Here is a 144,179-nt window from a genome sequence, read left to right as displayed (position 1 = left end):
AGCTAAACCTTCTGCTCCGTTTAGCAGATGGAATAAGGCAACCATTAAAGAAGGAAGGATTCTAGAAGCTCATTCTCTCCTGGAATGCTGTGTTATTAGCTCTGTGTTGTTTGATTTAATTGGTGTGTGTGATATTCCTCTTTCTTCTGCTTCCCCTCCTTTGTGAGGGGGAGGCTGTCTGCAAAGGTGGATCTTTCACTGTACCCTGAGATAAGGGGAGATTTTGCAGTACACGTTACATCCCAGAATAATTACTGCTTTCTTTCCATATTTCTTTTAGGGGTGGGAGAATTCGATATGACACTAATGACATATTCTAAACACCTAGACAGATGAGAGACAGAGAGAGACTGAGGAAAGGACCAACTGACTTTAACGGGTTATGGGTTTTTTTATGCCATTTTCCCCTTCATTTAAAGCATTATTTTCAAGGAAAGGTTAATTTAAAAAAAATGTATTTCCAACTAAGTGGAAGCAGGGGAATGCAAATGATTTAGGACCAGATTCAACCTTCAGTTACACTAGTTGTGATTCCATGGTTAATCACCCTCACTGTTAACAATTTGTGCCTAATTTCTCATTTAAATTTGTCTGGCTTCAGCTTCCAGCTGTAGGTTCGTGTTAGGCCTTTCTCTGCTAGATTAAAGAGCCTTTTACTACCCGGTATTTTCTCCCTGTGAAGGTACTTACTCACTGCAATCAAGTCACCTCTCAGTTTTCTTTTGGATAAGCTAACACATTGAGCTCTTGGCTTTGTCTCTCCCGGTATGACATTTTTCTCCAGCTCTCAAATCATTTTTGGTGGCTCTTTTCTGCCCCCTCTCTAATTTTTCAACATCCTTTTTAAAATGTGGACACCTGAACTAGATGCAGCATTCCAGTATTGGTCTCACCAATGCCATATATAGAGATGAAGTCACCCCCCTACTGCTACTCACTGCTCCCTTATTTATACATCCAAGGATCACATTAGCCCTTTTTGCTACAACATCACATTGAGAGCTCTAGTTGCTTATCCACTTTCAGATCCTTCCAGAGTCACCATTTTCCAGGATACAGTCAGTTCCCCATTCTCTTGGTATGGGCTGATTTCCTTGTTCCTAGATATATAACACTGCATTTGCCTGTGTTAAAACACATTGTGTTTGAATGGGCCCAGGTTACCAAGCATCCAGATCTCTCTGTATGATTGCCCTGTCTGAACCATTATTTACCACTCCATCAATCTTCATGTCATCTGCAAAAAATTTATCAGCAGTGATTTTATATTTACTACCAGATAATTGATGACCATATTGAATAGCATCAGGCCTAGAGCCTCTCACTGTGGAACCCCACCAGAAACTGCCCCCCTCCCATGCAATTTGATGATGATTTCCCATTGACAACTTAATTTTGAGATCAGAGAGTTAGCCAGCTCTTAAGCCATTTAACATGTGCTGTATATATATTGTAGAGTCAGGGCCGGCTCCAGGCACCAGCCGACCAAGCACGTGCTTGGGGCGGCACCTTGGGGTGGGGCAGCGCTCGGGGTTTGTTTTTTTTTTGGTTCGGTGGGGCAGCGCTGAAGGGTTTTGTTTGTTTGTTTTTGTTTCCGCCGGGTGGTGCTCGGAGGGGGGACTTGCGCGGCACAGCGTTCGGGGAGGCGGGGGCTTTGGGCGGCGCGGCGCTCGGGGGGCGGGGCTTCAGGTGGCGCAGCGCTCGCAGGGGGGGGTGTTACGGAGGGGCGGCACTCTTTTTTTTTTTTTTGCTTGGGGCGGCAAAAAAGTTAGAGCCGGCCCTGTGTAGAGTGTTAATCTTTTAACTAGAATCTCATGAAGTATTAAGTCAAACACCTTACAAAAGGCTATTACATCTATGCAGTTACCTTAGCAGAGTGATTCTCAACCAGGGGTACGTAGAGGTCTTTGAGGGGTTACTCAGCTCACCTAGACATTTGCCTGGTTTTACAACAGGTTACATAAAAAGCACTAGCCAAGTCAGTACAAACTAACATTTCACAGACAATGATTTGTTTATACTGCTCTGTATACTATACACTGAAATGTAAGTACAATATTTATATTCCAATTGATTTATTTTAAAATCAGAAAATCAGAAAGTAAGCAATTTTTCAGCAGTAGTGTGCTGTGACACTTTTGTATTTGTATGCCTGATTTTGTAAGTTTTTAAGTGAGGTGAAACTTGGGGGTACACAAGACAAATCAGACTCTTGTAAGGGGTATAGTAGTCTGGAAAGGTTGAGAGCCACTGCTTTAGCAACAAACATAATCACATCAAAGAATTAAATCAGGTTTGTTTGACAAGACCTGTTTTCTATAAAACCATGTTGACTGGCATTAATTATATTCCTATCCTTTAATTATTTATCAATTGAATTCCCTATCAGCTTTTCCATTATTTTGCCTTGGCTGGTGTCAGACTAACCAGTCTATAGTTACTTGTCCTTTAGAATATTGGCATAACATTAGCACTCTTTCAGTCTTCTGAACTTTCCCTGGTATTCCAAGATTTATTAAAAATTAACATCAGCAGGCCAGAGATCTCCTTGGGCAGCTCTTCTGAACTCTGGGGAGCAAGTTATCTGGGCCTGATGATTTAAGTGTTTATCTCTAGTAGATATTTTCTAGTAGGGATAAAGATCTGGCAAATACTTCATCATCCTGTTATGATATGAGTATATCATCCTGCTTCTTTCAAATACAGAAAATAAATATTTATTGAACACTTCTGCCTTTTCTGCATCATCATTAACAATTTTACCATCTTCCTCTAATGATGGGGCTATGCTATTGCTATGATTTCTTTTGTCCCTAATATACTTAAAAAGCTCTTTCTTAATTCCTTAGCCCTTCTGCTATGGATTTTTCCCTGATGTCTTTAGCTTTCCTTATCAATTTTCTGCATTTCATAACTTCTAGTTTATTTTGATTGTTGTCTATTTCCCCTTTTTTTATTTGTTAAATATTGCTTTTTTATTTCTAATTGATGTCTTCACTTGACCACTAAACCAGGATGGGTTTTTAGAAGTTAATGGCGTCTTCTGGATCTGAAATAGGGAGCAGAATCTGGACTAGACGGTCTGGATTAAAAGTAATTCTTACTCTGCTTCTGGGGCTACAAGGGGTACTAATAACAAATTATTAATGATTAGTCTTTATTATTAATTTCATGCTGACGCTCAAAAAATCCTATTTTGACAGAACCTAACAGAACTCAGCCGTCCAAAATGTCAACTCTTGTTTTAGATCTAGAACTTGTGGATTCTAAATTTAGCAAAATGACTGTCCTCCTCTCTAATTTCTAACTACTCTGCCCCCAGAATAGTTTCTGCTTCCATTACTGATGCAGATGGGATGTACTCAAGTAAGCCAACGATCCTGTTAAAGACACGTGTGAGCGATACATGAGCCATGGCTTTCAAGGAATGTATCTCCATGTATCTTTTGTATCTCCAAGGCGTGAGATATTGTTTTCCCATATAACAGCCAGGTGACAAAATGGGAAAGCAGCTGACACCCCAGGGATAGATGCTGTGTACAAACCTGAGATGATAGATGAATTAGATTGATACAAATGCTAGCACCTTGGTGCTTTGTCCAACCAATGTGCAATAATGTGTGGGAAAATAGGAGCCTGCTCCTGCTCCCATTGAAGTCAATGGAGAGGTTTGCAGCTGACTTCAAGGGGAGCAGCAGTGGGCTCTGTGTTTGTGTATCTGCCATAATGGAGACATTGTTGAAAAACTTGTAAAACTCTGAACAGTGGGAAATGTCCCGCCCTCCCTCGCTGAAAGCAAAGAAACCATAGTAACAGCAGGGAGGGAAAGGAGCAGCAGCAGTACAATTTGTTTTCAGTAACTTGACAGCTTTATTTCAACACAGTCTTTATCCTTTACCCAACACACTGTACAAACACATCAGACTCTCCATTTTCTCTCAGAGGGCCATTGTCCAGGAGGGTTAACGGCATCTGCCTTCTACAGGGCTGGAGCCAACTACTTGCTATGTAGCCTGTAGAGAAGACATGTGTGGATCCCTAATATATTTATCAGCAAGAGTGGTTCACAGTAATGAACAGCGTGGCGCATCTCCTGGGAGAAGTATTCCTTCCACACCGACTGGCACTGGGCAACTGGGAGACTGGACCTTCACTGAAATGGCCAACAGGTTTAGCTGCTGATGAATAGGTGGTGAAATCGTTACAGGAGCTATTGTAAATAAAGCACAGTTCTAGCTGAACAAACAAGGGATTTTTCCAGGTTAACTTATTACTCCATGGTATCTACTCTCTCCTCCTCAGGGAGCAGCATTCGACCTACTCTAAGAGAGGAGTCCAGCCAAGCCCCCTGATGGCAGGCAACATGGATGCTAACAAGTTGGGGTCTGACCATACTCCGGAGCTGGCAGAACATGCCAGATCTGTGGTTTAGCTGGCAGCATGCTAGCCAGCCCTGAACGCTAGATTGGAATTGTGCCTTGGGACTGCTGAGCAGGAGGAGGGGAGAAAAGAGGAAGGGAAATAAGGACCGGTAGGTTCCTGTCACTGCACAGGGCAGAGCCTCCCCTGCAAAGTGTGGGTCTACTCTGCAAAGAGACTATGGAAAAATAGCACCTTCTTACTTACAGCTCTGCTCCAGGGGTGAAATGGATCATTGCGCAGCCAGTCAGCACTAGACCTATGAATCATATACATCCCACTTAAGCCCAATTTTGACCCTCAGAACTCCTCAGGGAACTTACACCATAGAAGGGTCAGATGTAACAGACCTTCTTTCTGCCACGCTCCCTCCCTTGCCCAGGCCCAGCCTGTGGTTCACCCCAAACATCCTCTCCTTCCCTCCCACTGTGAGGGTGGGGGCTGCACAGGAACCTCCACCACAAGTGAGTTCCCCTTCACCAGGAGATGTTCCACTGGCTACACAGTCGCTCAAGGCAATCATATAGCTCCTGGGCCAAATCCAGCCCTCTGGATGCTTTCGTCTTGCCTGCTGTTCAAAACATCAGAGCAATCTGGCCCATGCTAGGACATGTCTACCCTGCAGCTGGGAGGTATGATTCCCGGCACGAGTAGACAGACTTGAGCTAGCTCAGCTCAAGCTAAAAACAACAGTGTGGACTCTGTGGCCCTGGTAGCAGCTCGGGCTAGCCACCTGAGCTTGGACCCAGGGGTTCAGGCAGGCTTGGACTCAGGCAGCTAGCCCAAGCTGCCACAACATCAACACTGCTATTGGTTGCTATGGCAGTGGAGTGAATAATGGCCTTACAGATCTCACGTAGGAGGGCATGTTTACTAGAGTTGGGCTGAAGCCACAAAGTTCCGATCCATATTCAAACTTCCCAAACCTCAGAGATGTTCAGATCCAGAGTTTTGGTTCAGGCTCACCGTTGATGGTTACGGTTTCAAAATATTCATGCTAGGCTGTTATGGCCAGTGTGGTGCAGAGGCCAAGACAATTGGATGCTTGTCTATTCAGCTAATAAACTTGGTAGAAATCTTATCTTGGGATATATAAACCCTAAGGCCAAATGTATTATTATTACTAATAATATGAAATTAGTAATTAAGTAATCAATTTTTTGAGGAAAGAGAAAGACAAAATATTCTGTGCGCACACACACACACAGACAAAATCCACACTGTCATACTACCAGGGCCGGCTCCAGCATTTCTGCCGTCCCAAGCAAAAAAAAAAAAAAAAAAGCCGCGATCGGCGGCGGCAGTTCAGCGGCAGGTCCTTCGCTCCTAGAGGGAGTGAGGGACCTGCCACCCCTGAATTGCCCCAGGTGCCGCCCCTCTCCCTTGGCCGCCCCAAGCACCTGCTTGTTAAGCTGGTGCCTGGAGCCGACCCTGCATACTACTGAAAGAGACTACTGAAAAATGGCATTTCTGCATTCCCACTGACTGAGATAATTTCATTTCAGTGTAATTTTGTTTAATCAGACTTTTGATTAATTCATTTAATTAGTCACCATCAGGAGAGGGAACTTTAATGTGGATTGATTTTATGGAGTCGTTTGTTGCGCTGATTCAAGCATTATAGCTTGCTTTAAATGTAGTCTGAGGAGCTTAGTTACAGAAGTGGTAAGTGCAGTATAAATTGATAAATATTCTAATTATTAGCCATGAGACCAGGTTTCATCTCACTTATAGTAGTGTATATCTAAAATACCTACAAGGACTTCAGATCAGAATCAGAGTTTAATCATGCTGATATGTCTTTATTTACGTAATGAAAATGGGCTAGATCCTCACCTGGTGTAAATGGCTGTCGCTCCATTAAAATCTGGCCTGTTGAAATTACATCACTTTAAAACTAATGTAAGTAAGATCAAAATAATGTCCATAGGACCAAATTCACGGGTGAGTCTTACACCTTCTTCTGGTTCCTTCCCTATGTAAATAAACACCAGCTTAGGCTCTTTGGGCCTGATTATCCTGTCAGTTATATGCTGTTGTAAATATGAAATCGATGGAAGTTGCTCACGTACAATTGATGGAATGCTTGGACTCCTTCAGCTTTAGACTCCCACTCACCAACGTGCAACTTTATGCTCTCCACACACATGACATCACCTCTAAAGTCTGTGCACGGCCAGTGTAAATCTGGAATACTGCTGAGTTACTCTGGATTTACACTGGTGTAACTGAGATCAAAATTTGCCCCTGTGAGCAAATATGTTAATTAAGACAGAGCCATTTTTACTCAGTAATTCCTCAGAGCAGAACTGCTTAGTGAATAAAATGAATGTTATAATTTGAGCTGATTGAAATTTTTCAAACAGAAAGCTCATTGGAAAACAGCCCTTTGTGGAAAACTGGCAAACAACTGTTGATTTTTTTTTTAATTGTTTTTTCACAATTTTTTCCACATTTTTATCCACGGCTTTACCCAAAATGTTATCAACACCATTATCAAAATTCAATTGATATTTTTTGAAAATATGAAAAATGATCAGTTTCAAAGCCTGCTAAACAGGAACAACTTGACATTTCAAAAAAAAACAAAACATTTTTTAAATTGTGTCCAGCTCTAGCTATATTAAGGAAATAGCTTAGTCAGATTCTAAAACAGATTAGTCATTTATTGGTGAAATTTAACCCTCCCCGGGGCTATTTGTGCCCATGATTATTTGCAGGATCAGCTCTGGCTTTTTGGCCGCCCCAAGCAAAAAAAAAAAAGAAAAAAAAAAAAAAACGGGGCGGCCAGAATGGCAAAGCAAAAAAAAAACCTGCAGCGCGGCCGAAGCACGGGTGCAGGGGGACCCGCTAGCGGGGGGGGGAGGGAGCAGGCGGGAGAGAGAGAGAAGGGGGGCGGCCAGGGCTACAGCGGGGCTGCCACGCGGCCCCTCCCGCCGCGCCACGCCGCCTGCTGCCTGCCGGGAGGGCTCCGCTCCGGTCGGCAGGGAGGGAAGGACAAGGACTGCCCTGCCAGGCTTGCTGCAGGGCGCTCCCGTCCTCGGCGCCGCCGCCCCCTACAGGGCGGCCGGAGCGGAACAACAACAAAAGAAAGTGGCCGTCCCGCCCTAGGACTGGGCGGAATGCCGCCTCGTTCAATCTGCCGCCCCAAGCACCAGCTTGCTCGGCTGGTGCCCGGAACCGGCCCTGATTATTTGCACCCACAAGAATGGAGGCCTCCTTAAGGCTGGACTGAAATTTTTTATCTCACATGCAGCATTTCCTAGTCAAAGACTGTTCCAGTACTCTCTGCAGCACAGCTTTTAACAAATGCTACACAAATGTATAAATATCATCTTGTTTTTCTCTCCTCCTGCAGGGACTCCAGTGATCTGAGATGATGATGCTGGCTTCTTTTCCCAGCATCTTCCAATTTTTCTATGAGTTGTGCAATCAGCCACTTTAGCATTTGGTTCTCTTGTAGTGTGAGTCTCTGTCTCCTGCCTCAATCACATTCTGCTCCACTCATTCCAAGTTTTTGTTTTTGGCCCTGCTCACTCTTAGCTCCTGGTTTGTTCAAACTCCCCCTTAACTTCTCCCAGTTTATAATCTCTTGAGTCCCTCAAATTGGACCTTAGCAAGGTCACAAATCCGACCTTATTTTCTACTGTGCATTGGTTTTAGGAACTGCGTACTGGGAAGTAAACTCAGGTTTTCCATTTGTTTATATCTGTCAAAAGGTCTTTCAGTATAGTCCGTAGTGCTTCTGGTATGCTCTCAACAGCTCTGAGTACGTTGCAACATCTCCAGCTCAAAATGTAAACAAAATAAAATGTAAACAGTAATAAATCTGTTTTTTTTAAAATCAAGCAGATGAGACAAAGTTTAAGATGCTACTAGTGCTGTGCAGGAACCTGATTTTTTGCTTCAGGGGTAGTTTTGCAGAACAAAAACAAAATCTTCCAAAATTTCCTGTGAACCAAAATCTCCTTCCCCCCTCAGCCCCTGCCCTCCCCCCCCAAAAAAAATTGTGTTGGGATGCCCTTTCCAATTTTGACTTCTTTTACAGAAACTCTTTTCCCCCCCTATTTTTGTCTAGACATGAATTTGCATCCATGGCGACACGTTTCTACAAAATATTTTGCTTTCAACGAATTGGCATTTCCTGATGGAACCATGTTCTGCCAGAAAGCAGGGCCGGCCTTAGGGAAAATGGCACCCTGGGTGAACTTGTATTTTGGTGCCCTTTCTTTGTGTTTGAGAACACCAGTGTGAGGCGTAGGGCTGAAGGACCAGCTCCTGGCCTCGGAGCCTGGCTTGGCTGCACAGGGAGGAGTTTCTGAGTCTGGGGGCTCCTCCGGCCATACAACCCCTGACCACCTAACAGTAGGAGAGCAGGTGCGCAGACACTGCCCATGCCCGCAGGAAGGGGGGAACCAGGGGCTGGCCCGCTGGTTCCGCAGGGGTGAGCCCTGCTGCCTGAGCCTCCCCACCAGGCTGGCAGCTCTGGGAGGCATCGCCTGCCCCCTGCCCGCCCTGCTGGCCAGGGGATCCAGCCCTGGGCTTGCTCTCACTCACCCCCAGTCCAGCAGTGCAGTCCTGACAGTTTTCGGCACTCAGAGGGCACCCCCCTAACCACAGCACCCTGGGCGGTCGCCCACCCGTAAGGCCGGCCCTGCCAGAAAGCTTCTGACCAGCTCTACATGCTGCTTTCCTCATCAGCTCATACACATTGACATTTCTTCTCCCACATTATTATTCCAATGATACCCCTTCAATATTATTCCCGCCAGTAATTATTGTATTTACACTCCCTCCAGTAATACTCAGTGAGCCTGATCCAAAGCCCATTGACACTGATGGAAAGACTCCCATGACATCAACAGATTTTGGATTGTGGCAAGTGTTAGGGTGGCAGACCAGGTCCAGCAGAATATATTCATTTTCAATAGAGTTGTTAAAATTTGCTTCTCTCTCTTCCCCTACCCCCGGCCACTGATGAAGAAAACTAGCAAACCTCATTCACTGGGGAAGAAGTCATGAAACCATGTCTGTGTGACTTTCTTTGTTTGGGCCTTTTGTTGTGCACTTGCCTGTTGCTAACGTCCACTTTTTATAGAAAAGTAAAGATATACAGGACTCAGTCCTGCAAATCCTTATGAGTAATTCTTCCTCACATGAGTAATCTCTTTGAAATCAACGGAACTACTCACATGAGTAAAGTTACTCATGCATATGTTCATTTAAAGTTGCTCATGTGCATAAGTCCTTGCAGTATTTGGTCTTTTATTTTGTGCCACAATAGATAAACGTACAATTGTTTATCCAACATGGGCCATATTCCAATACCCTTGCTAATGAGTATGTAGTTTGCAAGTGGTCCCAAATCAATGGAACTATTTGAGGAGTAAGAGGCTATTCAAAGTGAATGCGTGGCATGGCGTGTATTGATTTTTAGACAATTTTGCATTATATAGGTGACAGTATGGTTAAACTACAATAAAAATCTAGTTTAAAAATATATAGCCCAGGTTATCGTTAAAGAAAACAACAGTGAAGTTTTTTTACCAAGACACTTTTGATATACAGCTTTTCAAAAGGGAGAGTCTTTTCAAACAGCAAAGTACACGTTGTTTTGTCAAAGTACCCGATCTCTGATTTATCTCAAAATTTCCAAGGATAAATTCTCTGGTGAGAGACTGCACCTGAAAAATGTTAGATGGGAAGGAGGGCTTTTCATCTGAAGAAAGAATTGGAGGTGGTGAAAGAAAAAAAACATCAGGCTTGTAATAGTAACAGAGATATAACCATGTCTCCCTAGTTTCTGTCGTAAAATATCTACTACCACAAAATGTGAGTTTCGTTTATTCCTGTTCCTCAAACCAATTCCTGGGGGAAATAAGATTCCCCACACTTCTACAATAAATTGTCCGCATACCTGCCGGTGAGGCAGTGTGATTTCTCATTTTCCCTTCCTTGTATTTTAATAAAGAACAATGGGCCCGATTCTTCGCTGCCTTGCACCTTTGATTGTCATTCACACCTGTGCAGAGTGAGTTCAAAGTGAATGGAAAATGCTCCCATTCTGGGTGGGTATTATTTTACACCCACTTTGAACAGGTATAAATAACTGCACCAGGGGAAAGGAAGTGAAGAATCAGGCTTCATTTCTATTCCACTGACTCACTCTTACAGCCCTCCACCATGTGCTGCAGTTTGGAGCAGTGCCAGGAACCATGGGCTGCATGCCCAGAAGTCATTGCAGTTAACTAGTCCAGTACTAGTAGGGGGTAAGAGCAATCCAGCTCAACATGTGTGTGTGAGTTCAGCATATCGAGGTGCTGCTTTGCATTAGCTTGCATCAAACTAAGTAACTTGAGTTGAGCTCGGTTGATATAGTGTTGTAGTCTAGATGTACCCCAAGAGAACAAACGAGAGCAGAATGGATCAATAGCTTATGAGTCAGTATATACACCCCCTTTGCATTTTCTAACTGGATCAATTAGAACTAGCTCTGGATGACTACTAATTGTCAAATACATTATTTATTTGATTCAGTGATGTTATTCATTGAATATGTTATTTGAACAAATAATGTTTTGCAGTATTGTACCAGCTCTAAAGCTATGCAAATACTATTTGTTGAATAATTTATTAGACAAATAAAGGCAAAGTTAATTAAATAATTTATGCAGTGAATAATTGTTTCCAATATTAGATAGAACACACACACACACACAGAGCCTGATTCTAGCCTCACACCAGATTTGCACTAGTGTAAAACCACTGACTTCAGTGGAGTTACCCCTGACCTGCAGTGTATATAGAGTAGAGATAAGCCTGAGACACAAAGTTACGAACTAGTATCAGAAGTAGATCAAAAGGGTGGCTTTATCTTTGTCCCTCTCTGATGTACAGTATTTGACTAGTGAATCAGATGAAGAGGGACACTGATACTTTAGCCAGCAGTAACTAAATGTTCATAACACATGCTGAAGAAGGCAAAGAGCAGGAAAAAATATAGACCAGTTCTGCCTCTCACTCATTATTCCCATCTTTAACAGAGGGTACTGAAGATAATATTAAATATAATTTTCTTGAATTTCTGACATGTTTTTCCTTTTAAAACTTTGCTTATGAATCTTGTGAGTTTGTGGGGGAAGGGATATAAGGGGCTATTTCGTGGCAATAGACTAAATGAACATTGCTGTGGAATTTAGGGGTTGTTGCAGCAGACTTTAGTCCCATATTGCCACTCGACATTGTACATAGTGCACATTTCTGTGTGGTAAGAGATCTTTTCTCCCCAACCTCCACACCCCGCTGGAGAATTTCCAGTTTTCATCCCTAAAAAATGCAGTTTCTCTCAGTCTTGGAAAGGGTACGTACAAGCTCTCAGTGAGCAGGAAAGCTTTACTGAACACTGTGAATTGCCTGATAAAGACATGCTGGATCTCTGGTTGGCCACCTGATTTTTCACAAGTAATTTGTGGCTAGGTGTTTAAAGTAAAGTGTCAGCTTTAATTCATAGCCCTCTTCAAAGCTTTACTCATATGGAGCCTAAATAACCTCACATCTTCACGTAGTCTGGTAGTCCAGGTCAGGGTTGAGGTCACTGGCAGGGCAATGGAAAGACTGTACTGACACTGCAGCTGTTTGCACCATACCTGGCCACATGGACAAACAAAGGACTACAATTTGAACAAGATAACCTTTGCGATGACCTTGCACGTGTTGATACAAACCATATGCAGGGTCAGACCTTCACAGTGTAACAACAAACCCACATGTACAGTGGCACTTCCAGTAACATTCATATTAGAGATGGACTGGGCTTCAAAATTCAGATCTAGGTTTCAATCCCCTAAAAATATAGGGAGTAAGGGGTAGCTCAGGTGGGAGGAGCTGCTTATAAAATAACAGAATTGGCCAACACAGTCCAACAGCAAATGTGTTTCACAGAAAGAGCTTTCTCCCAAGAGCTTGTTGTCAGGCGTTTATATTTTAAAATTGGAGAAAATAAATAACCTTAAACAAGCAAAACAAAAGGCCCTGCTCATGTACAGCAAAAACTAGTAATGGATCATCTCAGAGGTACATGGGGAGCTCCCTCTTTTGAGCATTCTGGGTTAGTTTGCTCCCTGATAACCTCAGTTATTTTCCCTTCAGCTTCCATTTTATAGGGTTCTCTTTAGCTCCTGATGGCCCTTAGGGTAGAGGAAGGAGTAATACAGTTAATGTCGGATATCCCAAATATCCTAATCCCAATTTCCTAGAATATGAACAGGGAACCCAGAGAATGTCTCCAGGATGATCTAAATCTCCATCAGCGGCTGCTACTAAGGACTTCACATAGAAGTAACTCAGTCTAGACAAAGACTGTTGGTGCTTTTGGTTAATAAAAGCTATTCCAGAAGTATTTCCTTTTACGTATATGTTTCTCTTGCTTCCCTGTATAGATGACATGTTAGTATGCGTGCCCCTTATCCCCTGTTTAATAATCCCCTTTGTGCCTTGGGCACACATGGTACATTGGTTTTATATAGAATTTAAGAATACATGTTTTCTCTTTTCCCCTTACCTTGTCTCTGCTTGTTAGCATTCTAATAACAGTTTCTAGACATGAAGGATGATCCAATGGTTTGGGCACTAGCTTAGTATGTCAAAGACTTGGGTTCAAGTCCTTGCTCTAGTATGATCTTAGGCAAGTTACTAAATCTCTCTGTGTGCCTTTGTTCCCCATCTGTACAATGGGGATGATCATCCTTCCCTACCTCTTGGGGTGTTATGAGGATAAGTACAGTAAAGACTGTGAGGTGTTCAGATACTATAGGTATGGGGGCCATATAAGTACCTAAGATGAGGAAGAGCAATTTGAAGAGGGAAGGGAGCCTAACATGATTACCCTCAAAACACACTGATGTGCTACTATACCAGTTTCTGAGGATCAGGAAGTTACCCTGAACCCTGAGAACACAGCCAGATAAAACAGAGCTTCTTTGGCGGCAATGTAATTCATCTTTAATTTCCCATCTGCAAGTCCAGCACTGAGCACTTGTTATAATTGTCCTTTGTATCTGCAGGAGCCAGCCATAACCCAGGATTAAAATGATCATCAAATTTGGGAATGGAAGCAATTTCCCCTCACCTCAGCCACCTTTGGAGATTTTTGCTTCCCTCTGCAGCACTGAGCAGGGATCATCTGTTAGCATCATTAGGACGTAACCTGATTTAATCAGTTTCCTTTGATTGCCAGGATTGGATATGGTGGACCGCAGTCTTTCCCATCTTCTGTGGGTTTTATGCTACATGATTACAGTTTATGACTCAGCTGTTCGCTGAGGATATTGCCAAGCTCAGGCTCAATCAGGGCTTTGTGTTTGATTCACAGCTGATCATTTTGTCATTAAGCAAGAATTATGAACACTTCAGACCTGGGTAATGCAAATAATCACTTTTAAAAAAACAACTGAGTTTATTTGTGAGAGTGCCCAAAATGGAAATGACAGCAATGGCCGCAAGTAAATTATCACTGACTAATTGGGCCCAAAGAAAGTTGAGGGCCTGAAATGTCTCTTTCTATTTCATGTAGAGAAAGGAAAAGCATATTAGACCCATGTGCATTGATTTTTGCACTCCTGAAATCACTCATGTTTTCTCCTAGTCCCAGAAGAATGGGAAAGGACTGATTCACCACTGATTCTTCTTCTACTGGGAGAGGCCCTGAGGATTAATGGTTTGATATATTTACTCTTCATTTAACTTGAAAACAAACTTGGCAGGCACTGTTTGTTAATTTAGTTCAACTCCCCCTGCTCCTCTCTTCCTGTGAACATTGTGTCAACCCAGGAAATCTGCTGTTCAGCAGTTCTCTTGTGCAGCTTTTCAGTGTATATTGATTATCCTGACTGTAAAAAAACAGATGCAAAAACACTAAGTGATGGTTGTTGCAGTTATGAAAAACGCTGCATTGTTTGTCAGTGATGGCCCAAAACACTGTAGTTACACTCCTGCATCTTTGCAAAGCTGTCATTCAAAATTGACTAGCACAGGCACAAAACCTATGCATCTGCCCTTAACTCTGATGATTGATAATGATCATTAAATATATATATTTTACTTACCAGTCAAAAAACACACCAACTCTTTGACCTTGGTGAGGGCAAATAGAATTTTGCAGGGCTGCAGAACTGTAAGCTGTAGAATTTTGGATCATTAGGATTTAATCACAGTTTGGAAATAAACTCTTTTTAAAATGAAAAGTTAGCAGATCTGCATATGGGTGAGTCCTCTTGTGCTATCAGTTCTCTTTTCAGAGCTAAAGGGAGATTATTTAAAGTACAGTTCAAATTATTTGAAGTTCTCTGTGAACATCTGAAGCCTTTAGATAATAAGGGGAGTGGGCCCAGCAGGAGATGAAATCAGTGCTCAGCGCGAGGGGCTGATTATAGAGAATTGGCCAGATTGCCCAAGAGCTGCTGGGTCTGCAGCTTCACTTTTATGGAGCTTTGGAGCTCCATGCACCTGCTGTTGCAGAGCCTAGCATTTCTGTAGGACAGCGCTGCACAGAACTTCCTTCCTATGGATCTTAGGAGTTCTGCATGTCTGAATGGCCCCGTGGAGCTCATTGGACTGAAGCTCAGTTCTAGCAGAGCTGAGGAGCTCTGAAGTACCAAAGCTTTAATCAACCCCAGACAAAACTCTTGGCTAACAGGAGCCCAGTTAGTGAAGATTAGACAGCAGACCATTTATATCCACTAAGGTTCACCTGAATTACAATTGCTCAGTAATTCCAAGGGAATGAGGAAAAAACGACAACTAAGCATTAATATAATTAAAACTAAGTTAGTACAGTCAAAGGAATGGGGATCAAATCGTCAGGCTGAATTGCCCACATATCAACTCTTGCTTTAATTTTTCTTTTTCACACTCATTTTTGATCCTGCAAAAATTCTCATTCATCTGGCAGGTTTTCAAACCAGAACTGGTCATGCACGGTGGCCAGTGCCTGATGCTAAGCACACAGGGCTAAACTTGTATTGACTTCAGTTTCAGTGGCAATTGGACTCACTATCAGATAAAGTTACATGGCACCTGGCTCCTCGGTGAAGAAAAAAAAAAAAAAAAAGAAAAAGAGCATGAGGAACATCAGGGGGGAGCAAATGGCAAGCCCCGATGGCATGGTAATGTGGTGGATTTGGAGCTGCCCTGTGGTAATGTATGAATACTGCATGTTGGCCTGGTTATTGGGGTGTTTTCTGTCTGACTATATTGGGTTAGCTCAACAGGAGTCTGTGTGGAAAAACAGGCACAAAGGAAAAGAATGGCTCAAGATGAGCCACCTCTCAGCAAACTCTTAGGAGTTGTTAAGGGACAATGCCAGAACTATTAGCTTCGATTATTGTGCCTCCTCTCCAGCCAACCTACAAAACTGGTTTGGACAAGGACAGGGAAGGCCTGAGAACACAGAAGAATAAGGGAACTCTGGTAGCATAAAAAGGGACCCTCTCTCAAGAGAGGCAGTAGTTGTTCAGAGGAATGAGGCTGAGGAACAGGACCCATTTGGGGTGTCAGGTGAAATGAAGTCTACCTTAGGTCACCATCACAGCATGGTAAAGCTTTAGGTAAGATAGGATTTTAGAGCAACAATCTACATGCATGCCTTTCTCTCAAATCTTTGTTCCAATTGTTAGACAAGCAATACTTTGGTTTAAGACAGCTGTCTGATCGCTGCACGCCACTGGTCACAGACTCCCAACACGAAGAACCACAGGTGACGAACTCTGGTAATATGCTTACACTTGAAACATATATCAGCATAGCTATGTCGGCCAGGGGTGTGAAAAAGTCACACCCTTGACTGAAGTAGCTATGCTAAAAAACACACTGATGTCCATGGAAGAGAGCTTCTGTCACCATAGCTAAGCTAACCTCAGTTAGGGTTCTGGTATTCCTACAATGAAAGAAAAACTTCTGTCTGTGTAAGCTGTGTCTACCGTGGGCAGGTCTACGCTACAGATTTACATGGGCACAGCTGTCCCAGCGAAGCTACACTGCTGTAGCACATCTGGTGAAGACGCTCTAAGCCAATGGGAGAGAGCTCTCCCATCAGTTTAATAACTCCGCCTCCACGAGAGGCATTACCTATGTCAGCGAGAGAAGTGTGGATTTCACCCTGAGCAACATAATAATACTGAAGTAAGTGTATAGTGTAATCCAAGCCAGTAAGGGGCTATGCCATCATAGCTATGTTGGCATAGGTTTCACAGTGTAGACATAACCCCAGTAATACCTGTTGGGTAAACACATTTGGGAAACAGGGTTCTGTAGCCCAGGGCCTACTCTAAGGGAAGAATTGCAAAATTCCACCTCAGAAGAGGTAAAGGCATGAGAACATAAGAATGGCCATACTGGGTCAGACCAAAGGTCCATCTAGCCCAGTATCCTGTCTTCCAACAGTGGCCAATGCCAGGTGCCCCAGAGGGAATGAACAGAGCAGATAATCATCAAGTGATCCATCCCCTGTCGCCCATTCCCAGCTTCTGGCAAACAAAGGCTAGGGTCACCATCCCTGTCCATTCTGGCTAATAGCCATTGATGGACCTATCCTCCATGAATTTCTCTAGTTCTTTTTTCAACCCTGTTATAGTCTTGGCCTTCAAAACATCTTCTGGCAAAGAATTCCACAGGTTGACTGTGCATTGTGGGAAGAAATACTTCCTTTTGTTTGTTTTAAATCTTCTGCCTATTAATTTTGTTTGGTGACCCCTAGTTCTAGTGTTCTGAGAAGGAGTAAATAACACTTCCTTATTTACTTTCTCCACACCAGTCATGATTTTATAAACTTGTATCATATCCCCCCTTAGTTGTCTCTTTTCCAAGCTGAAAAGTCCCAGTCTTATTAATCTCTCCTCATACAGAAGCTGTTCCATACCCCTAATCATTTTTGTTGCCCTTTTCTGAGCCTTTTCCAGTTCTAATACATCTTTTTTTGAGATGGGGCGACCATATCTGCATGCAGTATTCAAGATGTGGGTGTACCATAGATTTATATAGAGGTGATATTTTCTGTCTTATTATTTATCCTTTTCTTAATGATTCCCAACATTCTGTTTGCCTGACTCCGGAGGGGTGCTCTCAGAGGGACTCGAAAGGGACACAAATGCAGCTAGCCCTATAACTGTGACAGTTAAATAATAATCTTAAAGTCCATTTTATCTCTTTATCCTTCTTATCTCAAGAAAGCCTCCCAAATTTTAAAAAGCCTATAATGAAAGGGGAGGAATGAAGATTAAAAAACATGGAGAATGGGAAAAGGTAACCCTGACCTCTGTGTGATCACAAATCCACAAGTTGAAAGAGAAGGAAGACAAAGAGGCAGCACAAAGTAGTCTATACATTTGTGAGTAAGCAGAGGGATTCCAGGCTCTAATATCTGGGAAAATTGCATGTAAGTTTCATGAAAAATGTTCCACTTATGAACTAAAAAAAAAGTTAGGTAATGTGGGCAAGAATTCATTTCCAAAAGGTAAAGAAAACTGCAAGATCCAATTCTGTACAGGGAGTCAAACTAGTGCGCAATTAACCTTTCCTTCCTGCTTTGCCAAAAGTGAACATTAATCCTCACAGTCACTAAAAGAAAAGCCTTGCAGAAATTCCCAGACCCCTTTCTGTGGGTGTTTTGTCATGGAAGGGAGCTCGTGACTTGGTTTTGCCTGTGTAGGCATGTTAAGAACTGAGCTACAACTCTGAAAAGATAAGAGTCTAGCACAGTTCCCTTAATATGGTTATAAACAGACAAAATCAAATTGTGTTATTACTCAGTAGGGACACAACTGTGTTGCAACTTTGTTTCCCCAAAGGGCTGCAAATGAAATAGAAATAACTGTGTAACCTTAACCCTTGTGTTAACATAGCTTCATGTAGTTCATTTCCTAGCTTTTAAAAAAAAATAAAAGAGAAGAAGGAATCTGTAATAGAAAGTTTATTTTCATAGAGCAAAATTCATCCCCAAACTCAAAAAATCCTATAGACTTTAATAAGAGTTTGGAGTAAGCATCAAATGTAGAAAATGTACTACATCTACTATAGTATGATTATTCAGGCTATTTGTGAGTGGAGTTCAGGACAGATGGAAAGATGAAAATCACACATACTCCCCAACCCTGGATCTATGGGTTGCCACTGTGTGCCAGTTTTGTAAGGGTTTTGGGCCTCTGGATCTATGCAAACATGGATCTGTGGCCCATCTCAGACCTGTCCCCAAGCTATCTCCAACCTGCACCCAGAGTGACCATCTTTGCTCCAGTAACACCAATTTGTAAACAAATAACTATGTTTGGCAACAGGAAATGTCTTTTACAAAGCTTTACAGATTGGGCCTGATCCTATTCCCATTGAAGTTCATGGGGAGTTTGCCTTTGATTTCAGTAGGAATAAGAATGGACCCAGAGTGTAAATGTTTCCTTCTGGAATTAAATGTTTCCGCTGCTGCTGTTTCTTCAACTTTCCCTGACAATTTCTCAAATGTCTTGGAAATTTTCAGTTGTTCTCTACAAAACCTTTTTAAAATCCATGTTTTTATCCCCATCTTCTGTGATTGTAGGCCTTGATTCTCCTCTTTCACTTATGCTGGTACAAGGCCCAAGTTCAGCAAAGTACTTAAGCGTGTGCTTCAATTTAAGCAGGTGCTTAAGTGCTCTAGGCCCTGATTTAGCAGTCTATTCCTATGCAGAAATGCGCTTAAACATATGCTTAACTTTACACATTATATCCCACTGAGGCATAAGTCCCAGTGAGTTTGATGTGACTAGTGCTTTGCTGAATGTGAGCCTAACTCAGGAATAGCTTCATTGAACTCAACAGGATTACACTGGCATAAAGTCATTCCAAGTGAAAGGAACATCTACCTCTTTGCACTGGGGATTAGTAGAGAGTAAGGGTTGGTCTACACACAGATCTTATACCACTTTAATTATATTGGTTTGCTGAGCATCACAACACCTAGCTTCTTTGGTGCATCCAGCCCAAAGTGACTTGTCCCAGGTAACCCAGCAGGCCAGTGGCAAAGCCATGGACAGAACCAAGTTCTCTTTAGTCCCAGTCCAGTTCTCTATCCACTATCTTATTCTTATAAATTTAGGAGAATAAACTAAATTGGTAGAAAACATCTTTGTCCTAGTAATACTGCATCCACACAAGGGGGTTGTAGTGGTATAACTATTTTGGTAAAAAATCACACCCATAACTGAAATAGTTAGTACAAAATGCATGTGTAGACCAGGCCTAATAACTCATCTTGTGCTTTGCCTGGGGCTGTAATGCAAGCAAAGCATTATCTCACTGGACCATATCTGTTGGATTTCTTCCCTCCTGGCTGCCTGAGAATATGGTCAGGGAGAAGAGAACCACTTCCTTTGCTTTAATGTACTGACACCAAATGTTTTCAATCAAGCCGTGAATGGGGGGTCCTCATGTGTCTTGAGGTGAGCACACAACAAACAATGCCAGGAGGAGGGATCTGTAGGAAACTGCGGATATCGCTACTTCAGGGCCAGCTCCAGAAATCTAATTACAGATTGTGCAAAGTAGAGAGAGCTCACAAATCACTCACTTAGCAGCTGGGTGATGCATAAAAAGGAACATTTGGTTAAAGAGTCATATATTTGGAGGACAGAATCCAGCATGATTCAGCAGTGCAAGCTGTAACCCCTAATGCCTCAAGAGCTGTCTCAGTTGCCTTTTCATACAGTGGACTTAGCATTGCCATTAGCAAAGGAACATATGGCTTTTTAAGTGATGTTGCTTTTAAGTGACCATATGCTGATTATGTCATTTCCAAGATACTCAGTTGGGCACGCTCCCACAGGCTGATTCGCACAGGTGCTCACACGCTGAGGCTTGCTTTTGCTACTAATGCACACACACACACACACACACACGCTTGTTCACAGTTTGATATTATTTGAATCATGGAATTCTGACCCAAGTAAGGTTCACTGGACTCCGGTCTCTGCTGCATAGAGGGTGCCCTATGCTAACTGTCCACATTTTTGTACAATTAACCATCGTGAATCACTCAAAAGAAAAAAAAATCTGTTTGTTGACCTTTGTGAAATTAATTGCTTACCTGGCCAGTTACTAGAAGATAAGAGTCCACATCAGAAAAAGCCATCATCACCATCATTTTTAGTAATCTCAGCAGAGAGCTCAAGGATGAAATGAGTCTGAAATCTGAACTGTCACTAGAAGTGGTCCCACACAGTCTGGCTGGGGCAGTGTAGGGAAGTTTGCATTGCCATCACCCATGCTTTTTCTGACTACAATCTCCAGTCCCCGGCTGCAAGTGTAGCTGTTTTCCCCAGCACCCAATTCACTTAGGAAAAAAGGTCTTTGAGAATCCCAAAGTCTTACATTGTCTGAGTTATTTGTCTTATTTATACAGTATCTCAAAATACGCTAAGTGCTTGTTATACTGATAAAAAGAACATGATCCCCTGCCTTGAAAAGTTTACAGACTCAAATTTTAGACAAGATGCAATGTGTGATAGAAACATGGGACTAGGGGGAATGGAGGATAAGGGTTACAATAATAAGATCATGTGGTTACTTAAGGTTGTTATATGCATGTCTTGGTTGTTCCATTAAACACTATATCTATATCTATATATCGATCTATATCTATCTATATAGATATAGATATAGATATAAAAATATAAACACACATACATACACACTCTGCCTATGTCTATATTTATCTCTGTATCAATCATGATATACTGTAGCATGGAGGCGTGGTCTCCCTCCCTGAAAGACGGGGAGAAAACTGCATCCACCCCCTGGTGGGCAGAACTGGATACCCGTGGCCACCCCACTGGAAGCAGAGGGCGGGACAGGAACAGGAACTTGAAAAGGCCGTCCCTCTAGCTCAGTTGGGGCAGAGCTGCCAGAGGAGCAGGATGCCTCCCACAGCTCTGCTGGAGCCTGGACCTGACGGAGGCTGCTACAGTGCCAGAGACCCGGAGGGACTGCGGGAGCTGCCAGACACCAGGGACTCTGAGGACCTGATGGGGCTGCCACTTGCCGTTTACCCCAGCAAGACCGACAACAACCCCGGGACCAGGTATCCCCGGACTGGGAGTGTAGGAAGGAGCCCAGGAAAGCCGAGTAGAGTTCGACTGTGTTACTGACTGCAAGCCGGCCAGCGTGTTGCACCTGGATTTCCCCGCTGACCCGGTGGCAGACCACTCCACCACTGTTAGGGCCCTGGGCTGGGATGCAGTGGAGCAGGTGGGCCTGTGTCCCCCTACCCGCTACCACTCCACTGTCAGGGGTGGTAGCCTCCCTCCCTAGCCTGCACTGGTCTGACGCCTGCCTGAGCTAGGACGCCAGATGGTTTAGCTGGCTGTCCCATTAGAGAGCTAATACCCTCTAGACTGCTGGGCTGCTCTGCCTAACAGCAGGCCAGAGCCCCCTTACTTGATTGCTCTCCTGCTCTGAGTGAGGGCCCCAAGCAGACAGATTTACTCCTGTGCGGCCTGACTGCAAGCTAGAGCCATTAACTGAGTATGGCCCCATCCTGATTGAAGGCTCTGGGCTATAGATTTGCTGCCACCTGGCCCGACTGTGGGCCAGACCCATTAACTGTGTGCTGCCCCGCTCTGGCTGAGTGTCGGGGCTACCAGACCCAATTGATACCCAGCCTGGACTGAAGGCTACGGCCTATTAACTGTTGGCTAATTCCCCCTGAATGGAGTCACTCTAGGAGCATCGCAGTGTGGGGGCGTGGTCTCCCTCCTTGACAGGTGGGGAGAGAACCACAATCGCCTTACATATACATACATGACTAATAAACTGAAGGCTTGAAGATATATACGGTGGGCACCTTAAAAGCTCAACGTTCACTGACCAAGGTACTAGCAATAACTATGGTGCTGGATATTCCTGTACTGAGAATAGAAGGAAACCTGCTCTACAATCTCTGCAGGATGGCAAATGCAGAGATGATAAGAGTGGCCACTGTATCAGAGCAGATTGGTAAATATCATGCTGTTAATAGCAACACAAAGGGTAGGTCAACACTTACCCGGTAGTTCGGCGGCGAGCGATCGAACTTCTGGGTTCGACTTATCGCGTCTTGTCTGGACGCGACAAGTCGAACCCGGAAGTGCTCGCCGTCGACTGCGGTACTCCTGCTTGGCGAGAGGAGTACCGCGGAGTCGACGGGGGAGCCTGCCTGCCACGTGTGGACCGAGGTAAGTTCGAACCTAAGGTACTTCGAACTTCAGCTACGTTATTCACGTAGCTGAAGTTGCGTACCTTAGTTCGACTTGGGGGGTTAGTGTAGACCTGCCCAAAGAGTAGCCACAATGTGAAAATCTATAACATCCACTATCACCCAGTCAAGGATGAATGAATGTAAAAATACTGATTCCTTTTGAGAAAGCAGGATACAATGACAGAGGCGTGGATTTCAGAGTGATTGCAATCACCTCTACTGAATCACTGGGATGAGATTCATCCTGTGCAGAGGGCCATTACAGGGCTTGTGCATCTCTTAAGTCCTGCTTAAGCCTCGTGCTGGTCCTCTTCACACTGATGAATTTCACCCTTACTGCACAAGGTTCCTGATCTTAACCAGATTCCTGGATCGATATGACCAAAAAAAAAAAAAAGAGAGAGAGAGAAGGCAGAGGGAAATATACACACTCTGTTCTCAGGACCCTGAAACCTTTGACACTCACCAAAAAAACAGTACAGAATACAAGAACCTACCAGAAACTAGCTGAGAACTGATTGCCGCTTACAACATGACCAAACTTGGTCTACACTAGGAACTTATGTTGGTATAACTACATCGCTCAGGGGTGTGGAAAATCCATACCCTTGAACAACATAGTTATACCAACCTAATCTCCCGTGTACACAACGCTATGTTGATGGGAGGGCTTCTTCTGTCAACATAGCTATCACCTCTCAGGGAGGTTGAGTACCTATGCCTAGGGTTACCATATGTCAGATTCCTAAAAAGAGGACACTGACGGAAGGGGGAGAGCTGCAGGGAGGAGGCAAGGGGAGGGAGAGCTGGAGGGGGTACAGCTGGGGAAGTTGGAGGGGGTACCTGCAGTGGGGGTACTCACTGGAGGTGGGGGGACAGGTCTGTCACGGTGACAGGGCGGCTGGCACAAGCCCAGGATGCAGCCACAGCTGTCACTCAGTGCCTCCCTGCGGGACTCCCTCTCCAGCGCTGGAAGTTGAGGCCTGGGTGGGCAGGATCCTGCAGCTGTGGCTGCAAGGGAATGGACCAATCAGCTGTGGATGCAGCAGAGGGACCAATCGGGAAGTGGACCAATCAGGGCTCTTTCTCAGCTGCAATGTCTGCTCTGCAAAGATCCCGGACATTGCCTGTTATTTGAAAAATCTGCCAGGACAGAGGACAGCCTCAAAAAAGAGGCAATGTCCAGGAAAACCCGAACATATGGACCCCTACCTATCCCGGTGCAGCGTAGGTAGCATCTCCACTAAGCAGTACAGTGGCGCAGCGGCATCGGTGCCGCTGCGCTGCTGCAGTACTGTATGTGTAGACAAGCCCCAAGTTGATTTGATCCCTCCTATGCTTTGTTATTGTGTTTGAGATGAAGTTGTATTCTTCCTACTGGTAACACTGGACTGGGTTATACTGGGCATTTGCACCTTCAGCAAAATCAAGGCACCTGTGTGTCTGGGGTTAGAATTTTTCCCATTGTCTCTAATGTTGTGTTATTATTTCTTTGAGAAACCAATTGAATTTTTTTTTAAAAGAAAGATAACATAGAAAACTCTTGGAAAACTGTGTAGGGAAGGGGTTCTTTTTTAGTTTGATTGCATGAAAAGACCTAGTGGACAAGGGGGGCTCCTGGTTTATCATTACGTGAAATATTTTTATACATGGGAAGGTATTAGCAAGAAACTAAATGCATGCAAATCATTGCTGCAGTAACTGCGTATGCCTGTTGTGTTAGGGGCTATTATTTCAGACGTTAGACCATGCAATCGTTTCCTTTGTTCCTCAGATTAAAAACAGAAAAGAAAATACTATCTCTGCAGTCAAAAGTAATGTGCATTCAGAGCCATTTCCACCATGCAGGCAGAACAGGACTAGGGCAGCAGAATGTTTAGTGACTCTTGATTCCATCACTGGATGGGAAGAGGTATCCCTTTTCCATTTTGCCCAGGGCAGTGAAAGCGTCTGCATCAGAGCAACTGCATGTTCATTGCTCTGACTTAGTACTCAGGCAGCATTTGCTGTTGTTTCCTCTCACTCTCAGCCCCGCTTCTCCTCCTGTATGCTGAAGTCATCAGCCGAGCAGTGCTTCCCACTGCCTGATACCAGCTAGCACGTTGCACTTAATCAGTGAGGAGTGGCTCTAATATGAACTCCCAGTGCATTCATTTCAGCAGATGGGACCTGTGGGAGGAAATGGAGAAGAGAGGCAAGTGTTCCAGCCATGGCCCTTTATTATTTTTAAACCAGGAACTGTTTTTTTTCCCTCATGTATTGAAATATTCTTGCAGACCCTTGAGTTAGAACTTGTCCCTGTTTCCAGAGATATCAATGGGAGTTTTGCCTTTGACCTCAATGGGAATAGGAAGAGGCCCCAGTCTGTCTTTCTTCTAACTTTTCTCATAATGCTCCTGGATCTGTGAAGCTGTTGATCTACTAGCTTGCAGCAAGTTACAGCCAATCAGCCCATCCAACACCTCAGCCTCTCTCTCTGCCATCTGCCATCTCATAGTGGATGTCAAGTCACCAACTGAAACTCAACATGGCCAAAACGGAGTTGTTGATCTTTTCCCCCAAACTCTCTCCTCCCCGCACTTCCTCAGTCACCATTCACAACACCTCAGTCCTTCACAACTCTTGGATGAAGACTGTTACCCAGGATTTTCAGAACCCAAAGTAGTGGTAACTTGAATGTTTCACTCCAGGTGGTGTCAGGAATAAATCAATGGGAACACAGCTATTCTGTCCAATGAAAGATTAATACAAGTAAACATGCTCTTATCTAAAACCACAATTTATTAGATTTAAGCACACACAGACATAAGCAATAGGTTTAGACCATCCCAAATAATTACCTAGAATCTGAGATGGTATTGAGCAATTTGCAGCAGGTCAGCAATAGCCAGTTGCTTCCCGCTGGGGAGTCTGGTGTCAGGGAAAATTTTCTCAGGATAGCTTCAGAGAACTGCTCCAAAGTACACTCTATTATCTAGTCTTTTTATAACTAACTTTTACAAAACACATAGATTATACTGACCCCTACTGGATCATCACTTCACCTAACTTCAATAAACTACTTATCGACAAACATTCCTAACAATTTTAGTCATAATAAGCTTCCATATCAAAGGCACCCAAATTCAAAGTTTTCATCCACTTATTTTCTTTCAGGCTCAATTTGTTGACTCTTTTTCTCCCCTCCTCCTCTCCTCCCATTCTGCAAATGCAGCTAGCATTTGACATTGCCTCCAGAAGCCCTGTTTGTTCAAATTAACCCTTAACTATGTGGTGTTCTATTTTATTAATTCATGGTGGCTGAATGCACATAATATGGTTGCACTTAGCTTGATCAAAATCTGGGGTACACAGACCTCTCAACTCAGGGGCAACAAAGATCATCTGGTCCTGGTGATTTATTATTATTTAATTTATCAATTTGTTCCCAAACCTCCTCTATTGACACCTCCGATTTGTTCCTCAGATTTGTCACCTAAAAAGAATGGCTCAGGTGTGGTAATCTCTCTCACATCCTCTACAGTGAAGACTGATACAAAGAATTCATTTAGCTTCTCCACAATGGCCTTATCTCCCTTGAGTGCTCCTTTACCACCTTGATTGCCCAGTGGCCCCACTGATTGCCTGGCAGGCTTCTTGCTTCTGATTTACTTTTTTTAAAAATTGCTGTTAATTTTTGAGTCTTTGGCTAGTTGTTCTCAGGGCCAGCTCTGGCTTTTTTGCCGCCCCAGGCAAAAAAGCCTCCCGCCGCGCGCGCCCCCCCCCCCCCCCCGGCGGGGAGCGCAGCAGGGGAGGGCACCGAGCCCGGCCGCGGCCCCACTCTCCCCGACTGGCCGGAGCGCCGAGAGGAGGGCGGCGAGCCCAGCCGGGGCCCCGCTCTCCCCAACCGGCCTGAGCGCCGGGAGAAGGGCGGAGAGCCCGGCCGGGGCCCCGCTCTCCCCGACCGGCCGGAGTGCCGGGGGAGGGCGGCCCCGCTCTCCCCGGCCGGCCGGAGCACCGGGGGAGGGCGGCGAGCCCGCCGCGGCCCCGCTCTCCCCAGGTGAGCGCCGCCCCCCTCCAGGTGCCGCCCCAAGCACATGCTTGGAGGGCTGGTGCCTGGAGCCGGCCCTGGTTGTTCTTCAAATTCTTTTTTGACCTTCCTAATTATACTTTTAGACTTGACTTGCCAGAGTTTATGCTCCACTCTATTTTCCTCAGTAGGATTTAACTTCCAATTTTTACAGGATGCCTTTTTGCCTCTAACCCTGTTTTTTACTTAGTTGTTTAGCCACGGTGGCCCTTTTTTGGTCCTTTTACTATGTTTTTAAATTTGTGGTATACATTTAATTTGAGCCTCTATTATGGTGATTTAAAAAAGTTTCCATGCAGCTTGCAGGCATTTCACTTTGTGACTGTACCTTTTAATTTCTGTTTAACTAGCTTCCTCATTGTTTAGTTCCCCTTTCTGAAGTTAAATGCTGCTGTGATAGGCTTCTTTGGTGTCCCCCTCCCCAGGATATTAAATTTAATTATATTATGGTTGCTATTACCAAGCAGTTCAACTATCCTCACCTCTTGGACCAGATCCTGTGCTCCACTTAGGACTAAATCAAGAATTGCCTCTCCTCTGGTGGGTTCCAGGACTAATTGCTCCAAGAAGCAGTCATTTATAGTGTCAAGAAACTTTGTCTCTGCATCCCATCCTGAGGTGATATGTACCCAGTCAATATGGGGATAATTGAAATCCACCATTATTACTGGGATTTCTATTTTTAAAGCCTCTCTAGTCTCCTGGAGCATTTCACAGTCACCATCACCATCCTGGTCAGGTGGTCAGTAATATATCCCTACTGTTATATCCTTATTGTTCATGCATAGAATTGCTATCCATAGAGATTCTATGGTACAGTTTGAGTCATTTACAATTTTTACTATATTTGTGTCTATGCTTTTTTTCACATATAGTGCCACTCCCCCAGCAGCCTGACCTACTCCGTCATTCCTATATATTTTGTACATGTCCTATTGGTAACCATCATTCCACCACGTTTCTGTGATGCCTATTATATCAATATCATCATTTAATACCAGGCACTCAAGTCCACTCATCTTAGTATTTAGACTTCTAGCATTTGTCTACAAGCACTTATAAAATTTGTTACTTTTTAGCTGTCTGCCATTATGTGATGTAATTGGTGGGACTCTTTTTCATTTGACTGTTTCTCTTCAGTTCCTACCTGTACTTTATTTTTCCATTCTTGCCACCTTACTAGGATATAGAGAATCTCCATTAATAGAGCCTCCCCTCAGGGATGTATCTGTCCAAACAGTGTGATCCTCTGCACCTGCTGGCTTCCCCCAGCCCTTAGTTTAAAAACTCCTCTACAACCTTTTTAATTTTACATGCCAGCAATCTGGTTCCATTTTGGTTTAGGTAGAGCCCATCCTTCCTCTATAGCCTCCTCCTTTCCCAAAAGTTTCCCCAGTTCCTAATAAATCTAAAATCCTCCTCCCTACACCATTGTCTCATCCACTCATTGAGACCCTGCAGTTCTACCTGTCTAACTGGCCCTGCGCGTGGAACTGAAAGCATTTTAGAGAATGCTACCATGGAGGTCCTGGACTTCAATCTCTTACCTAACAACCTAAATGTAGCCTCCAGGACCTCTCTCCTACCTTTCCCTATGTCACTGGTACCTACATGTACCAGGACCACCAGCTCCTCCCCAGCACTGCATACGTGTTAAACTTTATATGAGATTCACACAAATATTGTTTAAAAATCAAGATAATACCTATTATTTTTGTGGGACAGTGAGACTCTTCCTCCTCTGAGCATGCTGTGGATATAGTGCATTGTTTATGCTATGGGTTGTTGCTCAAATCTGATATCAACAGCACAAAGATCACTTGTGATGTCATATCATGCTTTTTGCTGCACTTTGGTTCAGAGACTTTACTGATCCAACTTGGGCATCAGTGAAAATTGTGGCTGCAGGGTCAACAGTTACAAGTAGCTAAAACTACAGCGCATAAATATGGTGATAGGTGCTATATCAGGCTGCAATCCTGCAATGATTTATGCAGCATGCTTAACTTTACGCACTGAGTATTCCCATTCATTGAAACTACTCAAATGGCTTGATTTTCTGAGGGGCTGAGAACCTGCTGCTCCCCTTGAAGTTAACTGAAGTTGAGTACTCAGCACTTCTGCAAATCAAGCCCAAAGTGTGTAAAGCTGGCACATGCATATGTCTTGTCAGGCTCAGGGCCGAAATGTGGATACGTCAGATATTAGAGAGATAAGGTGGGTGAGGTAATGTCTGGGTGCAATAGAAAGGTTTCCTCAGTGCTTGGGATTGCTGCTCATGAGTGGCTGCCTATTCTAGCTTTTCTCTCCTCTCCCATATCACCTTAAATGCATGTCTCTAGTGCAAAATGTATTTATCTTATTCTCACAGTGATTAGAATGGCCCAAACTCTTTCACTTGGCATTATGCATAGCGCTCAGTGATAGCTTTCTGGGCTAAAGGTCAACAGCCCACTACTTCCTTAAGTCTTGCCTCAGTGGCACTAACCATCACATCATACTATTAGAAGGAAAATATGTTTTGCCTGATTAAGGGAGTTAGACGTCACGGGTAATTGCAGAGGACTCTGCACATTGCACTTGGAACACAAGCAGTACTTTGTCTTCCCAACCAGGAATTAGTAATGTGTTAGCAAACAATGACTTCACAGGATTTCTCTGGAAAATTCAGGACAGGGGGCACACTACAAAAGCAAAGGGCCTGATTTGCCTGCTTTCAACACTGGTATAAATAAAGAGTAACTCCACTGAAGTCAATGGAGTGACACCAGTGTAAAACCAGCATATACAGGAGGGGGAGCAAGCCACGGAGTTTATATTCCGGGAGCAGATGCATTGCACCAGCATCAGTGTCAATACCCTTCAACCACTGCCGTTTGAAGTGGCCCCCATGACTGGCCAGCCTATTTTATAGTGCTGACAATTGTCTGTCCAGAAAAAACAATGTCAATGAACTGCTCAGTAGTTACTGGCTGAAAGCATCAAGCAATCTACAGCTTCAGGATGATTAGGCAGCCTCAGATCGCTGGGGATGTGGACGTTCCCCTGCCCCTTCCCATTTATGAAACTGAAATAAATCCTTGTTTTCCATCAGCCCTGAGCTGCACAATTGCTTTGCAAGGATCTAAATGGTGAAGCTGTAGAAGAAACTATGTAGCTGCAGTTTATGTTGCTCATCTTCCCTAGTATGCAGTCACTAAGGATCGCTCAGGGCTCCTTAGCTACCATCCTAGGTAATATGGGGTGTCTGGTGTTGCAAGCATAGTAAAGCCTGAGGCTAGCAGTGAGAGAGGGAGTTTCCCTTCTCCCACTGCCCTACTGGGGGATGGGAAAAGCACATCCTGCCCTCAGCCATAAACCCTTTAGGATTTGGGGGGGGGGGGGAGAAATGATTCTTACCTGGCAATGATCTTACCCCAAAGCAACCACCCATCACTTCCTAAATGCCTTGGGGCATAGAAACCCAGATACAGGAGGTGGCAGCGCAGATGGCTCCCCTGAAGACATCTAAGGAAATACAGACAGTCTCTGAGCCCTGAGATGGGGAGTGGCAGATTCCTTTCCCAAATCTGAGCTGAGGTATGTAGATAGCAAAAGAAGCTGAACCGCACTCGGATTTCAGGTGTATTCAGGATTCTATGCAAATCTTTCACACAGCCTTAGTGTTAAGACTGCATATTCACTCTTCCAGTCCACTCCAAGGCCTAATGGTGTAAATCAGGAGTAACTCCATGGCAGTTAATGGAGTTATATCAATGTAAAACCAGTGTGAGATCAGAATCAGGCCTGACCTGGGCATTTATGATTATAAAAAAAGTCTGGTTCCTTTCCACTATATTCTATTGTATCATTTGCTGGGCAGTATGCCACATTGCCCAGTGACATATGATTAATGCCTATGTAGTTTCAGTAAATCGTACTAAGAATGCAGGAAATGCTGTCCCTGGAGACATAGTGACAACTACAGATGCCTAAATGATGCTGTTCTTCATCTTACCTTCACCTGAGCTTTCTAACCCTCCCCCACCTTTCCAAGGACTAATCCTTTTTTTTAGAATGATTGCATTACTCAAGAGCGAATATTTTTATCAACCAGCTACATTCACAAGATACTGGAGCATTCATTTTTTACTATCTTGTTTCCCTAAAGGATTTCACCTTGAAATGTCATTTGCATTTGCTACTCTCGTTTGGTCATTTGCTGCTGTGCGTACTGCAAAAAACCACATCTCCTTTGCTTGGGCAGTCCATTTTTACTGAATGATATAAAGTACTATATATTTCTCTTGCTGTCTCTGTACAGCACTTGCTGTGAGTCTTCTTATAGTTCATGCTAGGGAGTATTCAAAAGTAGGGCATTTCTTTTCTGTCTTGGGAAGAAGAACATGAGTGTGAGCATTTATGTACAGAGGGCCAAATCCTGACGTTCTTACCCAGGCAAAACTCCCAGAGGCCAGATTCTTATTTACACTAACATCCTTTTACACCATTTTGGTAGTCTAAAGGGGCCTTTAAAGTGAGTGTAAACATTTAAGGCCTGTTTATACTGTCAGAGCATTGTAAGGGTATGTCTACACTACAATAAAACACTCGCGGCTGGCCCAGATCAGCTGACTTGGGCTTGTGGGGCTCTGGCTGTGGGGCTATAAAATTGCAGTGTAGACGTTTGGGCTCGGGTTGGAGGCCAGGCTCTGGGATCCTCCCCCTCATGGGGGCTCAGAACCCAGGCTCCAGCCAGAGCTTGAACATCTTCACTGCAGTTTTATAGCCCCTCACCCCAAGCCCAAATCAGCTAACCCAGGCAGGCCGCCAGTGTTTTATTGCAGTGTAGACATACCCAAGGCCCCCATGTGTTTTGCCTGACGAAGAACTACAGGGTTTGGCCCATAGTGTCTTTTATCCCAAAGCACTTTACAATTACCAGTATAAAACAAGTACATACTAGCCACAGGAAGCACAACACTCAGCACTGATAGGCAGCCACTACGGCCATGAAATGTGGTAGTTATTTGACAGCAACAGAAATACCACACAAGAGCTTAGGGCCAGGATATGTAGAATATCACTTCCCATTGATTCAGCAGGGGCAACTTTTGGTAGGCAGAATGTAGTTACTCAAGCTGGCATTTAGATACCACTCCAGGGGTAATATCCCTACTTTTACCAAAAATGTAATTGGCTCTTTAACGATCAGATGGGGAAGATCTCAGTTTTATGTGATTCCAACAGCAAAGTGGCCCTCAACAATCTGGGGGACTGGTTCAGAGAGAAAAGTACCACCTACAAGATAATCAATACAACGTCATGCAGCGTTTACTGTAGGTCTTCCATTTAAGTACTGATCTAGTCTAATCCTACTTCACTTAGGAGAGCTGACAGGATCCTAGCACAAGGAGAGGTAGCAAGCTACATACATGAAAAACAGCATGAAGTTATTTATATGCTTGTTTGCATTTTTAGTGTATATAGCGTCATACATTGTGTCATTAAATATTACCATATTCCATCTGACAATCAGCAAATACTCAATGGGGTGATTTCTCCTATTGAGTCTTTCCCTGCTGTATGCCCCTCCTATTCCATTCCCCATGATCTGAATTAGAAATCTATACTATCATTTGTCCCTAAGGCCTTGTCTACATGGGGAAGATGTACCTGTTATACCGGTATAACCCCGCATGTGGACATTCTTATTCACATATAAGAATGGCTTTGATTTAAACTTCTTCCCAAGTGACATAAGCTAAACTGGAAAAGGTACTCAAAGTAATAAAAGTGTCCACACAGGTAGGGTTACCATCCATCCGTATTTCCCCGGACATGTCCGGCTTTTGCGTCTCTAAATAGCCGTCCGGGAGGAATTGGTAACAAGGTTAAAATGTCCGGGGTTTTTTTCTCCCTCGCCTCCCTCCCTCCCTTCCATGCAGAATGCGGCTGCTGATTGGGCGGCTTGGCCGATTGAGCTGCTCCCATTGGCCTCCAGCAGCCAGAGCCCTCCCCTGCTCCCCCCTCCCTCTGTCTGCAGCCCTGTGTAACACACAAACCGACCCACCGGGCAGCGTGTTTTGCAAACACGTGGAGCCAGAATGGTAAGGGGAGTCCGGGGGGGGGGGCAGTCAGGGAGCGGGGGACTGTTGGCTGGGTCCCTGGCCTCCACCTGCCACCCCCCCTCCGCGCATCCCCCCCCATGGGCCCCCCTCCCTGCCTGCCTCTCCCTTGTCTCCTTGTACTGCCAGAGCCAGCAGCAACTGCTGTCTGCTGCCCCCGGGTCCTAGTGCACCCATCCACTAATGGGAAGACAGGCTGCCCTTACCCTGCCCTTCCACCCTAGCCCTGAGCCTCTCCAATGCCCCAAACCCCTCAGCCCCAGCCCTCATCCCCCCACACCCTAATCCTCTGCTCCATCCCTGAGCCCCCTCCTGCATCATGAACCCCTCATCCTCAGACCCACAGCCCTCACCCCTGCATCCCCTCCTATCCCCAAACTCCCTCCCAAACCCCCTTCCCACACACACCCTCCTGCCCTCAAACTCCCTCCCAAAGCCTGCACCCCCTCCCTTTGCACCGCCTCCCACCCCCAAACTCCATCCCAGAGCCTGCACCCCTCACCCCCTCCTGCACACCCACCCCCTGCCCCAGCCCAGAGCCTGCACCCAGCACCCAAACTCTATCCCAGAACCTGCACCCTGCACCCCTCCTGCACACCCACCCCCTGCCCAGGACCTGCACCCCAGACCTCCTCCACCTACCCAACCCCCCTCCCAGAGCCTTAGGCAGGTGTGTCGGGGGGGGGGGGGGTTCTGGGCACCACCAAAATTTCTACAACCCTGCCACCCATGCGAGTGGATAAGGGTCGGGGCAGTCAGGGGACAGGTAGGGTCCTGGGGGGGCAGTTAGGGTGGGGGGTTCTCAGCAGGGGGCAGTCAGGGGACAAGAAGCAAGGGGGGTTGGAGTTCTGAGGGGGGCAGTCAGGGGGTGGGAAGTGGGAGGGAGTGGATGGGGGCGGGGGCAGGGCTAGGGCAGGGCTTCTCCCCTCCCCCAGTGTCCTCTTTTTTGATTGTGGAAATATGGTAACCCTACACACAGGCAGTTATACTGGAATAACTATAGTTGTTTAAATTCACACATTGGATTATACTAAAAAAACCTTTCCTGTGCAAACAAGACCTAAATTACTTCCAAACAGGACAATTCCATTTCAAAAAGCAATACAAAATCAGTTCCTGCAAAGCTTAAAGACAGTTCCTGTAAAGAGGTTTCTTAAGCAACCCACAAGGACAGACAGGAGCCTGCAGATTTCACATGCCTTTACTTGAAGAACTGATCTTGCAAAAGTGGTTCATGGTCCTTTGTATTGTCTACCTTAAATCTCTGAAGCTGCTGACCCTTTATGGAATAGTAGCACTCATGACCTTTACCCCTTAGGAATATGACTGTGCAATACCATTGCTATCTCATAGCAGTGCAGTTAATTTCTGAAATACTGCCACCTAGTGACAATTTAGAGATGAACTCCACAGATTTCAGTGTGGGGGTTTTATTTGTTTTGTTTTTGTGTGTTTTGTATTTTTCTATTTTATTTTGGTTCGGTTTGGGGATTTTTATATTTACCTTATACCACATGCCATGGCAGCCTCAGTCTGCCCCGACATCATCCTTATCTCATCTCGTTGTTGTTTATTGTTAGAAATCTCTTGCAGCGCAATGTGACTGCCCACAGCACTTTACAAACTGAGGGCCACCTCATGCACTCCCTTTACAAGTATGGTGGTGAGGAAAACAGGCTAAAAAGTCTTACATTGTATCAGTGGGAGAAGGAACAAGCCAATGGAGAATCCCCGCCCCCCCCCCCTTCCCTCCAACTCTACAGAAACCTTTAGGTCAAACTCTGGACAACTGAGGCTCTTCAGAGGCCCTGAGACAGTTGGCCAACAGGAGGGCTGTTCTCCACGGCATCAGCCCCCTCCAGACTCACCTGGATTTCCCTATCAGAATTCTCTTATGCAGAATCCCATACCACAAAATCAAGCCTGCTTTGAAAGGCAAGTGTTGGCCCAGGTATGGAGTGGGAGCGAGTTTCCCAGGAGAACTGCCGTGGGAGACAGGAACCCTGGGGAGAAGTGCAGATGCACTAGGATACCCTATTAATTTCTTGGCCTTCTGCATACATATCTAGAGCTGCAGGATTTTGCTGTGGATCCGTAGACTTCCATGCCTCCCTCCGCCCTGCAACACACACCCATCACTATGGGCTCTGCCCCCGCTCCATGGCAGGATGCTTTGTAGAAACTCCACAAGCTGAAACACATGGCGTTTTCTGGCCCTTGCACAGTTTTCTCCTGCAGAAGGTGTGAGTTGGCTCATAAAACACATTCTCACGCCCTGGAGTTCTAAGACATCCACATTACTGAGGTTAGCAATTATAACATCAGTAATGAGAAGTAGGTCAGAAAAGGAGGGATTCACTCCTATGTTGAAGTAGATTTTCATGCTTGAAGCTGGAACAAAACATGTTTGCTCAGTGTAGATTATGGTGTATTTTACAGGAATGCTCACATCAGTTCTGGCCAGAAAGAGAGGCTACTTGAGAGGCAATGGGCAGGTGACTGTGGTAATACTAAGGAGAAATATGTCATTTTCTCAGCATGTTGTGCAAAAATCTGGGAGTGTGGGACCAACCCTGCATACGCTTGTGGAACATGGAAGATGGAGCAGAGACTCAAGAATGCACCACAGCAGGTGCAAAAAACGACCTTGCGAGGGCACAGGTACCAGCTTTTGTCTTGCACAAACACAGTGCATGAACACTCCACAGGCTTGAGAGAGCCATTAAGGTGCCATCTGGAATTGGAGGCAGAGTTGGGTTTACTGCCCTATTGGTAGGGCCCTACCAAATTCACGGTCCGTTTGGGTGAATTTCATGGTCATAGGATTTTTAAAATTGTAAATTTCCTGATTTCAGCTATTTAAATCTGAAATTTCATGCTGTTGTAACTGTAGGGGTCCTGACCCAAAATGGAGTTGTGGGGAGTCGCATGGTTACTGTAGGAGGGGGTTGCGGTACTGCTAACCATAGTTCTGCACTGCTGCTGGCGGTGTTGCCTTCAGAGCTGGACAGCTGGAGAGCGGTGGCTGCTGGGCGAGAGCCCAGCTTTGAAGGCAGAGCCATCGCCAGCAGCAGCGCAGAAGGATGGCATGGTATGGTATTGCCTTTGTTCTGCACTGCTGCTGGCGGGGTGCTGCCTTCAGAGCTGGGCGACTGGCCAACAGCCACTGCTCCACGGCAACACAGAAGTAAGGGTGGCAATATTACGACCCCCCTAAAATAACCTTGAGACCCCCTGCAATTCCGTTTTGGGTCAGGACCCCTAATTTGAGAAACTCTGGTCTCCCCCATGAAATTAGTATAGCGTAAAAGCACACAACAGACCAGATTTCACAGTGGGAGACCATATTTCACACTCCATCACACGTTTTTCATGACCGTGAATTTGTTAGGGCCCTACCTATTGAGCTAGGTGGGAAGCACATACTGAAAGGATAGTGCATTTGCTGCACTCCCAGGGAGCTCCTGGAAATAATGTGCTTCTTGCAGCTCCCAGGTTGTGCAGCCCATGCAACATCTTTTCAGAGGGTGCAGTATAAGTGTCCCACCTAGTCTGAAGCCTTCTTCCAGCTAATAATTTTGCCAATGTTAATATTTACTGTTGTATACTGTTTTCAATCATAGATTTCAAAGTGCTTTAACAAAGGAAGTATCACTGATCCCATTTTACAGACAGGGAAACTGAAGCACATATATATTTCCAAGTTCACACAGCAGGTCAGTGACATAATCAGGAAGAGAACACAGGTCTCCTAATTCCCTGTCCTGTGACCTATCCACTAGGACATGCTGCCTCATTTAAGACTCAGCCAAAATCAATTCCTGTCAGAGAAGCAAATTCCTGCATATGTATTAACTATTTTTATTATAATCAGACACTTCTAAAAAATGAGTATTTTTTTAAATAATATTTTGGAGTTTTGCTCTAAGAAACTTGTATGATAACACCCTGTTTATCCATAACCCAATCATTTTTATATCTGAATCATGTTTGGTCCCCTTGAATGAAGCACTTACCCATTAACTCCCTTGATTGTCCTAAGCCCTTTTTATCTGAATGCTGTTGATGTTGCTGACACATCTCTGTCTCTTTGGATAAATGAGGTTGTGCTGCAATCAGTTCTCCTAAGCAAGATACGCCCTGCACACTGTGCATGACTACATCTATTAAAGTTTTCTTAAGTTTGCTTTTTTTTTTTTTTTTTTTTTTTTTTTTTTAAGAGCACGAATATTCATGTTAAAGTTTAAAGGGCTGGCAAATCTTGCAACATGAGGTTTTCTCTAATTACACTCTGCATGGTGCAGTAAACTAAGTCTCCACATTTTTGTCTCTGTGTGCGCTTCATCCCTGCAAATTAAGTGGAAAACCTTTTATGGAACCCCCAGTGCTTAGCTTTGCTGCACAAAAACACCACAGATCCTGAGCCCCCTGAGGCTGTTTTCTGCCACTTTGGAGGCATAAAGTATCCCTAAAGTTTACATGGGGAATCCCCAGGTGGCACAGAGCTGGCATTATATGTGCCTGACACACCCCTTCCCATCCCAATGTGCCAGAGCTGGTTATGTCAACTCTACAGCCACTGGGGATTCCCCCATACCAGAGAAATAAACAGCTGGGGTGAGGAGGCCAGTGTCAGCTTCTTTTTGCCACTGGAGTTCCACAAAGCAGAACAGAGACCGGGATCTGGTTTGGAGTGTGGAGGCCTGTGAACAAAAATGTTTATGAAAATGCATAGCCACATGTAGTTACTGCAGTTGCATGAGCAAATAGGATAAAGCACATGTAAGCCGATAGCTAGATGCCCAAATATCCATTTGCAATGAGGGAGCATTCAAGTTAGTGGATGGAGAGAATCAGTCAGAAACTGACCTGGAGGAAGAGGGAAAAGAAGAGGAAGGGAAGGAAGCAGTGTTAGAGATAAGTTCAAGGGATCTGTGGAGGGGATAAAGAAGTATCTGCTTGGGTTGGGATGAAGAAGGAAAGTTAGGAGCCACAGAAAAGGGAGAAGAGAGAAAATCTCAGATTATTTTAGAACAACTCATCTTCTGAAGGTGAAGGGAGTCTTGTAATTCAGTCTCCAACTCTAGATGAGTCCTGGAATCCTCACGAGCTCAAAACACACACACGGAGCCAAGAGTGTCTGTTCAGAATTGCATTTAAAATCTCAAGACAATGAAATAAAGCTCTGCAGAGCACACTGACACTGAAAATCTATGGCTGCCAGCCGCCTACTAGCCATTTGTCCTCACCGTAGAATACCAAAGAGGAACATCCCATGGACCTTCCCCCTGGCAATTCTGCACACCTTTAGGCTCCCAGAAGCTGCAAATAACTGCTGCACAGTGGCAAACTGGCAGTAATGTCACAGCAGCAATATACTATCGGAGAGAGTGAAAGGGCATTTCCAATTGAGATCAAGACATGATGTTGACATTATTGCCCCCTTAGGAGAGGGCTGAAACCACCCCACTTATTTCTTTTTAATACCTTAGGTTTCATTTAGATTCCATTCCCAAAGGTGAGCAGCCAATTTCCTTCTCCATGAATAATTCAGCCTCCCTGTCTATTGACTATTTCATGTGGCATCTGCAACTCAGTGTGTCACAGTTAATTTCTGACAATATCTCCACACCAGGCTGGAAAATATTTTTTCCTTTACTTATTACTCAATATTTGCTAATTCTTCTGCTTAAAGATCAAAGCGCTTGGACTTGCTCCAGGAAAGGATTTTCTAGCCTGTGGCTGCATATCAACCACAGGTCTGGCAAGGTTTCAAGATTAAATATTAGCATTGCTAGGGGAAGCTTTGCATACGTTACTGAACATTTCAGCACTGGAGGAAGAAAACAGAGAAGATTCCAGTTTTCCAAACAAATCCAGGATTTGGGATTTTCAGTAAAACAGAACCAATTTTCTTTTTAACTTCGCCCATAAACAAGATTGAAGGCACAAGGAAGCAAATGGGAAACATGTTTTCTAAGGGCCCTGTCCAACTCCAATTAAAGTCAATGAAAAGATGCCCAATTCAAAATGCACAACAAAGGTTGATTGGGGAAATGCCTCTATAGCTAAATAGAAGGCCAACAATGCAAAAAGAATGTCTGGAGGACAGGCTTACAGGTCAAAATTAGAGATGGGTCTGATCTGGACCTAAACTTCCCCCCAAATCAGGGGTATTTGGATACAGAAATTCTATTTGCTCCACTACCCAGGAAAAGATATCTACAACGTTTAAATTCAGATCCAGACTTCCTCCAAGTTCAGTGGTGTTTGAGTTCGGGATTTTTACTCAGGCCCATCTTTCCGGCAAATAAGAGGGCTGGCAAGAGACAGGTTCCTTCCCATGATCTAGACACTGTTCCCTTATCCTGCACATAAGAAAAAGTAGATCACAAATCTGGACCAGATCCCAACCTCAGTGGCATGGCTTGTAACTGCAAATCTCCCCCGTTGGGATTGGAATCTAGCCCTTCAGAGTTAAAAATAATTTAGATGAGCTGAGCCAAGAAAATAAAAAAGAAACACCCTCTTAACACCAGCTAATGAAATCAAGAAGCTGTATTATTAAAAGTCATTGTTGCTTTCATTTTATTATAAGTACCAGTTTACTTTATGTTCAGTATACTAAAAAATAAAGGCCTCGTTATCCTATGTGTCAGATTTTAACAAGGGTATTATGGGGGAGACCCTGTTCTAAGGGTACGTCTTCACTACCCGCCGTATTGGCGGGTAGCGATCAATTTATCAGGGATCGATATATCGCGTCTCGTTAAGACGCGATATATCGATCCCTGAACACGCTCCCTGTCGACTCCGGAACTCCACCGGAGCGAGCAGCGGTAGTGGAGTCGACGGGGGAGCCGTGACCGTCGATCCCGCGCCATGTGGACCCCAGGTAAGTCGATCTAAGATACTTCGACTTCAGCTACGTTATTCACATAGCTGAAGTTGCGTATCTTAGATCAATTCTCCCCCCCCCCCCCCCCCAGTGTAGACCAGCCCTAAGAGCCCATCTCTGCTTCTACTAGGAGCATCGTCAATGATGTTCTGAATCCCCTGTAGATACCTGTGTTGGAACTTGTTTGAACCCCCTATCACCTAGACCACACTTTAGCTCTTTTTTTTTCCAGTTCATACAAGTTCAGATAAGGAACTGGTGGTTTGTGCTTTAAGCACAGAGCTAGCTGCTGTCACTCCTGTCAGATGTGCAACATGCTCCAGAATTTGTGCAGATCCAAGGGCAAAATTTGGCCCAGAATACAGGAGCTGCATGTGCCCTGGGAGGAGAAAATAGACCTTCCAACTGGGCATCCCTGAAAGCCATAATAATAAGATAATATAATCTCCCTTCCTCCCCATAAAATAAAGCAACGAACGACTTTTACAACACTAACAAAGGCTGCTGTCTGCCAAGGCTGAGATTTAGCCAATGACTTGCACTCTATTTACCCAATATGGATAAATAAACTGATGTCAGAGTAAAGGTCAATGGCATATTTGTCCTAACCCTAAATTGCACAATAGTGTGTCAGGGTGCAGACATTACTTCATAATAACTAGCCCTGTTTTGTGTTTTAGGGATACTTGCCCCTATCAGCACTGATGTGAATACGCCTTCTTTTGATTTTTAAAAAGGTAAAGAACAAGTTTCAGGAGGCCCTTCAGCAAAATGTTACCATGTTGTGGGAAAATGGCTGCCAACCAAAAGTAATATCTTGTCGGGAACAAATTTAAATATTCAGACAACAAAATTTTAAAAAGGAAAAAGTTGGAGCCAGGGGATGTCGAAAAGCAAACATTGAACCCCGCAGCCTGGTCACATGCTTTTGCTGGGTTTCATCCAACTATGTGGGCCCAGCTCTGTGCTCCACAGAGTTTACCCAACTGGAAAAGCTAGTTGGTCTTTTTGGTGTGAGGCAGTGTAGTAAACATCAGAATGGATGAGCAAACACCAGAAGGAGAGCTAGGATTCCCTTGGAAAACTTCCTCAGTTAGGAAAATGGGTCAAATCCTGCTCTCAGCTAATGGATCTGAGTTCAGAGTAACTCCACTGGAGTCAATGGAATTATGCTTACTGATTTAGACCGGTGTGACTGAGAGCAAATTGTAGTCCATTGGATTTGTATGAACATTGCTGAGTGTGAAAGCCAGGACACCATAACAGTCCACTCCTTCTGAGAGATACCGATCACTCTCCTTGGACCTGGGCATTTTTCTTCCTGATTTTAGAGTAATGTCTTGTTGATGAATCACAACCCTGAATGGAGGGTACAAATTATTATTATTATCCGTTACTTATATTGTGACAGTGCCTTGAGGTCCCAACTGAGAGAGGAGCCTCACTGTGCTAGATAAAGTACATTGAACCTCTTTGCACAAGCAGGGCCCACCTTGTCCTGGGGGCATTCACTCACAGGGGAGAGGGTAAATGGTATGTTCACTGCAACTCTCCCTCAGGAATTCCACCTGAGATAAGATTTTAAACTGTGGTCTGGACATCTGCGGAATTCTACTGGCAGAGGATGATACCAGGGGATGCGCTTACGAGTGCATCTTCTGGCCACAATTCCTCTTTAACAACCACCTCCTACTTCCAGAGCCCTCAGTGGAAAAATTATGTCTCTGCATCTTCCCCCAGTGGACTTTTTGCTTCAGATGGCTCTGTGCCCAGGATTACATCACTAGAAAATGGGATAATCCGGGGCTGAATCTATTGCAATGTGTTATCATGACATTTTAGACAATAATGCTTTTCAGACAGAGTCTAACCTCCACTCATCCTTGGGAGCCAGGGACCAGGAGCATTAGGAAACCCTGCTGTTGCATATGCGATTATAGAGAAGTCTAGTACAATTAAACAAAAACTATACATAAAAGAATTGTGGTTCTTATTATAGATGGGACAAAATCAGAAACTTGAATCCAAAGTCCTATGGATTTGTGACAGCTGAGATTCAAATCCTGTCTTGACATCCCATACATATGGCCTTGGTTCAGAGCTGTATTCAAAACAGAAGGGCTCTATTTTCTGGGTTCACTGGTGCTGCGACTGAAATCTCCTCTGAGGTTTTGGACCAAAACTCAGAAAGTAAGATCCACCTTTGACCTATCACTATCTCAGTGATTGGCTCACATACAGATAGGATGAGTGATAGATTAATCTACCTATATATACTCTAGCTACAGTACCTAGGCACAGTGAGGTAGATTAAGGTTTAGAATCCCATTTGATAACTTCTTCCACACCCATCTTCACATATTCTTCCCGACACACATAGCATCTTTTCTGATCTGGTCTGCAAAAACCACTACACCACTCATTAAGGACTCCATCCTACTCCCACTATAGTCATTGGAAATTTTGTCATTGGCTTAAATGGAGCAGGCTCCAGCCCATAAATCCCTCCTGAAGGCCTACTTCTTCCATGATGCCTTCAAGAAACTAGCTAAGACACCTATTAGTTAATTTCATGTATTTATGCATGAAAGAATTGCACATATATGTGAAGGGAAGGATACAATATCACTGGAACTGAGGTAGGGAACTACTGTGAGGGAAAATGAGTAGGCTGAATTGTGGGGGGAAGTTATAACGATGTGCCTGTCATTCTCCTGATCACTTTTTTTGTATGTTGTATCCATTTCCCCTGCCTTCTGTCTGGGTGAGATTCTATGGTTCAAATCTTGATGCAAGAAAAAGAGGAAATTCATTGTATGAATTATTCATCCAACGCTATTAAGGACATTTCAACCCTCTCAATTTTCCAGACCTTAATATTATTTTAATCGTGCATTAGCAATGACATAGTTTAGTGTGCTGGGATTTCCTTGAAAAACGCCCGATTTCCGGGGTATTATAGCTTGGTAAAGCAAAACCCTTCCAGGTTGAAATGTGATATGTTCAGCCAAGGAAGGAATTTTTTGCAGCATTTGGTAAAACAATAATCTAATCATGTACAAATGTAAGCGCTGCCTCAGTTTGACTTGAATGCTGCTGGATGTTAATAATAATGGGTAAACCGTTTTAAAATATTTTGCACTAAAATAAACGGTATGATTTATTTTATACACAAAAAATAACTGGAATACGGAGCATGTTAAATGGAAGAGGCTATTTTGTGTCTCTTTAGTGCTTCTGATGTTTAAATCTGCCTGAGACTAGGGAGAAATGGGTTCAATTCCCTGTTCTACCACAGGCTTCCTGTGTTTGGCCATCGTGGTCATCCCTGGCCATCATAAGCAGCTGCTCAAACAGTTCCCTCTGCTGCTGGAGCTCCTACTCCCTCATCGCTCTATCATGCTTGATGTACTCCGCCACCACCCACTCCTTGCCCTCCCTCTGCATGTCCAGGAGCTGCTCCAACCTTTGTGCAAAGTCCCTATGTATGTCCTGCAGCAGGTTGTCCTTGAGCCTTTTCTTTTTGGCCAGTGTTCAGGGTCCTCCTCACCCAAACAGGCTTGGGTGGGTGCCTTGCTCCAGCTGAGGTAGAAGGTCCTGCAAAGGCAACGAAAGATTATTTTTTCCAAGGGAGGAAAAAAGTTTCTCCTCTTTAAAATTCTGCATAACAGCAAGGCCAAAACTTGAACCTTTGATCTCCTTGGTATCGGGGCCGGCTCTAGGTTTTTTGCTGCCCCAAGCAAAAAAAAAAAAAAAAACCTGTGGGAGCGCAACTGCCGAAGTCTCCGGAGTGCCGCCCCTGAAATTGTGCCACCCCAAGCATGTGATTGGTTTGCTGGTGCCTAGAGCCGGCCCGGCTTGGTATGCCATTATTCCATCTCCCTACATTTTCCTGCTTAGAAACAGCCCCAGCCCAGCAAGACAATGGTAAATATTTCATATTTATTTTATTTTAAAATATTCAACAAACCAGATGTCCCCGAGAACCTTGGTGTCAGCCTCCAGTCAGCTAGCAGCACGCTGGGATGGCATCTCTATTCAGTCAGGTGCCCTTCAAGTGCTATGTAGAAATGGAGCAGGCCATGTGGAATGAGGGGTATAAATTCTGACCAGGTGCATATAAACTGGTAGGTGATTTTTAGTGCAGAGGAACGGAGTAGGTAGATGGCCAGGAGAATACAGCCCCAGGGAATTGTGGGAAGGTGGTGGAGGACTATCAGAACCTGTTTTATAACTCATATTTCAGCCTGCACTCTCACTGCGAAGTAGGTGTGTTAGAGCCTGAGTAAAAGTGAAATCTGGGCTCTAAGCTATACCCCCAACTGGACAAACAAGCCCAGGTTCAAAGCACATATACATCCAGGGAAAGGGGTTTTGTGTGTAGATGGTGGGAGGAGGACTGGGTAAAAGCCCAGATTAACTCTGCAGTGCTTACATATCTTAATCTCTCTGTGCCTCAGTTCCCCATCTGTAAAACGGGAATAATAGCACTTCCCTACCTCACTGGAGAGTTCTAAATGCATTAAAGATGGTGAAGCACTCAGAGACTACGGTAATGGGGGTCATATGAGCACATTTGACTGATGAATTGAAATGTTCTGTATTTTGCAAAAGCTGATGCTTGGAATGATTAAAATAGTCACTGAAACATTGAGTGGAGCTGTGCCAAAAAAAAATCGATACTACCCCAGGCTAGAAGTGTACAGTCCTGCTGCAAAACCAAGGATGGATGTGCTTCTTCCCCTCAGCTTGCCTGCTGGCTTGGAGTGCATCCTGAACCCCAGCAGCCCCTACAGAATGCCCCCACACAAAGTGCTTTACCGGTGTCCTTTACTTGTTTCCAGTCCAATAAGGAGAAGCTGTCTACATCCACTGACTAGGTTATTAGAAACTTTTTGAGATTCCCCACATCCCCTGAGTAGCTTTGTGCCGTAGGATGTCTTTACATTTGGAGCTGAATTCTAATCTTGACAAGTGCCTCAGCAGCTGGTTTCATAAACAGCCTATCAAGACAGAGTGGAGTATGTAAGATCCAAATGAAGCCCTTACTCGTATGTTTGTATTTGGAAGTGCCATGAATGTTCTGTTAAAGGCCTTAGCCTGTGGAGCTGTCTACCATCAGAAATAAGACTGGGCCTGCGTTTTGTAACACCCTTTGCACAACCCTGTCTCCAGTAACAGAGCCACAGAATAGCCCCAGCAACATCCTCCTGAGAGAAAACCATCTGAATTAGCCTGCATGGAATACACCGAAGCAGGGGTGAAAATTATAGTCCCTTCTTAGCTGAATCAACATGAATCTCATTTATGTGCATGGTATTCAGATTCTGCCATAACAGCTGCATTATAAATGCATAGATAGACGTATTATATTAATCTCAGGTTTCACAGAAATAACTCCTGCAACCACTTTGGGAAGGAAACCCATTGGATTTATGACATTATAGGATTTTCCATTAAGACTTATGCAGTTGACATTAGCTTTATATGTAAGGACTTTATACAGATCTAAATCTGATTTCTGGAGTTTAAAAGGGATTGCATGGCTCAGCTGCTGTAGAACTTAATCCTGATCCAAGGGCTAAAATTTACTGTGCAGTCAGTGCAATGCAAATCTTAGGCAATGACCCATCAAGTAATCTATATCAAGAAGCCAACTTTCCCAAATATGGGAGGTGACATATATAAAAGGGCATCATATACTTTTTTTCCTGTTCCTCATTCTGGTAACCCACTTCTCAGAGAATATACACAGTTTATGCATTGGGACCAGCAGGATTTTCTCCTTTATTATTCAGCTTCTTCCTAGTGCCATTGACTGACATTGACATGACCGTACACAGAACAGTCTGGGCTTCTTTGCTGGCATATACATGTCTTATTAAAAGGAGGAGAAAGATTAAAGGTTTCCAAGCTGCCTACTGCAAGACATAAGAAAACAAGAACGGCCATACTGGGTCAGACCAATAGACCATCTAGCCTTGTATCTTCTCTCTGAAAATGGCCAGTGCCAGATGCTTCTGGCAGTTGTAGGTTTAGGGACACCCAGAGATTGGGTTTCATCCTGACCATCTTGGCTAATAGCCATTGACATAGGCGCTGACTTTTCATTTTGCCGGTGGGTGCCCCGCACCGGCTCTGCCCCCTCCCTGAGGCCCTGCCCACACTCCGCCCCAGGGCCTTGTCCCCACTCCAGCTCTTCCCACCCCACTCTGCCCCCTCCCCTGAGTGCCTCCCGCCAGCTGCTGGCTCCTTTCTGCTCCCTCCTGCCTTAAGGGGTGACCCCTTTCACCTTGCTGTGTGAAAGGGGTCACCAATACAAAAGTTTGAGAACCACTGTGTGTTAGCTTTTTTGACTGCCACTGCACATTAAGCAGATATTTTCAGAGAACTATCCACAGTGACTCCGAGATCTCTTTCTTGAGTTGCAACAGCTTATTTAGACCCCATCATTTTGCACGTATAGTTGGGATTATGTTTTCCAATGTGCATTACTTTGCATATATCAACATGGAATTTCATTTGCCATTTTGTCATCCAGTCACCACGTTTAGTGAAATTCCTTTGTAACTCTTCACAATCAGTAATTTTGTATCATGTTGAGTAATTTTGAATCATCTGCAAATTTTGCCACCTCACTGTTCACCCCCTTTCCCAGATCATTTCTGAAAATGTTGAACAGCACTTTTCCCAATACAGATCCTTGGGGGACATTGCTATTTACCTCTCTCCATTGTGAAAGCTGACCATTTATTCCTACCATTTGTTTCTGATCTCGTAACCATTTACTGATCCACGAGAGGACCTTTCCTAGTGTCACATGACTTGCTTAAGAGGGACCTTGTCAAAGACTTTCTGAAAGTCCAAGTACACAATATCCACTGGATCACCATTGTTCACATGCTTGTTGACTCCCTCAAAGAATTCTAATAGATTAAGGAGACATGATTTACCTTTACAAAAGCTGTGTTGACTCTTCCCCAACATATCGTGTTTATCTATGTTTCTGATCATTCTGTTCTTTACTATAGTTTCAACCAATTTGCCTGAAGTTAGGCTTACTGGTCTGCAACTGCCAGGATTCCCTCTGGAGCCTTTTAAAAAATTGGCATTACATTATCTACCCACCAGTCATCTGTTACAGAGGCTGATTTAAAAGATAGGTTACATACCGGAGTTAGTGGTTCTGCAATTTCATATCTGAGATCCTTCAGAACTCTTGGATGAATACCATCTGCTCCTGGTGACTTATTATAGGTTAGTTTATCAATTTGTTCCAAAACCTCATCTACTGACAACTCAATTTGTTCCTCAGATTTGTCACCTAAAAAGAATGGCTCAGGTGTGGGAATCTCCTGTGTGGGATCAACCTGACTATTTGGCAACTGCAGTTGTCCATGAGCCCTCTTTTCTCTATTGCTTACATATTCAGTTTATAACATGAGTGTCCATGAGTGCAATCAAGAGTAAAGAGGCATATGGTGCCAATACTTATATGCTGGCTGTGTGCAGAGACCTTCCTACACTTAAGATGGCACTTCCTGGGTTATGCAGGCCAGATATCTAAACAGATGGTTGCTTGGCACCTATGTCCATAGCAAGGATCTGATCAGCTTGTGTGCAGGCACAAGGACAAGATGGGCACATATGCAAGTGCCCAATTATGTGCACCAAGTGTAGCTGATGAGGATAAGATGCCCTTCTGGGAACACCTAAACAACTGCCCAACTTGAACTTCTACACCAGGGGTCGGTAACCTATGGCACGTGTGCCAAAGACGGCACGCGAGCTGATTTTTAATGGCACGCTGGAGCCTGCTGGGACTCCAGCGTGCCATTAAAAATCCTGCCCAGCCCGAACCGCTCTCCTCTGCCCTCCGCTCCCCCCGCGGGGGCAGGGAGCAGAAGCATAGCCGTGTGCACGGGGTGGGCAAATGGCCCCACTCTCCCGGCACGGCAAGCCGCGGGGACTGCGCTCCTGGGCCGGAGCGCCGGGCTGAGCACAGCAAGCTGCCGGCCCCTCCCCCGCCTTCTCCCCTCCCGTGGAGCTCTGCCGCCCCGCGCGCAGCGCTCTGGGGGTTGGGGCTGCGCGCTCCCGCGGGGCAGGGTTTGGCTCCGCGGGGGGGAAAGACGCTCCCCGCTCACCCGGAGCCCTGCCGCCGCGCGCGCAGAGCGCTGGGGGCCGGGGCTGCATGCTCCCGCGGGACAGCATATCTGGCTCTGCGTGGAGCCTCATGGGAAGGGGTCCGGGGCCGGGTGGGTTGGATAAAGGGTGGGGGCAGTCAGGGGACAGGGAGCAGGGTGGGTTGGATGGGGGGGGGGTTGGCTCTGGGGGCGGGGTTAGGGGGGGGTCTCTGGAGGGGGCAGTCAGGGAGCAGGGGGGGTTGGATGGGGCATGGGAGTCCCGGGGTCTGTCAGGGGGCGGGGGGTGGATAGGGGTCAGGGCAGCCAGGGGACAGGGAGCAAGGAGGGTCGGGGGGGCAGTTAGGGTGGGGAGTCTCTGGAGGGGGTTGTCAGGGGACAAGGAGCTGGGGGGTTATATGAGTCGGGAGTTCTGGGGGTCCTGTCAGGAGGCAGGGGTGTGGAGAGGGGTTGGGGCAGGCAGGGAGCGGGGGGGGTTGGATGGGTCGGGAGTTCTGGGGGTCCTGTCAGGGGGCGGGGAGCGGTTGGATAGGCATGGGAGTCCCGGGGGTCTGGCTGGCGGCGGGGGTGTGGATAAGGGTCAGGGCAGTCAGGGGACAAGGAACAGGGAGGCTTAGATAGGGGGTGGGGTCCTGGGGGGCAGGGGTCCCAGGAGTGGGTAGTCAGGGGTCAAGGAGCAGGGGGGTTGGGAGTTCTTAGGGGGGCAGTCACCCCGCCCTCTGCCCTGAGCCCCACACACACCCCAGGCCCCTGCCCTGAGCCCTGTACCTCCCTCATACACACCCAGCCCTCTGCTTGACTCCTTCATCCCATCCCCACAACCCTAGCCCTGACTCTGGCACCCCCACACATCCCCAGCCCCCCCCCACCCCATGCACCCGCCACATCCCCACCCCCACCCGGAGCACCAAACGGGAGCTCCTGCACCCCCCCCACATTCCCATCTGCACCCCTCGCATCAAATGGGAGCTGCCCAGGTAAGTGCCCCACACCCGAACCTTCTGCCCCAACCCTGAGCCCCCTCCCTCATTTTAGCTCCTGGCCCGACCCTTCACCCCCAGCCCTGTGCTCAGTGCACTCCCACCCTCAGCTCAGTGCAGAGAGAGGAAGAGAATGGCCAGAACCAGGGAGAAGGTAGGTACCCACTGTATGTGGGGAGCGCTGGGACCCCAGACTGGCAGCGGGCTGAGCGAATCCGGCAGCCGGGATCCCGGCTGGCAGGAGCCGGCGGATGGAACCCCTGAGCGGCAGTGAGCTAAGCTGCTCAGTCCACTGCCGGTCTGGGGTCCCGGCCGCCGGCCCCGCACAGCCCGCTGCTGGTCTGGGGTTCTGGCAGCCCGACCCTTGCCAGCCTGGGTCCCGGCCGCAGGCCTCGCTCAGCCCGCTGCCGGCCTAGGTGAACAGAACCCCAGACCAGCAGCGGGCTGAGCGGCGTAAGATCAACATTTTAATTTCATTTTAAATGAAGCTTCTTAAACATTTTGAAAACCTTGTTTATTTTACAATACAACACTAGTTTAGTTATATAATATATAGACTTATAGAGAGAGACCTTCTAAAAAAACATTAAAATGTATTACCGGCACACGAAACCTTAAATTAGAGTGAATAAATGAAGACTCGGCACACCACTTCTGAAAGGATGCCGATCCCTGTTCTACACTAATGGTTAAAGTAAAGTGCTATTAAGTCTACTCAGAACACAATCTTAAACATGCAACAGATTTGACATTTGCACTAAGCCCCCTTTACACTACCAGAGTGGTGCAAAGGGACCTTAGCGTAAATGAGAATCAGACCCACTGACTGTGGAAAGTGAGACCGTGACTACTTTGAATCAGGCGGAGGGTTGAGTAGTTGTGTTAGCAAAATGTGTTGCTGTGGAGTATAAAGTAGTGATTCCCCTTATGGTTGGTAGGGGCAATTTCCCCCTTCTTGAGGGATTGTGCACTACATAGTGGGAAAAAGCATAGTTAAACATCTACACCCTTATTTAATCCATTTGATAGGCATCAGTTTAGGCAAAATGGATCTAAAAGACTTCCTTGGCTCAGCTGATTTTATAAGGGTAGCAGAGTGAAGAAATCTATACTATCTACATAACTACTGAGGATTGCTAAGAATTGAAAGTGGTATAAAACTTAGTTTACACACTTTTTGGTGTAACTTACGCACTAAAAATCATTCTTGAAAAATACTCTTGAAAGAAACAAAAGAATAATTTGATATGATACGTTGCCAATATAGCAGCAATATAGGATTCATTGTATTGTATTGTATTGTATTGCTGAACCCCTGTCCCCCAAATGGATCCACATGAGAAGACTCCCACACCACCTGGAGAAGTTTTAAAGATAGGAGCTATAAATGGCAGCTTTGAGTTATATGGTCTCTGACAGAATTTCACTGAAAAGCATGTCCAGTTCATGACCATTCGTTTTGATGTTTTTTTAAATTTAAAAAACAATTGTATAAAGTTACTTGCTGTGAAAGGTCCAGCACTGAGCTCTAGAAACCACATTCTCTAGTTATCCACAGAACAGATACAATGCTGCACAGGTACCAGAAGTGCAAGCTTCTCTACACTGCTCTGCCGATGTATGAAAGGGAGGAAGAGGATTATCTGCCACATTAAATCTTGTACATAGTGTTGCTACAGTGGTGTCGGTCCCAGGATATTAGAGAGACAAGGTGGGTGAGGTAATATCTTTTATTGGACCAAGTTCTGTTGGTGAGAGAGAGGAACTTTCAAGCTTACTCGGGTCTCGTCTTCAGCAGACCTGAAGAACAGCTCTGTGTAGCTTGAAAGCTTGTCCCTCTCACCAACAGAAGTTGGTCCAATAAAAGATATTACCTCACCCACCTTGTCGCATTAAATATTGGTCTTTCTGCTGAGCACACCAACAAAAGAGCCAATAAGTGTTAACTGTGCTGTGTGGGTTTTGTGATGTCAACAGCTGAGAAGCTGGATTAAGATTAAACACATTTTACATAGGCCATTAGTAGGGCCCTACCAAATTCACAGCTGTGAAAAATGTGTCATGGACCATGAAATCAGACCTCCCCCAGGAAATCTAGCTATTGGAGGAGAGGAGAGGGGAGGGGAAGGGGAGAAGTGGCAGTGTCTGAGCCAAGGGCTCCTACCCGGGGCTCCAGCTGCTAGTCCCATTCAAGCTGAGGAGGGACAGGACTTGCTCTTCCGCTGCACAGCTGCTCTTGTGGGGAGAGCAGATCCACCTCCAGGTACCTCCCCCGGCTGCAGGAAGCTCTGGGGCTAGGCAGCAGCCCCAGAGATTCCTGCAGCTGCAGGAGTTTGCCAGAGGTGGAGGGAGGCGAGTCTGATCCGCCCTCCCCCCCCCCCCCCCCCCCGCCCCCGTACCTCCCAAGAGCAGCCATTCAGGGGAAGAGCAAGTCCTGTCCCTCCTCAGCCCAGCCCGAACTAGCAGCTAGGAGCCCCTGGCTGGAGCGCTCTCAGCAGCACGGGGGAGATCAGACCCACCTCTAGCTCCAGGAACCTCCTGCAGCTGCAGGAAGCTCTGGGGCTGCTGCCTTCACAGCCCAACTCTGAAGGCAGCGCAGAAGTGAGGGTGGCAATCCCACAACTCCCCCATGACTCTCTTTTGGGTCGGGACCCCCACGGTTACAATACTGTGAAATTTCAGATATAAGCATCTGAAAACATTAAATTGACTAATGTTCAAATCTTATGGCCATGAAATTAACTGGAATGGACGTGAATTTGGTAGGGCCCTGGCCATCAGTAACAATGTTCAGTCACTACCAACCTGGGCTGGATTTGAACAAATGCTCATCCATTTCAACTTGATGACATATAACTAGCTTCCTTAGAAATAAAAAAGAAGTATCTTCACATAACACAAGTATTTTCAAGGTACTGAAACTACAAATATACTCCAAAAAAGGAAAACAACAGCAGGATTAAGCATCCAGAAATCCAGCAGTGGTAGGAAAGTGGTGGTTATGGCCAGCAACAGAAACCTCTTTTGGTAACCATAAGCAATATACTTTTAATATAGATATTTATAGATATTTGGTAGTTAGGACCAAATTTCTTCCTTTAGATACACTTGCCCAATTCCCACTGAAGTCAAAGGCAGTTGGGTGTGAATATATGAAGATATACATATAATTTGGCCCTAAGTCTTCATTACTTAAGTTAATTTTCATGTATGGTCATTTTCAAGTCACATAAATGATCACCTCACCCTAGAAAAAAGTGTCAGTTTTAATGTATATTTATGTGATTGAACCAATGATGAAAAATGTAGAGACCGGGAACTTCAGTCTATCTCCAGAACAAACTCAGCACAGTAAGTGGCAGCAAAAGCCCAGCCACTGCATCTCAGTCATGATGAAGGATCAACTCTGCTGGTGAGAGCAGTTCAGCCTTTATCTCCATTCAGTCCTTTGGCTGTCTGCTGAGATTGCCAGCAAAGGTGCCCATGCTGTTTGAGATTGCATTTTTTGTTATACTGACTCCTGTCTGACAGGAACGGGACTGACACCATTTCACATAGAGAAGTGAAATGATAATCCATTTAAGGCAAGACTTCTCAAACTTTGTCAAAGGGTGGACCACATTCTAGTAAAGAGATTATTTCATGGAGCCTCCACCCTCCTATTCATCATCACATAACATCCCTGTGGCACCAATAGCAATTACTCAAATGGAAAAATAATATTCGAAAAGTTTTAATGTCTTTTAGCTTCTTTTAGTGAGATACAGCAGCTGAAAACAAAGAAGAGAGCCAGCACCATGTGACCAGCTAGTGCTCTGCAGGCCACCAGTAGCCCAGGGGCCACAGTTTGAGAACTATAGATCTAAACTGTACTAGGTTTCTCTTTAATCAGATTTATTTGTACAGAAAAATAGACAAATCAGAAGCTCCTGGGTCGGTATAGCTTCACTTGAGAAAGCAAATTCTAAAGTCTAGAGTGACATTAAGGGCCAGATTTTTAAAGGAATTTGGCATCTAGAGGTTCAGATAGGCACTGCCTATCTGCCTCTTTAGGCACCTAAATACCTTTAAAAACATAGCCCTAAACCCTGAACTTGTGCAAAAAAATTGCACATTAAGATTTTGATTTTATCTGGGATGATGACCCACCAGCAGCAGGCCTTGAAACCCCAAAACAATTTGCCTTCAACTGAATATGAAAAACATAATCATTGCTTCCTAAGCAGAAAGAAAATTACAGTGAGATTAACTAGCATCATCTGCAGTCAGTGTGGCTTGAAAGCTTGTCTCTCGCTAATAGAAGTTGGTCCAATAAAAGATACATCCTCACCCATCTTGTCTTTCGAATATCCTGGGACTGAAACAGCTACAACCACACTTCATACATTCAAATCAATAAATGCTCAGATAGTTGTGGAAAGGAATCAAGACTATTACATCACATCTTTGAGGATATTTGTTCCAAAAACGTGATCCAGTTGATCAGACTTCTGTCACATGACCTGGCTCTGAGTTCCTTAGAACAGAGGAAAGAGCTTCATGTTCCAGAGGTTGAACTATAGGCTCTGAGTGTTCCCTAGTAATCTATTAGGAAGCCTTGTGTTTCAAGGATGTCATGATAAAAAATAGCAAGCACTTCAACCATTTTCTATTGTTTAAAATGAATAAATGCAGCTTATGTCATGTCCCAATATTCCTACGTCACCAGCATAAAAGTTAGTTAAGTGACACCATCAGGCTAAGTTGACAAATACATGCTGATGCTCCCACAAAGCTGTACTCACCATAGTCACTGCATATATTTATAAGTGTTCTTCATAATATGACACATATTTTCAAAAGTGACTAGTGGTCATGGGTGCCTCTGTTTTTGGGTGCCTGGCCTGAGATACCTTAAAGGATTTTCAGGAAGAGGGTGCTTGGCACTTTTCTGATATTCAGCCCTTTAATGTAGCTCAGAGTGGGTGCCCAAAAATTTAAGCCACCCAAAATCACCAGTCACTTTTGAAAGCTGGACCTATACTCCATTTTCCTTGTCAACCTTTCTCTTATACTGTACATTTCTGTTTGTGATACAGGAATTGTCTGCACATTCATGCCCTATAAAACCCCATGACAGTTTCATCACAACAAATAATGTAAAATGTTATATAATGTTCTAGCGCACATAAAAAGATGGGGCCAGATCCTGGGCTGCATTAGGGAAACTTTGCACCACTCTACTGGCACAAAACTACCCTGAAGCTAACTTATCCAACCACTGGGGGGATTCTCCCTGCATAGGCAGTTTCCTCAGATGACACAGAGCCACTGCAGTGGCTCCTGTGCTCTCTCTCCTCCCTACAGTTGGTGCAGAAGGCATGACTAGAGGAAAGGGAGTGTAACCAGGGTGTCCCTTTACATTGACAAGCCTTATTTACCATAATGGTTCCATGGCTGGTAATGAGCACCATATAAGAACCTCTGTAGAACAAAATGGCTTATGAGCTGTTCACTTATTCTGGGAGAAGATCCCAGTGCATATCTACTGCATGACTGAGGGCGCTCAAAGGTAGATTAAAGCCATTCCTCTTCCTCAGCTGCATCAAATACTCCTTGGCAGCAGCCACGGATTTGGTTCATGGTATTTAAGTGCCATATACTACCTTCAATCTTCAGACACAACTGCAGTTAGCCATCAATGGGAACTGTGTATGTGGATCAATGGCAGCATGTGGTCTTCAGTGAGGGCTGGCTGAGGGAAACACTGCAACAGTGTAGGCAGGAATTTTCAAAGGAATCTAAAGGAGTTGGGGCCCAACTCCCAATGACATTCAGTGCTAGTAGGGTTGGGTGCCTAACTCCTTTAGGTTCCTTTGAACATTTCAGCCATAACTATACATGTATATTTAATTTGGACTCTTTTGGTCACTGGTTCAATGCCAGTTGAAGGCAATGGCTTCCATCTGCCATAGATTCTCTCTGTCCTTCCATGTCAAGTGCCCATGGACCAGGAAAGTATCATGAGGGAGGGAGACTCCTTGTATCTTTCTCCCCATTCCCTGAGCACCTAAGAGCTATAAGCAATATAGCTCAGAATTATCAAACACACACACACACACACACACACACACACACACACACACACACACACACACACACACAGATTGATTTCAGTGCCTTTCACATGTGGCCTTTTAGTGCCACCTTCAGGTTAACCCAAGATTTGCTCTGTGTGCTTTCTTCTGAGCACCAGTCCTTCCCTTGGTCCCACTGCATTCCAAGACTAGCAGGGCTAAGCCATGGAGTCTGAAGTAGATGCAGGTCTAAACAAAATCAAATCTGAACTTCAGATTCAATTTCAACTTGGTATCCCTGTAATGGGCAGAAGTAAAACATCAAGATCTGACCAACCCCAAACTTGGGTTTTTTTAAATCCATATCCAAATTGGTGCTTTCCCAATATTCAAGATATTTAGCTTTGGAATATTATAGAGAGGTTCCAGCTGCAATCTCACATCTGAATCCAGATCCAGGGTTTGACTCTGAGGTTTTGATTCAGGCCCATCTCCATTCATAAGGCACCATACACTCACATTTCTGGTATACTGGTTAGTTGAAATTTGTTGTAATTGTAAATGACTGTGGGTAAAATTTCTAAATGGACCTCATGTCTAACCTCTCATTTTGTGTCTGCAATTTTGCACCCATAATCAACTGCAGGCATAAAATTATGGTGAGGTTAATTGTGGGTATAAATGATAGGATTTAAATGTCTGTTGATCTGATGTACTGGCACAACCTGATATTTGCATGTTTACCTGCTATCTCATTTGAGCCTGCATTTACTAGCAGGTGCAACTGGCTGCAGGCACAAAATCAGAGGGCATCTTTTTAATGGGCTCATTTTTAGTGGGCCTATAATTTCTCATTATCCCACTCAAATTAGATGCTGGTGAGGTTAGTTCTATGCAACTTTATTTGATGATTACTAAACAATAATGGCTTGTATTAAGATACAGTAGTCTACATTTTCAAACAGCAGAACTGTCAGCTATGTACTTCCCAGTTTATGTGAATTTTTTTCTTGATTTCTAAGTTTTACTTACTGTTCTTATTTCATCTTAAAAGCAAAACTACTCAAATACCCCAATCCTAACCCAACTAACCCTTTTCTTCATTCTTAGACTCATAGACTTTAAGTTCAGAAGGGACCATCGTGATCTAGTCTGACCTGCTGCACATTGCAGGCCACAGAATCTCATCCACCCACTCCTGTAATAGACACACAATCTCTGGCTGAGTTATTGAAGTCCTCAAATCATGGTTTAAAGACTTGAAGATACACAGAATTCACCATTTACACTAGTTTAAACCTGCAAATGACCCGTGCCCCATGCTGCAGAGGAAGGCGAAAAAAACCCAGGGTCTCTGCCAATCTGACCCGGGGAGAAAATTCCTTCCCAATCTCAAATATGGTGATCAGACCCTGCATATGTGGGCAGGACCCATCAGACAGATACCTGGGAAATAATTCTCTGTAGTAACTCAGAGCCCTCCCATCTCTTTGCCTTCATCAAAACCACCTCCACCTACCCTCTTTCTGTTCAATAATAATATTCAGCACTTTATATAGAGTTTTACATTTTTAATCACTTTATTACCATAAACACGTTAAGTAATCTTTTGGGGCCATTAGCTGCTACTATTTCTCTACCAATCATTAATCTCTGCATTGTGTCACTCTCCTAGCAAGCTATACATAATTAAAGAATCAAAGACAAGAAAGGTCAAATGGGACTAATTTCTATTTTAGTGAAAATGCCACTGCTGTATCTCTGTGCTCTGATACTGCTGTAAAACCACGTTTCTTCTTGTTGTTTGATGGACATTGTAACCTTTTCCGGGGGGAAAAAAAGAAATCAATAGCATCTATACTGAGGGATTCACTGACCCTGGCCCCTTCGCCCAACCTTACCCTCATGCTGCAGTACAGTTGGCTCATGTGAAGCTCTGGTCCATGGCACACAGACAAGCAGACCTCTGTGAGAGCTTCCTGACTCCTGCCCCAGCCCCTGCACAGCAGAACCACAGGGGACTTCTTAAACGTTGCATTTTAGACCCTCTTAAATGGTGTATATCATGGCTATGACTATGTTTTAGTCACGGGTATTTTTAGTAAATGTCACGGACAGGTTGCGGGCAGTAAACAAAAATTTATGACCCGAGACCTGTCCATGACTTTTACTAAAAATACTCTCAACTAAAACTTGGGGGTGAGGGCTGCCCGAGGGCACCATGGGTGCTGAGAGAGGACGGCTTGGGTGCTGGGGCGGGCAGGCGGTGGCGCATGGCCCAGGACGCCTGCTGGTGCTGGGGCGGGGTTTGACAGGGCCGGCAGGCTCTCTACCTGGCTCTGCGCCTTCCCCCCAAGCAGCAGCAGAGTTTGGGTGTGGGTGGAGGCAGGGGGTTGGGACATGGGACGGGGTGAGACAGGCTCTCAGCTTACCCGGGGGGCTCCCCGGAAGCAGCGACACCCCCACTCGCTCAGCTCCTAGGCGAAGGCGTGGCCAGGCAGCTCTGTGCGCTGCCTCCACCTAGAGTGCTGGCTTCGCAGCTCCCATTGGCTGGGAACAGCGGCCAATGGGAGCTGTGGGGGCGGTGCTTGCAGGCAGAGGCAGTGTGGAGAGCTGCCTGGCCATGCCTCCGCCTAGGAGCTGAGCGAGGGGGATGTCACCGCTTCCAGGGAGCCCATGGAAAAGTACCGCTGCATGGGTGGGTGGGGGAGAGGTGTGCAAAGTTTCTTATGTACCCTTATAAATACAGTACAACTTCTAGTAACATGGGGGATATTGAATAAGTTTGAATAATTGAGGTTTTTAGGTAATCAAGGAAATTTTCAATTTAATTCAATGATGTCATGGGATATGACCCTGGTTTGGATAACAGAGATTATCAGATAACTAATGTTTGGCTAATCAGAGTTGCACCCTATTAAGAATCGGCTCCATTTCTTTACATATGTAAATTGTTTAAATCGCAGCACAAAAACATTACATTTTTCTAAAGCTCATTAAATGCCCTGATTAAAATACCACTGGCCTCTACAAAATGGCGAATCTGGGGGGATTTTCTTGACCAAATTACCTTAGGAGTAATTACCCCACTCTTCGCATATTCAAAACTCCCACAGGTTCCAGGATCAGGCCTTTATTACTAGCTGTCCAACAAAGCAAAATGTACTGACTGGTATCGTACACCCACAAAAATTATTTGAATCAGTATTGACTAATTATCTATTTCCAAGCACAATCTTAAAATTCTATCTTTTCTCTCTTTTGGAAAAGCCCTACATAATTTTAAAAATATGAAAACAGTAAGATTCTATGGAAATGTAATCAATTTCTATAGAAGTTGCTCTAAAAATATGGATCCTTTCCACAGGTGGTTTTAAAATTATTTTATACAAACCAAGAATGCAATTGTCTATTGAACTGTATATAAATTAAAAAAAAAAAATCTTTAGAAAAGTTATCACTTCCTATTAAATTATATAGGATTATTATAAGATTAAGTTCTATAGGACTTTTTCATAAGGATTACCTCATACATTACTGCTATCTTTCAGCCATTATTGAAAACTCCTTTCTAAAGTATACTTTTCTAATTTGAATATTTGTGTTATTATTCATGTCCCTCTCCACTGTTGCCTATTCATGGCCACCTGCTTTTCCATCTAGCCCTGAAGCACATTCTCCAGGTGGTTAGACAAAGGGATCACAGAATTTATCAACCACCAGGGGACACTATTGACAATGGAAAGAGGATATTAATTTTGACTCATTAAAGGGAAATGCAATTTAAAACTCAAACTCCTGTGTGTGTATATATATTTATCTATATCTATATATAAATAAAACTTACTATTGTTACAAATAATACTTAAGATTACAATACCTGAATGGAAATGGAGAAAATTTTATTTGACTTTTCCCCCCAGTTTGTTTACTTTGTGTATTTTAAATGTGTGTAATCAGTTTCACTGTTTTACCCTATATAATCAGTTAGCTATTCAGTCAGTTTCTTCTGTTGTTTATGTGTTTTAAAGAGGTGTTTTAAAATGACAAAAATAGGTGTCCTACCTGAAACTACTCAATGTACTGAAATTTACCAAATTTCAAGCAGATGGTGCCTCTTTAAAACCCTTGTTATCAATATTTATGAATGCACCATATAATAACTCAGCATAAGAATATTATATTAAAACCATCACAGCCCACTGAAACAATGTTTTAAAAACAAAAGCTACTGACTTACAGAATCTAGACCTTATTAGTTGATTCATAAAAATGACACCATATATCAGAGTATGGCAAAAAGCCATGTAAATAAACCAGACAACTTCCAGACCTCAGTATTTAAATGTATTAATGAAGTTTCAGTCTGCAACTTTGACAAAACATCATTTCGGAACACCACTGAAGTCAATGGGACTGGTAGATGCAGATGTTCACCAGTCTGGGGCTTGTTGCAGGACTAGGGCCCTAGACCATACACAGGCCGTGTCGGCTTCCAACTTTCCCCGGGGGTGTTCAACCCCCACTCAGCCCCAGACCCTGCCCCAACTCCACCCCTTCCTCCAAGCATCCATCTCTGCCCTGCCAAGGGTGACCGTATTTTCCAAAGGGAAAATGGGACATCCCTAGTCACTCACCCGAGCACCCTCCCCCCCGCAAGGCTGTTGCCGGTCGCTGGAACCCTGACAGCCCCTCGCATGCTGGAACGCTGCGTATCCCCCAGCCCGCCTCCCCCCGAGTGGGACTGCAATCTCCGTTCGCCTCCTCTCCCCACCCCCGCACGTTCCTCTGCACCACACCACACTTTTTTGACAAAAGTGGGCATTTGTCCCATTTGCTCTTGCCAACTGACCAAGTCAGCAAGAGCAAATGGGACAAATGCCAACTTGTGCCAAAAAAGTCAGGACAGACGGAACAGGACTTAAAAAAGGGGACTGTCCTGGCCAAAATGGGATGTATGGTCACCCTAGCCCTGCCTCTTCCTGCCCCCACTCTGCCCCAGGCCTTGCCCTCACTCCACCCCTTCCCCCAATCCTCCACCCCCTTACACCTCTGCTCCGCCCATTCTCGCCCAGTTCTGCCCCCTCCCCCGAGCGTGTCCCATCCCTGCTCCTCCTGCATGCTATGGAACAGCTGATCTGTGGTGGGCAGGAGGCGCTGGGAGGGAGGGGGAGCAGTTGATCAGTGGAGCCGTCGACAGGCACAAGGCACTGGGGGGGAGCTTGGCTGCAGATGGGTGCTAAGCACCTGCTAATTTTTTTCCATGGGTACTCCAGGGCTGGAGTAGGTGCCTATGAGACCATAGCTATTACTACTATTACTTGGCTTTATATTGATACCTCTTCCCTCATTTCCAAGAGACTGATTATTAAGGATCAAGAACTCACAAATCTAACTAACTATTTACAAAAATCATCACGATCCCCTCCGCGTGGGGGCCATGTTGAATATAAGGCCTTTCAGGTCAGCAGCTCTATTAATCAAACAACCACCAAGAAACTCATTTTAAGTGTGTGTCACAGGAAGACACAAGCACCCAAGGGTGGGTTGCTTCCACTAGAATCAAATCACCGGCAGCCCTCGGGCTACTGGTAGCCAGCCTGGCCTTAGGCCGGGTAAAGAGGCACAGCTAGCCCCGATGCCCCCGCGTTACCTCAGGGCCCACGAGCCACCCGCCCCAGCCATCCCACTCCTGCTTACCCCGCTGGCGGCCCAGGCCAGCGCACGAGAAGCTGCGCTGCGGACGGAAGGGTCCCACCTATCGCGCACCAGGGGCTGGTGAAGTGACACCACCCACCTGACCCTCCTCACGTGCCTCCCATACAGTTACCGGCCCTGCACCAGCCGCACCCCGCCCCTCCCTCGCGCCCTCAGTCACCTGCCCGCGTAAGGGCAGCCACGCCCACATCACCTGCTCGGCTCGCCCCGTGTCTCCTCCCAACGGCTCCGCGGCTACTTCTAAAGCCGCGCACGTGCGCTTTGTTTTGGTGAGCGCCGTTGGGGGTGGGGAGGAGGGCGGAGAAGAGCAGACAGTGCGCATGTGTGGAGGAGAGACCACGCCCCAAGAGGTTGGGGGTGAAGAGCTGCGTGCGCACGCATGCGTAGAAGTGGCAGTGCGTGCCCGTTCCAAGCCAGTTGCTGCTGCTGCTGAGGAAGCTTCTCGGGTTGGGGGGTTTGTAGCGGCGGCCGCTGTTGGGACTCGCCCCGCCCCCCCCCGCCCTTTGTACCTGGCGGCCTGAGGCGCCCCCAGCCCCTCGCTCAGCACCAGCCGAAGGCGCGGGAGGAGGTGGAGGCGCGACGCTTCCAAAATGTCGCAGACAGCCATGTCCGAGACCTACGGTAAGAGCCGGGCCGGGGCCAGCGGGGCGCGGCGCTGGCCGGCGGAGCTCTGCGCTTGCGGGGCGTGCGGGTCTCCCTTTCCGATCCCCCGGGCGTGAGGGGTCCCGGAGGGTTCGTTCCCCCGCTCCCTGCTCTCCCGGGCGGGGTCCGGGCCCCCTTGCGGCCGGCCCGCGGGCGCTGCGCCTGCCCTGTGTGGCGGTTCGGCCCGGCAGGGGGTTGGGGACGCTCAGCTCCCCGGGGGGCAGGGGCAGGGCGTGTCAGCGGCTGCGGGACGGGTCTGAGAGCGCTGATGGTTATGCGGTAACGCGTGTGGCTCAGGGGCCATCGACTCCCCGGCCCCAGCGTGTGGGATGCAGCAGGAGCAGCTTCCTCTCCGGGCGCAGCGCTGCGCGGTGGCCTCGGTGCATTATCATCCCGGGAGTGCGGGGTGAGATTTGCATCCTTCTGAATTACCAAGAGTTGGCCACAGCTGGTGACAGAACAGGAAATTTGATGAACCCATCGCCTCACTCAGTTTGGCAGATCCTTTGAGGTCCTGGACTGCAGCAGGTTTTTGGTGCCTATCCTTCAGCCAGACCTTTTTTTCTTACATTTGTCAAACAAACAACATACATTACTTGTGTTTTCAGCTTCCTGGATTTCACCATGGTCCTTCCCTTGGCTGCTCAGTACAAGCAGCCTAAAATTAGAATGCCTGGTTTAATATGGTTTTTCACTGTTAAGAACTGGTCAGTTATTTGACTTGGTGGTGAAATTCAGGCCTTGAATCTTAAGTAGACACTTAATACTGTTGTATTTTAAATGGGTTCAGAAGGAACATCAGGGATCCATTATTTTAGCAGGAGGTGATTGTTACTTTTATGGCAATGCTCAGAGGTTCTAATTAGGATTAGAGTCGTCTTGTGCTAGGATCATGTCTTTCTATAAGTTTGTACGGAACCTATCTCCAAAAAGCTTAAAATCAAAGATAAAATATGTAAGTATAGCAAACCATAGGAGGGAATGGGGAAAGAGGACAAGAGAACAGTGATATCTTGTCTATGTAAGCACATGTTACAGGGCAAAGTTAAGGCAATCATGGAGCCTGTGCACAGCATGGGCATCTTGTTGCCGCTTGGTCTGGCTCGCCACTGTAGCTGAGGGTGTTAGGGCTCTCCTCCTGTCCTAGAAAGGGGAAAGCGCAGTTCATAGTTGTCCTGTTAAGTTGAGGATGCCTTCAATACATCATTGTAAGGGTAAATACAATTCACGTTTACTTGAGATTCCTTCCACTGCATTGGACTTGCCTGTGCTTGACTGCTGGGATTGCAGTGGAGTCTCAAACAGGTCCTGGCTCATGGCATAGCTGGATGCACTAGTTGTATGTCCTCCAATCCTTCTCCTCGACCTCATTGTTCACACCAGGGGCCTCTGGCTTGGTCTCCTCAGACATTTCTATGGGGGCATTCAGGGTAGTGGTGGGGTCTCTGCCAAATATGGCATGCCGCTCTTTGTAAAAACAGCAGGTGCGGGGTTTGGCACTAGATTGATTGATTGGCCTTCTGATATGCCTGAAGCAGTTGCTGCTGCTGGTTCCTGTCATACCCCTTCTCCTACAAACCTCCTCATCCCCCTCCCCCCCCATGCAATCTGATTGTAGATGTCTCTGTTTCTGTGTGCTTGCACAGCCTCTTCTCCTCACAGGCCCAGTAGGTCCAGTATTTAATGTCTTCTCCAAGCTGGAGTGCATCTGTAGTGTGTAGCCAGCATGATCAGCTGGGCAGTTGCACACACGCGCACACACACACACACACGTGGAAAGCTGCTAAGTGTGCTCACCAAGCTGAACAATCAGGAAAAGGCATTTCAAATATTCGTGGGACTTTAAAAGGTAGGAGGGCCTTCTGGTCTTTGTGACCTGTGGGCAGTGGAGTTCACAATAGTGACCAGAATGGTCAGTGTCAGGTGTTATGTGACAGCTGCTGGAGGACAGTGATGATTGATATAAATAACATGTCTACACTTGCTCTGCATTGACCTCAGTACATTGACTATGGCTCAACACCAGCTGGGGATGGTGAGGTGTCTATCTAATGATCCCAAACTGGTACCTATGCTTTGAGGCTTCAAAAGTTCTGTTCCCCGTCTAGCTGTCAAAACCTTCAGATTCTCCTTGACCTCTTGAAACGAAAGTTGTGCATTGTTGGTACAAAGGTCTGACACAGAAAAATGAAAATATGGGGGATAGCATATAATCTGAGTTTTCTATCAAAATAGCACAAAGATTACTGTACGGACTATATTTTTGTGTATTATCAAAAAATCAGTTTTTTAATTTTAAATGAAGCTGCTGTAGAATTTAGTTTTACCAGTGCCACAAAAAAGAGTGCCTTTCTGCAGATTTTTAGATCTAGCTTAACATGACATACGCAAGGCCTTGGTTAGAGTCTGATATTGCTTAGGTTGAGATCTTTGTTGTTATGATGCATTTTGATTGGACATAAGAAGTATGCTGCAGGCAGTCCCATGTATGATGCTGCTGGATTTACTCTTGCAAAGAGCCAGATCCATCGAAAGTGCCCATGGGCTGCGGGAAGCAGCACGGGCTGAGGGATGTGCTGGCCGCCGCTTCCCGCCGCCCCCATTGGCCTGGAGAGGCGAACCGCAGCCACTGGGAGCCACAATCAGCCGAACCTGCGGACGGGGCAGGTAAGCGGACGGGGCAGGTAAACAAACCAGCCCGCCCTGCCAGGGTGCTTACCTGCCGATCCCTGCTCTACAAAATACCCACATTGATTTAACCAGGATGTCCCATGGTATCTGGAAACATTCAGGACTAGTCTCCACTACAAAGGCTTTGCCAAAACAGTTGTGCTGGTAAAGCTTTATTGACAGACTCCTTTAGTGGAGAGTAATACCAGCAAAAAAAATCTTGTTGGTATAGCTAATCCAACTCCCCGAATGACGTAAGGTACGCTAGCAAAGGAGTTATTTTGTCATATAGTGGCATCTGCATGGTCCATTTGACCGACAGATGTGATTTCTCTCTTTCTCCCCCCCTTCCCCCCCCCGGTCTGACTGACATAGCTTGCCAACACAACTTTGCCATTTAGAAGTGATCCCACATTTTTCAGTTTGGTTCTTGGACTCTACCTACTGCAAATAAAAATTTATATTGAGATGTTCTCCTCTTCCTCCAATTAACTTTGCTGCTGATAGAATTTTGGAAAATGGAAGGTAGCTGTTTTGCTAAGGAGGTGGTGTTAGCTCTTCTCACAAAATCAGAGCAGTTCCAGTAACTTTGATGATTCACATGTAGGTAACAGATTCAGTACAACTTGAAATAATCTAAAGACCATCTTAGGAAACAGTCTGTTTATAGTAATATCCAGTGTATTGCTGAGATTGATTATGCAGTGTTGCTTCTTCCACTAGGTGAAAATGTATGGACCCTACCAAGAGATGCTTGAATTTGCAGTAATAGACTGGAACATTGTAATTTGCAGGTGATCTGCTGTTAAAAATGTCTTAATGGTATCAAGAATATAGTATTCTGTGACTCTCATATCATATGAAATTGTTCCTAATACCATTTTTACAGAAACAATGATTTTTGTTTCAAAAAATCTGGATGCAAACAGCTAAAGCAAGATAATTTATTTCTTAATCAAGGGTATGTCTACACTTACCTCCGGGTCCGACGGCAGGCAATCGATGTTCTGGGATCGATTTATCGCGTCTTGTCTAGACGCGATAAATCGATCCCGGAAGTGCTCGCCGTCGACGCCGGTAGTCCAGCTCAGCGAGAGGAGTACGCGGCATCGACGGGGGAGCCTGCCTGCAGCGTCTGGACCCGCGGTAAGTTCGGACTAAGGTACTTCGAATTCAGCTACATTATTAACGTAGCTGAATTTGCGTACCTTAGTCCGAAGTGGGGGGGTAGTGTGGACCAGGCCCAAGTTTCTGTTTTGGCACTAGATTGAAAACTTGCCCTGAGCTTAACCATGAATACATTTTCAGTGTGAGTGGAGGTTTTCAAGAGCACTTAAGGGAGTTAGTTGCCCAACTTCCACTGAAAATAAATGGGAGTTGGATACCTCACTCCCTCAAGTGCTTTGCAAATCCCACCCTGTTTACCAACAGAATTTTAGATAGGCAAACAAAAAGCTGGATGCTGTGGTGAGTCAAAGATTTGAAGGAGGGGGGTTGGAGGTCATCCCCCAGCAAATTGTAAAATACTTGGTGCAATTTTCTGCATTTCAGAAGATTTTAGACAAAAGTTTTAGGCACTATATAAATAAAAGCCAAATGAGCAGTGGGGGAGGGGAGCCTATCTGTTCTTAATTTGGAGTTCTGGTGTAACTTGCCGGTGACAAATAAAATGCCAACAAAGGTGCATCAGAAATCCTGTGTTCTAAAAGATGGGGATTTTTGCATGTGATAACACTAGCATTGTCACTGTTTGGTGGGTTCTTTTTGTTTTAAAAACAGAAGATTATCACTGTCTCCATAGACATTAGCCTTTTATGTCCGTTGCCTGACCCCAGTCCTTTCATCCTACACATATATACATTCAATAAAAATGTTTGATTCTACATCATATTTTGCTTTTCAACTTTTTATTACATAAGTAAAACAAATGTCACACTTCAGTCTTTTGATGTCTTTTTCTACTCACTGTAGGCCTTGCTGGAGCCCTAGGCACAACTAATAGTGTGAACCAGAGTAGGCCTGACCTTGGCAGAAACACAACAAAATAGGTATTTGTTAATGCCAAGAAAGCATGTACATGATGTAAGAGGATGGCACAAAAACACACATTAACTACGTACACACTCCTAAGAGATGGTACAAGAACACACAGACTCTTCATAAAGATAAGGAGGAGATGACAGAATAATGATGTTTTGTTCCAACTGTAGCAACAGGCCTGAGTACCGGAAACTTTTCCATTGCAGAAACACAGAAGTGAATGGGCAGGGTAGTGGAGTAAGGGGCAGCACATAACTGCGCTACTCAGAGTAGGTAGGGGACCCAACTGTGATCAGGTGACAACTTGGTCCCTTTTTTCCTCTTGTTTTGGGGTGAAGTAAGCAGCATTAGGAAAAGGGCTGGCTCAGCTTTCTCCCCCATAGTGCTAACTCAGCTGTGTTGGCCAACCCATTGTGGGGGTGGAACCAACGTGCTGGTGATGCAGGTAGTCTGTGCAGGGGAGGAACAGGGTTCCTTATAAAAACAACGAGGAGTCCTTGTGGCACCTCAGAGACTAACAAATTTATTTGGGCATAAGCTTTCATGGGCTAGAACCCACTTCATTGGATGCAGTCTTTATTCAGGCCTAATCTGATGGTATCCAGTTTGCAAATTAAATGAAGTTCTGCAGCTTCACGTTAGAGTCTGTTTTTGAAGTTTTTGTTGTTGTTGAAGAATTGCCACTTTGAGGTCTGTTATTGAATGACCAGAGAAATTGAAGTGTTCTGCTACTGGTTTTTGAATGTTATGATTCCTGATGTCAGATTTGTGTCTATTTATTCTTTTGCATAGAGACTGTCCGGTTTGGCCAAAGTACATGGCAGAGGGGCATTGCTAGCACATGATGGCATATATCACATTGGTAGATGTATAGGTGAACGAACCCTGGATGGTGTGGCTGATGTGGTTAGATCCTATGATGGTGTCCCTTGAATAGATATGTGGACAGAGTTGGCACCGGGGTTTGTAGAAGAGTTTGGTTCCTTGGGTAGTGTTTTTGTTGTGTGGTGTGTAGTTGCTGGTGAGTATTTGCTTCAGGATGGGGGGCTGTCTGTAGGCGAGGACTGGCCTGTCTCCCAAGGTCTGTGAGAGTGAGGGATCATCCTTCAAGTTAGGTTATAGTTCCTTGATGGTGTGCTGAGAGGTTTTAGTTGGGGGCTGTAGGTGACGGCTAGTGACGTTCTGTTACTTTCTTTTTTGGGCCTGTCTTGTAGTAGGTGACTGGGTACCCTTCTGGCTCTGTCAATCTGTTTGTTCTCTTCACTTCACCAGGTGGGTATTGCAGTTTTAAGAACGCTTGATAGAGATTCTGTAGGTATTTCTCTGTCTGAGGGATCAGAGCAAATGAGGTTGTATCTTAGAGCTTGGCTGTAGACAATGGATCGTGTGATGTGGTCTGGATGAAAGCTGGAGGCTACCTTACCATGTGCACAGAGCTGAGACAACAATGGAGCCCATGCTGGCTAGTTTTGAGACTAGCGATGGTATTTCTTGTCATCTGAAACTCTCTGTGGTGCATTGCATATAGTTACTTTTCTCCTGAAGATTTGTTTTTAAACCATCTTTTCCATATTATGAGGATCTTAACTACAGCCAAAGATTAACATTTCTAAACTTTTTTTTTTTTTTAGCGGTAGCAGCAAGTTTTTGTGTAATGTGAGAGTAACATTCTTCTTTCAGCTGCACTGTCCAGAAAGAATGATAGAATTTAAGACAGAAGCTCCTCTAGGATGATAGCCGAATGGAATGTTGGAACTAAGGCTTCTGTGTCAGTTGTGAAGAAAGAGAAAAACCACAACATGAAGTGACTTACAAAGTGCTTTTGCTTCCAATTCTGCTCTGGGAAGAGATGACTGAAAAGACATTCAGGCAATTCAGCAGCAGTAGAAGCACTAGATGTGAATTGCTTTCAGTGCCTAACACTACAGGGAGTGAGCATATAGAAATCAGTTTTGTTCTTCACTGAGTTTGAATAAAGACTAGTGTATGCTAAAAGTACAGCTGGGCCAAGGGGACCAGTTACAACACATTTTCATGTTGGTAGGGTAGACAGGACTAAAATCATGTTTATGTACCATGTTAAAGCTTTGGCTGTGTCAGTGCAGTTCAAGGACAGTTCAAAACAGTTAAATCCTGTCTAGATTACAGAATGTAATGGAGTCGTAACTGTCTTCTGACACGATTGTAACTGGAATGTAGCATGGATCTTTGAGAGGAGTTTGCCAAAACAGCCGAGTGAAAAGTACTCACTCTTTTTTACCTGTTGCATAATGTATGAACAAAGGGCATGTGGTGAAATTAAAAGCCTGTACACTTTGTGTAAAAAAATATTTCCATTTAACAATGTGTTGTCAACTTGTGGAACTCATCCAAAAGACTGTTTATAGGCACATTTTTACGCCCAGATATGCTCCTAGTGTATACTCTGAAACATCTCTGTTCGTCACTGACAACGTTTCTGTGTTTTTGTTAGCTCTTTCCATCTTACAGTAAGTACTATGTGGAAATAAGATAGATTCTATTCTGGTGTTCTCAACATAATATAGTTAAGTTCTAATAGCAAAATCTTCAATAAAGAGATGAGTATATACCTCAATTTACATCTTAACTGCATTGTTGCAGCTCATTTGAATCAGTGTTTGCTAGCCTAGCAGTTTTTATTTAAAAAAAAAAAATTGTAAACTGAGTAAACTTGCTCTGGCGTCGACTGTTTAGATGACAAAGTTTGAGGCATGGACTGTCTCTTATTGTGATTATACTGCACAATGGGACCCTAGTCCTAATTTGGGCCTCTCAGTGCTAGTATGATACAAATAATAGAGACAAACCTGGAATCCCAAAATGCCATTTTCACTTTTCGGAGTAGAATTTGAAAGGATACCATCATCTTCAAACTTTCAGACATTTTTTTTTAAGTACAACTGTTAGAGTAATTGTAGAGGTTATTTGTAACTGAAAGAGGCTAAAAAGGAAAATTTCTTCAATAATTTTTCAGTTTACTCTGCATTTGATAGCACTTAATGTATATAGTCAGTTTCACTATGTCTGATGTGGCTTTCACAAAATGTGGTGGTGGTGGGGATTTAAAAAGAGAGATTTTGTAGTTTTTAAAAAAAAAAATCCTAACAAGGAGCCTTAGCTAGATGTTGTTATACCTGAGACTACCTGATTTCAAATTGGGTTTAAAGTTGCTGATATACTATGAATCTGGGATACTGTACATTGAAGCAAACTGGTCACAATGAAGATATAATGTTCCTTTGAAAAGCTTGAGTTCATTCTCAAGTGGAGAAAAACCTGAATTTAAAAACTTTGTCAGATATCCACAAAGCTGTCAGCTGATGCCATTTTGGGACACTGGGTTTTTATGATATATACCACAGTTTGACACAGGCAGTAGTCTTGAAGGCTTTCCGGGTGGCCCAGAGAATGAAACCTTCTGTAAAGCATGCATTTTGGGAATCCAGAAATTGGGAAACGAACTGTAGGCAGAATAAAGGCGCTGGAGAACCAGTGATATACATTGTTTGAAGCCCTACCTTTCAGTCCACTGGGGAAGATGCTATCCAGAATGCCCATCAACTAGAACAAAAAATCTTCCCAGGTAACTGTTTCTTGTCAAGGAAGCATGAATAGCTGGGTGGAGGAGTGAAGGTTAACTGGGAGAAGAATTTCGGAACAGAATGTAGTGAGGAAGAGTGGTCCTATACCTGTGAGCAACTCAAACATCTCAAATTAGCAGAAAATATAATGCTTTGATACAGTGTTTCCCAAACTTGGGACGCCGCTTGTGTAGGGAAAGCTCCTGGCGGGCTGGGCCTGTTTGTTTACCTGCCGCGTCCACAGGTCCGGCCGATCGCGGCTCCCACTGGTCGTGGTTCGCTGCTCCAGGCCAAAGGGGGCTGCTGGAAGCAGCGTGGGCCGAGGGACATACTGGCCACCGCCAGGGGCTTTCCCTACACAAGCGGCGTCCCAAGTTTGAGAAACACTGCTTTGATGGTGTTAGAATTCTATGTGTGGCCACCAAAAAGGCAAAACACAACCATAAGAGTAAAACAGTGACAGTGTACGCTGTCACTGTAGAGATGAATACATTCTGGAGGAAAGTTTTATGGACGTAGGAGGGTTGGGTGCATCCGAGCAGCAGTCTTCTGTTCTGTCTTCCCATTTACTGTTCAACAGCAGGATTTTATAAACACTGAAATTTATTTGTGGTGGTTTTGCTATTCCTATAAGATGCTTAATGATGCACTGTAACAAAGAATAATTCCCATCGTGACGGGTTAGGTCACAGAGACCCCCTTGGGACTGTCACCTGATGAACTGAAACCACCTCTGAGCCGGTTTCCTTTGCCAGCTTGGGACTCCAGAACCTGTCTTGTTGAGCCAGACACACTAGCCTGCTGCAACACAGACCCAGGGTCTGAACCACACCCCCAAAGCTGCAGACTTAACTGAAAACAGCTCAGCAAGTATTCCTGTATCCAAAACCCAGCTCCCAATGGGATCCAAACCTCAAATAAATCTGTTTTACTCTGTATAAAGCTTATATAGGGTAAACTCCTAAATTGTCTGCCCTCTATAACTCTGAGAGAGAGATGCACAACTGTTTGCTCCCCCCAGGTATTAATCACTTACTCTGGGTTAATTAATCGATAACATTGATTTACCAAGCAAAATAAAACAAAACATGCAAGTCTAAGCCCAGTACATTAAGAAACTGAATACAGGTAAATCTCACCCTCAGATGTTCCAATAAGATTCTTTCACAGACTAGACTCCTTCCTAGTCTGGGCCCAATCCTTTCCCCTGCTACAGACCTTTGTTAGTTCCAGCAGGCATCTTAGGGGAAAAGCAGGGGATTTCACATGATTGGGACCCGTTTTGTTCTGTTCCACCCCCTTTTATATCTTTGGCACAAGGTGGGAATTTTTTGTCTCTGTGGGTCCACACCCCTCCTTCTAAATGGAAAAGCACCAGGTTTAAGATGGATTCCAGTATCATATGACCTGGTCACATGTCCTGTGAGACCTCATTCTTCATTACGCACCTCACCTACATAGGAAGGCTTGCAGGTGAACAGAGCCATTTACAGCCAATTCTCCTAGTCAGTGGGAGCCATCAAGATTCTAAACCACCATTAATTGCCCACACTTTGCATAATTACAATAGGACCTCAGAGTCAACTTCATATTTCTAATTTTACATACAAGAATGATATATACATACAAATAGGATGAACACACTCAATAGATTATAAGCTTTGTAATGATACCTTAGACGAGACCTTTTGCATAAAGCATATTCCAGTTACATTATATTCACATTCCAAGCATATTTTCATAAAGCGTATGGAGTGCAGTGTCACACCCATCTGAAACAGAATGGACTAATGATTTGAATGCATGCATGCTCCTGGAGAGAAATAACCTATAAATGAAGGTCTCACCCTGGACTTCTGATGAAGTATGGTTTTCATGCTTTGACATATTAGCCGTGGCCTGATTTTTCAAAGTTAATACTTATGTAACCCATTTGACCAGTGAACACTGACTGCTTGATGGAATTAATCTTCACTTTCTGGTGGAATCCCAGCCTTCATACTTCAATTTCATGCTTATTTTGTGTTCTCTGGAAGCTAGCTGTATTTAAAGAAGAAAACTAATAAAGATGATTAAAAGAAAACTGAGACTGCTTGGAACAAAATAGGTCTTGTAAAATTTTGTAACTTTCAGGGTGGATTGATTAAAACTCAGGGATTTAAATCATGATTTAAATTGGCAAGCAGGAAACCTTGATTTATAATTGATTTTAATCTTTTTTTGTATTTAGTTATTTTCCTAAAAAGAGATTAATTCTCATTGATTGGTAACAATTAAAACATAGCCTTTACACTAAACTTTCTGCTTTTTTGCTAATCAGAAGAATGCACTATATCTATACACATTTAAGCAATTGTATAGCTTAATTTACTTATTTAATTTATTCAGATTCTTAATTTTTTACTTCTGAAGAAAATGGCAAATGCATTTCTTATTTACTAGGTGATTAATTTTTACTTGTGATTTGTGTTGAGCTCTATTTGGATGGAAATTAAAATGCACAAAAACAATTTTAAAAGTGTATGTTAGTTAAACTACCTTAAATGTGCTGTATACTTTTCTATGTATCAAAACGTGAATTTAACGCTAACTGATTAATCAAAGTGAATATTACCTGTAGTTAGTGAGTTGGACTAATTTTTTCTTGTTACTTTGTCCTTCAAGATTTTTGAACTAGTAGATCTCTTTTCACACCTAGTTTTTATTCATAGATTGGAAGAGAAAATCAAGCTTTTTCAATTTCTAATCTGTTTCTTACCTTTGAAATAACTAGTCATAGAACTGAACAGTTGAATAAACTGAAATGACAAAAATACTGTCTCGGTACTCAGGGCCGGCTCCAGGCACCAGGCAACCAAGCTGGTGCTTGGGGCGGCACCTGGAGGGAGGGGCGCCGCGCTCGGGCCGCCGGGGAGAGCGGGGCCACAGCCGGGCTCGCCGCCCTCTCGCCGCCCTGCCCCCGCCGGGGCTCGCCACCCTGCCCCCGGCGCTCTGGCCGCCGGGGGGGAGAGCCGAGCCCCCGCCGGGGCTCGCCGCCCTCCTGCCAGGGCTCCGGTCGCCCTCCCCTCTGGCGCCCTCCCCCCCGGCCACCGGGGGGAGAGCGGAGCCCCCGCCGGGGCTCGCCGCCACCCCCCCCGGGGGGGGGGGCGGCGGCTTTTTTGCCTGGGGCGGCAAAAAAGCCAGAGCCAGCCCTGTCGGTACTTGCAGAAGAGGCTACTGGTCTTAACACAGGTTGTCACAATTTAGGCTTACTTTTTAAAAAGTAAGCCTAGTTTGAATTAATATATTTTTTAATTGAATTTATCCACCCTGAACTAACATACCAAATTTAATCTTTATTGCCATGTATTGGGAAATTTAAGTCTGATATTGATATGAGAAAATTTATTAAATGGTTGAAAAAATCTTTCCTTTCCTTGTCATAAGCAAACAGTGGAAGTAGTCCCATAAGGGAAGGGTGAAGCAGATGTGGGCAGAGCACAAATACTGAACATATAAATGAGCCAGTGGACACAAACATAAAGAATTATTCAGCAAACTCCTATTTCTGAATCACTTTTCATGGCACTGAAGTGCCAGAAGTGGCTTAATTCATAAGGGAGATGTGAAGGCAGTGATCCTGGAATATAAAACTTTTTTTTAAGCCCACACACACACACTTGTTTCAGATATAGAAAATATTACAGCAGAATATGGAGTTAGGTAATTAATAAACATACTTTTAATTTTGTTCTCATTAATCTAAGCAGAACAGTGCAACTCAAGAGTTTTGCACATGGCTTGATGATACAATTCATAACCACACTAACTATCTGCAGAACATCAAGCTGTGGCTAAAGGGTGACAAGAGTTTCTGGAGGTGGTAGTGCCCAGTAATATGTTTTTTTCGTTTGGTTGGTTTTTTTTTTAAAGTGAAGTATGTGTTTAAAAACTTAAGTTTTTCTTAATTTATCTTTGTAGTAGGTGTTATAATACTAAAAATCTTATTTATTCCTTACAAATTGGCTTACGTATCTTACTTGACTCCAACAGTTTATTGATTTGTAATATGCTTATGCCACAGTGTTTCTTGAACTCTAACTACTTCGTGTATCAGAATATCTTGAATGGTGTTTTGATTTTGTTCAGCATCATGGTGAATTTCTTGTTAGTTCTTGATACTACAAATAGCAATGCTTCATTTTCTCTTGACTGTCTTAAGATTGACTTTTTCTCTGTTCTCTTGATGTAAGAACTGTTACGTGAAGCAGATCAGTTTTCATGTGTTTAAAATAAATCAACTCTTGGGTTCTTAACAGCCAAGAGGCATGGAAATGTTATTACTTCTAAGTAATATTACTTCTAAGTAATATCACTTCTACATTTTTATGGTAGGAATCAATTCCTAGGACTTTCAGTATATGACTTTCATTTTGACTTTACAGAAACATCCTCGCGTATAAGAACTGTGTTGTAATGTCTGAGCAACTTGAAATGACTTTTAAATAGTGTTTTTAGGGCTCTCGTGAGAAGTGGGGATACTGTGGAAAAACAAGAATATACTCTTTTGGAATACTAAAAGACCACCTATCTTACTATGCCTTTGTATTTTCCTTTAAATTGCCCTTTTAATCCAACTTCTCTGCTTTTTAATTATCTATACCTATAGCTCCGTAAACATAGTGCTTTTTATTTTATTTATTTTTTTTAAACCCTTTATTGCTACCTTATTCCTTACCTTTATGGCCATTTTCCTATGTTTCCTATCTATTCCTCCTCTTTAGAATAACAGCTAGTGTCAGGTGGCTGACTGAAGAAGTGTTTTCTCCTTACATTACTTGGTCTGCTGACAAGGCAAAAAACAGACACTAAAACAGAAGTAAATGTCTCATAGTTGGCTCTTAGGTCTCTTTTTTGTTTTCATTCTTCAGATTTCCTCTTTAAATTCTTGGTTATTGGAAATGCTGGAACTGGCAAGTCCTGTTTACTTCATCAGTTTATTGAGAAGAAATGTAAGTATTTATATCTGGGCATAGTGACTGACATGTCTGTTTCACTGTACAGTAGTTTTAAAGCTCTGTCCACACTGGCATCCGTTTTTTGCTAGCCACAACATTGTTTAAAAGTATTTTGTACTAGCAACACTTCTTTAACCAGTGTAGACAGGGATTTTGTCTGGGGACTGTGTTCAGAACCATGTTCTAAAACTGTTGTAGATTGCAGAGGAAGGTGATCTATACTATGATGCTCATTAGTAATTCTTGTCCCCACTGTCCAAGTAAACCATACTAGGGCATGCTAGTAGAGTGTTTTAAGCAAAGTAAGCTAGCATGTTTCTGATGCCAGAGTGGACTGGGCCAACACTTGTTAGAGTACACCTCTATCTGTTTTGTACTTGTTTATATTTGATGGCAAAAACCTGCTTTAATACAGAGTTAATGTTGCTTGGTGGCATGTCATTCCTTTGCAGAACACTGAGTTGATCAAAACTAAGACTTCAGCAAATGCAGAGTTAAGGTTGCCCATACAACCTTAACTCTTCTCTCTTTCAGCAATGCTCCCATACACCCCCTTAACACACCTACCTTTACTCTGCCAACTCCACAGTTGCTGAGCTCTTCACTTCCTTTTACAGCCCGTTCTCTCTCTCTCTCTCTCTCTCTCTCTCTCTCTCTCTCACCCACAGGATTCCATCTAATACTATTAAAGGACAAAAAAGAACAGGTTTTCCATACCCTCTTCAGGCAATGCCTCATTATTCACATTGGCTCTTGGCATTATAAGATTCAGGAAGTTCCAGATCCCGGCATATATTCTCATACTTAGCCAACTCCTCAGAAAAAATAGCGTATGTGTTGCAGGGGGTTGGGGTGCACTGGCAGAGCTGGGGGGTGTTATGCCTTCTTCACTTAAGCCTCTAACCTCTGCCATCCATCTCCATTTCCCCCCCTCCCTTCACTGCGGCCACAAACCCTCCTCTGTTCCTGGGAAGCCTTCACACATCTAACTCTCCCCCCCCCCCCCATACTTTGTTCCCCACCAAAATGAAAGTGCCACCCATGACTGTCAGGTCTTGTCTATGCTTAGAATGCCGCAGCAGCGCAGCCACAGCACTTCAGTGAAGTCACTACTACGCCGATGGGGAGACTTCTTCCCTTGGCGTAGGTAATCCACCTCCCTGAGAGGCGGTAGCTAAGTCAACAGGAGAAGCGCTTCTGTTGATGTAATACTCTCTACATTTGGAGTTAGGTCAGTATAATCTTGCATCGTTCAGGGGTGTGGATTTTATATACCTGTTTTTCCTTTTACACACCCCTGAGCAAAGTAGTTATACCAACATAAGTTGCTACTGTAGACCAAGGGCATATCTACACTACAAAATTAAGTCGACTTAATTTATGTCGGCATACAGCCACTGCAGTAATTGCATCGTTTGTGTGTCCTCACTTTCTCCTTGTGTCGGCAGGCATGTCCTGACTAAGAGCACTTTTACTGTCAGTGTGGGGCATTGTGCAATGGCTTCTCAAAGCCAGTAACAGTCGATGTAAGCAATGCAGTGTCTACCTTGGCACTGTGTCGACCTAACTACATCAACACTGACTCATGGAGGTCGAATTAAGTCGATACAGTGAGGCAGATACGTTGGTGGGAGCAAATTTTTAGTGTAGGCACTTACATAGTTAGGTTGACATAAGCTGCCTTGCGTGGACCTAACTCTGTAGTGTAGACCAGGCCCAAGCCTTAAATTGCAGCAACCTCCCGCCACTCAGTTCAAAACTCCTTTTGTCTTAAGTGGGGGGTTATGATTAATTATGTTTAATTGAATGGTGAGTTCACAGCCATCAAGAGGTAGGTCTGTGATTCATCCATTCGAAGTACCTCTCAGTGTAACAGTACAAGGCAGCAGAATAAACCATTTTGTGGGGGTGCTGTAACTTGGGAACCCCTTGGTCAAATGACTGCAAATTTGGATCACTAACACTATCGTGCCCCCATGAGGCACACCAAATTTCAGAGTAATCTGTTTGATTTTTTTTTTAAGAGTACTTAGATGAGTTTAAAGCATATGGATGACAGCAATGGAAACTCTTGCTGTTTTTCTGTATTGGCACATGTGCACTGTAAAAAAAAAAATTTATATTTATATTTATATTTATATATATATAATTTATTTTCTTAAAAGCTATTGTCACTAAATCCCCAAAGATTTAGTGGATGTCATGCACTACCTTTGACTCGCATTGCATCAACAGTTTGATCTGTAGCTCTGGACACACACAAACAAACCACCCACCAAAAAATTTTTAAGAAATGGCTCTTTTGGGGGTGGAGGCTTATATTTCTGGAACTCTGGGCTAAAATTACACTAAATTTGTGTTATTAATCCTACCTGCTGATGAAAGAGAAATCCAACTAAGACTGTCGATTTTAGAAACCTTAGAAAGGTCCATCTTTAAACAGATGTCATAATTCAAACTTTAACTACAGAGGCAATCCTGTTAAACTATAAGGCATGGTAGTGCATAATACTCTCAAAGCATTTCACAAAGTTGGGAAGGTTTTATTGCTATTTATCTAGATGGGCAGCTGAGGCAGAAAGAACCCGAGTTTCCCAAGGACACTCGGGTAGTCTCTCAATGCCTAGTCTCTTGCTATGACTGATAGATAGGGCCCTACAAAATTCACTGCCATGAAAAACGCGTCGTGAATTGTGAAATCTGGTCTCCCCCTGTGAAATCTGTGTTTTTGTTTGCAGATTTTGCAGGAGAGTTTCTCAAATTGGGGGTCCTGACCCAAAAGGGAGTTGCAGGGGGTTTGCAGAGTTATTTTAGGGGGATTGCACTATGGCCACTGTTACTTCTGCGCAGCCTTCAGAGCTGGCTGGCTGGAGAGCAGCAACTCTGAAGGCAGCACCACCACCAGCAGCAGCAGAGAAGTAAGGGTAGCAGTACCGCAAACGCGCCCCCCCCAATAATCTTGCGACCACCCCACACAAATCCTTTTGGGTGAGGACCCCTACAATTACAACACTGAAATTTCAGATTTAAATAGCTTAAACCATGAAATTTATTATTTTTAAAATCCGATGACCGTGAAATTGACCAAAATGGACCGTGAATTTGGTAGGGCCCTACTGATAGACAACCCTGCCTTTCATGTTAAATAGTTGGCAGATACTTTGACTTTGGTAGTGGTGCCTAATGTTTTACTGGTTTATCTTACATTTATCACTTCGAGTCATGCATTCATTATCATGATATTTAAACAAAAATGAACTGGGATTCTGATACACAAAGTGTGCATTATGTACTGGGAGACCCATGCAACACTCACATGGTCCCATAGTTATGCACTGGAGCATGCTCCTGTGCTTAAGCAGGTGTGCGTTGCTGCCCATTTTGAAATTTGAGCTCCATATGTGTGTGCAAGAACAAGCTTTACAGGAGAAATAGAGCCTGCATATTTGTGGACAAGACTGAGTCCTTTGTGTTCTGCTATTGTATTGAATTGGTCTGTTTTTAAAAATGTAGAGCCTTAAACATGGTCTTACAGAGACTATATTAAAATTACTCCCAAAATTGCTAGTGGGTTTAGTATTATGAAGTGGCTTTATTTAAAAGCGAACCTTTCCTGCGGTGATATTTTGAATTGGTCAGGATATTCAAAAATTGGGGTGGGGGGGAGAAAATGTATTGATGGCACAGGAAATATGTTGGATTATGAACAATTCATCCGGTCTTTTGACAAGCAGGCTGTAACTTTATGGTTACACTTGAAGAGTTTTGCTCCTGCCTAAATTGGGAGCATATGCGTCACAGAAAGTGACTTATCTAGCATTTACAGTAAGTGGTAGAGATCTGTTTTTAATGGCACTTTCATTGTTTATACTCTTCACAATGAATATATATTGAAATGTTTCTAAGTTATGTAAAAACATCTAATCATAAACCTGAAATGTTCTCAAAATAAACACTAAATCTGTTTTTCTTTCTGTTTTAGTCAAAGATGACTCAAATCATACTATAGGAGTGGAATTTGGTTCAAAGATAATAAATGTAGGGGGTAAATATGTAAAATTACAGATATGGGACACAGCAGGACAAGAGAGATTCAGGTATCTTTTTCATTTACTTTATTAAAGAATATTTAATACTAAATTGGAGATGTAGATATTATGGACCAAATTCAGCCCTGGTGTAAATGGGTGCAGTTAATGTCTGAGTCATTGGGGTTGTATCTGCTTGTTATGGCTAACTCTGTTCCACTGAGCCTGAGTCTCAGCTTGTGTAAACTGGCATAGCTCCATTGACTTCAGCAGAATGATGCTGACTTGCATCAGCTGAGGTTCTGGCCTTCTGTTTTTCATATAGTGAAACACCACTCATGCGGTTGGTTGTGTAGTGTAAGTTTATATAATGGTTAAGGTATGTAAATAGAAGAATACATGCCTTAAGTTTGCTAACAAAATTCAAATATTATGTTATCAAATTTTGAGTACTCAGATTTGTGTAGAAAACTTCTGGCTGGAACAAGGAAATGCCAAGAAACTCTATGCCAATCAAAATATACAAGAAAATAAATCCCAATATCAGTGTAGTCTGTTACGAAAATAGTCCTAGTACATTTGTCAAATACATTCATAGTCTGCCAAATACACTTCTAGAGAAACTGACCTATGCCCCAGACATGCTGGTATGGGTACAATATATTGTTAAAGGTACATTGGTGTTTTGGTTTTGACAATTGAGACAGTTGCCTCTCTCCACTCCTTAAATTTTATTATTTATTATTAGCTATTTATTATCTAGTATATTCCAGGATCCCAGTTAAAATGTAGATACTGAAGGCTTTGATACAAATATTTGAATGGACCTCTATCTAAAAGTACTGAACGATAAGTTATGTCTACTTCAATATTCTTTAACTGAAATGGTTGATCAAAACTCCAATTAGAAATAATTTTTAGTTGCTTAAAGCTAAACTACAACTGACCTACACTGGGTGACTCTCTTTATCTGGTGAAGCTGTGAATTTTAAAAAAATATCATGTCTGAAACACAATGGACTTACATTGCAGTGTAGACATACCCAGGGTTAGTGGAACTCAAGTTAGCAGACCCTGGGATAGTTAACCTAGGGTTTGAGCATCTTTACTCATTTGTAACTCCAAGTTAGTAATTGTTGAACCCGGGGTCCCAACTTGGGGAGCCAGTGTCTACACTGAATTATGAGGGCCCAAATCCAAACACCCATATCCCAGATTTTTTAGCACTTCCCAAAATGTGGCCACTCTAGCCTGTTTGTGGTGCAGCATGGGGAAACTTCACTGTCCAGAAGACAAAGTAGGCTAGCCCATGGGATCGTGGAATATTTTTGGCAGACTCCCAGAGCGTGAGTCTAGTGGGGCTGTGCCTACACTGGAAAGCAATAGGGCTTGAACTCTGGGTCGACTGTAGGGTCCTGGGTCCAAGCCCTGGGTTAGTGCTATTTGTGTGTAGATGGCAGAGGCGGCTAGGCTTGAGCCAGAGTTCAGAACCTGGGCTTACATTGCAGACAGTGTAGACATACCCAATAAGAGCCTCTTAGGAAAACCTCCACCGAAGGTCACAAAAGACAGACCAAATAATAGGGGAAATTAATTTCAAAGCTGAAGGCTCCTGAGAATGTCCTGCTGTTGGGCATTGCCTGTTTAAATCAGAGGACTGTTCATGCACTTCAGATGATCACAATTGCCCTGGAATGAGTGAAGACAATCTCTCGTGTAGTCAGGACCCAGAGAGTTTGGAACTCATAGGTCAAACCAACAGTTCAAGCTCCATCTGGAAGTCACTCGGTAACCAGTGCAGATTGTAAAACATTGGTGGAAGATGCTTCCTCCAAGAAATACTGCTTAATTATTAGCTTCAGTTTCTGAATGGTCTTTCCTGGGTGCTGGCTGGTGAGTCTTGCCCACGTGCTCAGGGTTTAGCTGATCGCCATATTTGGAATTTTCCTTCAGGGCAGATTCGCAGAGGCCCTGGAGGTTTTTCGCCTTCCTCTGCAGCATGGGGCACGGGTCACTTGCTGGAGGATTCTCTGCATCTTGAGGTCTTTAAACCACGATTTGAGGACTTCAATAACTCAGACATAGGTTAGGGGTTTGTTATAGGAGTGGGTGGGTGAGATTCTGTGTTGTGCAGGAGGTCAGACTAGATGATCATAATGGTCCCTTCTGACCTTAAAGTCTTTGAAAGCATAGCCCCATGTGGAACACATCATGGTAACCCAGACTTGAGATGACAAAGGCATTATGGGAGCATAATTGTATAACTTAAAATTCCCTTTCAGGTCTGTAACAAGAAGTTACTACAGAGGTGCAGCGGGTGCTTTGCTTGTCTATGACATTACCAGGTAATAAAAATTAACCATTTCTGGCTTTTTCTCTTTTACTTAAGTCTATAATTCATTTGATACTAGATACTATTAATGGTTCAAAATGTTTTTTCTTTAAAATCAATGCCTGGGGGCTTATCAGTTGGAAGCGACAGAGGAGGAGAGACCTGGTTTGTTGGTCAGTCACAGGATGCTTTAATGTGGTGCGGCTGTGAAAAAAGGCAAATGTGCTCTTAAGGTATATCCGGCAAGGCATTTCCAGTAGAGAGAGAAGTATTAATGCCATTGTATAAGGCATTGCTAATAGGAATACTGTGTATAGTTCTGGTCACCTGTGTTCCAGTAAAATGAATTCAGCTGGAATTAGTGTGGAGAAGATCTAGTGGGATGATCAGGGTCTAAACAGTGAAGTTCCACTGTGCTCTAAAGCAGCATTAATATAAGGTAGAAACAGTGTAACAATCTGACACTAGTTTACCAAGCCCAGGGTGTCACAAGTGAAGAGCAGAATTTAGCCTCTTGACTGAGGAAGCAAATCCTTTTCTGGAAATCTGACTTATCTGTGTGCTGGTATGGCAGTTCCCCTCTTGCTCTCTGGAGAAAGTGAGGTGGTTGACTGGATTTCTCCCTTCTCCCCTCCTCCCCCCCCCAAGATTTGGAAGCTACAGCTCTAGATGTAGTACTAGAATTACTTCTGTTCATGGTTCTGTCTTAATTTTTTATTTTAAGGTTCTCTGAGATTTCTTAGCTGGTAGTGAAACCCAGTTCTCAACAATGGTTAATCAGATTTATATGCACTGACTTTAGGATCAACTGTCTTCTCCCGTCTGATGTTCTATAACCAACTTCTTGTAGAACACCAGTCTGTAACTGATTTTTATATATCCTTGAAAATTCTTTAGAGGTGGCGTTCTTGCTTAATATGGTGCCCTTTTTTTTTTTTTAAACACTAAGCTAGATAGCTACTCAAAATGTTTAGTTAGAGGAATTTTGTATTGCCATAAACATGAGAACATATACAGAATGTTTCATAGTTATGTCATTATACTTCAGTAGAAGTATTTTTTTTGGTGAACTGATGTGTACACCAGTAAACTGCTAGTCTAAAGCTCTTGTGCTAAACTTCATTCCAAAGTGAGCTCTTATTGCTGAATTGTAAACCCTGGTTAAAAACTTCCACAGAAATAAATGCCGATATGATTGTAGTGTACAAAACAACTAGGTTACTCAAAGCAGTAACTTTGTGTGCAAGATATGAACAAATTAGAATTGGAACAAGCTACACCACTTTTTATTTCAACAGCAATACCCACAAGCAAGGGTATTCTGCTAAGCATCCATCATTTAAGCAAGCACCATACCCTGACAGGTGATATGAAATAGAGCCTAGAATGAACTATTGGCCAGATTATTGTATACCTCCCTGGGCTAGATGGCCCTCGTGTCATCCTCCTGGGCATTACCCTGACACTCGGCAGTCTCGCTATATGAAAAAACTAAGGGAGATCTCTTATTGGCTCCAAAGATCCGGGATCTGTCAGCTTCTAGAGAGAAGGACCAGTCTCCAGTAGTTATTCCAGATATACTCTGGTAGTGCTGGAATGTTATAAAGAGATGAATCCAGAGCTGGAGGACCAGATCTCTCCAGCTGAGAACATGGCATTAGCATGCCTCTTTCAGAGGATACAGTCTTGTTTTACAAATTAATAGGAAGAATGGCAACAACTCTTAAAATTCCTCCTGTGGCAGTGAAAGAAACTCTACAGCCTAAATTTGATATCCTTGGTTCCAAGAAGACGACTACATTGCTGCTATTGAATGAGCTTTTAGAGCCAGCCAAAAACATATGGTCCAAGCCTGCATCAATACAGGCTGTGCCCAAGAAGGGAGATAATAGTTTATCAGGTTCCTTAACAAAACTTTATTTTCACATTCACCCCTCTCCCAACACTCTCATAGTTGAGGCTGCAGTTCAGAGCTCAAAGGCCAATGAAGTTGACTTTACACCAGCAGACAGAGGGAAAGATGATAGATGTAACTGGCAGAAAATTCTTGTTGGCAACGCTTGGCATCAGAGTATACAATGGCAAGGTACTAGTTGCATCTTTAGGAAAAGATGGTGGTATTTAAAGATCTCTTACAGAAGATCAGAGCGAGCTGGCTAATGCACTGATATCAGAGGGACAGTTAGTGGCAAAACGCTGATTGCAGCATTCGATTCCTCTGATGCATTTGGAAGAGCAGTAGCCTCAGCAATTTCTTAAATGTCATGCTTGTCTCAGTCTGCCTTCAGAGACAAAAGTAAGAGTAAAGAACCTCCCATTTGAAGGGGGATAGCTTATTCTCCACTAAGACGAAGGATACTAGGTCTACTGCTATGTTGTTGGGGAATATACCAACCTCCCAAAGGAAACCTGAGGTAAGTCTTTAGGTAACAGACAAAAAATATCCATTTTCATCTAGTTCCTCATGTTTAAATCAAAAGCTACAATACCAACATCAACAGGTCCTCCTTTGATGTTGATAAGGAGGATACTATAAGCCACAAATAAAGATCAGGAAGACCCAGTGACTTTTTCTGGGTCAGACCTGAGGTCACAGACTTATGAGGATCAAGAACTATGAACCAATATGGAACCATATCTCCCTCCTCTCCGCCCAGCACCTCATTTGGATACCACCTATGTAATTTTTAAAATGTCTGGTTATCCCAGTTCAAGATGGGCATTTGGAAATGATACGAAGCGGATGTGCAAGCCAGTTCAAATACTTCACCCCCTCCTTCCCTATTCACGTAGCAAGAGGTAGACTTACTTTTTAAAAACCACCCATACCGAAACAAGACATTCCACTTCACACTCTTTCCCTTTGGGGACAGGATGTGAGAACAAACAACACGTGACAGGTTGTGTAGTCACATTGCTGAATGCACTACCAGAAAGCACTCAGATACTACGGTGATGAGCGTAGTATAAGAATCTATATACAATGGATTATTCAGGAGTCCCTCTTATTTATGAAAGTCTGCTATGAACAGAGGCTCTCTCTCTTTTGGAGATGAGGGCAATAGAAGAAGTGCCAAAGGAGTTCAGAGAGAGGGGTTTTTACTCAAGATATTTACTGATCCCAGAGACAGATCTATACTGGACCTCAGGAAACTTTGTCAGAAAGTTTCTATTGTGGATGTTAACCCTAGCATCTGTAATACCTTCCCTTGCCCTTCAAGTTTGGTTTGGAGCACTCAGTCTCAAAGATGCATGTTTCAAATGCACAGAAAATATCTTCATTTTGTAGTGGGGAGGAAGAACCATTTCCAGTACAACATCCTCTCATGTGGTGTGTTTATTGTCCCCAAGTGCCTGTCTGCAGTTGACAGTGCATTTAAAGAGGTAAGAGATTCATGCAGACCTGTCCTTAGACAATTGGCTAATCAAAGCATCCTCTCAAGTAAGCTTTGCAGTGCTATATCCCCACAACCTGCCGCCTTCTTGGAAGACTGGGACTCATGATAAGAGACTGTCACTTTTGCTTTCCACTCAAAGGATCCTCTTAGTGATTCTGGACTCTTTGGCAGAAAGGCTGTTCCTACCCAAGGACAGACTTTTAAACTTTCTTTCGGTTATAAAGTTCCCCTCTTCCTTGGAGTTCTAACTGTAATTCTGGACTTGGGGGGGTGGGGGGGGGGGTAGAAGGAAGTGAGGTGGGCAGAACATCATGCCCTCTTTTATAGTCTGACTCAAAGTTGAGGAACAGTGAAAAGAAGAGTAGGAGGGTATGAGTGAGTGCTCCAACAGGTTCTGTCAAAATAATCCACTAGAGCTGCACCATTGACATATCTCACGAGTGTGAATATGCAGAGTCTATCTCAAAGAACTCTGGTGACAGGAAATAACCTCTTGTAATGCTCTTCATCTGTAGATCTCAACATGCTTTACAAAGGAGTTCAGTTTTATCCCCATTTTGAAAATGGGGAAACTGAGGAAGTAACTTGTCCAAGGTCACCCAGCATGCCAGTGGCAGAGACAGGAATTAGAACCCAGGTCTCTTGAGTTCTATCCTCTAGGTCATCCTGGTCCAGAAGTTTATAGAAATATTAATTGTATATTATAGAAATGTTGTTTTTGTGTTACGCAGCCGAGAAACCTACAACGCACTTACTAATTGGTTGACGGATGCAAGGATGTTAGCAAGTCAAAATATTGTTATCATACTGTGTGGGAACAAAAAGGATCTCGATGCAGATCGTGAAGTTACTTTTTTAGAAGCATCCAGGTTTGCACAAGAAAATGGTAGGTAGTCTGTTTAATCTAGATTTGAAGATTTTTACTTCAAATTATTCAGCTCTTGTGTCTAAAGAACTAATGTTTGCCCACTTACAAACCTTGTTAAAATTCTAATACTGTTATCCATGTAATACCTCTTCCCCTTAATTTAGTATTAAATACCGAGGGCTTCGCTGAAGTAAAGGGGGAGGAGGGAGGAAATTTTATTCAGGGAGGCTCCCATCATGTAGTTTCCTGAGAGAGTTCACTTCACTGGCTTCCTTCCCCGACAACAGAAAAGGCCAAAAAGATGGCCCACAAAGTCCCCATTTTCCAGGAATCCAGGGGAGGTTAGAACCATCCATGTAAGGGCTGTGTGCCTCAGGTGCTTCATCCTCTACTTCCTGTTCCCTAATAGCACAGCTTCATTGAAGTCACACTACCAAGGATTCCCCCTACACATAACTATTCTCAGGGCCCTCTTAAAGAAGGGTTCCTAACCATAGAGAAGATCTACAAAGGAAATATGGCAGAAATACAGGCAACACAGCTCCAGGATATATCACCATAGGGCTGGGGAGAAGATGATGAATAATTGAGAGCTAGAAGATCCTCTCTTTCCCCCGATGAGGATCCCTCTCCCATGGAGATTCTTTTGCAGATTCTTGGGGTGGGATGGTACCACAAAGGCAGCTTCCATGTGGGAGGGGTGAGATCCAGGCATAGAGGTTCCCCTCCCTGCATGGATCTGGAAGAGCATTATCTGGGGAAAAATATGAAAGTTAAAGGCCAGCTGATTCTTTTCTGCGATTTAAGGGGAGAAAGGGAAGGAAGACAGAACAGAGTTCTAAAAAAACCCCAAGACCGGATCTTCAGTCTCCTGCATGATTTTGCTATGATACAAAAATTGCAGGCAATACAACATTATGTGAGCATCTGAGTGTGGGGATTGACTTCAAATGTTACGTGTTTTTTTTCTTTTTCTTTTTTCCTCACAAAGAGGAAAACAGGTAACTTGCTCTGTTAACTGGTGATAACATATAGTACAGTACTTGCTTTAAGCCACTGTGGAGCAGCATTGATTAACCTTGTCAAGGGAAGTTAAGCTTGCTGCTCTTTGAAATGTAACATGAATGGTAGGTAGGCAGGCAACATAAGCTTCTTGTGAAGATCAGGAGGGACGAAGGCAGCCCAGCAAAGCCTATAAAGTGACAGTCCTTTAGCCACTGGAACAAGTCAAGTTGGTATTGTCTATCCAAACTGCAAATATGCCCTTGGTTTGGATAGTGGGAGAAGGCATTTTGGTCTACTGCTGAGAAGAATGGCAGTGTTTCCCTGCCCTTGCCTCCCTCCCATTCCCGCAAAATCTGCTAGCCACTCTCCTTCCACCTTTAAAACTAATTTTTCCTAAGTAGACATTTTATTGAGGACTGGATTTTCTGAATGGGGTGTTCGCTCTCTCGCGCTCGCTCTCACAAAAAAACCTTGAATTTTATAACTGAAAGGTGAGGGGAGGATGTTACCAGGTCAAGTTCACTGCAGAGGCCTGGATAGAGATGCAGTAAACTTCCAAATAATTGCCTTGCTATCATATTTGACTTCCAGATAAAGTGTTACGCTGATGCCATAGAGCCAATATGCAGCCTTTTGTAGTCTAGAACAACATTTTTAATTTGTCTATGATCAAATAAATATTTGGTGAATGTAATATTGTTTGTGGCCTATTTGGGAAATATTAGCCACTGATTTAATTATCTCTTCTTCCTTTAGAGGTTTAAAAAATTGCTCAAAATAAGTGTATTTTAGGTTTGTCTTGGAACTGCTTCATAGTTTGGTGCTCACATCACCGTTTCCTCTCTGTCAGCATGCTTGCAGCTTTTTAGGGCATTCTTTTAAATTATTCACCGGAAAACACTTGTGCTGAATAACAGCATGGTGAGTTAAAGGGACATAAAACACAATCAGTTAAAGAATCCATATCTATATTACTAAAACCTCTTGATAAATCTAATGTCTTACCATAAATGCTGGCTGATTTTTATACTCCACTTGCTTTGAACAGTAGAACTAGATGGGCCTGTGCAGTTGGCTTCATATTCTGATTCCCGTGCACGAGCACAATGCTGTTGCCTTTGAGTTTCCAGCACTTGAAGGAGAATGTTTAAATCTCAAACCAAAAACAGTTTTTCAGTTACATGTAATCATGACAATGTCAATATTCAGTATGTTCTAGGACTCCTACCTTCAGAACCTAATTATTTTTTGGAGAGGGTGGGGGAGGCTAAACTGCTTCAGAGTCTTACTTAAAAATAGCTTCTGTTTAAAAGAAATTCTTACTGTTCTGACAAACTTTTTTCTTGTTTCAAGTACTGCAACAGAGCATTTCAAAGTTTTAATGACCTGAAATTTTTATTTTTCTGGCATCAAATGCAGAGCTGATGTTTTTGGAAACAAGTGCACTAACCGGGGAGAATGTTGAAGAGGCCTTTGTACAGTGTGCAAGAAAAATACTTAATAAAATTGAATCAGGTAAATTGAAATAAAGATTATGATTAAGTTAGAATTTATTTTCACTTCTTGTCCCACAGTGAAAACTCCAGTATCTCTCAGCTTTGGAATTTCCTTATAGTAAAAGTTTAGTCACAGTGCATCAGTAAATCTATGGATACAGTTACTTGTAATAGATTACATATATAAATAGATTCAATGTGTACATTCTTTTCTTGTAAAAAAAAAAAATGTCCCTTTCTGTTTATTCACCTCTTACCTCCCCATATATGTTAACGGAATGAACATTAAATTTAATTGCATTCATCAAAAGGAGGATGTACCCCCATAGAGTTTCTTAATGTTAGACTTAATATTCAGCTTTCTGGTTGCAGGCTGCATGCTCTGTGGCCTTCTTTGTCTTCACAACTACAGAGCCTCTGAATTAGGAAGACTTAAGTTTTAGCAGCTTTCTGTGCTGCATCACTATCATAGCAGACATGACTCTTCAGATCACTTTTGCACCTGCTTTTATATATATAGGGAATAATAATATCAAGGTGATTAAATAGATCATATACTAAGCATATGATCTATTTGGGGGAGGTCTAGGTTGGATATTAGGAAACACTATTTCACTAGGAGGGTGGTGAAGCACTGGAATGGGTTACCTAGGGAGGTGGTGGAGTCTCCTTCCTTGGAGGTTTTTAAGGCCCGGCTTGACAAAGCCCTGGCTGGGATGATTTAGTTGGGGATTAGGTCCTGCTTTGAGCAGGGGGTTGGACTAGATGACCTCCTGAGGTCCCTTCCAACCCTGATATTCTATGATTCATATGAGACCTTCCCTTGTTAGAAGTGCTCTAATTGACCTGCATGGCTTCTGGCTGAGGTCAACTTACTCATTTATATTTTTGCAGGCTCCAGAATACACAAGGTGCCTCACAGTACAAGTGAGACTTGATTGTGGTAATAGTCATTGCAGCAAATCCACTTTCTAGTCTACTTGGTGCCTCATAAAATAACTTTTTAAAATTGGCAAAATCAGGAAGCTCAGTCTAGTAGGGAGCCAGTTTCCATTATTTGAATTCCAAGGACATATTTTGAATGTTCAGGAACTCTTTGGTGTAAATTCCTCTATACCTTTTTAACTCAATCAAGGCCAAAACTCCATTTTTTTTTAATTCATATTTTAAATGAAAATGGAACAAAACAGAGCTCATGGCTAGTGTATCAAACTGATCTATCTGTCCCTGGTGTGCTATGGTACTTTTGATCCTTCTTTGTTTGAAAATATCCTGATCCTTCTTTGTTTGGGTACCCTTCCCCCCCCCCCCCCCCCCCGAATGAAATTGGAACTATAAAGCCAACATTCGTTATTTTGGACTTTAACTACCTCTATAAGGGAAAAGACGTCTTGCTGCAGTCAGTCTAAGGGCTTGTCTGCACAGGGAAGTTAGTGCACAGTAAGCTAGAGTGTGAATTTAAAGTGTATTAGCTATTTTGCACAAATCTCCCCATGTGGATACACTCTACTGCACACTAAGGCTACATCTACATTACACACCACTTTCAGTGGCACGTAGTGTACATGTAGCTAAATGCCACCGGGGAAGGCACACTGCGTCCACACTGTAGTGCATAGCTACCCAAGTTAGTGAAAGCTTCTGGGAGAGGGGAGGCCACGAGAAAAGGCTTTAGCTGCTCCTTGCTGCCTCCACCCCACCAAAGCCTTTCCTTGCCATTGTGAAAGCTTAACCCTTTCCCTGCTGCCTCACACACACCACCAGAGCGTTTTCCTGCTGCCGGAATCTTTCCCTGCAGAGGAGAAGGGCTCCAACAGCAGGAGCTGGCAGCCTTTCCCTGCTGCCAGAGCTTTTTACTGCAGAGGGAAAGGCTCAAGCAGCAGGACACTACACTGCTAAAAGTAGCAGTGTAGATGGGAGGCACAGCTTGGGCCAGTAGAGAACATGTAGGGAATGTACTCCAGGTACATGTCACACCCTTCAGGTGTGTCTACTCTACTGGCTTAATCCATGCTTCACCATCTGCACTGCTGTTTATACCATACTAGGAGGGCTGTGCGTGTATGCCCACTGCCAAAAAAAATCCTGCAGTGTAGAGAGACACTGCACTTTGGACAGGCAGAGAAAGCTACTATGCACAAAGGCACTTTTAGTGCGCAGTGCAAGTGTTCACATAGGAAACTAGTACACACTAGGCACTTTGGGCTTTTTCCCCATGTAGACAAGCCCTAACTCACTTGTAAGATGCACTGCTTCAGTTCTGTTCAGGGGCTGGACAATTTGAAACTACTGTGGGAAATGAGAGATGGAATTATCTGAATGATAAAACAGTGATCCAGTTCTTTATAACTGGGATAGGAAAACATAAATGCTAATAACTTTATCTAGTGTTAGCTGTTTTTACGTGTAATCTGTTATCTACAATGAGGACAACTTATAAGGCCATTTTGTTTATCAACAGGTGAACTGGATCCAGAAAGGATGGGCTCAGGAATTCAGTATGGAGATGCTGCCTTGAGACAGCTGAGATCCCCACGTAGAGCACAGGCTCAAAGTGCTCAAGAATGTGGCTGTTAAAAAAAACACAACAAAACAAACTGAACACTTGTTCTAGAAACAAAAGGTAAGCCATAGAAATTGAGAATAAGCATCTTTGGTAGGTTGCTATACCTCGTTAGTTTATTATATTGATGCCTCCATACAGAGCCTTCATATTTTGTGGTGTTGGACTTTTTCACGGCTAACCTGTTTGATGGTTTTTTGGGGTAGCAAGGTGGGGTCTCTCCCCTCCCCCCCCTTGCCTCCAGTATGAGGGAGACTTGCTTGCACTTAGCTCCCTGACACCACCAGCCTGTTAGTCACCCATGCACACTCCTCTGGGCAATGCCAGCCCTTTCTACATAGTTCTCTGAAAAATCTGCTCAAAGCGCAGTGGCAGTCACAAAAGATATATGTTAGGAATGGGATAGATAAGATAATAAATATCATCATGCCACTGTATAAATGCATGGTATGCCCACACTTTGAATGCTGTCTGCCGTTCTGGTTACCCCATCTCAGAAAGATATATTGGGATTGGAAAAAGTACAGAAGTGCAACAAAACTTATTAGAGGTAAGCAACAGCTTCCATATGAGAAGAGATTAAAAAGACTGGGTCTGTTCACCTTAGACAAGGGAAGAATATGATAAAGGTCTGTAAAATCATGAATGGTGTGGTGAAAATGAATAAGGAAGTATTTTTTACCCCTTCATGTAACACAAGAACCAGATGTCACCCAATGAAATTGATAGGCAGCAGGTTTAAAACAAACATACGAAAGTGCTTCTTTACACAGCGCATAGTCAGTCTGTTGAACTCATTGCTAGGGGATGTTATGAAGGCTAGAAGTATAACTGGGTTCAAAAAATAATTTAGTTAAGTTCATGGAGGATAGGTCCATCCATGACTATTAGCCAAGAAGGTTGGGGATGGAACCCCATGCTCTGGGTGTCCCTAAATCTCTGACTGCCAGAAGCAGGGACTGGATGACGGAATGTATCACTTGATGTTCTGTTTCATTCCCTCTGAAGCATCTAGCACCAGCCACTATCTAAAGACAGGATTCTGGACTAGGTGCACCATTGATCTGAGCCATATGGCCATTCTTATGTTCCTTTACTTTGCAAGTTAATAATAGGTGTACTCCAGTCCCCGAGTTCTTTTGAAGCGTTCCTGTAGTGTCCAGCTCCTTATCTAGTGAACACTCACAGAAATACCAGGTCTCTGGTCCCCAAGGGAACAGTGTACACACCAGCTTATATGATGCAGCTCAGGATCAACACCTTGCTTAATACCTCAGTACTGAGATATAGTTATAGTGAAAACAATAGGCTTATTATCAGAGATTCAAGAGACGGTGAATAATGATAATGGATAAAGGGCTACATAAACAAAATTACATGCTTTCTGGGTACTAAACTTAACTATTAGGGTTAAACTTCTGTCTAATGAAGTTTTATCTAAACCAAAGCCGTTTGCAGCTTCTTTAACCAAGGCTGGTTGTGATCCTGTTTTCCTGAATGTAAATGCACTGCCCATTTACTTGGCCTTCACAACATCCTCTGGCAAAGAGTTCCACAAGTTGTGCGCTGTGTGAAGAAATACTTCCTTTTTGTTTGTTTTAAACCTGCTGCCTATTAATTTCATTTGGTGACCCTCTCCCCCCCCTCCCCCCCCCCCCAGTTCTTGTGTTATGTGAAGGAGTAAATAACACTTCCTTATTTCCTTTGTCCACACCAGTCATGATTTTATAGACCTCAATCATATCTCCCCTTAGTTGTCTCTTTTCCAAGCTGAAAAGTCAGTCGTATTAATTTCTCCTCCTATGGAAGCCGTTCCATACCCCTAATCATTTTTGGTGCCCTTTTCTGAACTTTTTCCAATTTCAATATATCTTTTTTTGAGATGGGATGACCACATCTGCACGCAGTATTCAAGATGTGGGCGTACCATGGATTTATAGAGACAATATATTTTCTCTCATTATCTATCCCTTTCTTAATGATTCCCAACATTCGGTTTGCCTTTTTGACTGCTGCTGCACATTGATTGGATGTTTTTCAGAGAACTATCCACAATGACTCCCAAATCTTTCTTCAGTAGTAACCACTAATTTAGACCCCCATCATTTTATATGTATAGTTGGGATTATGTTTTCCAAGGTGCATTACTTTGCATTTATCAACATTTGAATTTCATCTGCTATTTTGTTGCCCAGTCACCCAATTTTGAGAGATCCTTTTGTAGCTCTTTGCAGTGTGCCTGAAAACTGCCATTAAGGGTATGTCTACACTACGAGAGTAGTTCGATTTTAGTTAAATCGAATATGTGGAATCGATATTACAAAGTCGAACGTGTGTGTCCACACTAAGGACAGTAATTCGACTTTGTGAGTCCACACTAACGGGGCAAGCGTCGACATTGGAAGCGGTGCACTGTGGGCAGCTATCCCGCAGTCCCCGCTGCCCATTGGAATTCTGGGTCGAGCCCCAAATGCCTTCTGGGTAAAAAAATGTGTCGAGGGTGCTTTTGGGTGCCTGTCGTCATCCGTCCGTCACTCCCGCCCTCCCTCCCTCCCTGAAAGCGCCGGCGGGAAATCAGTTTGCGCACTTTTCTGATCAGTGACAGCGCGGACGCCACAGCAGTGCGAGCATGGATCCCGCTGCGACCATCGCTGCAGTTGTGGCAGTTCTCAACGCCTCGCAGCTTCTCATCCACCTTTACCAGAGGCAGCTGCAGAGAAATCAGGAGAGGAGGCTACGGCACCACCGTGAGGGCATGAAGTCGGAGAGTAGCTCAGAGCTCTCAGAAACCACGAGACCCTGCGCCCAGGACATCTCGGTGTCACTGGGTCTTGTGGATACTGTGGAACGGCGATTCTGGGCCCTGGAAACAAGCACGGACTGGTGGGACCGCATAGTGCTGCAGGTCTGGGATGAATCCCAGTGGCTGCGAAACTTTCGCATGCGGAAGGGGACTTTCCTCGAACTGTGTGAGTTGCTGTCCCCTGCCCTGAAGCGAAAGGACACCCGGATGCGAGCAGCCCTGACTGTCCAGAAGCGAGTGGCCATAGCCCTCTGGAAGCTTGCAACGCCAGACAGCTACCGGTCAGTCGCGAACCACTTTGGTGTGGGCAAGTCTACCGTGGGGGTTGCTGTCATGCAAGTAGCCAAGGCAATCGTCAAGGTACTGCTATCAAAGGTAGTGACCCTGGGAAACGTGGAGCTCATCATAGATGGCTTTGCCTAGATGGGATTCCCAAACTGCGGTGGGGCTATAGATGGGACTCACATCCCTATCCTGGGACCGGACCACCAGGCCAGCCAGTACATTAACAGAAAGGGCTACTTTTCAATGGTGCTGCAAGCACTGGTGGACCACAGGGGACGTTTTACAAACATCAACGTCGGATGGCCGGGCAAGGTTCATGACGCTCGCGTGTTCAGGAACTCTGGTCTGTTTAGACGGCTGCAGGAAGGTCTTTACTTCCCGGAGCACAAAATAAGTCTTGGGGATGTGGAGATGCCTACAGTGATCCTCGGGGACCCTGCATACCCGCTAATGCCCTGGCTCATGAAGCCCTATACTGGCGCCCTGGACTCAGAAAAAGAACTGTTCAACTACCGTTTGAGCAAGTGCAGAATGGTGGTGGAGTGTGCCTTTGGCCGTCTCAAGGGGAGATGGAGAAGCTTACTCACTCGCTGTGATCTCAGCGAAACCAATATCCCCATTGTGATAGCTGCTTGCTGTGTGCTCCACAATCTGTGTGAGAGCAAGGGGGAGACCTTTATGGCGGGGTGGGAGGTTGAGGCAAATAGCCTGGCTGCTGATTACGCCCAGCCAGACAGCCGGGCGATTAGAAGATCCCAGCGGGACGCGCTGTGCATCAGGGAGGCTTTGAAAGCTAGGTTCCTGACTGAGCAGGGTCTCCAGTGACTGTTTAGTTTGTGGACACAGATGCTGAACCTGCCCCCGTTTCTTTACCCAGTTACTGTTGACTATCCTTCCAAGTTACATACCCCCTTCACCACCTTCCCAACAAATAAAATCTGTTCCGTTTTGTTAATGATCAACGTTCTCTTTCTTACTGTTTTCGCGGGAATGTTTTAAACTGGGGACGCAGACTGTGGCGGGGGGCGGGTTTAGTGTTCTGATGCAAATGATGCTTCTAAACTCCGGGAATGACAGGCTCCGCAGTGGTGGATTGGTTGTTTCAACGGAGCCTGCCAGCAGTCCTGGGCGGGACTGCGTGTATGTGTCGGCCAAGTGACTTTCTGGCAGGGGGCGGAGGGTTACAGACCCCCTGCTGCGTGGCTCTGTGATCCAGGATAAGGACCGCGGCATAAGATCTCTAACTGCCCTCCCCCGCCACAAAGTCACAGATCAACCCTCCCGCCCCCCAGAACATGAAAACCACCTCCCAGACTGACCAGGGTAACTGGTGACTGCACTGTGTATGTGTCCTGATGCTGGACCTGCCCCCGCCTCTGTAGCCTGCTAAAGGTGACTGTCCTGTCCAATTACCAAACCCCTTCCCCCCCTTCAGACAGAATCTCCTCTAAAAGAAAATCTTGGAAACAGTACTTAACAGAAACAAATATTTTATTATGAACCGCACATGAAAAGGGGGGGGGGGAGGGAAACTTGGACGGGGGCTTGTGTGAGATGGGTAGGAAAGGACTTTTCAAACTTTGTGGAACGAGAGCCTTCTAGTGCTACAGCAGTCTGCAGGGGTTGACTGAAAGTTTTAACGGCCCTTGCTGCCCCTCCTTCTTTGGACTTTTGGTGAGGGGGGTGTGGGACTTTGTGGCGGGGGAGGGCGGTTAGAGATAGACTGCAGCGGGGCTCTGTCCTCCTGCCTCCGGTCTTGCAGAACATCCACAAGGTGCCGGAGCGTCTCCGTTTGCTCCCTCATTAGTCCAAGCAGGGTTTGAGTAGCCTGCTGGTCTTCCTGGCGCCACCTCTCCTCCCGTTCCATGACTGCTCGGTGCATTTGTGACAAGTTCTCCCTCCACTGTGTCTGCTGGGCTGCCTGCGCTCGTGAGCAGTCCATAAGTTCATAGAACATGTCCTCACGCGTCGTCTTCTTCCTCCTCCTAATCTGCGCTAGCCTCTGGGAGTGTGATGCCAGGCTGGGTTGGGAGACAGTCGCAGATGTGTCTGTGGGAATGGGAAAAAGGGAGTGAATTCCTGAGACAGATAAATGAAGTTGCTAACAAAGAACATAGTCTTTCTCTGTGAACAACACCATGCACTGCACCTTTCACATGCGCACTCAGGACAAGGTCGAATTTTCGGCCCTCGCCTTCAGTGCCTGGGGTCTTGCAGTTGCGATCTGAGAAGCGTGGCAGGACACCTCTACTTTTGTAGCAGGCAAACATGGTAAGCCGTAGACTTGTGGCAGCTTAAAACTTTAATAGTAGCACTGGGCTCCTTTCGCACTGAAAGCAATGCCACTCTCTGCTGGCAGCAATCAGGGAAGCATGAGCTCTGCCCCTGTCCCACCACCTCGCGGCTGTCCCAGGGAAAGATCCCTGTATGCTGCCCCTCTGCCGCCTCCACCGCGTGGCTGTAAAGCAGTCCCAATACTAACATTCCCCTCCCTAATTCAAAGCAGGGCGTCATGTGCGACATCACGCTGATGAGGATCTCGGAGAGCGACAGGGGACGGATGCTTCGGGAGAGCATGCAGAAGCCAGGGCCGTATGCCACCATGCTCTGCCGTGCTATGATCCCGGACTACTTGATAGAGTCATGGCGTGGGAACGTGTCGTACCACGGTGGACCTAACAAGATCGCCCTGCCAAGGAACCTGATGCACAGGCTTGAGCAGTACCTCCAGGAGAGCTATGCTGAGCTCTCCCATGAGGACTTTGTGTCAATTCCCGGACATATAGACCGTATTTTGGTGTAACTGTACTGGAAGGGACTACAGAGTGGAGCGTCCTGTGGTTGCCTAATCATGAAAATCCGGACATTATTTGATTTTTTTTTTTACATAGTTGGGACTAAATAGTTGCCTAAGGCAAAGAAATCATGAACACCCAATTGCTGATATTATTAATATTCCTGTTGTGTTATAAATAAAAGTTTCTATGTTTAAATGAGTGAATGAAAACCCCATTGTTAACAATATAAATATTCCAGTTATGTTAAAAATAAATGTTTAGATGTTTAAAGCACTCACTGCTTGATCCTTCCCCTGATTCGGTGTCCGGGGTAACGGATGGGGACGGTTGGTAGGGGATCTCGGTAAGGGTGATGAAGAGCTCCTGGCTGTCGGGGAAATCAGCGGTGCAAGCGCTGTCGACTGCCTCGTCCTCCTCATCTCCCCCGTCCGCTAACATTTCCGACGAGGAACCGGCCGTGGACAATATCCCATCCTCGGAGTCCACGGTCAGTGGTGGGGTAGTGGTGGCGGCCGCACCTAGGATGGAATGCAGTGCCTCGTAGAAACGGGATGTGTGGGGCTGGGATCCGGAGCGTCCGTTTGCCTCTTTGGTTTTTTGGTAGCCTTGTCTCAGCTCCTTGATTTTCACGCGGCACTGCGTTGCATCCCGGCTGTATCCTCTCTCTGCCATGGCTTTAGAGATCTTCTCGTAGATCTTTGCATTCCTTCTTTTGGAGCGCAGCTCTGAAAGCACGGACTCATCGCCCCACACAGCGATGAGATCCAAGACTTCCCGATCAGTCCATGCTGGGGCCCTCTTTCTATTAGATTGCACGGCCATCTCTGCTGGAGAGCTCTGCATCGTTGCCAGTGCTGCTGAGCTCGCCACGCTGTCCAAACAGAAAATGAGATTCAAACTGCCCAGACAGGAAAAGGAATTCAAATTTTCCCGGGGCTTTTCCTGTGTGGCTGGTCAGAGCATCCGAGCTCGAACTGCTGTCCAGAGCGTCAACAGAGTGGTGCACTGTGGGATATCTCCTGGAGCTATTACCGTCAATTTCCATCCACACCTAGCCTAATTCGATATTGCCATTTCGAATTTAGCGCTACTCCTCTCGTTTTCGAGGAGTACAGAAGTCGAATTTAAGAGAGCTCTATGTCAAACTAAATAGCTTCGTGGTGTGGACGGGTGCAGGGTTAATTCGATGTAACGGCGCTAAATTCGACATAAACTCCTAGTGTAGACCAGGCCTTATTCCTACCCTTTGTTTCCTATCTTTTGATCAGTTTACCAGGCCATGAGAGGACTTTCCCTCTTATCCCATGACTGCTTACTTTGAAGAGCCTTTGGTGAGGGACCTTGTCAACAGCTTTCTGAAAATCTAAGCACACGCTATCCACTGGATCACCCTTGTCCACATGCTTGTTGACCCCTTGAAAGAATTCTAGTAGATTGAGCCATGATTTCCCTTTACAAAAACCATGTTGACTCTTCCCCAACAAATTCTGTTCTTCTGTGTCTGGCAATTTTGTTTTTACTATAGCTTCAACCAGTTTGCCTGGTACTGAAGTCAGGCTTACTGGCCTGCAAATTGCTGGAATCGCCTCTGGAGCCCTTTTTAAAAATTGGCGTCACATTAGCTATCCTCCAGTCATTTGGTACAGAAGCGGATTTAAATGATAGGTTACAGACTATAGTTAGTAGTTCCGCAATTTCACATTTGAGTTCCTCAGAACTCTTTGGTGAATACCATCTGGTCCTGGTGACTTCTTACTGTTTATCAATTTGTTGCAAAACCTCCTCTAATGACACCTCAATCTAGGACAATTTCTCAGATTTGTCACCTAAAAAGAATGGCTCAGGTTTGGGAATCTTCCTCACTGATGCAAAGAATTCATTTAGTTTCTCCACAATGGCCTTATCGTCCTTGAGTTCTTTAGCAACTCGATTGTCCAGTGGCCCCATTGGTTGTTTAGCAGGCTTCCTGCTTCTGATATACTTAAATTGTTGCTATTACTTTTTGAGTCTGTGGCTAGCTGTTCTTCAAATTCTTTTTTTGGCCTTCATAATTATATTTTTACACTTCCTTTGCCAGAGTTTATACTCCTTTCTAGTTTCCTCACTAGAATTTACCTTCTACTTTTTAAAGGATGCCTTTTTGCCTCTCACTGCTTCTTTTACTTTGTTTAGCCACGGTGGCACTTGTTTGGTTTTCTTACTGTGTTTTTTAATTTGGGTATACATTTAAGTTGAGCCTCTATTATGGTGTCTTTGAAAGGTTTCCATGCAGCCTGCAGGGTTTTCACTGTTGGTGCTGTACCTTTTTTGATTTCTGTTTAACCTCCTCATTTTTGTGTAGTTCCCCTTTCTGAAATTAAATGCTACAGTGTTTGGCTGCTGTGGTGTTTTCCCTGCCACCGGGATGGTAAATTTAATTATATTATGGTCACTATTACCAGGCGGTCCAGCTATATTCACCTCTTGGACCAGATCCTGTGCTGTACTTAGTCCTAAATCAAGAATGGCCTCTCCTCTTGTGGGTTCCAGGACTAGCTGCTCCAAGATGCATTTAAGGTCTCAAGAAACTTTATCTCTGCATCCCATCCTGAGGTGATATGTACCCAGTCAATATGGGGATAGTTGAAATCCCCCATTATTATTGAGTTTTTTATTTTAATAGCATCTCTAATCTCCCAGAGCATTTGTCACTATCACCATCCTAGTCAGGTGGTCAGTAATATATCCCTGCTGCTATATTCTTATAATTAGAGCATGGAATTACTATCCATAGAGATTCTATGGTACAGTTGGGTTCATTTAAGATTTTTACTTCATTTGATGCTACGCTTTTTCACATATAGTGCCACTCCCCCACCAGCACGACCTGTTCTGTCCTTCCAATATATTTTGTACCCTGGTATTACTGTGTCCCATTGATTATCCTCATTCCACCAAGTGTCTGTGATGCCTATTATATCTTGAGTCCACCCATCTTATTATTTTGACTTCTAGCATTGGTATATAGGCACTTTAAAAACTTGTCATTTTTTAGATGTCTGCCATTACATACATAAATAAATAGGATATCTCCATTAATTAATTAATCTCCTAGAACTGGAAGGGACCTTGAAAGGTCATAGAGTCCAGCCCCCTGCCTTCACTAGCAGGACCAAGTACTGATTTTGCCCCAGATCCCTAAGTGGCCCCCTCAAGGATTAGAACTCACAACCCTGGCTTTAGCAGGCCAATGCTCAAACCACTGAGCTATCCCTCCCCCCCATGATGTAATTGAATGGGACTTTCTTTCATTTGACTGTTGGTTTCTCATCAGATCCTACCTGTATTTTATCATCTTCCATCCTCTCCTCCATTACTAGGACATAGAGAATCTCCATCCTCCCCCTAAGGGATGTCTCTGTCCGAACCACATGCTCCTTCACACCTGTCAGCTTTCCCCCAGCCTTTAAAATTAAAAAGGTCATTGAGCAGTTTTTAAACTAAGTGCCAGCAATCTGGTTCCATTTTGGTTTAGGTAGAGCCCATCCTTCCTGTACAGGCTCCCCCTTTCCCAAAAGTTTCCCCAGTTCCTAATAAATCTAAACCCCTCCTCCCTACACCATTGTCTCATCCACGTATTGAGACCCTGCAGTTCTGCCTGTCTAACTGGCTCTCCACGTGGAACTGGAAGCATTTCAGAGAATGCTACCATGGAGGTTCTGGATTTCAATCTCTTATCTAACAACCTAAATTTGGCCTCCAGGACACACCACCTGTCCTTCCCATGTCACTGGTACCTACATGTACCATGACCACTGGCTCCTCCCCAGCACTACACACAAGTCTATCTAGATGTCTCGAGAGATCGGCAACCTTCACACCAGGCAGACAAGTCACCATACAGTTCTCCTGGTCATCGCAAACCCAGCTGTTTCTAATGATGGAATCGCCCATTACTAATACCTGTCTCTTCCTAATAACTGGAGTTCCCTCCCCTGGAGAGGTATCTTCAGTGCGAGAGGATACCACAAGGTCATCTGGAAGGAGGGTCCCAACTACAGGATTGTTTCCCTCTGTTCCAGTTGGATGTCCTCCTTCCCTGAGACTTTCATCGTCCTCAATAGCACAGAGGCTGTCACACTAGGGGTGGGACCATTCTACTGTGTCCTGGAAAGTCTCATCTATGTACCTCTGTCTCCCTTAGCTCCTCCAGCTTAGCCACCCTGGTCTCCAAAGCCCGTACACGATCTCTGAGGGCCAGAGTTCCTTGCACCGAATGCACACATACGCCACCTGCTCATAGGGCAGGTAATCAATACATGCTGCATTTTGTGCAATAAACAGATAGCCACCCACTTGCTCTGAGCTGCAGATGTATTAAAAATAAAACTGGTCTTTGAAACACAATAACTGGCTTATTTTCTCTGCATTCATTTTGGCCTGAGTGTGATACATTATGAGTAGTACACATCCTCCTCATTCAAGCTGCTAGCAGAAATCTGAGCAGAGGAGGTTGAAACTTAAGAGCAAAGTTTTAAAAATTTGCAAATACTGATTTCTTAAATCAACTGTCATCCATAAATCCTAAAATGAAACTTTCTATTCCTAGTGTAATCTGTGAGTTGGCAATCCCTCAATCAAAGAGCTTTGTGCCCTTTAAATGAAGGAAAACTGGAAGGATGCAGCTTGAGGGATCCTGAGTTTACAAATGGCTTGAAGAATGCATCCATCTGAAGTCCCAGGAACTTCAGTGGGGCTCCGCAAGGGTGCATGTCCATGGATCCAATTGTAGGATTTGAGCCTTTTTATTCCTAAACTTAGATTAAATTCCATAAAATGTTCACAGCAATAATTTGTTTTTGTATTTTTCAGATGTCCATGGAATTGGTGTGTGTAGCAACAACTGACGCAGCTTGAAGGCTATGCAGTTTTTTAAAAACATCGTTACTACTGTATGTGAACAGAAAAAACACTGCTGGAAAAACAGTACTGTATGGTGGTAGGCAAGAATGTGCATATGACATAGCAGACTGCAAAACAAACCTGACAATTCAGTGGACAATACGAAGACTCACCTGTATGTAAACATTTTCCGTTACATATTTTTGTCACTCACCTTTAAAGTATTGCTGTATACTGTATATAATGTAACAGTAAATTTCCAAAGCATGATATACTTATGTTTGATATAATAAATGTTGCACTAAAAGCAATTATATTTTATTTTTTTAATCATATTAACTAAAACTTGTTAACTGAGTTAGGCTTTATCATCATGTTTGTGTTAATTGCACACTAGGTTATATTTATGACCTGAAATACAAAGCCACTGGCACTGTCAGTGATTTTCCTACTTCACTACGTTTGCCACATTCTACAAGGTGTTTACATGATCCATTCTTGAAGTACGGTGAGGACATTACCTACGTTTACTAATCTGTCAAATTTGGAATGGACGTTTTTATTGAAGTGCATCTGTCCTGTTTTCTGACAATTCTTAAATAAATTTCTCTCAACTGTATTTTTTTCCTACTTTGTAGGTTAAAAATGCTGCTGCTAAGTCTCTGAAATGACTGCTGTCTGACCTTGGGTCTTGGAAGTTTCTTATCTGTGTTCTCTGGTTCTGTTCTTTTCCTTTTCTACTTCTGTTGTATAGAAGTGGGGGCCAATGAGATTTGTTTGTTTTGGCAAAATTGTGTATCTTCTGTTTAACAATTCTACTGCTGTATGATGAGTCCATGAAAGATCACCACAATGAGTTCTCGTGTGTCTGTATGAGAGAGCAGTTTCTATAAGGTATTGCTTAATCTCGTTAGACTGCACTTCTCAAAAATGCTTTAGCTACTAATAAAGCAATCTGCTATAAAAAGTCTGTTCAGTGAAAATACCTGTTCAGTGAGGCCAAGTGTTTCAAACGTACAGTACCTAGGAAGTGCAACCAACTATACTGAATGTGGAATTTTCATTAAAATTTATTTTAAATATTCTAAAAAACTATAATTGTATTATAGGAATTTAAACATAGGGCTTGATGGTCCTAATTGGAGGGTCTCTTCATACAAGTCTCCCCTCTGGCCTGGAATAAGGTACCATCCTCCCTGTTGTCAGATCCCACTGAGGGTATTTCATAGTGTTGGGGATTTATATACACGAGGAAATGGAATATAGGTGGGCTACATGCATTTTCTTTCTGCCCCTGGAAACTATCAGGTATTCAGTCTGTGATATTAACTTTAGTTCAGAGTTGTTTAGGATGTTGGAAGCTCCCTCCTGACCTCTTTATTGTGGGGCAAAACAGCCAGCACAGGAAATCCTATTGTCATTGGACTGTCTCCCACCGCCTTAGTATAGCTCTAATGGAGCCATGACAACATGAAGCCTAGGTATCTACATCACTCTCCAGGAGCGGTGGGAAATCTATATAGCTTTCGTATTGCCCCCACTCCACAGGTCCTTAAGTGGCATTGCTGAAGAATGTAATAAGGAGGGGGTAGAAAGGTTTCTCATGAATGTAAGTCCAGAATAACTCCATCGAGCCTAAGGTTAAACTGGTGTAACTGAACAGGATTTGGCCTAAGAAACCTAGCAACATAGAAAATTATTTCTTAGACATCTATTACAATTTCATGGGCAAAAACTGCATTATTGAGGGATACCTGAATCCTCACTTGATAAAGAACAAGTAGAATATAAATGTTTCAATATTAAAACAAAACTGAATTATAGTGCTATTCTTCCAGAGGGTATTGGCAGCACAAGAGCACACCTAGAGTGCTTGAGGTAGATACTAGAGCCCCTCAATGGAATTTTAATCCTACGTTTAAAAATAGTCCAGTGAGAGTCTTGGTTCAGTTTAATTTTTTTTCCAAAAGGGTGTGGGTCTGTATCTAAACTGAATGTAGAAGCAAGAGGATTAAATAGAATCACTTTACCATGCTTTATACAGGAAAATCTATCTTTGAAGTCTTGCAGGCCATTAATCCAAGTAGCTTTGTGTGATATCCCCCTCTCAATCAAAATGGTCAGCATTAGACTTAAATGACATGTAGAAAAGACACTCGTATTACTCCTGGGGGAATTCTGCACCAAAAAAAATAAATTCTGCATGCAATATTTTTAAATTCTGCAAAATTCTACATATTTTGTGTCAAAATAATACACTATAATCACACCAGCTTCCATTATTTTGGTAATTTATTTCAAAATACCTGTGAGCAAGTATGTCTGTAACAATACAGACTACAAAAAAGATTCAGGAAATGTTTTTTGACAAATTCCTTACTAGGAATATTTAATACAGAACTCTGTGTAATTCATTTAAATGACAATACCAAACTATATTTCCCACCCCCCCTCAGAAGCAGTGCAAAGGCTTGGGGGAGTTAGGGGTAATGGAGGAGCTGACTGAGAGGGAAGTAAACTGCTGGGAAGGAGCCTGGATGTGAACTTAAAGGGTTGTTTGGGTAGGGGTAGGAAAAGTATGGAATTGGTTGGGGGGGGGGGAGGGGGATTATTAGGGAGTGTCTCCACACAGACCCTGAGTGACCCCTAGCCTCTACCATTCAGTCAGGCACATCTGCCCTGTCCCCATGTCTCTGTACCCCCATGCTCTATTCCCCTTCCCCTCTGTAGCTCTACACCCTCTCCCCCATGTCCCTGTGCCTCCACTCCCATTCAGCCCCTGCCCCAGTCTGTTTTCCCCTATCTGACCCCCCCCTCCAGCAGCCCCATGTTGTCTGTCTGTCTCCCTAGATCTCCTGATCTGGTCCAACAGGCACTGTGAAGAAGGCAGGCTCTTTCTCTTCCCTATCCTGGCTGGGGCTTGCCAGGAGCTGCTGCTGTGCTCTAGCACCACATTTCCCTCTGGTAGGCAGAAGCTATTTTCTACCAAAACATTTTAAAAATATGCATGGTACATGAAAATATGCACACATGCAGTGATGCAGAATTCCCCCAGGAGTATTATATATAGCATGGATGTCTATTACCTAGCTGACCAGAAATGCTCCCAAGGAATGATGTTCCTCTCCTAGTATATTTGCATATATTTTTTGGAAACTGCCTAATACTGCATTTCAAAGCCTAAAATAACTCCAAAGAACTATAATGTGTAAATATCTACCTTGATCCCAATTTCTTGGTTGTCTTCCAAGTACATATCTGGAAGTGCTTTCAGCCCTCCTGTTTCTCCTCCCAGAAGAGAGAGAATATAACTGGTGAGTCAAAATAGAGGGAGTTTGCACATCAGCCTGGGAAGACCCTGCTGATAGCTTTTAGTTTTAGATCCTGCCATTGCCTGTCCCAAACTCTGCTGGGGGTGGTCCAGTGGGATATGTTGCCTTCATACCAGCTTCTCGAAGTTGGGAGAATTGTGTCCTGCTTTCCAGAGCCCCAAACAGGAATGAATGCTGGGAAATGACTGTGGTTTTCACCTTTACACCTCCTGCTCAGCTTTTGGTAGATGGCGAAGAAAGGGGAAGGCTGCCTGACCTTCCCAGTTCTGAGATGTTGTACAAGCTGTGGTCTCTCTCCTGCCACTGTTGTTGTGACCAAAGTGGGTAGGGCCTTTAATCATCTAGTTTTCCTATTACCCACCAAGTTAAGGGTGCTGATAAGAGGAAGGTTTGCTTAAGTCCAAGGTTCTCTAACCCCCGTGCTACTTGCACTGGGGTCTCAGGTGGCTTTCTCCTCCTTGGGTGCTAAACCTCATTCATTTTCCTTTGCTGCAGCTCTTTACTTTTCTCCATTACAATGTCATTATCTTCAGTGTTACAAATGTGATTTGATTTTTTTTTTTGTTCTTTCCAAACAGTCTGAGAAATAACTGGTGCAGTTTTAGATTTGGAATGATAAAAACTGTCTCTCTTCCCTCCTGCTGTTTACATACAAAACGGATAGAGAAGCCTTTTGTTTATATACGAGTACTTTTTGAAGAGTTTGGTCAATTCTCTGGAACTAAAAGCTAAGCACAATTTTTTTCTGTAATCAGTTATCTTAAGCTTCCAGATTCCCTTCATGTAGAATAAGTAGCTTTATTACAGTAAGCCTTAGTGTATATACTTGATCTTAACATCTTAGGGTACGTCTTCACTTACATCCGGGTCCGGATGTAAGCAATCGATTTTCTGAGTTCGATTTATCGCGTCTGGTTAAGACGCGATAAATCGATCCCGGATCGATCCCGGAAGTGCCCCGGATCGATCCCGGAAGTGCTCGCCTTCGACGCTGGTACTCCAGCTCGGCGAGCGGAGTACGCAGCATCGACGGGGGAGCCTTCCTGCCGCGTCTGGACCGCGGTAACTTCGGACTAAGGTACTTCGAATTCAGCTACGTTATTAACGTAGCTGAATTTGCGTACCTTAGTCCGAAGTGGGGGGGTTAGTGTAGACCAGCCCTTAAAGTGTTTCTAAAAATAAAGTGCATTCAGACAGTGCACATTAACAAGGTTAAAGTGCATGACATATGTTACAATTTGTACTGTGATGCATATTTCATTTTAATGACCAGTTGGTAAAGTAACAAGGTGTTTTAAAACTTAATGTAGCAAGCTTTGGGGAAAATATAATCATGACAGAGGGTAGCTCTCCACAGTGTGTAGGTTAGATTATCTACTATTCCACAGTGAGAGATTTGAAGATGTTAAATGTCATGCCAGGAACATCCCCAAACTAATAGTTCAAGTTTGGCTCTAAAATTTTAATCATACATGTAACAAACCTGATTGACAAATGTAGTGTTTACCTAAATAGACCCCTTACCTTCCATATACATAGTGCATGCATTCCAGGCGTAGAGAAGTTCTTACCCTAATTGACTTACCAAAGCAAAATGGCTTAGCAAAGCTTTCCTACCACAACATCAGGTATCTGAAGTCTATAATTCATTGTTCATGGAGGTTTTAGATTGTTAAAGTTTGTAAAGGTTTAAGTATTTTATAAAACCCTCTGTCCTACCTTTTGAGTGTATTGCTGCACTATGCCATTATGTTTGATGCTTGTATCTAATCTTGAATAAAGAATGTTTTCTGAAGAGTATAGGTGTTCTGTAGTGACTCATCTTGTGTCTTGTACCTCTATTACAGGGCAGAGCTGGTTTAACTCAGTTTGTTTAGGTGATTTTATTATGTTGACTGGAGAGCTCTCTCCCATCAGCATAGTGTAGCTACATGAGCAGTCTTACAGCAGCACAGCTATAGCTGTCCAGGTGTAAGCTTGCTAGTGCAGACATGGCCTCTAAGTCTTCTGATTCAAGGCAGGGTTGCTGTATGGGTTTTGTCACCGGTTTGTCTCAGTTCATTTGTAAATTACAAATTGTAAGCCAGTACAGTGGAAACCCTATTTACATACAAAGTGAAGATACCAGAGAAGGACAATCTCCAGTTCAATCTGAGGGCAGACCATGAACTTTGGGGAATTTAAGGGAAGGGCAAAAAGATGCCCATTTGTCCTGTGGAGGAAGATGACTGTTTACCTTCATGAAAATGACACCCAAAAGAACCTTGCTTGGAAATGTAATGATGGACATTTAGGATGAGAAAAGCTGCTTTAGGTAGATGGTTAGTCCAAGTGTAGTCTTCAGGAATCATGTTTTCTGTGTATCTTGTTTCCATTAGCCGGTCTTAAATCTTGATCATTGAGAATAAACTTTTTTTTGCTACAAATATGTTAAGTGCTGATCCTGAATTGACTAACAGGCTGGGTGTATACAGTTTCTTTGGGGACAGGATATTGGGTAGTTACTAGCAGTATTCAGTGAATGCTAGAGAGGGATGTGTCAAAGGGGACTAGGATACATCTGTTAACCTGCAAGACAAAGTAGAGGCTGCATAGCCCAAAGAGTGTTGGTGGCAGGGAGCTGATCTACCCAGTTAAGCACAAGCAAATCTCTTGCTGGAGGTGTGGGGGGGAGGGGAGATCAGTGACTCACTGTCCTAGGCATCCCAAAAACCATCCCATTGGTGCACCTGAGATGAAGGACCCCTACACTAGTGCAAATGGTAGTAGACAGTAGGATCCTCCATTCTCCCCTTGCATCTTAAGATAGCATTGTGGCCAAGTCATTAGTAACATTTCCATAAGTAGAAACTTGCTTAAAGCAGCTTTTAGGAGTGATACTGTGAAGTAAGAACATCCTCAGGGCAAGAAGTCTTCCCATGAATGTTCAGTGTATAATGGGCTGGACACTATAGGGAACACTGAGAAGGCCTGTGGGTTGATGTTATAGCAAGGCTGGCAGAGGCCTCACAGGTAGTGCTTGTACTGCCAGAAGCTGATGGTTTCCAGGAGCTGATGCACAGAGGTACAGATTAAGACTCCTTCACATTAAGGCAGGTAGCTCACAACCCTGGGGAACATTAGATACTCATTGTTGGCATTTGGTCATCTTATTATCTAAAGTAGTTTCCAGCTAGGTCTAGAAAAGAAGTTGCTTGCTAAGCTCTTAGAACTCTTCCTCTAGCCTTTCCTTTGATTTTGCAATTCCCCGGGTTGCCAGAACTTTAGTATGACACCTGCATAAACTGTCACTTTCCAAGAAGTTACAGATCTATAGCCCTGATTCTGCTACAAACTATTACAGATAAGCACCTCTCTGACTACTTGTGGAGTGGCCCTTCTCAGCATGAGGGTCGCAACCTCAGGCCTGAGTAAGCACACCACTGCATTAAGGCTGGGCAGGTTAGTGCATCCTTTCCTTTCTGGAGCTCTCAATGCCACTTTGCACCAACAGCTATGGGGGCCAGTTGAACTATTTACCTAGGCAAAAGAACTGATAGAATTTCTTCTTGCCCTTGTCAGAGGGACCCCCATCTGCACTTAACAGAACAGAGCAATGAAGCCAATGTTTTTCTCTGTTAAGCAGATGAGGAAATGGTATTAGGGATCATGTTACACTACACTAACTACTGTGGGAACAAGAGCAAGGAGGAGGGGAAAAAAAGACTCCTACAGGCCACTTTCCAGTATTCCTTTGAAGATGGAAAAGCACCAGTTTCTTTCCATACTAGTACCTATTCCTAATGTGGTGGCTCAGAGTACAGGGTGATGGCTAGATAGGGTTGAAGCCAAGGTTACTGAATTTTTAAATAGCCACTTGATGACTTTTTTCCACTTTAAGGCCTGCAAAGTCAATAGGTACTTGGTTAGTGAAGAGGTGGTGAGATTCACAAAGCTATACCCCCACCTTCTGTCTGTACCACTGTTTAAGTCAGAGTCTAAGCCAGTTAAGTCACTAAATTTTATTCACATGTACAAGTTGACCCTACATTGTGTTAAATACAAATACAGAAGCTCTAAACAAAATACAGTTTAAAAACATTCTAAAAAAAAGTCACATATTGCTTCAAGCTTAGATGGTATTTTCCCCATAGTTCTTAAAGTGAATTCAGTGCTCACAAAAGCTAACAAAACAGCATCAGGCAGCTTTCCCCCCCCCCCCCCCCCTTCTACCCCTATTTTTAGAGGAGCCAACTGTAGAGTTGAGTCAGGCTCCATTATGGCTTTGCTGCTGAGTGATCTAGGAATGGACTGAAACCAACAACTCATTGCACATAGATCCTCAGATTAACAACTTTTGGTCACTATAACCATATGTCCAACTCAAAGACTTCCTGTGCCGGTACATTACATTAAAAAATTTATATTTAAAGACTGATGTACTTTCCCCAGAATGAAAACTTGGGTGGTGTACATCTGCTGCCTCAATTAAAGTGGATCAAAACAAGTTACTAGGAATAGGAGACATCACAAGTCAAATTTGGCTCTATAGCTAGACAATATCCCTTTCAGCATCTTAAACTTTGATATTTGTTACACTGAAATTTAGATAATTACATGATGCAAGAAAGATGTGACAGCATGATTGAACAAGCATGCTACTCTATTGTACAAAGGCATTCTTTACAGTTTTCATTGTAACACTGTACACAAAGTACACCAAACTAGTCTTCATAGAACTTGTAAAGTTGACAAACTGCAGCATTATATTAGTGAAATCTATCAAGTTTCACTTAATGTAGAGTGCGGTTAAGTATCTAGTGAATGAAGGGACACCCTTCAGAGTTTTAGTGAAGACTTAGGAAAACATACTATGAAATATTTACCAAAGTATAAAACAAGCCTTGTCTTTAAAATGAGGGTTCATTCAACTGGTAAATTTACTTTTTCTTTAAAATCAACTCAATGCAAGATAAGCTGCTGTCTCCTCTAAACTGAGAGGGTTGTGACATTTAGTCTAGCTAAATGTTTAAGTTTCTCATCGTCAAAGAGGCAGTCTGCTTCAGGTGAATCCATCTCTAAAGCAAAGTAGCTGGAGCTAGCTAAACCATTATAGGTATTTAATAGGAGTTTCCTGCTTTCCATCAAGACTCTGCTCCAAAACACATTACCAAGTTTAGTTTAAAAGCGGTATAGCTGCAAAACCTGTGCTTTAAGAAACTGTCTTTGGGACTCTGATCAGCCATGACCACAAGTTAGAGTAAGTCTACATTTACAGTGGCAAGTAGAGCAGATACTGCTAGCACAGGTATGAATAGCAGTGCAGACAGTGAAGCACAACTTAGGCAAGTAAAGTGCCCTACGCATCTCTCTACAGGCCCAAGCCAGCCTCCCACCTCTACACTGTGGTTTTTAAACAGTATAGTGTCCTGCTATCTCCCTGCTGCTGTGACGGACTCCAGCAGTGGGAAAGGCTCGAGGCAGCTCCCTGTTCCAGAGCCTTTCCCCAGCTCAGTGAAAGGTTCCAGCAACTTCTTGCTGCCAGAGCCTTTCACTGCTGCCTCCCCCATCAAAGCCTTTTGTTACCGTGTCTTGGTACACATCACAGTGAGTGTGGGTGCAGCCTGCCTGTCACTGCAACATGAAACTACACATACTCTACACACTGCCACAAGTGTAGACAAGCTCTTAGATGTCAATGCTACAATTTGTGCCCACAATTGATGGCAAACTCCAAGTGGTCAAGATTAGGACCCTTTAAAAATATGGCCCCAAGTGTTGTGACTGAGGTGTTTATTTTCAAATGGTTATCTTGAAGAGTCAGAAGGATCAGCAGCTTTCCCAATTTAAAAAAAAAAAGTCTTCAGAAAAACCTGCCTCTCAACTCAGGCTTTACCAAAAGTCAGTCCATGCACATAATTCAATGCTGTTTTTAGCCACAGCCTGGTACTGCAGAACCATCCAACTGACAGACATATGACCTGATTTTGTGACACTACTGCCTTTTAGCAAGTTAGTCAACAGCTGTTCCTGTCAAAACTAACTTGGCCAGAGGGTGAAAACAGAACAACCCCTTTTAAAAAAAAGTTGTCAACAGAGAAACTGATGCTGTAGCTTAAGTAGGACATAAACCTTATATAGGATATTTAAGCAAACCTACTGAACCTTTAAATACCTAGAAGACCCAGGCAGTAGTTTGGCTGATTTGATATCTGCACTGAAAGTATGGAACAGAAAGACTAAATATTAGGTACTTCAAAATATTCCAGCAAAGCCAGAGAAGCACCCAATGTTCTGAGTAAAAGCAGTTTTTAGTGAAGTCAGTGGAGAAATAGGCACCACCACTTTTGTTTATCCAATAGAGTTGCCAACATACAGCTACTGGAGCTTCTGTGCTGTTGTCTAGGGGAGACAAATTAACCCTGAGAACAGAAGAGGACATGTGAAACTAGACCATGTTTACAGCAGATATATCTTGAGGGAAAGTAAACTAGGCCCCCGATAGTGGAAAGTTTAAAAAAAATTGACATGCAATGGACTAGGATGTCCTCAACACTGGGCATTGATCTGGAGGAAGGGAGATCTACTAAGCAGCATATTTTAGTCAGTTACTAGCCACAAATAAAATTTACAGAATATTTTCAACTGTAGACAGAAATTAGTTCTGAAAAGCAAATGGTCTGTCTATTAAAAAACTCTAGTGACTAGTTTTAGAGGGCTAGGCTTGTAGAAAGTTGTATAAAATGTATTCGATGTTTTGATTTTTTGGTAATTGTATTGTAAGTGAAAAGTTTTTAAAGCCAGAAAATGAGGCCATGTCTTAGTTTTATTAAAATACAGAAGGATTTAATAAGTCAGTTTTAATCATCTCTGGCCTCAGTGACATACAACTTTCAAAATATTATTTAACCTAATAGTATCCCTTGAAACTTAAATATGAAAGCCATGCTTGCTCAGTCAATTTGGCTAGTTTCAGCCAGGCTTTTATTGAGGAAAGCCTGACTATTCTAGACTGAATCACACCAACTCCTATATTACTACTAACCTTAGATTTTTGGATTCCAGTTTACTTATTGCTGTTTACTTTATTTTCTGCGTTTCACTACAGTGAAGTTAAGCAGACTGGTCAAATGCATTAAACACACTGTTACTGCACTTCCAATAATAGGGGCATAACATTTCTCATAATAGATTTTAAAAGTCTTGTTTAAAAAAAATCTGAAATGTTAAGTGTGATCAAGCGATGTCCATGATCCCAAAGCAGCCTGTAAAAGAATGAACCTCAGAACTATTACATTACCACCACCACACTTCAAAGAGATCTCAAAAAGCGCACAGCTACTGCAAGGATCTGTTTAAGCTCACATTTACTACAAAACTAAAAGAATTCCATTTAGAACAACTGAGTAAAACAAATTGAGGATCCAACATCAATTACTGGCAGTCCTACGTTGTACAAAAAACAGCCAACCAAGTAAAAATAGCCACAGATTTCATTAGTCTCCAGTTACTAAGGGGTTTATTTTCTTTCCCCTTGGCAGGGAGTTATGAACATGCCTCCAGGACAGATATGACCCCATGAAAACTTCATTTGCAAATGTTTATCAAAATTGTTCTACAAATTTAAAACCTCTAAGTATTAACCATACTAAACCAAATGGAATGCATACCAGTGAAATACACTCTCTCCACTCTCCAGATACAAAACATTAAAAATAAACAAGACTTCACTAATGAATCAGCTGGTGTCTGGTCAAAGTATATTGAAATATATACAGTCTCCATTGAGAGGCTGGTATCAAAATGATTAAGCATAAAATGGGTGTTTTTACTAGCTCAGTATGATGTTGTCAGGTCAAGAGTGGTACAGCAAGCAACTGTCTATTGACCAACAGCCATCAGATAATGATTGTCTACATCAGTCATTTGGTGTAATAGTCACAGTAATCGCAAATTAATCCAGTGACTTCTCACTTGGAAAATAAATTGCCACAACAACTGGATCATATTAATCTATTCCACTGACATTTTAAAACAGCAATGAAACTCAATTGAAGAATATCTGCATGATTCACTAATTACTGAAAGTTTAGAGAAATATTACCAAGTTTTTTTAAAAAGTCTCCAATATATAGCAGACAACCCCTAACAGCTGTCTTCATTAGGCCGGTATTCATTGTGTCTCAGATTGTGTACCAGAGCCACTGGCTTCCAGGTTGGATATTGTAATCTACATGGTATTTTGAAGGTGTTGAATCAAGTATTTTAAATAATGCAATGGCACATACACCACACCCTAGGAAAGCTTTCCAACACCACCATGATCACATGATTTGAGTTAAGCCCCCCCCCCTTTTTTTTAAGGGGCAGTTGAAAGTTTGTGAAATGAACCAATTCTAAAAAAGATTTTGAAAAATTTACTTAGACTTTCAGTATTTTGAAATCATCGTCTCAAAAGGTCCATTGAAATGCCTCGTAAAAAGACTTCAGAAAAGGAGAAATATTTAAAAATTTAAGGAACTATATTTAAAAACATCTTCAAATGTTATGGCTCCAGCTCTACACTCTACTGATGAGGTAGGTAGCCAAAATACAAACAATTATAACAGACTGCTGGAAACCCCCTATAAAAACCTTGCATAAGTCGTTTGCACCAATGTCCTGATCTAATATAAATATTTTTTAATTTAGAAAGATGTCCAAGCAAGTTTTGATTCACCGAGCTCTTGCTGAGTAGCATCTCATGTACTCAGTCATCCAGGGATTATCTGGCAGGGAAGGCTTTACTCTCCAGGTTCGATCCACATCTGCAGAGCGCACTCGCTTTTGAGACAACTTCCTTTTCTCCACTTGCCTTCTGTTCTTTGCTCGTAGTGCAGACTCATGAATCTATCAAGAATTTAGAATTACAGTCAGTTTTGTGGAAAGAGTAAGAAGTCTAATTTTTATTCAAGAAAACAAAGGTTATTTAAAAATTGACCTTCAACCTTCACTCCCCAAGTCAAAGGGAACAATTTGATTCCACATGACTATAGGATTCCAAAGAGATTCTAGAACACCCTGGGGTATACATGTTGCTGCCACTAATCACAAAAGGGAGGCATTTTAGTGTTTGTGGTCTCAGATTAGATGAAACTGAACTTTACAAACATTTGGTATTTCTGCCCCCACTGTTTTTCCTCCCTTCATGATTTCACTCCAAGGTAGAGTTGAAGTTGCTTGGGAGTCTTGAGTTTGCATTTCTATACCTTAACATGTTTGAATCTGTCAAGTGTAACCCTAACTGTGAATTTTAAAAATTATAACATCCCTCTAATTTTAGTTCACCCTTAAAATGGAGTTACAGTTGAGTACATCTCTATAACTTAATTTTTCCTTCCTCTTGGAATTTTTGGTTTTTAAAAATTAAAAAAAAAAAAATCATACACGAACACCAAAACCCAAAAGAATGCAATCATAAGATATTTCTATTGATTTGAAAATGAATTAACAAGCTTATTTTTATTTTAACTTAAGGACAGATTCACCAGTACACCACAGCAGTCCAAAGCATACTGTACTTACACAAAATTGATCCTTAGTTTGCAACTGACATATTGGTTTAAAGGGCAGTATTTGGAGACCAAAAAAGTAAGTAAAAGAGAAATGGGAGCCAGCCCCCAAGTCCCAACATCTGGGCCTGCACTCCTTTCCTCAATTATCTCAACAGTACTCAGAGCCATAGGGAACCTTTCAAGCACTGACGCCCAAGCTAGTAGGCAGCTGGAGAACCTTGAAGGAGGATGTGTCAAGTCTCCCTCATACTAATCAGTCAGTAGAATGGTTACATGCAAATAAGGTGTAGAGCAAGGCTGATGGTTGGCTTGTGTGAACAGCCCCACTTCAGAGTCCCCCGAGTTGTTGAACTGACCCTGTAGAATCATAACAGTTAAATACAATAATTAATGTAGCTTAATTACAGCCTAATTTCTTCAAATGTAATTATGCACAAGATCTCCACGAGCTTTAACTATATGGAAAAGTTAGGAATGGAATAACATTCCTATCATCATTCAGAAAAGAGGAAAGACTACAGCAAAACTTTCTTAGAACCCACGGTTAGCTTGAGTTTTAAAATTAACTAACTGATTTGCTTATACATTTTAAAAGAATGTCATGGTGTACTCTAAGTGCTCTAGGTTCAGAGAGGATATACTGCATTTTTCATAAAGCAAAGATAGAACCTCAGTGTAAGAGGAAGACAGAACTCAGCCTTAACTACGGACTCACAACCAGCATCTCCATAATTTGGCCAGCATCCACGAGTATCCCAAGATTAGCCTAATAAGTCTATCCTGTAGAATGTAGAACCTAAGGAACATGCTATAGAGGGGGGGGGGAAACAAGCAAGTCTTTCTATATTAAGAATGATTAATATGTGGACTTCCAAAAAGTTGATTTGGGGGGCTCATGCAGGCTGCTATGCAATAAAATATAGGTTTGCACCTATTTTCAGAGGCATTGGTCATAGCCTCCCCTGCATCCCAAAAACCTGCTGGAATAATGCTTCTGGAACACATGTATTTGAGAACAAAGTGATACCATATCCCAGCAGACCTAAGTGGCCAATAGTTACACCTAATTAAAAGGCAACATGACTGAGGGGGTGAGGAAACAGTCACTCTGTACATAAAGGCCCTATATGTAGAGCGATTATGCAGCTGCACAAACCACTACCCACTTGCAGATGTTTAATCATAAGCCTTCAGAAATATCTGCTTCTTCATGAAAAGAGTTCTGGAACCAATGCTAGTCATCCCAGGTCTGCATGATGTGATCCCACCAATCTGTGCTTCTGGTCCTGCTCCAGAAGGATCAGCCTACATATGGGGAACCTGTGACTGACAATAGACATGAGCAGCTTCAGTCAGTTGCAGCTGCCATGTCTGTGACCTCCTGCCAAGAGATGCTGTCAATAGGATAATTACTGCTGCCAAAACATCCATCAGTATCTCTCAGATGCTCTGCCCAATTCCCAAAACAGGAGAGAATGTGAGCTGAAGGTCTTCCTCCAGTGCTGGATCCAAGTTAATGACTCTGGATGCTAGGAGCATGCAGACTCAAAAACGTCTTGCCTGGATGCATTGGCAGGCTCCAGTCAAGTTCCACAGGATAGGCAGAGATGTTCTCCCACAATACATGATGAACCAAGCCCTAGAGTGTCCGTAGCTACCCAGGGTGCTGAGAAACCTGGAATATGCCCCAGAAACCTCAAAGTCTGACTCGGGTGTAACTCTGGTCTGCGTAGTGGAGTGGGGATGCATCGGCATGCCTGCGAGACTCACATAGCAATGCAGTGTGGAAATTTGCATGTGAGCTTGGAAAGAATGGGTCCCACAGACCCAGGTTTGCTATGCAGCATAGCCATACCCTTGGTCCACTGTCATGGGACATCAGGCCTGGACATATTCCAATGATGAGACCTAGTCTTTGTGCATCAAAAACACCCGTTGACTTGAGCAGGAGTTTTGGGTGAACAAGGAATAAAGGGCTCAGGTCCAAACAAGGTCAACCATTCTGTAAGTGCATTACAACAGTCAGAACTGTCACCATTTTGGAGTAATGAGTTGTTATTCAGACAATGTTTTACTTGCCAGCAACACTATCAGACTCAACATTTACAACTTCATAACGTTACTCAGCTTCCAAGGGATAGACACAGAGGAATTCACTCATCAATAGCTGAACCACTTATGTCATTTCTAGGCTTGAGCTAGTCTACCTGTCTGCCTGCTTTGGGACACTTGCTGCTAACTGCCCACTTCTGATAGACTTTCTTTCTTGGAGTTCAGACCGTGAGGGTACATTTATTTCATCCACTTTGTCTTATTTCAGCACTACTGGGGAAAAAAAGAACTATGCATTAATCAGAGGCTGCACCAAGGGGTCATTTAGTCTGAAACCTTTTGAAAGTGATTGGCAGTTTAGAAGTTAGGAGACATGGCCTTAGTCTACATTTAAAACTTCTATCTGCACATCTATATCAGGGGTGTTGGGGGGGAAAAAAAAACAAACAAAAAAAACCATACCCCTGATTGACCAGCTATGCAGACAAAAGCCCTGGTATAGACACAGCTGTACTGACAGAGGAGTGTTTCTGTTGGCATAGCTATCATTTGGGTGGGGGTGTTCCTACACCAGCAGAAAAACTCGTCAGCATAGGCTGCGTCTACACTAGGAGGCTATGCAGACATAGCCTCAGTTGTGTGAGAACTACAGCAGTATTCTTAGATCCAACCAAAACCAGCTATAGACTTAGGCTAGGTCTACACTACCCGCCTGAATCGGCGGGTAGAAATCGACCTCTCGGGGATTGATTTATCGCGTCCCGTTGGGACGCGACAATCGATCCCCGAATCGACGCTCTTACTCCACCAGCGAAGGTGGGAGTAAGCGCCGTCGACGGGAAGCCGCAGAGGTCGATTTTGCCGCCGTCCCTACAGCAGGGTAAGTCGGCTGCGATACGTCGAATTCAGCTACGCTATTCGCGTAGCTGAATTTGCGTATCTTAAATCGACCCCCCCTTGAGTGAAGACGTACCCTTAGTCACTGGTTTTCTTACAGTACAAGCTACAGAAGTAATCTCTGTGCTTGAAAAATTAGTGATGGGACCAAAGTATTGGTCCAAGTTCATTTGGAGTCTTCAGACAGGAGATTTTGATTCTTCATGAGCAGTTGCTCTCCCCACCCCAAAATCCCCACCCAAGCTCTATAATGAGACAATCATGTCCAATGACAATCAGATAATTGGCATCTACATAGATAACACGACCCAATCTTCAGCATCTCACAGGAGCAGGCCCTTAATGAAGAAGGGAGGGGAGGGAAGGGTTGGGATGGGATGTGCGTTCACTATACTATTTGACTAGGAAGAAGTTTATTATGTAGTGTATGACAAAGTGGCACAACCACTACATTTAAGACCAAGGCCTTTTAGTTCTTGTGATCGTCACTGAAATAAAGGCTTGATTGTGAATTTGATTTTCTTCAGGGTAGAATCAAGGTAGGTTGCATTCCTTGTTTGAAGAGTGCAACCTTAACTGAACTTCCTGGAATATTTTAAATTCTAATGTTCTTGAAAGGTACCATGCACTCAAACCACTGGTATGACTTCAACCTTCGAGTTTGAATTGAAATTTATATAAAGAATGTATGCATTAATACACTGGGGCAAAGGGTGAAAGCCAATGAAAGGAAAGGTATCTATTAGAAGAGCCATTCTGATGTACTTATGGCAAGATTTTCCAAAAGTGATCGGTGATTTTGGGTGCCCATGTTTTTAGATGCCCAGTTTGTCACCTCAACAGCCTGAGTTTCAGAGGGCAGGTACTTAGTGCTACCTGAAAGTCAGGCCTGCAGGGTGTCAAAGTGGGCACCCAAAATTTTTTAGGAAGTGGCTGATTTTTGCTGTTTAAGCCTTAGCTTTGCATGCATAAACAGTAGTTGTCCTCTGCCCTAAGTGAAAGAACACACTACATGGAACTCAGTTTTCCTAAACTTGGAAAAGTTAAGGCCAAGTGAGTCCTGCAGGATTCAGGCCTGGAGCTCTAGAGGATTTAGGAATTTCAAACCTAATGCCTCTCAGTCCACCACTCCCAAAGTATCATTCCTTCTGACTAATACAGAGGGACAAAATAGCATAGCAGGACTAAGCTAGGAAAACTTTTCAAGACATTAATGCCCCAAAGTAGTCCTGGATGCAGGTTAAGGAAGGTTAATAAGAGGGTAGTGAATTTTATTTATAAATAATCCGTATTATTCCTCTTTCCCTATAGATGTGGGGGGAAACTAAACTGTAAAAAAGTTTTTTATTTTATATATATATATATATATAAAAGACATACAGATAAATAAATAAATATTTGCTTACTTCATGCACTGAAGCAGAAGCACAAACGTTGTGAGTTTTCTGGCTCCCTGTATCTGTATGTTTTTCTCCCCAGCCATATAAAGCAAATGGATGTTTATGCTCCTTTGCTGCATCTGTCCTTTGAGGGCTTTTAGCGGATCTTTGATCGTTCCGACTGGACAAGGCACTTCGATTTGGATGTTGTCCTGTATGGCTGGTTGATTTGTCAGTTTCTTTTACCAATGTCTGTTCTGCAACTTTTTCTTGGCTGTCTCCCTCTGTTTCTTTCTCTAAAGGGAAAAGAAGAAATCAGTTAGTCTTTAAAACATTTAGCAACAAAGACCGCATACATCTACGTGCCTGAACGACAGTTAAAAAAAAAAAATCTCTTCCTAAAGTTGTATTGAAAGATAGAGAAGAGGAACAGCCCCTGGTTGCATGACTGCAGATACACCCCATTAAGTCTCGTTTATACAAAACATCTTCCCCTCGTTAGTGTCAGACTGGTATAAGGAGTATGCTAGTCGTTCTGTAGTTTTGGACATGAAGTATCAAATACTTAAACAAGTGCACTCAATATAAGGGTGTGACCAAAGCCACCTAGTAGCACTTGATGGCCCTCATGGTACTCAGTCTATCAACAGCATTTCCACAGACTCCCTAGCCTACCTATTCCATCATCTTCTTGCAATTTTTTCCACGTAGCCAACAAATACATTGACATATGGCATTTAAACTCTACCAGGCACACTGAAGATAGCGACAGATTTCATCAGAGTATGTGAAATATGACCTCACGCTATAGGAGCATCTACCCTTACAAAAGTGGCTTTGAATTTAGGCTTCCTCGTGAAAGCTTTTGTGCTTCCTGATTACACACACTTTTGCCAACTGTATCCTGCTGATATTTTCATGGGAAAACACGCTCCCCAAAATAGTCTTATGTCTAAGTGTCCCACTTAACACACTGTGCCATGCTTGGCCCAGAGCCTGTAATACTGCTCTCTGCAGATTCCTTTCAAAACACCAAAAGCCAACAGAGTTATATATATTTTTTTAAACAGGTATTTGAGGGTTTGTTCTCTTTTTCTGATGATGTTTTTTTAAGTAAGTTGTTGTACACTAGTGTACTTAATATGCAAGTGAAAGAATGGCCAGCAAATTCAACTGTCCAGCACTGCAGGACTTCAGTGTTGAAGAAGCCATCTTGCTCCTAAAAATCAAGTTTTATTTCACAATCTGCCTTTGCAAGAAAAAGTTAGACTATTGCTTGCCTTCAAATTACCTAAGCTTAGTTAGAAAGCCTATGCTCATTCTCCCCTGCCTCCATCAGATCACTAACATTCAAACTGAGCCCTGCCTCCAGCATGCCCAACTGTGTGCACTGCTCCCAAGACATTGCTTTTGACATCAGCTACTCTCCATCATACTCCACTCTAACTGGCAGCTCTGCTCTAGTGTTCGCATTGCTCTTCCACCTCCACAGCTGTTTATTGTGCTCCACTTCCTCTCAGCCTTTCCAGACATCCCCACTCAGACTAGCAACTCATTGCTGTTGTCCCTGATGTTAGTCTGCCTGCCTGCAGCACCACCTGTTGACCATGCACAGTGGACACTAGGATTTTTCCGCAGCCTGTTCAGCACAGTTCCAAGGAGTGTTCTACATGCATTCAAGAAGGGCCTTTCAAGGTTCTATCTATGACACCGACCCCTGGCTCTCAGTACACAGATCAATTAACTGTTAGAAAGTTTGCTCAAATGCCAGAAGGCTTCCCTCTTTCTTGTAAGAGAACAAGACAGTTTCCATCCCAGAAAATGAAAAAATGTGTGTGTGTGTGTGTGTGTGTGTGTGTGTGTGTGTGTGTATACATATATATATATATTTATTTATTTATTAGAGAGATCTCTCTCCCCCTGCCCTGAGTTATGTTACTGGTCTGGATGGGCAAAAATGTAACAAATATGCATAAGGGAAATTTTTCTTTGAAATTTACAGTAAAATCCAAACTGTTTTAAAAGAGTTAATGACAAAAATATCAGGGCACAAGAGGAGATTATGGAAGGACCTCAGAATAGACTATTCTGCAAGTTCTACTTTAAATAAAAGCCATCTTTCTACTGTTCTGAAGACAACGATCACAGTGTAAATCAAAGTACATCCTGTTAGTGGTCTCTATGCCCAAATGCAAGGCTAAGCCCTTACTCCCAAGCATCCAGTTTTAAACCCCACAATGGCACCTGGTGGGCAGCACCACATGCATCCCCCACCCCAAGACTCATGAACTCATGCCAGGTTTGCGCTGTAGAGTAGACTGGGAGCTCACCTTCTGCTCCCTTTCTCCAGATGCCAACACTATGCACAGAGACCTACCCGCAATCAGGAAGTGAGAGCAAGCCAATAAAAAAATTAATCAAGAGTGGAAAATTTAATGGAGTGTTTTGGTTTGTTTGTAGTTTTAAAATGTGTATGGTTGAAGGTAAAGAGATACCCATACTTTAGATAGAGCTCCTATTGGACCCAACTTGCACAAGCAAGCTTATGATTTCACTGAGCATGTAAACTCTAGCACAGTTTGGGTACTTAGCTAGCACAGGAAAAGGCAGTCATGTAAGAAGAAATAGTCAAAATTATTTTTAGGCTTGGTGGTTTTGGCCATAGGTTGTTGCCACAGCTTGCCAGCTTGTTCAAAGACATCTGCCCACTGCAGAAACTGAGAACACAAACTATGTAGCCAATAGAGATGAACTGCCTGGGAAGTGGGATAGTATATGCAAACTGATATGGTGTCGCATTATTCCTAATTCTTAGCACCTTTGAACTCCATATGGAATGGGGGAAATTCATCTAGCTCAAGGTTGGAGTAGCTAGTAGACTATGGAAGTCAACAGGAGAGGGGGAAGTTTAAGAACATTACAAAAAGAAGAAAAATTCAGTAATACGCTTGCCTGCAAAGCTTCACAAACGAAAGGGCAGCATGGAAGGCTACAAGAACTTAGGGGTGAGAAAGAATATCCTCCATACACATCAAGTACAGGATGAAGAGTCTTCGGAGTACAATTCCACAGTCAACAGCAGTCATTCTTCCCTGCCTCTTCTCCAGCACAGCACTATCATCAGATCAACACCTCTTTAAGCAACTTGACTCTGGATTGGTCACACTACAGCTATATAGCATTTGACTAATTCTCCAGCACAGGCCTTGTCTGCACAAGAACCTGCACTAGTAAAAATTACACTTAATAAAACCAGAACAAGTCCTCGTGTTGACACATCCATATGTGTAAGAGGCAACAGGGGATTCTTTAAGGAGGATGAAAATTGAGATGCCAATCTATATCCATCAGTGACCTTTGCAGTGCCATCATCACCTCCACACCAGAACCCTGTTTATGACAGGTTTTTTTAATATGGGGAATAACTTTTCAGCAATACTACCACCTAACCTGTATCTGAATGAGTCAGTATGATGCAGTTGCTAAGAAGATTAATATTCTGGGATGTACTAACAGGAGTGTTGTATGTAAGACATGGAGATAGATGTCCTGCTTGGTGTTGGAGTGCTGTGTCCAATTCTGGGGAGCCACACTAAAATAGATATGGAAAAATTGGAGAGAGAGCTTAGAGGCGATTAGCAAAAGTGATAAAGGCTTTAGAAAAACCTGAACTATGAGGAAATGTTTAAAACCTGGGCATATTTAGTCTGGAGAGAAGACAACTGAGTGCTGACCTGATAAGTCTTCAAATATGCTAACAACTGTTGATTAATTGTTCTCCATATCCATTGAAAATGGGCCAAGAAGTAATGGGCTTAATCTGCAGCCAGGGAGATTTAGGTTAAATATTAGGAAAATCGTTATAACTAGAAGGGAAGTTAAACACTGGAATAGTCTTCTAAAGGAGGTTGTGGAATCCCAGTCATTGGAGTGTTTAAAGAACAGGTTAGACAAACATCTGTCAGAAATAGTCTAGTGTAGTGAGTCGGTGTGGCTCCCCTCCTGCCCAGCAGAGGGAGTGCCCCTACAGACACCCAAGTGGGTGGAGCCTCCGCCACCTGTTCCCGCCCCCCGGAAGTCAAGGGGCAGGACAGGAAGTATAAAGGCCGGCCGCCAGAGCTCAGTGCGGCCCCAGCCACCGCAGGGAGCAGACGTGCGGCAGGGAGCTCGCGGCCGGGAGACCTCCGAGGCCGAGCTGCCCCGAGCCCACTACGAGGAGGAACCACCGGAGCCCATCCGCTCCCGTCGCTGGGAGGAGCCGTTGGAACTCCCCCATACCAACCCCGAAGGTGAGAGGCCACCAGAGCCCCTCCGGCCCTGCTGTTACCCGGAGGAGCCGCCCGAGTGCAACTGGCTGGATTTCCCCGAGGAGCTGCCGGACCTGCCGCCAAGCCCCGGCCGAGAGGAGCCCATGCTGGTGGACTGGACTGGACCCAGGGCCACGGACGAGGTAGGCCCTGAGGGGGAACTTGGAAGTAGCCCGGGGGTAGCCGACCCCAGTCAGGCTGCAGACACATATGAGCCGATGTCAGTGTGTTTCGGTCAGGACACCCCACTGACCTTCAGTGGCAGCGGCCGCTGCTAGGGCCCCGGGCTGGGACGCAGTGGAGTGGGTGGGCCTGCATCCCCCCCGCCACCCCCGCTCATGGGTGGCAGGCTTCCCCCTCACCCAACGCTCAGGTGTAGGAGCCTGGGCTTACCCCAACTGTTATATTGTTGCTCAGCCCCTGCCCCAAAGGGCCTGAGCTCCTTAACTGTTGGACTGTTGCTCAGCCCCTGCCTGAGGGCCTGAGCCCTGAACTAACTGGTTGTTTGTTCCACTGGTAGTGAGTCCATATTGATCAACTGGGAGGTGGGTGGGCTTGCCCGCCCACTGCTAAAGGCCCCTCCCCCAGCCTAGCGGGAGGGACCACTGGACCCAGGAACCAAGTAACTTCTTGGGACAACTAATGAAAAAACAGGGAGTGAGGTGATGGTTAAAGGTTCACTGGTAGTGAGTCGGTGTGGCTCCCCTCCTACCCAGGAGGGTTGAGCCCGGCACGAACCTTCTACATCTAGGTATACTTGATCCTGCCTCAGCACAAGGGGCTGGACTAAATGACTGAGATCCCTTCCAGCCCCACATTTCTATGATTCTATAGAACTTGTAATGTGGATGCATTAAGGATGTTAAGGAAAGAAACAGTTTTCAAGTTAGTTGACAAAGGCCATGTGGATGGGATCTTTATTTGGCACTCCACAACTCGTGTTAAGTGGTTCCCTTCCAAATGAACATAAGCCTGTGTGACAACTTTCTATTGCGATAAGTCTTAAAACGTGCACTAAGCATCCAGCACTGAAATCTAATTTCTTTGGGAAAGACTGCTACACAAAAGGACCAAGGAAGGAAGAAGCAGTAGTCCCCATAAATGTCACTGCAGCAGTGAAATATTCCTAATTCGAACAAGAAGTGCTAGCCACGAGGAATGCACAAATCTCAATAGCCATATTAAAAAAAAAAGCACAAGATTTTAAGTACAAAACTAACCTAATGAATAAAGTTGCAGTCTTAGCTCTTAAACGAAAACAAACAGAAAAGAGAAAAGAAAAGAAATGTATACTGCATGATAACAACAAGCACATGTCCTGGTAAGGCCCTATCAGATAACTGCAGTGTGTGGGTGGATGCCAGTCACAAAGCTTGGAGGAGCTAAGTAAAGAAAATGCTGATATTTAGCTACCCACACAGCACTTCTAATTGTAATGAAATTTTCCAAGAGAAGTGGCTGGAAAGTGTAGATACTACCTCTTGATAATTTTTCCTCTCCTTGTGCTTTGAAAATTATAGGCATTAAGCAAAGAATGAAATGGGGGGGGGGGGGGAGGGTTTCAACAGAGTGACCAATAGGAGTTCTGAGCTACTGTATATTATACCCAGCATAACGGTTCACAGCATGACCAGAGGAGAGGGACTTTTCCTTAAAAAAAAAAAAGAACAAAAAAAACCTTATTCTGCAATTATGCAGAGACACTAAAATCTCATTTGAAAAGTTACGTTTCAGACTCTCTTGCTAAGGCTCATGAGTGCATGAACAGTTGCCACAAATGGATGTTGTGCAGTCAATCATGACAAGTCAGCAGGAACCATAGGTGTTTTTTTTTTTTCCTTCTCCTGGAAGCAGGCAGATCTTGGGGGAAGTGTGTGTTGCTTATTTGCACCTATTGGAACCATGTCAGCCTCGTGTGTGACAGGTTGTTTTCATCAGTCAAAAGCCCTCCATGCAGTTTTAAGGTGATGGCAGCTCATCAAAATGTTGGCTCATATAGCTCCACAAAACATAAATTAGATGTTAATGTGGGGCTGCGTGCAGTTCTAAACTAACAAGGTGTATGCCAACTTCAGCGCTACATTGCTACAAAATATTCCATTGGAACAAATATCAGCACTAGGACCCATGTTTGTAGAACATTTGCCTCTGCTCCCCAGGAGGTTCCTGATAGCTTCTGGATCAAGGCAGTGCAGGAGGAGATCTTTTCTTTAAGTGTTCTAGATGGGAATGGTATGTTAGACTATGGTCCAATTGACTCCTAAATGAGTGACAACTGGCTGAAAAGGGAATGAACAATCCTCAACACAGATTGGAAGCGGTTGATTGGTCTGGTGATGGAAAGTTGTTACCACCATCTTAGATTCCCTTAGTGTAAGTAGCTAAAGCATTCATGTCCTGGGTAAGCGACCCTTGGATATCGTTTAGATAGTCACCCACATCAGCGAGAGAGGTCATCTACATATATGTACTTATTGGCAGGTCATCAGCATACATGTTGACAAGGAGAGGACCTAGAATGGATCCTTGTGTAGGAGTCTGTTATGGAGATGCTGTACTGTGCTATCTTCCATGACTGAGGGGCTACAGAGGGAGCCAGGCATGGTTTCTGCTGTTTCCCCTGCTCATCAGAATCAGTGCTATATTACACAGGTTGAAATGTGAACCAGCTGTCTCCATCCAAATACTTATTTCTGCTACACATTAGGACAGTGAGCAACAGTAAAGCCTGATCCAGCTGGAGAAGGATATGTATAACCATGTAAACATACTGTTGGCACTTGAACCCATAGCAGCTCATGATATCCACTAGTGATGGGGGGGGGGGGGGGGAGGGGGAAGAGGATTGATTTCTATAGGGTCCTGCACAAGAGGGCTCCCAATGAAGATGAGCAACTGTCTATCAAGATCACCTAAAATCCATCTGTGAGGAATGACCAGAGAGCCAGCCTCCAGTCTATCAATTTGCTACCCAGTGCAGCTATATAGATAACTTCATGGAATATCTTCTATAGAGACCAATGTCAGAAGTTGTGGCTTCCCGGCTTGAATCTAAGGGTCTACACTGTAGACTCCTTACAGCAACACTACATGCCCCTCTTTTCCCCAACACAGGTATAAATAGCAGTGTAGATGCTGAAGTAAAGACACACCTGTCAGTATTGACATTTGTCAGTACATATCCTACATGGCTCTCTACATGCCCAACCAGTGCCTTCACTGTCTACACTGCCATTTTTAGCAGTGTAATATTCTGTCACTCCCCTGCTGTGGGGAAAGGCTCTAGTAGCAACCCTGCCACAAGGAAAGTCTCCAGCAGCTCCCCTCTACCAGAGCTTTTCCTCACTGCCTCCCCGTACCAGAGCCTTTCATTGCCATGTGTAGGTACACACAGCAGTGTCAACACAGCCTGATTTCACAACAGCACATAGCTACACACACCTTACATACCACCATCAATGGTGTGCCATGTAAACATACTTTAAAGTTACAATGTTCTCAAAACTCCAGTAACTGGCATGTAGCCTTCCTTGCTGCTGCTGCTTTTTGCCACAGAAACTGCTTATGTAATTATAAAGATACACTGATACCATAGCAACAATTTACATAAGTAACTGAGTCAGGATGAGAGATACTGCCACAATTTGTTTCTTTAAAGATGCTCCACAAATGCCGCAGTTACAGTTTCCCACTAGCCTGGGTCATGACAATTCATGATTTACAGTCATCAATGTACCTGGTACTCCAATACACCTGGTACTCCAGTACCACCTTCATTTTACAAAAAGTGCTGCAAGAAAAGGAGTTTTAAAAGGAATACGCGGAACTTCAGTGGTTAAAGTGTTTTGCCTCACAAAGCACTTAACTGTATAGATGCCCTAATAAATCTATATACATGGTATGACTGCTTATTAAGTTTTTGTACATCACATCCTCCATTTTGAGTTTCATATTTTTACTTAATTTACTTACGTTAGTATACTGTAGATGTGTCAGAGTCGGACTTTGAGGTATTGCAGGTGCCAGGTACCCATTCACTGCAATGGGAGGGTCAAGTGCTCAGGAACTCCCAAGGATTAGGGCCTATGGTATCTGCCCGAATCACACTTAGCACTTGTGTGACTGACTATAATACAGAACAGTTCCGTGATAACCGAAAGTAGTTACTACACAACGCTGGGTGACAAGAGTTGATAATGGGTAAGGGTCCACATAGCAAGTTATCACAACTAGCATGGCAGTCTTGACAGATCAGGAATGAATGAGCATGAGAATCAGCTGCACTTGCCTTAGAAGTAGCCTCTCCGGGGTATGCAAGACACATCAGCAGGGCAGAGCAGGAAGATGTGCACAGGTGCTGCCCATATGGTGCACAGAGCTTCAATTTCCAAGGTTATTGTGTTTATGAAACATGCCAGACATTCACTTAACCTGGAATTGTAGAACTCCCTGAGCTACAAATGTATGATACAATGCAATTTAACATCCCACGCTGTTGTTTTCAGTAGTCTTCTTATTGCTAGGATAAACTAGACTCAAGGATTGTCTATACTTCATTACAGATAGGACTCAAAGGAAAAAGACACGGGGGGGGGGGTTAAGACAATTATTTACAGTGCCACATAACACCAAGCCTCATTGTTTTCACAAACCAAAATATTTATTCTCTATATTTCAAAGAAAAATATCTAATTTAATAAAATCTCTCCACATTCCTAATTTTGGAGTTTTCTAAATACATCACAGTAGTATCTAGGCACTGAAAAGAAGGTAAAATGAAAAGTAAAGGACTCAAGCAGACTAGAGCCTAGGCTACAGTCAGGTATACTTGCACTTACTTCCCCTTCCAAACCACCACTTCTGTTATCACGAATAAACTTCAACACTGCATTCTGCACTGGGCTCTGAAGGTGGGAAGATTAGAATACAAGCTGATCTTTGGCAAACTGTTCCACAGTAATGGACTAGCACCTAAAATACTTTGTCTCCAGCTACCAGTGGCCTCACTCTGGGTTCGTCCAGTTGATGAACACAGGGGTCTTGGAGGAGGGTTGGGAACCAAGTGGCAGGCACAGAGGTAGCTTGGTCCAAGCTCCTTAAGAATTATAATGGGGCCAGGACCTTTAATTGAACTCAGAAGCAACTGGAAAAGCCAGCAAGGTGGTGTGGAAAATTGGTACAGTGTGCTCTGTGGTTAGCCTCCTTCAGGTAAAGGGTATTATGAAATCTAGGGTGAAACTTTAGGAAAGGGTATTGAATTATGAAAGGAGGAGTCAACAGCTAGACCTTCAGCTTCCAAGCAAACAATAAGTTACTAGGCTGCAAATAAACAGAAATCGCTTGAGCCAGGGGGCTAAAAAAAACCCTATTTGTGTATCACCCTCCACAAGCAGGAAAGTGGTCATGTCAAGTGTGGAGACCTACATAGTCAGTTCCTGCAGAATTTAAACCTTAAAAGGAAAAATATGGGTCAGAAAAAAAGCCTTTCAAATGGGAACGGAGCATAACCAAAGCAGCGTTATCTGTCTGAGCCTACAGGCAGTCCTCCCAACAGGCCCCAGCCAGTAACAGCTTTAAAAAGAGTGAAATTAACAAGACCTTCACAGGGCAGGCTTTCAGGGCAGCTGCTCTGGGAACCAAATCACCACATTCATGGGCACAAATTCACAGGAGAGTGGGGATTGTTTGGTTTTTGTTTGTTTGCTCCTGCACCTTTTGCGTGGGGCACTGAAAACGCTTGCTGCTCTGGGTGACAAGGGACCCGGATCCTCATCAGTTTCAGTGATGCCTTGTGGGAATCAGCCAAGCTGTCAAGAATCACATGATTCTCCTGCTGCGCAAAGCTGTGAGCGACAGCGGGGACCACCAGGGCTGGAGGCCCCCCCACAAGAGAGAAGCAAAGGGGGCAGTGTAGCAGATTCTCCTCTCCCCCACCCACGGGCGAGCAGTAAGGCCCGGGTCTTACATCAGTCAGGCCAGGAGCAGATGAAGGCAGGAAGCGCCTTCCCTTTGCTCCGCCCGGAGCGGGGATAGCGAGGGGGGATTTAATCCGAAACCCGCTAGCGGGAGGCTGCTATGGCCGATGGAGCGGCACAGTCTAGCAGCGACCCAGGGGCGGCCCGACGCGCCCAGGAGCAGCCCGAGAGGGGGAGCAGGAAGGTTTGACGCCTACCTCCCACCCTGGCTCTCCCAGCCCCATACCACGGAGCACCTGCCCACGGGCAGTCACGGCCCACCCCTCCGGAGCAGGGCTCCCGCCGCCCCCGGCCCCGCCTGTTACCTACCCGCTGCGCGCAGGGGCTCCGCCGGGCTCGCCTTCCCCGCTGCTCCCAACTCCCCAACGCGGCTGCTGCCGCCGGGACCGGGCGCGCTTGGCGCTGCCGCCTCCTGCGCGGCCGGGGAGCTGGCGCTGGGGGGCGAGGGGGAGCCAGCGCTACTGCCGCTGCTGTCAGGCTCCCAGCCGTCCCAGAGCCAGGGCCGGTGCGCCTGCTCCAGCAGGCGGCGGCTGAGACGGTAGTGCAGCAGCTCCTGGTAGCAGGGGCCGCACGACTCCCACTTGGGCTCCTTGAAGCGCTTCATGTACTCGCTCTTCACGCGGGGCCGCGCGGGCACCATGCCGGGGCCGGGCCGCGGCCGCTCCCAGGAGCCCGCTCGAGAGACCCCGCTCGGCGTCGTCGTCGCCGCCGCCACCTCCCCCCGTAAACAGCGCCTGGGCCCGCCCCTCCCGCTGGAACGTTTAAACCCAAACAGCGACGTTCTGCGCCCGCCCCTGCCCTGCTCTGGCCAATCATCGCGGAGGCAGCGTCTCTCTCTCTCTCTCTCTCTCTCTCTCTCTCTCATCTACGTCACAAAGGAGCCCTGTGGAGCGGCGCTGGGGGGGGTGGCCGCTGCAACCTGCCTCTGGCCGCGCCCGCTCTGCCTGCCGGGGCTCCGTCCTGCCTTCCCTCCCGCTGGGGCTGTGATGGGGGTGCGGAGCTGCAGCCACTGTTGTCCCGGCGGGCTTCTGGGGACTGGACCCCGTATGGGCTGGAGCAGCGTATCCCGCTCCCCCTCCCCCGTCACAGGCGGGACTGCCTTTGGACAGACGGTCCCGGGCAGATGCCCCCCGCTGCCGATCAGGGGCTGCAACCCCTGAGCCTGAAGGGGCAGCCAGGGGCACTAGTAGTTGCTACTGCTTGATAGCGGAGGAGGTTGGAGCTCAAAGCCGGATCAATGCACCCAGGAGACCAAAGCGAAGTGCAGCTGGCAGCCTGGCTCCTCCCTGACCTGACCCTCTCCCTTCAGAGCCATGGGATACAATCTACAGCCTCCCTCCTCTGTGTCACCCCATCAGCCCTCTTTTAACATACTCTTTAATTAACGCTAGTCCCAGGGATGGAACTGGGCCAGATCAGCAACCCAGTGCTTTTTTTAAAAAATGTTGCCAACCTCTTCTCCAGAATTTCAGTTTTCACTGGAATAATAATAATAATGAAACCCTCTAGCCCTCATGATTGCAATGAAAACCTTTACAACTTGTACAGCATGTAAAGGATGCAGTGATGTCTGGCCGAGTCTGCAGACAACCTGAAACAATCACTCTGGGAGGTTTAAGCTGCTCCATTGACCTCTGTGAGATAGTAACTGAGATGCCTTGCCTTTAATTGTCAACATTGTTGACTATTTCACTGCTGTTCAAAGCATGTCAGAAAGGAGGGGGACAATCAAATTATGAAGAGCTGCACAATCTACAATTCAGTTTGGTGCCGTGAATGAGTGGCACTTGGGAAAGTACCATTTTTCCCCAAAAATTGCCCTGTGGGTGTCAAAGGGGAGGACTGGAGCACAGGAGGGCATCTAGTGAGTCCCACGAAGCAGGAGCCAATCCTGTAGAGTCTAATGGGGTAGCTAAGTCATCCTCAACTAGCTCTCCTTAGAGCAGTGGGGGCCTAGCCTGCTCTGGGGATGAGTGTGGAGCTATGCAGTTTCCTTTCTGGCTCAGTGGGTGCTGTTGGGTGCCTGCAGACTCACGGAAAGAAACATCATTAACTCAATGTAATTGTTTTCAAGCCATTTTCTGCAACCCTGGGGACAAGAAACAATTTCATTTGAAATAAGCTCTTAGATTTTGATGTTATTGCATGATACTGGGAGCGGAGACCCTAAAGCATTTGCCTAAAGTGTAGGTCAGGTCTACACTGCAAACTTTTGCCAGCTTAGCTATGTTAGTAAGGGGTGTAATCAGTGACTAATTTAGCTGGTGCTATCAAAAGCCCCTAGTTTTACATTCAGTTATACCAGCAAAACTACACTTTTTGTGGAATATCCTATTTCACTTGGGAGGGGTGTAGTGTACGCTATACCAGCAAAAGCACAGTTTTGCTGATACAAGCTGCATCCACAGTAGAAGCGCATGATTGCTGGTATAGTATACCGGTATAGCCTTAATTGGGCTCTGCCTAGTATCAAAACTCCATTGAGGAGAAGCAAAAAGCCTGAGGGACCCAACAGAGCACAACTGATCTTATTTTGAATATCTGCACAATCTACTGAGTGGTGTCCCATTTTAGTATCTGAGGTAGGCAGAGCTTGGTTTAGGGGTGGAGTTTGAGGAAAGTACCACTATATTTTTTTTCTTCCCAGTTCAAGCCCTCAAGACCTATTGAGTTGTGGAATAACCTAGCCGCATTGCTTGAAGCATTTTAAAATGGATTGGTCAAAACAATAGAAAATAAACCATAGGGGATAATCCTATAGTGGCAGAAGGGTGGATTGGATAATATAATACATCTCTTCCATCTTTATCATGAATTCAATTCAAACTAAAGTGGGAATTTACAGAAGCAGAATGTTATTACCTAGGTATTGAACATTTTCATGGGGAAAAACAAGTTTGTAAAGTGCTCTGAGAGCTTCAGAAGTGCACAGTATTGTCACATTATGGAAAATACTGTACCAAAACTGAATGTAACATAAATGGAATGAATTAGTTTTACAAACATGAGGTTAGATGGGAAATGGAGACATTTCCTTTGCACTGCAGGCCTTTCACCACTAACCTTTAAAATTATGTTTCACAATTATTTAGAACATTTTATTGTTAGTGAATGCTGGCTGTATGTTTCAAATGCCATTTGTAAAGGGACACAATTAGGTTAAAAATCACATTTAAAAGTATTTCCTTCCCTCTGCTATTAACCCCATCTTAGATTAATAAAAACGGAAGAATTTTAAGATATAATTTACTATTTAACACTTATGTGCTAATGAGGACTGGACTTAATGACCCAAGAGCTCCCTTCAAGTCATATGTCCCATGCTGTGTACACTTTGCCCTTCATTCACCATAGACCATTCTTTCTGTTGTTACGTCATGAAAATGTTTCTTCTAAAATATGTGTTTGTGATTTGGGTTAACAAAGCACATATTTTTGGCCTTAGCCTGACAAGCATCCCTCTCACAGAATTAGATCATATAAAAAGCACTTTTTTAACCATGAAGTCCCTTTTATCCACTGAATAAAAGAATAGGTAGAGAAGCAGAATTATGCTGTGCCATCTTGCTTGTTTAACTTTATTTTATTTGCTCTTGAGAGCAAATAAAACTAGAAAGGCTTCATATCTTCCCATAAGGATCCTTTGCAAAATATACAACTGGAAAATAAAATGTTTTTGCGACAGCTTAACTCGCCATCATAAACCTGCTGTTGAAACCAGAACACTTTCAAATTTACCCACTTGAGGTCCTGAGGAGACTTTTGCTTTTCATTTTCCTCCCATAATTGTTTCTACATTAAGTTGCACAGACTATGCAGTAGTACTTGGCACTCAATATTTATAATGTAAATTATGTTACAGAAAGTATCATAACTAGGTATCTGTTTCTTCTCTACTAAGTTTCTGAAGTAATATCCACTTAACCATGGTCAATAATTCATTGTTTCTCCTCTATAAATGACTTTAAATATCCCAAAGCTCTTTTGGATACGTCTGCGTGAAAGGTACTATATAAGTATAAAGGTATTATTTATTATTCTTAGATTGGAGTAGGCATCTCAGTTGTCCAATACATTTATATTCAACTGCCTTGTCTGGGGTTCTTTTTTGCTGACCAATGGATTGTTTCTCCTCTGCTGGCACAAAATATTTTGAAGTGTGGGAATGGCAGAATTCTCATAAAAATAATTCTAGATAGAACAGTGTTGTTGTAGCCATGTTGGTCCCAGGATATTAGAGACACAAGGTGGGTGAGGTAATATCTTTTCCTGGACCAATTTCTGTTGGTGAGAGAGACAGACTTTTGAGCGTACACAGAGCTCTTCTTCACGTCTGGGACTGAATAGAGACACTGAAGCTGGGTCTACACTACAGACCAATATCAGTATAACTGTTGCTCAGGGGTGTGAAAGATCCACATCCCTGTGTGACATAGTTATACCAACCTAATCCCCCATGTAGACAGCATTATATCAACGGGAAGGCTTCTCCTGCTGACATAGCTACTGCCTGTCATGGAGGTGCATTAACTGTGCCAATGGGAGAAGCTCTGCCGTCGGCGTAGGAATGTCTTTACTTAAGCACTATAGAGGCACAGGAGCACTACAGTGGCACTACTGCCTGGAGTAGACAGGAGATATTGGATCTACTGGGCCTGTGGGGAGAAGAGGCTGTGCAAGCATAGCTCCGAACCAGCCATAGAAATGTGGACATCTAGGAGCAGATTGCTCAGGGGATGCAAGAGAAGGGCTACGACACCAGCAGCAGTGCCATGTGAAAGCCAAGGAACTGTGGCAGGCGTACCAGAAGGGCAGGAGGCCAACAGCCGATCTGGTGCCGAGTCACAGACCTGCCGCTTTTACAATGAGCTGCATGCTATACTTGGCAGAGACCCCACCTTGGCCTCACACACCACCATGAATACCTCCAAGGAGCCTGAGTCACAGGCCCCTGCTGTGAACAGCAAAGAGGGGGAGGTAGATGAGTAAGAGAAGGAGGAGGGACAGGTGACTGGGGAAACCTGCTGTGTAGTGAGCCAGCTGTTTTTGACTCCACTGCAGTCCAGCCCATCCCGCCACTGAACACAGCTGAGCCCAATGCAGGGGAAGGAACCTCAGGTAAATGTGTAAATAAATTTCCCATTCCAGGGATGGCGCCCCCAAATTAGCACGACACAGGTTTTGACTTTTCATTAATTTACTTGTGCTAGAAGAGGAAGCAGTACAACCAAGAGTGGTAGCGGTGCTATCTGCTTCTCATTCCCGTCTAGAGTTAGGCGGGGGCAGGAGGAGGGGGGGGGAAGGCATGCAGAACAGTTTGTTTATGGACACAGGGATGTCCCTTGAATCCTCCTGAGAGATCTTGATGAAAACTTCCATGAAGGTACCCTGCAATCCATCTCCTCTAAGGGTGACAACCTTATTTCTTCCTCCACAGTAGGGCTCTTTCCCACACCAGGCAGTAATAACTTCAGCAGGCACCACTGCAGTACACAGGCTAGCAGCATACAGGCCCAGGTGGCTTTGGGACGCCAGCAACAGCTGTGCTCTCTGTGCCTTTGTTACTCTCAGGAGTGAGATACCAGCTAACACCACGACCGCCTGTGGAAAACGGTGCCAGTATTCAGCAACATTGCCCTATACTCATAGTTTCATACATCTGAGCAATACCCTCCTCGTTTCCTTCACCCGTGGTGGACCATACTCACCTCAGCTTGAGCTGAGAGCGGCACCAGGGATCAGGAACTCCAAAACAGAAGTGTCAATGAGCTTGTTTTGTTTAACACTTTAGGAAGCAAGGGAAGGGGGGATTTCTGAATCTTAAATTTCACTTTCTCTTTCTACTAGCCTAGTGGTGGGCAAACTTTTTGGCCTGAGGGCCACATCGGGGTTGCAAAACTGTATGGAGGGCTGGGTAGGGAAGGCCATGCCTCCCCAAACAGCCTGGCCTCTGCCCCCTATCTGCCCCCTCCCACTTCCCGCCCCCTGACTGCCCCCCTCAGAACACCCGACCCATCCAACCCCCCCGCTCCTTGTCCCCTGTCCGCCCCCTCCTGGGACTCCCTGCCCCTAACCGCCCCCTGGGACCACACCCCCTATCCAACCCCCCCTGCTCCCTGTCTCCTGACTGCCCCGACCCCTATCCACACCCCCGCCCCCTGACAGGCCCCCCAGGACTCCCATGCCTATCCAACCCGCCCTGTTCCCTGTCCCCTGACTGCCCACCCCAGAACCTCCACCCCATCCAACTGCCCCCTGCTCCCTGTCCCCTGACTGCTCCCCAAGACCCCCTGCCCCTTATCTAACCTCCCCCGCTTCCAGCCCCCTTACCATGCCGCGCTGCCCAGCAGGAGCGGTGGGCCAGAGCGCTGGTGGCACAGCGAGCTGAGGCTGCGGGGGAGAGGGGACAGCGGGAGAGGGGCCGGGTGCTAGCCTCCCCGGCCAGGAGCTCAAGGACTGGGCAGGATGGTCCCGCGGGCTGGATGTCGCCCGCGGGCCGTAGTTTGTCTACCTCTGTACTAGCCTGATAATGGTACCTTGGTGTGTTTTATGTGTAGCTGCGGCCTTGAGGTGTACCCCCTCCTTGCCAGCAGAGCAACTGACCCAGGTAAGGAGGAGAAAAAAGAGGATGCAGGAGGACACGTTCTGCAAGATCCTGCAAGCCAGTGTGCATCCAACCTTGGACAGAAGGCCTGGAGTGTGAATATTGCAGACTGTATGGAGAAGGAAAGAGCACACAGGAGAAAGGCTCAGGAAAAGGAGAGGGTGGTGTCCTAGGACATAATAGGGCTTCTCCAACAACAAACTCAGAGGCTGCAGACTCTTATGGACCTCCAGTTCAACAAACCCAGGCTCGACTCCCATTGCAGTCTGTGGAGAACTGCAGCGTAGTGCATCTCTATATCCCCTACCCCCAGAATCTCTCACGGCCAGCATGCCTACACCTACCACTCTACACTGGGGGGAAAGCATGGACAACCACAGCTTCATGTACACTGACCTGTGAGAGCCACAGTTGATGTATGTGTAGCTACAATGGCCAATGTTCCTTCCTCTGGTTTATTTATTAAGGTTCCTAAATTTTTTTAAGTTAAAATATATTTACTATTATGTTCTTCGGGGGGAGGGGGGGGTTGGAGCTGTTTTCGTTAGTGAATAAAACGCTTTTGTTTTGAAAGTGATTCATCTCTATTAGTTTACAACACATGGTGTATAATACCTGCTGGCAGTGAAAGTAATGCTCTTGTTTACTCACTGCTAGGGTGACCAGATGTCCCGATTTTATAGGGGCAGTCCCGATTTTTGGGTCTTTTTCTTATATAGGCTCCTATTACCCCCCACCCCCTGTCCCGATTTTTCACATTTGCTGTCTAGTCACCCTACTCACTGCCCATCGGATCAGTGCCAAATAATGCAGTTGTCATAAATGTGCAGTAAATCCCCCAACATTACTAGGTGTGCTGTCACTGATATAAGCACAGGTATGCACCAAGCGCCACACAATTCCTAACAGGCCCCCCAAATGCCTCCCCAGGTAGAGCACAGCACACTACAACATATTACTGTGGCTCACTGTTAAAGTGCTCTTTCAAAGCCTCCCTAAGCCATATAGTGCCATGTTGAGCTCTTCTGATAGCCCTTGTGTCTGGCTGTTCAAATTCAGCAGACAGCTACTCCACCTCTGCAGCAAGTTTTCCCTCTTTGCTTCACAAATATTATGCAGGACATAGCCGGAAGCTTCAACCATTGGGATATTTTTCACACTGAGATCCAATCTGCTGCGTAAACAATGCCAGCGCCTTTTCAATCTACCAAAAGCACATTCAGGTGTCATTCTGCATCTGCTGAGCTGATAGCTCAGTCTTCCTTTAGTGCTGTCGAGGTGGCCAGTGTACAGCATCATGAGCCAGGAGAAGGGAGAGGCTGGGTCCACCAGGGTCACTATTGGCATTTCAACATCGCCAAAGGTAATCTGCCAGTTGGCAAATAAGGTCCCTTCTTGTAGCTTCCTGAACAGGCCTGTGTTCATAAAGAAGCAAGCGTCATGCACCTTCCCATGCCAGCCAACACTGATGTCAGTGAAGCATTCCCATGCATAACCATGGAAAAGCAGCCCTTTCTGTTGATGTACTCTGTAGCATGGTGCTCTGGGGCCAAAATAGGGATATGTGTGCCACCTGTCGCTCCACCACAGTATCCCAGAGCTGCAAATCCATCCACTATGTCCAGCACATTGCCGAGAGTCACGGTCCTGCGTAGCAGAAGGCGATTAATGGCCCTGCGCACTTGCATGACAACCAGGGCCGGCTCCAGGCACCAGCATTCCAAGCAGGTGCTGTTGGGGCGGCAATCTGCAAGGGGCGGCAGTCCGTGTGTTTTTGCCACTCCAAGAAGCGCGCCGAATTGCCGCCACGGACGGCAGGGACAGTCCATGTGCCGTTAGGGCAGCACACGCGTTTCCGCGGCGGTGACGGCAATTCGGCAGCAGCTTCTATGTTCAGCTGCCCGTGGGAGAAATTCGGCGGCTTCTGTCTTCCAGCTGAAGACAGAAGCTGCTGCCGAATTGCCGCCGCCGCGGAAACACGCGTGCCGCCCTAACAGCACATGGACTGCCCCGCCATCCGGGGCGGCAATTCGGCATGCTGCTTGAGGCGGCAAAAACAGTAGAGCCGGCCCTGATGACAACAGCCCCCACAGTGGGTTTTCCCACTCCAAAACTACTTCCCACTGACTGGTAGCAATCCGGCATGGCTAGTTTCCACAGTGCAATCGCCATTCACTTCTCCCTGTCAGTGCAGTTCTCATTTTGGTATCCCTGCACTGGAGGGCTGGGGGTGAGCTCACCACACAGATCCAGGAATGGGGCCTTGCACATCTGAAAGTTCTGCAGTCACTGCTCGTCATCCCAAACCTGCATTACAAAGCGATCCCACCAGTCAGTGCCCATTTCTTGGGCCCAGAAGTGGTGCTCCACTGTTTGAAGCTGCTCTGTGAACACCACCACCAATGTTGAATTGGTTCTTGTTATGTCCCACAGCAAAATTACTGCCAGGAAATCATCATGTTCCCCACGGTTCTCCTTGGGGCTCTGCAAATACCAAAGGATTGTGTGTCCTGTACTTGCAAAACTCATGACAATAGTGCAGAGCTGTGCAGACCTCATGCTACTGTTAGAGAGATGGCAGACAGCAACAAGTCCTGCACGGGTTCATGGAAATTGAAAATAGGCATGAAAATTATAGGATAGAGAATATATTATGGGATAGAGAACATTGCATTATGGGAAGTTGACCCAGTGCTCACAGTAACCCCCATACAAGTTGTTTCTGCCTCACCATGCATTTCCAAAACTACCCAAAAACAGTGCGCTAAACAGTGGCAAGTTGAACACTGGGATACCCACTCATGGTGCACTGCACTGTGCATCGACTCAAGCACTCCTGGTGAGTATGTATTGCACTAATGCAAGGAGCCAAGTATCACAGGCACAAGCGATATACTAACTGTGGCAGCTATATGCTGACGTAATTTGCCGTGGCAAAAACTTTGTAGTGTACATGGCCTCCCCAAGTTAAGGGTCTTGCTATGCTCCACTCATGCACTAGTAATCTGCATTCTGGCAACTGTGGGATTTGGAAGAGACCTTTACTACTTGTATATGGGTCCTACAGCCTACACAGGGACAAAAGACATACAAAGAAGCAGGGGCAAACGCAACAATCCACATCTAGGGCCCAATCCACTGCTGGCATAAGCAGGCACAACTCACTGGCTACACCAATGTATGGATGTCTACATGCACACGCACACAGAGCAAATATGTGCCACTTACTGACCCCTTTGGATTCGTACTCCTTGATCAAGACAGCAACACCAGCATCCTGCCTCTGAGGGGAGGCAGGATTGTTTTGTAGGTGCGGTTTACAGAAGGGTTTCAGTAACCAGGCAAGGGGGTGGGAGGCCCTGGAGGGGTGTTATACAGCCCACCCACCCCCATTCGCCTTATGGTGGCAGCTTCAGTCCCATAAGGCTGGCTGGGCTCAGCTCCTTGCTCTGGGTGTTGCGATGTGGTGCACGGGGTTTACAAAAGGGTCCTGAGCTGAGAAAGGTTGAGAACCACTGGTTTACAGCCTTCCCATAACACCATACATCCTGTCCTCCACCATCCCAGCCAGGATGAGAACAGAAGCTGCAGTCTTTGTCTCAAAAATAAGGCACCCACCTGCTACATCTTTCTAACCACAGCACTAATAGCAAAATTAATGAGGAATCATAGCTAATAGAGAGTCTAGTGAGTGTTTGGATGCTGTGGCAAAGACCTATTTTTAACACCCCTGGTGTACCCAACACCATGGTACCTAAGCATCCACTGGAAATCTCTGTAAGCTGTGACTTCCTCTGTTATTTTTGCTGGAAGTCCTGTGTGGCCACTGGTAAAACAGCACTGCAGGAGGGTTTGCTAAGGTTAGTGTTAGCTGGGAGGGGGGAAAAGTGATCTGACAATTGTGTCAGCTGTGGGGAGGCAGGAAAACTAGCTGCCATCTGTGACCCTTGTATCCTTTACCCTCAGGAGGAGTTGGAGGAGGGAGCACTCATCGTTTCCTTCCCTCTACCTGACACCATCTGCCAGCTGTGGAGACATACATTACATGCTAATTGTGACAGATATGGCAACTTCCTGCAATATCCTTGGGGACCTTATTGTATTAAGCTTATGAATCATTGCAAACCAGGAATTCTATGCAACTCCAGGATCATAGAGTTACCACAGCTCCTCCAGGAACTAAAAAACAGCGGGGGGTGATTAAGGTGAATCACCCAGGTTGTGAGCACCTCCAGACAGGCACCACAGCCCAGGGACACTTGCACATGGTTGGTCAAGCTGGGTTTTCCAGAGATGAAAAGACAAAGGGTTTTTGGTATAAAAAGGCTGGTTTAAACTGAGTCAGGGCCTGCTTTCTGATCCACCAAATGTACAGGACTTTCTGTCCAAAGGGGCCCCAACCCCTGTGAAACAGTTGGAAAGACTTAGGCCCAATAGGGCCCCATAAGATAGTTGGGTGACCCCAGGTATGTTCAGCATGTGTTTAAATCTGTTTATTGATATTATTATGTTTTCTCTTCAATGCTTTTACATTAACAATAACTGTGCTTGCTTAGAAAGGGCGGTGCAGTAAGTAGTTACTGCTGGCAATACACTGTGCGTAGCCCTCAGAGTCAAGAGAGAGGAACACACAGGCACTGGCCATTAGGAAGACTGACTTGCTGGGGATATCACAGTGTAAGGCAGGGAACTGTGCAGCCTTAAAACCCCCTGGTCAGAAAGGAGAGACACAAGGGTCTCTGCCCAGAGTGGCGATGGCTCAGAGTCAGGATGACAGAGGGGGAATACAGGTGCAGTTACCCTGAAGCTATGACATTAGTAATCTAGGTTTTGATACCAGTCAGGAGCATGGTCTCTGAATCACTTGGACTTCAGGGGGTGTTTTGCTATTGATTTCAACAGACACAGGATCAGGGCCTCACATAGCACATGTAGTAGAAGCTGTAGCAGAAGTTGTAGCAGTATCAGAGTGCTGAAAGCATGCTCAGTCCTGTACAGAGCATACAGCACGATGCGCCTCCTGCCCTGAAGAGCTGAAAGGTCTAAGAACATTTCCTCTGAAGATTTCAAAGAGCTTTACAAACATTAATTCAGTCTCACAATGCCTCTGTCAGGTTGTTCTATCCATTTTATAGGTGGGCCACCTGTTGATATTCAGAAGGGAAATAACTTGCCTGAGGCCACATAGCAAATGAATGTCAGCCAGGAAGAAAATTAATTAATTAATGGAGATATCCCAGCTCCTAGAACTGGAAGGGACCTTGAAAGGTCATCAAGTCCAGCCCCCTGCCTTCACTAGCAGGACCAAGTACTGATTTTGCCCCAGATCCCCAAGTGGCCCCCTCAAGGATTGAATTCACAACGCTGGGTTTAGCAGGCCAATGCTCAAACCACTGAGCTATCCCTCCCCCCGGATGGAGTGACAGTTTCACATAGGAACACGCTGGCGGAGGCCGGGATAGAGTCCAAGTCTGCAGAGTGGCATTCAGCTGCTCTATAAAGTGACTATAAAATGGCTTTGAAGGTTTTATTGGCATTTTACTGCTTCCCTATCACATGTACACTGTTTACAAGTAAAATGGAGGTTTCCTCCCTCACTTCTAGGCCAATACATTCAGTTTGGGATGGAGCATCAAGCTGGGTGTTTCTTTTTTATGCATCATCTCCAGTAGTAAAGATGATGCAGTGATGCCCCCAGTGACTTCTGGGCAATTCCCATCGTCTTCAACTCATGTCCCCAACTGCACCTGTGCAATCCCATTGTCTTCCAGCTATGTCCTCAGTCACATCTGTTGCAACAGAGTGTGTTTGTTGGAAAATAATGAGGCTGCACAGCTGTATCTGAAGGCATAATTTGGCCTCCAGCATCTTTACACCTGGCAAACCCAGATGTAACTGAAAGAATAATTAGTGATTAAAGAATGAAATAAATTACTTCATCTGCAGTAACCTCCCCTAGGTTTAGGGGAGAACAGACTATTTTAATTGAGAGAGAGAGAGAGAGAGAGAGAGAGAGAGAGAGAGAGAGAGAGAGAGAGAGAGAGAATGAATTATGACTTGTTGCAGGCTGGTGACCTTCTGTGACGTTCCCTTGGATCTAGAAGGCTAGGGGATAAGGATTACTAACAGATTTAATGTAAGAGGGCAGGCTCCCAAGCTGGCAATTTCTGTTTCATTTCCGGCTAGAAAAGATGACAAGTTTATGAACAAAAGAATACCAAATATCTCCCTGGCAGTCATGACTCAGAGAAAGCCATTCATGGAATACATTAGAAACGTTAATCACTCTTTTTCCTAAGAGAAAGCTCCCACCAATTTCGGAGGAGATGGTGGCTGTAAGGTACAGGGATGCTGTCAGGTGACTTACAGCTGATATTTTGCAAGCCAAATGTGCCTCTTGTATAACTCTGTTGACTTGAGTGGACTCTACTGAAAACACACTTCTTCCAGGAAGCCTATATATCCTAGTCCTTCCCTCTAAGTCATTAACAAAAATGAATGATTTAAAACAAGTCACCAGGCCCAAAAAGGTAGGAACAACAAGTGTGCACTAAACCTCACAGTTCTGTCACTTCCATTGTGTTGCTTCCCATTTCCTATCCTTCATCTATATGTTGTCTGTTTAGACTGGACGCTCTTCAGGACAGGTACCTTATCTCCATATTTGTCTGCAAAGTGTCAGCACTATATAAATAATGCAGAACTTTTGCTAGCTACTTTCGTGAATCCTTTCCCACTGTATACTATTTACCTTTAAGTTGTTTTTCCTTGGTGGTATGAAAATCAGGATTCATACAACTGTCCACTGTAAAAAGCTGTGGTTTCACTCTAGGACCAGTGGTCTCTCACTTCTATCCATACACCTATGATTTTCCAAATTTACTGCTTGCATGTAGATACCACACTGATAGATTTCTTCGTAAAACCTAGGATAGATCATCATCAGCGAACATGCAGTTCAGAAGAGAACACAAAATCTTTTGTCCTAGAAACATAAGCTGCTGTTGGCTGAACTAAAAGAGCAGTTTTGTTAGCTCAGCATGGACAGGGACCGCAGACACATGAGCAAGCAAATCTAACATATTCCACCCAGTAGATGGCAGCAGTAATCATGCACAAGCCACTACACGTCATATTCTCCCGTATAGTAATTGATCAGTGCAGAAACAAGAGACTTTATTTTAAGATTTTATTTTTAACGGCTTCTTGAGCACCCTACAGAAACATGTGTTCACGTGTGACTTGACAGCAATAACCCAGATACACAGCCCAGTGTGCTTGTATCTACGGCACCCAAGACGTTTCCAGTGAAAGAAGAAGAACGTTACGGGGGTGGATAAATTTTGACCTTCATACTTGCAAGGTAGAGCAGCTTTCAGGTACTGATCTTTGGGATGTGTGGTGAACTTCTTGAGATAGACAGTATTCCTTTAACTAATTAAAGTGTTTTTGCTTTCCTGCCCACTGCATGGGCATATGCCTTAGATTTCAATATTGTTTGCACTGTTGTTGCACCCAGTATATTAGACACACAAAAAGGTGAGTGAGGTAATATCTTTTATTGGACCAATGTCTGTTGGTGAGAGAGAGAAGCTTTTGAGTTGCACTGACTGAAGAAGAGCTCTGTGTGACTCAGAAACGTGTGTCTTTCACCAACAGAAAAGCTAGTCCAATAAAAGACATTACCTCACCCACTTTGTCTCCCATATTTCAATAGTCATCAGCCTTAGGAACATAGGAATTGCCAGACTGGATCAGACCAAGGTCCATCTAGTCCAGTATCCTGTCTTACAGTGACTAGCACCGGTTGCTTCAGAGGAAGAGTCAAGAAACCCCACAGTTGGCAGTTAGGAACACCATGCTCAAAAGGAAGTTTCTTTTGGAACCCCTTCCGTTAGAGTTGATGCTTCAATGAGTGTCCAAATCCCTTCCCATATTCGTTTTCTCAGTCTTACTGCTGTAATTCTGGATGTTTTCATTTATCCATATAAATGTTCAATTTTTTTTAACCCTGCTGAGCTCAATGCTATCTTGTGGCAGTGAGTTCCACATGCTAATTGTATCAAACTCTTAAGTAACTCCAGCTACATAGTTTTCAGGATAAAAAATGATGATACTGGGACACTTTCATAAATGAAGAGATATTAGAATTCTAATATTAGAATTCTAATGATTAGCACTTTTACAGCACTTTTTATTTGAAGATTTTAATCCGCTTTACAGACCCTAATTAAGCTTTACAACACCCTTCTATTCTATTTTACAAGTGGGAAAACAACAGCCCAAGTAAGTTAAGTGCCTTGCTAGGTTGGCACACCAAGCCAGCAGCAGAGTTGGGAACAAAACCAAGGAGCCACGACACCCATTCCTGTCCTACCCAATTCTAAACAGAATATCGCTTCCCATTACAAAAGGAAGAGAGACAAGAAAGCTACATGGACTGGAAACAGTGTTATTTGCATCTGGAAGGTCAGCAGATGCAAGGAAGATATAAAATGATTATTAGAAAGGAGAAGATAGAAAAGTAAGAACAGATCTCTTTTCTCACAAGTAATTTCTAGGAAGAGTAAATATAATCATGTATACTATATGCCAAAGTGCCTATTTGCAATCCTAAATGATAAGAGAGGATAGCAGCTGCACTATATGTAGTAGAGGTGGAAAATTATGTGTCAATGTAGCTTTTCAAGCTACAGCCTGGTTCTAGGCCAAAACCAGGAATGATGGTGATCTGAAATGGGACTGCTGAACAAGCCCTTTGGATAATGGCTGGGTGAGAGAGGAGCCACAGAGGGAAAAAGCATACTGTTTCCAACAAGGGTACGTCTTCACTTACATCCGGGTCCGGATGTAAGCAATCGGTTTTCTGAGTTCGATTTATCGCGTCTGGTTAAGACGCGATAAATCGATCCCGGATCGATCCCGGAAGTGCCCCGGATCGATCCCGGAAGTGCTCGCCTTCGACGCTGGTACTCCAGCTCGGCGAGCGGAGTACGCAGCATCGACGGGGGAGCCTTCCTGCCGCGTCTGGACCGCGGTAACTTCGGA

The 144,179-nt window shown here is 44.4% G+C and overlaps 2 protein-coding genes across 3 annotated transcripts; one reads left to right on the top strand and one right to left on the bottom strand.

Annotated features, from left to right (window-relative positions):
• Positions 1-61,044: 61,044 nt before the first annotated feature.
• On the top strand, positions 61,045-101,368 carry RAB4A (RAB4A, member RAS oncogene family). Of its 2 annotated transcripts, none has more exons than XM_065400784.1 (8): positions 61,045-61,265; positions 74,509-74,589; positions 78,578-78,692; positions 80,906-80,968; positions 85,085-85,239; positions 87,646-87,741; positions 90,184-90,345; positions 101,023-101,368. In XM_065400784.1, the coding sequence occupies exons 1-7, from the start codon at positions 61,235-61,237 to the stop codon at positions 90,297-90,299; spliced, it is 657 nt and encodes a 218-aa protein (XP_065256856.1). In that variant the 5' UTR covers positions 61,045-61,234; the 3' UTR covers positions 90,300-90,345; positions 101,023-101,368. The 2 variants fall into 2 exon arrangements, with proteins under 2 accessions (XP_065256856.1, XP_065256857.1); XM_065400785.1 differs by lacking the exon at positions 101,023-101,368 and adding an exon at positions 100,760-100,809.
• Positions 101,369-112,369: 11,001 nt separating this feature from the next.
• CCSAP (centriole, cilia and spindle associated protein) lies at positions 112,370-129,167 on the bottom strand. Its single transcript, XM_065401923.1, has 3 exons — positions 128,837-129,167; positions 118,273-118,541; positions 112,370-113,252 (listed from the first exon to the last, which is right to left on the bottom strand). The coding sequence occupies exons 1-3, from the start codon at positions 129,165-129,167 to the stop codon at positions 113,079-113,081; spliced, it is 774 nt and encodes a 257-aa protein (XP_065257995.1). The 3' UTR covers positions 112,370-113,078.
• Between the last annotated feature and the right edge of the window lie 15,012 nt (positions 129,168-144,179).

This window comes from Emys orbicularis, chromosome 3 (assembly GCF_028017835.1).
Source record: "Emys orbicularis isolate rEmyOrb1 chromosome 3, rEmyOrb1.hap1, whole genome shotgun sequence".
In the NCBI taxonomy this organism is placed as follows: Eukaryota; Metazoa; Chordata; order Testudines; family Emydidae; genus Emys; species Emys orbicularis.
The sequence above is the reverse complement of the archived record's forward strand: the minus strand, read 5'-3'. Positions and strand labels throughout refer to the sequence as shown.

What these genes read in the sequence shown, in the direction of transcription:
- RAB4A (XM_065400784.1), top strand. Translation starts at nt 61,235, where the DNA reads ATGTCGCAGACAGCCATGTCCGAGACCTACG. An exon ending in TCAGTTTATTGAGAAGAAAT is followed by an intron (nt 74,590 to 78,577) that starts GTAAGTATTTAT and finishes TTTCTGTTTTAG; the next exon opens with TCAAAGATGACTCAAATCAT. An exon ending in CTTGTCTATGACATTACCAG is followed by an intron (nt 80,969 to 85,084) that starts GTAATAAAAATT and finishes TGTGTTACGCAG; the next exon opens with CCGAGAAACCTACAACGCAC.
- CCSAP (XM_065401923.1), bottom strand. Translation starts at nt 129,167, where the DNA reads ATGGTGCCCGCGCGGCCCCGCGTGAAGAGCGAGTACATGAAGCGCTTC. An exon ending in GGAGCCCCTGCGCGCAGCGG is followed by an intron (nt 118,542 to 128,836) that starts GTAGGTAACAGG and finishes TTTTCCCTTTAG; the next exon opens with AGAAAGAAACAGAGGGAGAC. An exon ending in CTTCTGCTTCAGTGCATGAA is followed by an intron (nt 113,253 to 118,272) that starts GTAAGCAAATAT and finishes AATTCTTGATAG; the next exon opens with ATTCATGAGTCTGCACTACG.